General features: G+C 40.3%; 4 protein-coding genes and 1 pseudogene across 6 annotated transcripts; 2 read left to right on the top strand and 3 right to left on the bottom strand.

Moving 5' to 3' along the window:
- Window positions 1-4050: 4050 nt before the first annotated feature.
- On the top strand, window positions 4051-17079 carry LOC308335212 (crossover junction endonuclease MUS81-like; annotated as a pseudogene). The gene is made up of 15 exons (XR_013966255.1): window positions 4051-4336; window positions 4922-5051; window positions 5560-5645; window positions 6548-6682; window positions 7993-8073; window positions 8213-8301; window positions 8749-8979; window positions 9149-9319; window positions 9512-9563; window positions 10181-10300; window positions 10815-10910; window positions 11041-11172; window positions 12115-12218; window positions 13018-13101; window positions 16856-17079. The product of XR_013966255.1 is annotated as a crossover junction endonuclease MUS81-like (transcript).
- Window positions 17080-34599: 17520 nt separating this feature from the next.
- LOC308335477 (crossover junction endonuclease MUS81-like) lies at window positions 34600-75327 on the bottom strand. 2 transcript variants are annotated; one of them, XM_080792527.1, is made up of 17 exons: window positions 75178-75327; window positions 74477-74606; window positions 73885-73970; window positions 72838-72972; window positions 71411-71491; window positions 71189-71277; window positions 70701-70925; window positions 70363-70533; window positions 69851-69972; window positions 68516-68628; window positions 67740-67859; window positions 63531-63626; window positions 63283-63414; window positions 62237-62340; window positions 61349-61432; window positions 36781-36911; window positions 34600-36312 (listed from the first exon to the last, which is right to left on the bottom strand). In XM_080792527.1, exons 1-16 carry the CDS (start codon window positions 75316-75318, stop codon window positions 36878-36880), a joined length of 1863 nt encoding a protein of 620 aa, XP_080648653.1. In that variant the 5' UTR covers window positions 75319-75327; the 3' UTR covers window positions 34600-36312; window positions 36781-36877. The 2 variants fall into 2 exon arrangements, with proteins under 2 accessions (XP_080648653.1, XP_080648654.1); XM_080792528.1 differs by lacking the exon at window positions 34600-36312 and having other exon boundaries at window positions 36846-36911; window positions 62299-62340.
- Window positions 75328-79344: 4017 nt separating this feature from the next.
- On the bottom strand, window positions 79345-81920 carry LOC308335211 (uncharacterized protein; the record flags this gene model as incomplete). The annotated part of the gene is made up of 2 exons (XM_080792223.1): window positions 79345-80760; window positions 81887-81920. The coding sequence occupies 2 exons, from the start codon at window positions 81918-81920 to the stop codon at window positions 80360-80362; spliced, it is 435 nt and encodes a 144-aa protein (XP_080648349.1). The 3' UTR covers window positions 79345-80359.
- Window positions 81921-82126: 206 nt separating this feature from the next.
- LOC308334943 (exportin-2-like) lies at window positions 82127-85030 on the bottom strand (the record flags this gene model as incomplete). The annotated part of the gene is made up of 1 exon (XM_080791840.1): window positions 82127-85030. The coding sequence occupies one exon, from the start codon at window positions 85028-85030 to the stop codon at window positions 82127-82129; it is 2904 nt and encodes a 967-aa protein (XP_080647966.1).
- Window positions 85031-86571: 1541 nt separating this feature from the next.
- LOC308335209 (cullin-2-like) lies at window positions 86572-88605 on the top strand (the record flags this gene model as incomplete). Its single annotated transcript, XM_080792221.1, has 1 exon — window positions 86572-88605. One exon carries the CDS (start codon window positions 86572-86574, stop codon window positions 88603-88605), a length of 2034 nt encoding a protein of 677 aa, XP_080648347.1.
- Between the last annotated feature and the right edge of the window lie 20597 nt (window positions 88606-109202).

The following is a 109202-nucleotide window of genomic DNA, read 5'->3' as shown; positions in this document are numbered from 1 at the left end:
CAGGCAGGCAGGCAGGCAGGCAGGCAGGCCGGCAGGCCGGCAGGCAGGCAGGCAGGCAGGCAGGCAGGCAGGGCCTGCGTTCTTGCCTGCGTGCTTGTGTTGTGCGTGCCTGACTGCTTGCCTCGTGCCTCAGCTGCCTGCACGCCTGCCTCGCCCTGCCTGCTTGCGTGCCTGCCCCTGCTTTGGTTGCCTGACTCGGCCGGCCTACCTGCGTGCCTGTGTGCTTGCCTGTCTCTGCCTGCCTGCCTGCGTGCCTGCCTGCGTGCCTGCCTGCCTGCCTGCCTGCCTTCCTGCCTGCCTTCCTGCCTGCCTGCCTGCAATTTGAATGAGGTGTGTAAACACTTATTTCACGCAGTGATATTAGTATAGCTATATAGTGTTTGTGCAGTAACAGTGTTAAATAGCTCTATATTGCGGCAGTAATCATTGCTATAGTGTTTGTTCAGTAACAGAGGTCTCCCTGTCTCTCCAGCTTTTTATATTAACAGAAAAAGCATTTTCAGAAACTGAAACTGGGATAGCAATGTTATCCAATCAGGAACGCAGTCAGGATACAGATTAAACAAGTGAAATTGTAATGTAACAGACACAATTAGAACTGGAACATTAAGCTCAAATAGCTACTCGCTCCTGCTTGGCTGAAAGTTTGTCATCTACATACCTGAAAATGCTTTTTTATTTGTATTCTTTACCTTTTTCTATTTATTAAAGAGCTGAAGAGACAGGAATATTCCTGTAACTGAACAAACACTCTATAGCAATGATTACTGTCACAATATAGAGCTATTTAACAATGTTACTGAACACACTATAGCAGGGGTTCTCAACGTTTTTGGCTGGGGGCCCTCGTTAATGCTTTGGCCATGTCTCACGGTTAGACCATCATCTCTCCCATCACTGGTCAGAATGTTGTGCTCTCAAATAAAAGAGTAACACTGCCTCCCCCTGCTGGGCAGTCCGTAAGGAGTGAAGGAACATAATAGGGTCATTCTCACGAAACCAATTGAAATACCATGTCCGTGAACATTTCAATAACAAAGTCACAATTTTATATTGAGTGGACTCAGCACACTATAGAGCGTCCTAGTCCCACCCCCTTTCAGAACGACGAGTGGCCCAGGAAATGAATCCCAATGCATTTTGCCCATAGGCTTTTCTTAAAGTATTTATTTAAAGTTGAGATGGCTGGAAAATTTGACTACTTTGATACTTTTGGTACCTTTCTGAGCTAGGGCCAAAATCCCTGTGTGATTATTAGGATGTACCGGTATGTTAACCTAGATGTGAGAGTTGTGTATATGAGCCTATCTGAGTTTTTCTACTGTTCTTTGAGCCCTCTTCTGCACTTTGTTTCCATTAATTTATTTCTCTTCCTCATGTTTTTATTTTGTATACATCCTTATTTCTCATCACCTGACACCTGCTTTTGCCAGATATTTGCCCAAGCATACTGTCCAATACCCATTCCAATATGTGTCACTTCTAATTAAATGTATGGAGTTTTGATTGTGTGTGTGTGTGTGTGTGTGTGTGTGTGTGTGTGTGTGTGTGTGTGTGTGTATAGAGAAGACTGTTATGATTGTATACAAAGTCTCAGGGAGACTTTCAGTCCAAAATGGCTGCTTGGTTTTCTAACAATAAATATGTTTTTCTCTGTTTATTTTAGCCTCTGTAATTCATTTGTAACCGGGAGTCACTCAAAGGCAATTATGGCAATTTCCAGAGAGAGGGATAGAGATGGTGGTGCCGTGGTGGGTGGAGAAGGGAGTAGAGGCTCAGTGTGTGTTAAGGTAAAATTCCAGGTCTTTGTCCAGTCTTGTTGATGGAATCCAGCGGGATCCTTCCAGCGAGACATTCTATAAGATCTAACGGTACTCGCCTGGGGGGCACTGAAATAACGGTCTGGGAGCAGCAAACACTGGAGGGGGAAACAGCTGTGTGTTACCCAGTGGAGGAAAGTAACCAAGTAGTCTACAGGACAAAGTACAGTCAGTTATGATTCAAAGTAAAGAGTTAATATGTGTATTTTCACTATTTTGTGTATTTTATTTATTAGAACCTTTCATTATTTAATTACAGTTTGTGCATTTTGGTAACATAATTTATTTTCAACTCACAGACACATAGCAGGCCTAACAGCAAAAAAGGATTAGTGAAATAGCAGTAGCGGTTGTTCCCCTCCTGGCCACAAGGTGCCACTGTTGGACTGGAATTCTTTGTTGAGACCAGAAGTTGTACTTTTGAACTCAAGGCGGCAGCTACAATGCTACATCATAGAGTAATGAGCTACATCCATTGAAAGGCAAGCGGTTGTATATGTTTATTTTACATACACATTTAATTTGACTCTATTATGACTTCAACTTTGTTTTAAGTCTGGGTTTGTTTCGTTGTTGTACATATGAGTTTGTTTGCGCAGTCTTTCATAAAGAGCAGAATCAGATTGTGGTAGATGGCCAGTGCTAGCGAGAGAGCTAAACCTTAGCTTGTTGACTGTGGCTCATGACATGTTTGTGTTGTGTAGTGAAGTTGCACACTGTGCAACTTGTACAGGCAAGCGTGAACATTAATAACATAAGCCTTGTGGTATATAATATATCGCTTGTCTGGCCGTCTGGGAGACTAATCTACACTCGAATGCTCGGTAATATCTTTAACTGAGTGCACTCAGTTAAAAATATTACTGTGTACATGTTGGTCAGTCAGGTGTAGCCCTCCAATGCTTATGGACCAGGGCTAATCAGGCGTATCCGTTCCTCCGGACCCCACTATGAGCACACTGACTCACTGTGGCAGTTCTGTTGTGAAAGTTGAGATGATTTGTACACACAAGTACATTCAGAATACAACTTACAACTCCAAAGTTTGTACACTCTCAGACTCAGAGTTACCAGAGTCCATTTGGTTCCTAACTATCGGTCATTTAGCTGGGGATTGATTGATTGAACTTTTTTGAAACCGTTTGTAGTATGGGTACAGTACAGGTCAATACAAAATCTGCTACGAGGATTAAACCAGAAAAAGCACTTGTTTTCATCTGGGTCCTCCATTTTCTATTCATCAAAATATTTAAAGACATAAATATACACATCTTTGCTAAATAGAAATTTTAAGGGGGGGAACTTAAACATTTTTTTACAGGGGCCAGTTTCGAATTGCAGCCACCTGTAAGTGCTATTTGAGAGCGGTTTTTAAGGAGGCTAGTGATTCACATTTCTTAACGGCTGTTGGTAGGGCGTTCCACATTTTAGTGGCACAGGCGCTAAATTAATTTAACCCCTTGTTTGAGCTGAATCTGAGTTGCACGTGGTTTGTGGAACTCCCTCTGGTGTTGTGATCGTGGACTTCATTGACATTAAGGAAGTATTTTGACAGGTACTACTGTACAACATGGGTATCTTAGTAGTGCAGGCAGGGGTGAGGTGGGTTCTGGGAGTTAGGTCAAGTAGTAGCCTGACTAGTTTGTTTTGGGAAGTCTGGAGCCTTGTTTTAAGGGCCTTTGAGGTGCTGTGGTACCAAGAGGTGCATGCATAGTCGAAGAAACCTTGTACGAGGGCTCCTGTTCGGGTCTTCAAGGTGTTTTTGATGACCAGTGAGGAGATCCTGTACAGGAATCTTGTTCTTTGGTTGACCTTTTTGATTACATTGGTAGCCCTGAAACGTCCCCTGGCGGTCCCACGTTGAGAATCACTGTCACAATTATTACATCGCCTAATCGCAACTATTTGTTGCGATACAATTGTCATAATCGTTTCCATGTTGTCATGATGATGATGTTGTGTATTTTGGCCCACATGTCATCACAGGGGGCTTTGTTTTAGGCCCACAGGGGCCATAAAACACAATATAAATAGGCTCATAGCAGATCTACAAGCTCGTTGTGAGCTTGTAAATCTGCTATTTTCACCATTAATGATTCAAAAATAAAGTATAGTCATATCCTTGTACAGTATGTGTAATTTTGTATGGTTATCTGTCACATCTGCAGTGTACATCAAAGCCTAAAAGCCAAAAAGAAATGTAATTTTAGTTAAATTAGTCACAATTTATTACGTGACAATTAGTCGTCATGCAAAATGTCTTCATAGTGACGGCCCCTAACCACTGAACCACAATTGCAGTTCGTTGCCGTCAGTCACCACAGTTATGATGGGTTTTCTTTTTTGACCCGTTGTCTCGCAGGAGGACCAAAGTGATGTCATCGTCGGAACGGGTTCTGTTGGGTCGGAAGCGAGCCCTGCCGGTGTGTCCGAACCCCCTGTTTCTACAGTGGGTCACCGAGCTGCGAGACCAGGCCCGGGAGAAAGGACTGAAGACCCAGCACACCTATAACAAAGTATGTTCTGATGCGGTCCCCGCCTAACACACAGTGTTCCTCCATGTTTTTCATGTCAAGGAGGACCCCCGCGTTGACATGTATATTTGGCTGCGGACCCCCATCTGTAAATGCTTGGTGCCATGGACTATAGTGCTGCACGATTCTTGCTCAAATGTGAATCTTGATTTTCCTCCACAACAATTGAGATCAGGATTCTCACACGATTCTCATTTTGTCCATGAAAAGTAGTTGCTGAACATTACTACATTCAAAATGTGGCACCTGGAGCCAACTACAGTGGCTTAAAACATTAAACCTTACTCAAGCTTGTAGATCTGCTATTTTTGAAAAATCGTGAACATGTGTGCAAATCTTTGAATATATATATTCTTTAACAATTAACAGAGAACGTTTTAAACTCAAATATTTGGTCCCTACTAGAACAAAATATTTTCAGATAGGGGTCCACCGTCCACGGCTAAATACAGATAATTCTGGGCGTCCTTGACATGAAAAGGTTTGAGCACCACTGATATAGAAACATAGGTTTTTCAGAAAACGGGGTCCTCAGGTCTTAATGGGTTAATTTTGTCTCTTCGCCAGGCACTTGGCTCCTTGACGAGGTACCCTCTGCCGCTGCAGAACGCAAGAGAGGCCAAGATCCTGCAGAACTTTGGGGACGGAATCTGTAAAATATTGGATGACAAACTACAGAAGTACTACAGAGAGAACGGTACGAGAGGGATGGAAATGAATAGAGCAGTGGTTTTCAACCTTTTTCATATCAAGGCCCATTATTTATTGGGCATTTGATGATTTAGCCTGATTTACGCTCTCAGACCCTAAACTAAAGAATGTATTTTGTTTTCGTTGGATAAGATTGTGTCCACAATCCCAGGCATGTATTGATGTGGCACCATAGGAGAGACAACAGGCAAACGTCGATCAAAATAACAATTATTCTACATTCTCTAATTAATTGCATAAAATTCTTGTACATTAACTTGAGTAATGCAGATGTTTGACAATATTTTAACTCTTGAGAGCGTAAAATGAAACCAAATGGACCTGTAAGGGCCCATTTGGTTTCAATTTACACTAAAGATAAGGGTCCATTTTGATAACTGTCCATCACCTGGAACCCCTTCAAGGACCACTGGTTGAAAACTGCTGGAATATTGGATGCACCATAAAACGTGTGCATTAGTACTCATCCTGCATCCTCTCTGCCTCTGCTGTAGGACCAGACGCTCCAATCCACTCTCTCCCTAAAGGAGCTCCCCCTCCTGGTGGACAGAATAACAACAATCTGGAACCGAACAAAAAGGTAAACTGTGTGTGTGTTCAAAAAGGAGTGACAAATTGGAGGATGGAATGGACAGCGTACAGCTATGTCATATTTGTAGTGGTAGAAAGTATATTATATAACTAAGTATATTTAATTAAATACTGTACTTGAGTAAAGAGTACACTTTTGAGTTTTCCTTGAGTATTCTTTCCAATACTTATACTTCACTTCATCTTGGTCCAAATGTTGTACTTTTACTCCACTACGCTTATTTGAAAACTTGAGTTACTGTACCAGTTACTTTGTAGATTTAGATTATTATTACAAAACATACACTAACCACTTCAGCAATTTGACAATAGCAGATCTAAAGTTGCAAACCACAGTTGTAGGATTCTGTTTTCAAGATGCAAGTCGTTGCAATGTGAATCTTTGGTCTGGACTGGCCTTAAGTCAAAACATGTGCTGTGGAATGGGTTTTATGCAAAATGTATGCAGAGGGTGTTTTTACAAGCTTTCTACAAACACAATGCGTCACATTGTGAGCTTGTAGATCGGCTATACTACAGTAACTGCAGTATACTTTGAGGTATTGTGCAGCATTCTACACTACACAGCTCATTTTGGTTTGCTGCTGAAAAAAAGATAGCCTGGGTTCCAGCCTCATTCACTACGTTCTGTGGATTTGTTTTGTCACTTGAGTAGCGAAGTGACAAAAATAAAGTAATAATAATAATACAAAAAATTAGATGGCTCGGCCTTCTCCATGTTAAAGCTTCATTCGATTTCCTCCATGTGTTTTAAGCTTGTAGATCAGCTATTTCAGCCTTTTAAAGTATACAATTCCCCCCAAAATTACAACAAACGGAATGGTCGTTTCTATTCATTAGGTTCCAATGTTTAATGCCAAAGCCAATTAAATTGGCGTCTTATCGTTGCAGAAGAATGCCCCGTCGAATGGAGGGAAGGAGAAAGGTGGCGGAGGAGGGGCTGGGAGCAGGAAGAAGAGGGAATATGTTCCCCAGAAGAGGTCTGGGGGCTACGCAGTCCTCCTCACCCTCTACAGACACAACCAGGTACACCTGTTCCACTGGTGATTACAGACACAACCAGGTACACCTGTTCCACTGGTGATTACAGACACAACCAGGTACACCTGTTCCACTGGTGATTACAGACACAACCAGGTACACCTGTTCCACTGGTGATTACAGACACAACCAGGTACACCTGTTCCACTGGTGATTACAGACACAACCAGGTACACCTGTTCCACTGGTGATTACAGACACAACCAGGTACACCTGTTCCACTGGTGATTACAGACACAACCAGGTACACCTGTTCCACTGGTGATTTCGTCAACTGAGAGTCTGAGACTGTGATGAAAATTGGCTGTCGACTACGAAAACTAAATAAAAGCTAAGCTATCATTGATGACTAAAACTAAGACTATGTTGACAAATAAAAAAATTAATGCATTTAAGTTCCTTCCCTTAGTAGTAGTATATAGAGGCTGACATCCAAGTATGAGAAAATAAGTGAAAAAATATTCCAAGGCGAATTGTGAGTAAATGAGAAAAAGAGGTTGCGCAGGAGTGCTAAACCCAAATCCAGTGTACTGTACATCAAAAAAGGTAGCACATCCAAAAAATTTAATATGGTAACTGGTGGACAAAGTACTCACACAAAATTAGCTGTCAAAATTAACATTGATTCAGTGCTTACATTTGTATACATATACAGGGTTCAACAGATAAATAAACCCCGTCATTTTCCACAGAGATGAACAATGCAGTGCTCCAGGCTTTGACTTCCAAGGTCGCATTCTGTGTCTCCACACTTTCTCTTCTAATTTTGGACCCAATGCTGTAGAGATTGATGTACAATATATAGATAGAAAAATAGGTAATTTAACATCAGCTGTCTGGTACAAATGAATGGATAAACACTGTTTATAATGTTGTAAAGGTGTAATGTATTGGGAAAATATTCATATACGCTATAGATTACCGATGTCATGATACCAATCCACTTGCTTCATATCCACACAATTCTAAGATTTTCTAATCAAAAAAATGACTCTGTAACCCAGCACTGATGTCAGACTTCGGTGCGCTATTGGTGTATATAGTGTTATATAGAAATGTACTAATATTGCAGAATGACCAAAACATAATACTGGTGAGGACAAATGTTCTGCTGAAGAAGGTACCGGCACCACCATTGAACAAAGCTCAGCAATAAGTGAGCAAGTTTCTTGTCTTTAACACGACCATTATGTGACACACTAGACTTAGATATTTGGTGGATTGAACATAAAGTCTTAACGCCACTGTTCTACTTTCACTGTTTAGTGTCATTTATTGTCATCTCATCTCTCCAGATCCCAGGTAATAAAGACTATATGTTGAAGTTGGAACTTCAAGCGGAGGCCCAGCATCTATGTGACAAGTCATTCACTGTGGTGAGTGGGTTACACATACACACACACGCACAACTTGCATACAAGTACTTATATAAACATGCGCACAGTCGCACACACCCTCCTTCCCTAGTGAAGTATAAAAATGTATGCCCGTGGCTTATTCTCTCTTTCTCTGCAGCCAGATTTAGGTAGTAAATACACAGCCTGATCTTCAGTCAGCACGCTGGTTCTTAAGGATCTTGTTCTGAAGACTCACAATCCTGCAAGGTAGGCATGGAGAAAACCTACACACACACACACGTTCAAAAAGTGCACACAATCGCACACATTGTGCCTCCTTTGAGGCTCGTCGGAGGTAGTTGCAGAGCCGAGTTGACTTTTGTGGGGAAAAAAAGGCTCAGCCAGCCACAGGACAGGTGTCTTAAGGTCTTCATATTTCTGATCATACAAACATGTTACTGTTTTCAAAACATGACCTAACCCTAGTCTACTCTCTTATAGCCAAATATTATTCCACTATCTTCCAAATGCTACATGTATATAGAGTCTGAAACTAAACACCCTGAAAGCCAAATCCGGAGGCTGTCATCTGTTCGTCATTTCCGTTCACGAAAATGTTTGCATTTCCATTTCTGATAATATCAATGAAATAAAGCAGAAGAATAATACTCTCTCTCTCTCTTTCCCCCCTCTCTCTCTCTCTCTCTCTTTGAGGTATTCTCTCACAGAGCAGGGCATGGCTTTGGCAGAGCGACTGGACGATGGGGAACCAGGATGCAACGCTGGACAGGAGAGAGGGAGGGGTGGAGAGGAGGAGGAGGAGGAGAACGGGATGAATGCAGGAGAGGATGAGGAGCAGGGAGACGAGAAGGAGGAAGGAGGCAGAGCAAAAGTTGTAGACCTAACACAGGAAGAGGAGGAAGAGGAGATGGCGGACATGTTATGGTGAGTGTTTAAAAAAAGACCAAACAAACAAACTATTCTTAAAAAGGTGCACAAAGAAATAATTGAACAACGGGGAAAATAGATTGGCTCTAGTATTGCAGGTGTCCTTCCTACTTCCTAATTATACTTGAGTCGACTTTAAGTAGATCACACACTATTACTTCTGTAGCCCCACAGAGAGGCCTGGTGCTTTCACCCAGCTTCGGAGTGAGGTGGCTGGGCCGAGCTGCCCAGGACGGTCCCGGGCTCCAGAGACGACGACCAGGAGGCCGGATGCAGCATATCTCTTACCCGGCAGTTATGACATCGTCCTCTGTGTCGACTTCATTGAAACAACTGGGTGAGAGAAATGTTTTTCGTATACTATGACATTAGGATAGTCTTAATGCCTACTCATACTCCAGCTTTAGGTGATAAGGTGACTACCGCGGTGGTTAGGAAAACTACAGCATCATATTCAACAGCAGTGTTGAATATGATGCAAGAAAAATCGCTATGGGCTTTTTGGATGTTTCACTGTGTGTGTGTGTAGTGGCATTGGCAACTGTAAACAGGATTTGGTCAAAGAGCTTCAGAAGAACAGCGTGACCTTCGACATCATGGATTATTATGAATTAATTCACAAAAATCGTATATTTTATTATTTGTATGTTGGTGCAGAATTGTGTGTTTTCTTTTTAAATAAAGCTTCTTAATGTTTGGAAGTATGGAGTATGGATGTAAGAGTTGTCCGGCTAGCTCAGTCGGCAGAGCACTCGCCTTTCGACCACAAGGTCATGTGTCCGATCCCAGACATCGCCAACTCGGCGTATGAGTAGTACAGTATGTCGTGTGGTAAGTACTGGGAGCTGATATTAGGTGTTGCACTCCACCTCGGCATTCCATCCCCCAGAGGTCTAGCGCATTGAAACGGGGACAGACTCCCGGCACCCTGGCTGATACCGACAATTAGCCTCTCTGTTACTTACTGTTTAGTTACACAGTGAAGAGGAAATAAATCATGTATTGGAATCAAGATGCATCGATTCATAATCGAATCGGAATCGGATCTCCAGGTACCTAGAGATTTCCGGCCCTAGTGTATGTGTGTGCGTGTGTGTGAAAGAGTGCATGTGAATATACTTTACCTATCTCAGCTTGTTTATTCTCCAATGATTGTAGTGAATTGATGATGGCAAGTCTCTCTCTCTCCCATCCTCAGTTTCGCCTGAAGAGGTGTGGTCTACATAAACCCATCTACCTAGTGGAGGAGTGTGGCGCTGCAGCGTCTCACCTGAGTATACCGGAGAGCACTTTACAACAAGCTATTATCAACACACAGGTACACACATGCATACACACCAGGGCTCGAAATAGCGACCATTTTGTTCGCAAACTTGAGGTCCTCAGCTGTGAGAGACAACAAAAGGGCTCAATTGAATGGAATGTGTGGAGGCAACACACTCACTCACACACACACACACACACACACACACACTAGACATTTTCCTAGACATGAAAATTAACGATGTTATGAAAATAACTTCTCATAAATATTTTTTTTTTTACTTCAATCAAAAAGCAGGCCTACATAAAACAAAGGGTTTTGTAGCCATTTACAAATCCAGAAATTATAGCAGAGACAGTATTTAGAATTTAATTATATTTTCAACTGGTTTTATTGCCACAAAAATAGCATCTCATACCAACTGGCTTGTAGGCCAGTGGTTCCCAAAGTGGGGTCCGCATTATGCAATTAATTGTGTACTTACAAGAGATAGTCTCTTAAAAAGATAACATTGTGTGTGTGTGTGTGTGTGTGTGTGTGTGTGTGTGCGCGCGCGCATGTGTGTTAGGTGGTGGACGGTTTCTTTGTGAAGAGAGTACAGGATGTGAAGGAGTCTGTAGCCTACTTGACTGTCATGACCCGATACCTGACCAAACTGTACCAGGTAACTGTCTCTCTTTCACTCACACACACACACACACACACACACACACACACACACACACAACAGTATCAACTGATATACAATTCAAACACTCTCTTTTCGTCCTCTTTCTTAATGTCCTCTCCTCCAGAACAAGACCCTGTTCTGTCATTCCAGAGAGCTGGAGGTGGACGGAGGAAGTGAGGTAGAAGAGGCCAGAGAAACCCCTTCCTCCTCCCTCATCTCCTTCGCCGAGTTCAACCTCGGGTCGCTCAAGAACAAGGTGTGTGTGCGACGGCGTGTACATAATTGTAAACCTTCTTGTCATGTTTCTTTCGAAACCGGAAGAAATGCGTGCACAAACACCAGTCACAATAACGATATGAAACAAACTTGCCGGGTGCTTTTACTGCTTTAGTAATAAACTGAAAGGAGTGCTGGCTATCGTTTCTTTAAAGCGCCATGTGTGGAACACAAAAGACCACTTTCTTTCTGCAGCATTCGTGATGTGGTACAGAATCTAGAGATTCACCATGAAGCGTCATTATTCCACGTGCCGCATGGAAATGAAGTAATGAACAAAATACATTATAACAAATATAGCAAATAAATGGTGGTGCAGGTGGCGCAGGGGTGAAATACCGGGACAGTACTAGCATCCGTTTGAATCCTTCATGATGCATTCTGCTAGGCCGAGCATCTCTATACAAACACAATTTGTTTGGCAGAGGTACTGCGTCCAGTGTTCATTTCACCTGTTGTGAGCTTGCGCTGTGAGCTTGTAGATATAGCTTTGTAGCTATTTTTAGCAAGTATCAAATCAGCCATTACGACACCATCAAAATACATTTGTGTTGACAAAATCAACTGTAGATTTAGTCGACTAAAATCTTACTTGAATAAAACTTGAGTAAACTTGAATAAAACTAAAACAATATTTAGTTTTACCGTAGTCATATTGTATCTGAAATGTTGTTTTTTGTCACTTACATTTTTATTAATTTTTGAACAAAATCCAAAGAAAACGATAGCAAAAGAAAGAAACACACATACAGTACAAACAAACATGAGAAAATAAAATAACATGTTTTAAGACCAAACTAAATCAAAAGTTTCTGTCAAAATGAATACTTCTGCTGTCACACTGACATCCAGTGTGAGTGTTTTTGTGCACACGTGCATGCTTGTGCCTGTGTGTAACCTTCCCTTCATATTTGTGTCTCAGTGCCAGACAGTGACGGAGGTGTTTGCAAGACAGTTGATGCAGGTCAGTGGTCTGTCTGGTGACAAGGCTGCTGCTATACTGGAACTATACCAAACGCCACACAGGTAATACACTGGGCGAGTGTATCCTCATGGTCACAGTGAATGAAGTACTGTATATGCTGTCATCAGCATTTGCAATACTTAAATGTGTTTTCACCTTCTGAATCTTCTGAACGTACAGCAATGTAAATGCGTGCGCTTCTCCACTGTCTTGTGGTCGCTGGGATGCGACTCACAAATTCTCGGTACCAGTTTCCGTGCACTCCCCCGTGTCGCAACGAGCGATATAAATTATATAGATATTATAGGTCCAGTGCTGGTTGATGTGTTTGTAAAGCGTTATACTATTAGTAGCAACACAGACATAATATCTGGGTGGGGCATTCATTTCCAACTTGCATCATTCCAAATTGGCCAGTGCCCAACGGGCACCACCGTAGAGGCCCCACGGGACCTCTCTAGTTTATTATAAAGCGTTTGTTTTTACAGAGGATAAGGTTAGAAATAAGTTTAGGGTTAGGCATAGTTTTTCTGCGGCTAAGCGTTGGATTTTGGCACCGTTTTACTGAGATTAAGATCAGGAATAACCGGGATTCACACTATGCGACTGTTTTGAGGGGAGCGTTCTTGTATTTGCAGGGATGAGCACATGAACAGTTTCTTGTTCCAGTGGAGAGCTCACATTTGCAACTATAGCGGTTGGAAAACAAAAGAAGACACATTTACGACAGTTTCCCTGACCTGTACATAAGCATTTATTGGTCATGTAAAAGAGATGCACACAGACAGAATAGGCACATTTACACAGATTTATTGTACATGTAATCACTTATTCTCTCTCTCTCTCTGTGTGTGTGTCCAGTCTTCTCACAGCCTATGAACAATGCAGGAGTGAAGCAGAGAAAGAGAAACTTCTCTCCTCTATCCGATACGGGAAACTCAAAAGGTTTGCAGGATTCACTTTGATTCCATTCCATTGTTGTTATTATGCTCTGTGCTGCATTGCATATTTATTCCTCCTTAAAAATTGAATATTATGGAAAAGTTCATTTTCCTCCATGATCATAAATGTTAACAAATAATTTCATCAATGGGGTGTGGCATGGAGGTGATAAGCCTGTGGCACTGTTGAGGTGTTATGGAAGCCCAAGTTTTCTCTGATAACAGCTCATTCTTGACAATAAAAACCTAGATTCTCTGTGGGGTTCATGTCCGGCCAATTTGCTGGTCAGTTAAGCACAGAAATACCATGGTCAGTACACCTATTACTGGTACTGTAGTTTTGGCTCTGTGGGCAGGTGCCAAGTACTGCTGGAAAAGGAAAATCGGCATCTCCATATAGCTTGTCAACGTACTGAAGCACACATGCTTCAGTATTGCTATCTCAGTATTGATATAGGATTTTTGGATGAGCTGTATGCCATAATGTCATTTTTCATTTTTTTCAAATCCTCAAAAATGATGAAAAACGGCATGCTATAGTATGCCGTACGATATGGGCTATAGCCCATGGTCCAAAATGATGAGAAACGGGAACAACTTTTTACTTCAAAATTTCAAAAAACATGGGCTATAACCCATCGTTTTTGTCATTTCGTCATTTTTTTCAAATCTTCAAAAATTATGAAAAACTGCGCGCTATAGTATGCCGTACGATATGGGCTATAGCCCACGGTCCAAAATGATGAGAAACGAGGCTAACTTTTTTTTTCAAAATTTCAAAAAACATGGGCTATAACCCATCGTTTTTTTCATTTTTTTCAAATCCTCAAAAATGATGAAAAACGGCATGCTATAGTATGCCGTACGATATGGGCTATAGCCCATGGTCCAAAATGATGAGAAACGAGGACAACTTTTTATTTCAAAATTTCAAAAAACATGGGCTATAACCCATCGTTTTTGTCATTTCGTCATTTTTTTCAAATCTTCAAAAATTATGAAAAACTGCGCGCTATAGTATGCCGTACGATATGGGCTATAGCCCACGGTCCAAAATGATGAGAAACGAGGCTAACTTTTTTTTTCAAAATTAAAAAAAACATGGGCTATAACCCATCGTTTTTGTCATTTCGTCATTTTTTTCAAATCTTCAAAAATTTTGAAAAACTGCGCGCTATAGTATGCCGTACGATATGGGCTATAGCCCACGGTCCAAAATGATGAGAAACGAGGCTAACTTTTTTTTTTTTTAATTTAAAAAAACATGGGCTATAACCCATCGTTTTTTTCATTTTTTTTCAAATCCTCAAAAATGATGAAAAACGGCATGCTATAGTATGCCGTACGATATGGGCTATAGTCCATGGTCCAAAATGATGAGAAACGAGGACAACTTTTTATTTCAAAATTTCAAAAAACATGGGCTATAACCCATCGTTTTTGTCATTTCGTCATTTTTTTCAAATCTTCAAAAATTATGAAAAACTGCGCGCTATAGTATGCCGTACGATATGGGCTATAGCCCACGGTCCAAAATGATGAGAAACGAGGCTAACTTTTTTTTTTCAAAATTTCAAAAAACATGGGCTATAACCCATCGTTTTTGTCATTTCGTCATTTTTTTCAAATCTTCAAAAATGATGAAAAACTGCGCGCTATACTATGCCGTACGATATGGGCTATAGCCCACGGTCCAAAATGATGAGAAACGAGGCTAACTTTTTTTTTCAAAATTTCAAAAAACATGGGCTATAACCCATCGTTTTTGTCATTTCGTCATTTTTTTCAAATCTTCAAAAATGATGAAAAACTGCGCGCTATAGTATGCCGTACGATATGGGCTATAGCCCACGGTCCAAAATGATGAGAAACGAGGCTAACTTTTTTTTTCAAAATTTCAAAAAACATGGGCTATAACCCATCGTTTTTGTCATTTCGTCATTTTTTTCAAATCTTCAAAAATGATGAAAAACTGCGCGCTATAGTATGCCGTACGATATGGGCTATAGCCCACGGTCCAAAATGATGAGAAAAGAGGCTAACTTTTTTTTTCAAATTTTCAAAAAACATGGGCTATAACCCATCGTTTTTGTCATTTCGGAAATTGCGGATTTTTTTTTTCATTTTTTCATTTTTTTTTGTCATTTCGGAATTTGCGGATTTTTTTCTTCATTTTTTTCAAATCCTCAAAAATGATGAAAAACGGCGCGCTATAGTATGCCTACGATATGGGCTATAGCCCACGGTCCAAAATGATGAGAAACGAGGCTAACTTTTTTTTTCAAAATTTCAAAAAACATGGGCTATAACCCATCGTTTTTGTCATTTCGTCATTTTTTTCAAATCTTCAAAAATGATGAAAAACTGCGCGCTATAGTATGCCGTACGATATGGGCTATAGCCCACGGTCCAAAATGATGAGAAACGAGGCTAACTTTTTTTTTTCAAAATTTCAAAAAACATGGGCTATAACCCATCGTTTTTGTCATTTCGTCATTTTTTTCAAATCTTCAAAAATGATGAAAAACTGCGCGCTATACTATGCCGTACGATATGGGCTATAGCCCACGGTCCAAAATGATGAGAAACGAGGCTAACTTTTTTTTTCAAAATTTCAAAAAACATGGGCTATAACCCATCGTTTTTGTCATTTCGTCATTTTTTTCAAATCTTCAAAAATTATGAAAAACTGCGCGCTATAGTATGCCGTACGATATGGGCTATAGCCCACGGTCCAAAATGATGAGAAACGAGGCTAACTTTTTTTTTCAAAATTTCAAAAAACATGGGCTATAACCCATCGTTTTTGTCATTTCGTCATTTTTTTCAAATCTTCAAAAATGATGAAAAACTGCGCGCTATAGTATGCCGTACGATATGGGCTATAGCCCACGGTCCAAAATGATGAGAAACGAGGCTAACTTTTTTTTTCAACATTTCAAAAAACATGGGCTATAACCCATCGTTTTTGTCATTTCGTCATTTTTTTCAAATCTTCAAAAATGATGAAAAACTGCGCGCTATAGTATGCCGTACGATATGGGCTATAGCCCACGGTCCAAAATGATGAGAAACGAGGCTAACTTTTTTTTTTTTCGTGTTTCTCACAGAACGAGTCTGGACAGGGGTTAAGAACAATGCATAATTAATGTTACTCTCTGGTCTATGGATAGAAGACATAAGACAGGGAAAAACTGATTTCTGTCGTGATCACCAATGGCCTAGAATTAGAAATATTGTTGTGTGCATTGTTGGTTCCCTCTTCACAATGGATTTGTTTTTCCCCATAAGTTTTTTTGCATTTAAACAGGAAACCAGTTGTGTGGTTAAAGGGGCATTTCACTTTAAAACATGTCTAGCTTCAAGCTCACAAAACAGAAAAGTCGCTAGCATAAAGCCCTGAGGGGCTCCACTTTACCTCGTATGGGGTTAAAACACTTCTGGCAACTGATCCTGTCCTTTTTTATATAAAAATCAAATTAATGCGAGAATTAAGTTTTATATATATACTGTATATATATATATATATATATATATATATTTATTTATTTTTATAGCCAGCCTATAGACTCGCTCATTCTCCCATCCTCCCTCTAACTCTGTTCTCACTTGCTTGCCTTACTTCCTTCCTTCCGCTCTCTCTCTGTCTCTCTGTCTCTCTCTGTCTTTCTCTCTCTCTCTCTCTCTCTCTCTCTCTCTCTCTCTCTCTCTCTCTCTCTCTCCTCTCCCCCCCCCCCCCCCCCCTCACCCCTGACCAGGACGTGGTGGTGGTCGGGGAGGAGAACTTCACCACGCCGTGCTACATCCAGATGGACGAGGAGGCCTGTCACCTCCTGACGGAGACCCTGGGCACCTACTGCCTCGTGGGGCAGCCTCTCAGTGCCGCCACCGCAAAGCGCCTCAAGCTGGCCATCTTTGGCCCCGTCACCTGCCCCGCCATGGAGTACCACATCAGGGTCTACTGCCTGGACGACACGCAGGACTCTCTCAAAGTAAGCTCACTGGAGCGTATATGCACAGTATCGCTGGCGGGAAAAGCACTACGATGTTTTACTTAAGTAAAAGTACCAATGCTGCAGTGTAAAAGTGTAGAAAGTTTGATGTCCAGAATTCAAAATGTACTTAGTAAAAGTACATAATTATTGGCATAAAAATGTACTTAAAGTACCACCAGTAAGACGCGCAAACGCGGGAAGCGAACGCAGCTGAGACCCTGCAGATCATGCCTGTCTGTCTGTCTGTCTGTCCCGCTGTTACTGTATATGTGAACCTGGCCCCTTTTGTGCCCATATATGGAGCTGAGTGATTGCTGATGCAACACACTCCATATTTGGATAGCGGGACAGACAGACAGACAGACAGACAGACATGATCTGCTAGGTCTCATAGTAAGTGCTCACTGCGTTCGCAAAAAGTAAAAGTAGTCATTATGCAGAATGTCCCGTTTCTTATATAAAATAATAATACAATAAAGTAAATGTACCGGTATACAGGGCTGAAGTGGTTATTGTATGTTTCGTAATAATAATAATACAAATCTTCAAAGGAAATTTTCAAATGAATGTAGTGAAGTAAAAGGGCATGTCAGGTAATTGTAGGCTGCATTAAAATAATAATAATAATTTAATGTAAATCGGAAAATAGCAGTCTGATCTTCAATCGCATCGTGACATGCTGTGAGCTTGTAGATCAGCTATTTTCACTCCTTTTGCATGGCAAAGTATATAATAGGGCTTAAGTGGTTAAAACTATTGTTATAAAGAAAATGTTTGGTGGCACAGTAATAATGTTTTCTAGTAAAGTTGCTTTTCTTTCTCTTTTCATCATGTACAGTACGCTTGTGTGAAATGTGTATGCGTGTAGGTGTTACCAAGCAGATGACGTGTGGGAGGCAGGCGGGGGTGCTTGCGTGTTTCTCTGCCACAATAATGGGAGATGGACGCATGCATTTGAATATAATCTCCATCGGCAAGCTGCTGTGCCCTCACAAATATGAACCATATTTATCCGCTCGCGCGCGCATCGTCCCCTCACCTCAGCTCTATTTAATGCCTCCGTCGTCCACCTACACGGAGAAGAGATAAGGCGATCTTATTATGTCGGGCTAGGAGTATTGGACACAGTTATTAAGTTTGGGAATGGGTAATGAGAAGTGATAGTAATCTGGCTGGACGGTCATTCGAGTCAGAAGGCTGGGTTTAGGCTCACTTCATAAAGCTTGCACTGAATCACTGATTTACTGTACTGTTCAACACCACTACGTTTGGAAGTGTCTATCAAAGTGCTATTACCAAATTGTTCAACAGCATGGCTGTGACAGAGCATTTTAGGACCCAATGTTAGTGCAATCTTTTGACTGAAACCAGCATTTGCGCGTGTGTGAGAAAATAATCTGGTATATCGGTTTCAATTTGCTGTATTTGGTGTTAATTAATGTTAATGTCACATCGATACACGTAGGAGGTCTTGCAGATGGAGAAACAGATGGGTGGGAAGTTACTGGATGAACCAAAGACCCTCAACTTTAAAGACAGCACCCACAACCTGAGACTTTCCATCCATGACGTCCCTCACACACTCTGGAAGAGCAAGCTACTAGTCAAATACCAGGTACATTAATAGGATATTATATAAGGTATTGTTCAACCAAGGCAGACCACCATTTGTGCATACAGCAGGTGTGAGGTGGTTTGCATTTCTGACGGTCTTCTACCCACCATGTCATGTCATCTGGAGCCTTCATTTATATGGTAGCCAACACATTCATTAACTGACAATTTGACAGCGGAGTGTACCACATTAATTGTCTTGTTCCCCGCAGCTGCTGGCATGCCTCACCTTTCAAGCTATTGCTATGCCTATACATATCTGCATTGTGTCTGTCTTGGTTCACAATGCAAGTTACCAAGATAACTGGGGTGTGTTTATTGGTGTAACCAGACAACCAGTATATTGCATAAGAATATGATAATATACACAGGACAAACTGTGAAATGTGGAATAAAACAAACATAATCATCATGTCAGTATCATGGTCAGTAGGCTATGTCAGTATAATGGTCACTGTGTCATTATGTCGGTATCTACAGTAGTATCTAGCATAAATGATAATTCATGTTCTCTCTCTTCTCTGTTGTATACCTTCATTATTATTTGAAATGCCTTCTGTCTGTCTGTCTGTCTGTCTGTCTGTCTGTCTGTCTGTCTGTCTGTCTGTCTGTCTGTCTGTCTGTCTCTGTCTCTGTCTCTGTCTCTGTCTCTGTCTCTGTCTCTGTCTCTGTCTCTGTCTCTGTCTCTGTCTCTGTCTCTGTCTCTGTCTCTCTCTCTCTCTCTCTCTCTCTCCCCCTCTCCCCCTCTCCCACACAGTTTAACCTCCTCCACTGTCTTTCTCACTTCATAGGAGCTGTCGTTCCAGCAGGTGTGGAGTGGTTCTCAGAGGAATCTCCACTGTAGCTTTACCCTGGAACGCTTCTCTCCCAGCACTGTACACCTGGCCTGTAAACTGTGTGTGCGCCAGGTGGAGGGAGAGGGTCAGATCTTCCAGCTGGACACCACCCTCTCAGAGGTGCAGTATATACAGTCTTGCATATATTTGAGGTTAGCTTTAACTAACAAAAGGTGAATTTAAGGCCCAAACCCCACAAATGATTCTTCACACAACTCCTTGCAATGAAACAGGTTGCGAGTAGTTGCATGAAACCATTATCCCCGATGGCAGTTGCAAGGAGTTACATTGGTGTGACCTTAAAAGGAGTTGCGACTAGGTGCATTGGTGTGGTTTGGGCCTAAGACAGCATACTGTAGGACGTTAAAAACAAACACATCTGAGGGTACAGGCCCTTGTTACACGTCTGATGCAACATTAGGCTGTCAGTTTTGAATGCATCTGAAAAAAAAAAAAACCTGTTGACCCGGCAGCCTTTGTCTAGTGTAATCTATTGAGAAACCGGTACAAATGTGAGTGGAGTGGATGGGGAATAATAGCCCTCGGATCCTGCTGCAGATCCTTCACAAAGGAAGGAATAATGAGGTAAATAGGAGCAGGGGTTCCCAAATCGTCCCTTGCCAAGGACCGCCAAACAGCCATAGCCTTTGGATGTAGCCTGTTTTCAATGGACGTTTTTTAGGCAGATACAGGCTTTGAGAAAAACAAAATCAAAGAGCGTACTACTGATCTGCAGCTACTGAGTCAGGGGTAAATAGAAACTGAAAGATGGATAATTAAAAGTCCTTGAGCTTTGTGGGATTACAGTCACATACTGAGTAGGTGTTTGTTCACAATGCCTTCAGACTCTTCTTGAAGGCATGAACACTGCTAGATGTAATGTCTCCAACAACCGCACGGGGAAGGCTGTTTCATATACATATACAGTATGTAGCATCCGGTGGATCATGTCATGCCATGTTATTGGATCTGGGGACCACCACGAGTCTGTAACTGAGAGTGCACAAATGGAATGGTTCCATTTAGTTAAATTAACACTGAGTATTAGGTTTTAATAGGGTGTTTGTTCGTTCATGCCTAATGCATTTCAAACTGGGGGTCCTTGAAATTAAAAAGGTTGAGAATCCTATGTATTCAATTCATCAACAAAACTGAAAATAAAAGGATCAGTCCAGACAAAAACCTGCTGTCCTGTGCAGCAACCCTGTCTCCCAAGCTAAACGTTATTTATGTTATGTATGTAATGTATCTATGTTCTTAGGGGACTAAGAAGTACCATTACAGCACCCACCCTTCTAGTGATTAGGCCTATGGCATAGATGTGTTAGGTTTCTGGTCTAGAGGGGCCGGTCGTGGCAGAGATTTGCGCACGCCCTGATTGGATCTCACCGATCTGTCAGTCACCCCTGGCCCCTCTTCTCCCCCCAGTGCAGCGTTACGTTAAATAATTTGGAGCGACGCCCACCCGGAAGGGTTGACTCCCACTTCTAGCCCAGAGCGGCCAATGCGTTCCTCCAGGCTTTCATTTTTTCGAACCTGGAACCTTCCGCTCTCCAGGTGGGCTCTCTACCCATATGGCAGCCTGTTTGAACGTCATAGTGGTTCTCAAACATGTGCACGTCAATAACAACCCCCAAATTGATACGTATTTGGCCGCAGACCCTCATCTGAAAATAGTTTGTGTGGGGGGTATTCAGAATTTGTCCAAAAAGAACTGACAAGTGTTCACAATTCAGATCCACTATTTGTATTTGTAGGATTTGAACTCAGGACCAGGACAAAAAAAGCCAGAGGATTATTTCCATTGTGCTCCATAAACTCTACGATAAAAAACAGCATATTTTTATGTGTATTTTGTTTGTATTGTTAAAGGAGAAAGGAAGCTGGTATGAATCTGGTGATTCACTGTGTTATGACACTGTCTATATGATCTGAACGTTGTGAGTTCAAATCCTCCTGGTCCTTTACTGTGAACTGTGAACACTGACATCCAGAAACCACACTTAAAAGCACAAAATAAATGTGTGTAAATGTGCGGCGGTGCCGTAGGGCAGTAGATACAGTAGTTGGTGGACACCTCTGTGGTCTTTGGCATGGTGCCACATAGCAAATAGTATGATAGTATTCATTCCGTGTAAGCAAGCTCAGTGTCTTGTGTATGATGTCACATCCAGGTCAACGGTCAGTGATGATGAGTTTGCTGATAAAATATAATATAATGAGTCTCCTGCAAAATGCAGGATTGTTGGCAGCTATATGGTCTGCAGTCTAAGCAGATGTCTCTTAGGCCCAAACCACACCAATGCAACTTCTTGCAACTGCCATTGGGGATAATGGTTTAATGCAACTGCAACTACTTGGAACTGTTTGGTTTCAAGGAATCGCATGGCGAATCATTGGTGCGGTTTGGGCCTTAGTACCGTTGAAGTGTTCTTTTGTATGTTTGCCATCAGTTAGTGAAGTTAAAATACTCCAGCATTTAAAGCTGCATGTCACTCGACCCGTGCATCACAACTTGGCTGTGCTGTTGTCAAAACGATTCATACGCTTACTATTTACTATGTACCTCTAGTCTAGGTCATTGCTATTCATCACAGAATTTTCCCTGACTCACTCACTGCCATTATGTAAAGTTTTTTTTTTTTTTTACATGTCACCAAGCCACAGTGGAGTCAGTGAATTATCTTTAACATCTTTAACATCAAGGTGAAAGTGCTTGGGAGTCAGGATTGTGTGAAGGAAGACGGTCACTTGACATTTAAGGTTCATCATGTTGAAGTTCAACATGAACGTTCAAGTCTCATCTCAACATACACATTTTTTAGATGGATATAACATCGGTAAAAAATAACATGTGTGTCACTGTGTTAAGACATTCTCTAGTATAGCCCATGGTCCAAAATGTTGAGAAACGAGGATAACTTTTTTTTTCAAAATTTCAAAAAACATGGGCTATAACCCATCGTTTTTGTCATTTCGTCATTTTTTTCAAATCTTCAAAAATGATGAAAAACTGCGCGCTATAGTATGCCGTACGATATGGGCTATAGCCCACGGTCCAAAATGATGAGAAAAGAGGCTAACTTTTTTTTCAACATTTCAAAAAACATGGGCTATAACCCATCGTTTTTGTCATTTCGTCATTTTTTTCAAATCCTCAAAAATGATGAAAAACTGCGCGCTATAGTATGCCGTACGATATGGGCTATAGCCCACGGTCCAAAATGATGAGAAACGAGGCTAACTTTCTTTTTCAAAATTTCAAAAAACATGGGCTATAACCCATCGTTTTTGTCATTTTTTCATTTTTGTCAAATCATCAAAAATGATGAAAAACGGCGCGCTATAGTATGCCGTACGATATAGGCTATAGCCCATGGTCCAAAATGATGAGAAACGAGGATAACTTTTTTTTTCAAAATTTCAAAAAACATGGGCTATAACCCATCGTTTTTGTCATTTCGTCATTTTTTTCAAATCTTCAAAAATGATGAAAAACTGCGCGCTATAGTATGCCGTACGATATGGGCTATAGCCCACGGTCCAAAATGATGAGAAACGAGGCTAACTTTTTTTTTCAACATTTCAAAAAACATGGGCTATAACCCATCGTTTTTGTCATTTCGTCATTTTTTTCAAATCCTCAAAAATGATGAAAAACTGCGCGCTATAGTATGCCGTACGATATGGGCTATAGCCCACGGTCCAAAATGATGAGAAACGAGGCTAATTTTTTTTTCAAAATTTCAAAAAACATGGGCTATAACCCATCGTTTTTGTCATTTTTTCATTTTTGTCAAATCATCAAAAATGATGAAAAACGGCGCGCTATAGTATGCCGTACGATATAGGCTATAGCCCATGGTCCAAAATGATGAGAAACGAGGATAACTTTTTTTTTCAAAATTTCAAAAAACATGGGCTATAACCCATCATTTTTGTCATTTCGTCATTTTTTTCAAATCTTCAAAAATGATGAAAAACTGCGCGCTATAGTATGCCGTACGATATGGGCTATAGCCAGGGGGGCAGTCAGACGGATATTTTGTGAAGCCACTAAGGAAATGAAAGTTCATATAATGGCCTGTTGTGGCGCTATCATTGGGCTCAAAAAAACCCATAGCCCCATAGAAGTCCATGTATTTGGGCCCAACTTCACCTAGACTGTATTACCTTAATAAACATGGTCATGAATACTTTTTGCTTCCAGTCACTAGTTTAAAGTCTCATTTCTAATGTCATAATATTCTTTTTGGAAAATTATGGTCCCATTTATTAGAAAAATGACCATAAAGTCGCGCATGTTCTGAGGGGCGTGGCTACTGTTACAGTCTATGAACGGGATCCCCCACCCACTCGAGTCAAAATAAAAACCAACGAAGAAGAAGGGGGAAGTCCCGCCTCGTTGTCTGGGCCAGCCAATGGGCCAGCTGGCCTGAACTGGGCCAAAACGGATCTAGAAAGATGGCGACTTCCATTGCAAGGACTGACAGGCTTCATTTTACGTTCACGTTAGACCCGCGGAACGCTTTGTCCATATTTTTTACAGTCTATGGCTATAGCCCACGGTCCAAAATGATGAGAAACGAGGCTAACTTTTTTTTTCAAAATTTCAAAAAACATGGGCTATAACCCATCGTTTTTGTCATTTTTTCATTTTTGTCAAATCATCAAAAATGATGAAAAACGGCGCGCTATAGTATGCCGTACGATATAGGCTATAGCCCATGGTCCAAAATGATGAGAAACGAGGATAACTTTTTTTTTCAAAATTTCAAAAAACATGGGCTATAACCCATCATTTTTGTCATTTCGTCATTTTTTTCAAATCTTCAAAAATGATGAAAAACTGCGCGCTATAGTATGCCGTACGATATGGGCTATAGCCCACGGTCCAAAATGATGAGAAACGAGGCTAACTTTTTTTTTCAAAATTTCAAAAAACATGGGCTATAACCCATCGTTTTTGTCATTTTTTTATTTTTGTCAAATCATCAAAAATGATGAAAAACGGCGCGCTATAGTATGCCGTACGATATAGGCTATAGCCCATGGTCCAAAATGATGAGAAACGAGGCTAACTTTTTTTTTCAAATTTTCAAAAAACATGGGCTATATATAACCCATCGTTTTTGTCATTTCGTCATTTTTTTCAAATCTTCTAAAATGATGAAAAACTGCACGCTATAGTATGCCGTACGATATGGGCTATAGCCCACGGTCCAAAATGATGAGAAACGAGGCTAACTTTTTTTTTCAACATTTCAAAAAACATGGGCTATAACCCATCATTTTTGTCATTTCGTCATTTTTTTCAAATCTTCAAAAATGATGAAAAACTGCGCGCTATAGTATGCCGTACGATATGGGCTATAGCCCACGGTCCAAAATGATGAGAAACGAGGCTAACTTTTTTTTTCAAAATTTCAAAAAACATGGGCTATAACCCATCGTTTTTGTCATTTTTTTATTTTTGTCAAATCATCAAAAATGATGAAAAACGGCGCGCTATAGTATGCCGTACGATATAGGCTATAGCCCATGGTCCAAAATGATGAGAAACGAGGCTAACTTTTTTTTTCAAATTTTAAAAAAACATGGGCTATAACCCATCGTTTTTGTCATTTCGTCATTTTTTTCAAATCTTCTAAAATGATGAAAAACTGCACGCTATAGTATGCCGTACGATATGGGCTATAGCCCACGGTCCAAAATGATGAGAAACGAGGCTAACTTTTTTTTTCAACATTTCAAAAAACATGGGCTATAACCCATCGTTTTTGTCATTTTTTCATTTTTGTCAAATCATCAAAAATGATGAAAAACGGCGCGCTATAGTATGCCGTACGATATAGGCTATAGCCCATGGTCCAAAATGATGAGAAACGAGGATAACTTTTTTTTTCAAAATTTCAAAAAACATGGCCTATAACCCATCATTTTTGTCATTTCGTCATTCTTTTCAAATCTTCAAAAATGATGAAAAACTGCGCGCTATAGTATGCCGTACGATATGGGCTATAGCCCACGGTCCAAAATGATGAGAAACGAGGCTAACTTTTTTTTTCAAAATTTCAAAAAACATGGGCTATAACCCATCGTTTTTGTCATTTTTTTATTTTTGTCAAATCATCAAAAATGATGAAAAACGGCGCGCTATAGTATGCCGTACGATATAGGCTATAGCCCATGGTCCAAAATGATGAGAAACGAGGCTAACTTTTTTTTTCAAATTTTCAAAAAACATGGGCTATAACCCATCGTTTTTGTCATTTCGTCATTTTTTTCAAATCTTCAAAAATGATGAAAAACTGCACGCTATAGTATGCCGTACGATATGGGCTATAGCCCACGGTCCAAAATGATGAGAAACGAGGCTAACTTTTTATTTCAAAATTTCAAAAAACATGGGCTATAACCCATCGTTTTTGTCATTTTTTTATTTTTGTCAAATCATCAAAAATGATGAAAAACGGCGCGCTATAGTATGCCGTACGATATAGGCTATAGCCCATGGTCCAAAATGATGAGAAACGAGGCTAACTTTTTTTTTCAAATTTTCAAAAAACATGGGCTATAACCCATCGTTTTTGTCATTTCGTCATTTTTTTCAAATCTTCTAAAATGATGAAAAACTGCACGCTATAGTATGCCGTACGATATGGGCTATAGCCCACGGTCCAAAATGATGAGAAACGAGGCTAACTTTTTTTTTCAAAATTTCAAAAAACATGGGCTATAACCCATCGTTTTTGTCATTTTTTTATTTTTGTCAAATCATCAAAAATGATGAAAAACGGCGCGCTATAGTATGCCGTACGATATAGGCTATAGCCCATGGTCCAAAATGATGAGAAACGAGGCTAACTTTTTTTTTCAAATTTTCAAAAAACATGGGCTATAACCCATCGTTTTTGTCATTTCGTCATTTTTTTCAAATCTTCTAAAATGATGAAAAACTGCACGCTATAGTATGCCGTACGATATGGGCTATAGCCCACGGTCCAAAATGATGAGAAACGAGGCTAACTTTTTTTTTCAACATTTCAAAAAACATGGGCTATAACCCATCATTTTTGTCATTTCGTCATTTTTTTCAAATCTTCAAAAATGATGAAAAACTGCGCGCTATAGTATGCCGTACGATATGGGCTATAGCCCACGGTCCAAAATGATGAGAAACGAGGCTAACTTTTTTTTTCAAAATTTCAAAAAACATGGGCTATAACCCATCGTTTTTGTCATTTTTTTATTTTTGTCAAATCATCAAAAATGATGAAAAACGGCGCGCTATAGTATGCCGTACGATATAGGCTATAGCCCATGGTCCAAAATGATGAGAAACGAGGCTAACTTTTTTTTTCAAATTTTCAAAAAACATGGGCTATAACCCATCGTTTTTGTCATTTCGTCATTTTTTTCAAATCTTCTAAAATGATGAAAAACTGCACGCTATAGTATGCCGTACGATATGGGCTATAGCCCACGGTCCAAAATGATGAGAAACGAGGCTAACTTTTTTTTTCAACATTTCAAAAAACATGGGCTATAACCCATCATTTTTGTCATTTCGTCATTTTTTTCAAATCTTCAAAAATGATGAAAAACTGCGCGCTATAGTATGCCGTACGATATGGGCTATAGCCCACGGTCCAAAATGATGAGAAACGAGGCTAACTTTTTTTTTCAAAATTTCAAAAAACATGGGCTATAACCCATCGTTTTTGTCATTTTTTTATTTTTGTCAAATCATCAAAAATGATGAAAAACGGCGCGCTATAGTATGCCGTACGATATAGGCTATAGCCCATGGTCCAAAATGATGAGAAACGAGGCTAACTTTTTTTTTCAAATTTTCAAAAAACATGGGCTATAACCCATCGTTTTTGTCATTTCGTCATTTTTTTCAAATCTTCTAAAATGATGAAAAACTGCACGCTATAGTATGCCGTACGATATGGGCTATAGCCCACGGTCCAAAATGATGAGAAACGAGGCTAACTTTTTTTTTCAACATTTCAAAAAACATGGGCTATAACCCATCGTTTTTGTCATTTTTTCATTTTTGTCAAATCATCAAAAATGATGAAAAACGGCGCGCTATAGTATGCCGTACGATATAGGCTATAGCCCATGGTCCAAAATGATGAGAAACGAGGATAACTTTTTTTTTCAAAATTTCAAAAAACATGGGCTATAACCCATCATTTTTGTCATTTCGTCATTCTTTTCAAATCTTCAAAAATGATGAAAAACTGCGCGCTATAGTATGCCGTACGATATGGGCTATAGCCCACGGTCCAAAATGATGAGAAACGAGGCTAACTTTTTTTTTCAAAATTTCAAAAAACATGGGCTATAACCCATCGTTTTTGTCATTTTTTTATTTTTGTCAAATCATCAAAAATGATGAAAAACGGCGCGCTATAGTATGCCGTACGATATAGGCTATAGCCCATGGTCCAAAATGATGAGAAACGAGGCTAACTTTTTTTTTCAAATTTTCAAAAAACATGGGCTATAACCCATCGTTTTTGTCATTTCGTCATTTTTTTCAAATCTTCAAAAATGATGAAAAACTGCACGCTATAGTATGCCGTACGATATGGGCTATAGCCCACGGTCCAAAATGATGAGAAACGAGGCTAACTTTTTATTTCAAAATTTCAAAAAACATGGGCTATAACCCATCGTTTTTGTCATTTTTTTATTTTTGTCAAATCATCAAAAATGATGAAAAACGGCGCGCTATAGTATGCCGTACGATATAGGCTATAGCCCATGGTCCAAAATGATGAGAAACGAGGCTAACTTTTTTTTTCAAATTTTCAAAAAACATGGGCTATAACCCATCGTTTTTGTCATTTCGTCATTTTTTTCAAATCTTCTAAAATGATGAAAAACTGCACGCTATAGTATGCCGTACGATATGGGCTATAGCCCACGGTCCAAAATGATGAGAAACGAGGCTAACTTTTTTTTTCAACATTTCAAAAAACATGGGCTATAACCCATCGTTTTTGTCATTTCGTCATTTTTTTCAAATCCTCAAAAATGATGAAAAACTGCGCGCTATAGTATGCCGTACGATATGGGCTATAGCCCACGGTCCAAAATGATGAGAAACGAGGCTAACTTTTTTTTTCAAAATTTCAAAAAACATGGGCTATAACCCATCGTTTTTGTCATTTTTTTTTTTTTGTCAAATCATCAAAAATGATGAAAAACGGCGCGCTATAGTATGCCGTACGATATAGGCTATAGCCCATGGTCCAAAATGATGAGAAACGAGGCTAACTTTTTTTTTCAAAAAACATGGGCTATAACCCATCGTTTTTGTCATTTTTTCATTTTTGTCAAATCATCAAAAATGATGAAAAACGGCGCGCTATAGTATGCCGTACGATATAGGCTATAGCCCATGGTCCAAAATGATGAGAAACGAGGATAACTTTTTTTTTCAAAATTTCAAAAAACATGGGCTATAACCCATCGTTTTTGTCATTTTTTCATTTTTTTCAAATCCTCAAAAATGATGAAAAACGGCGCGCTATAGTATGCCGTACGATATAGGCTATAGCCCAGGGGTGCCCAAAAGGTAGATCGTGATCTACCAGTAGATCACACAGGCTGTGCAGGTAGATGATGCCCCTAAAAATATATAATTTTAATTTAAAATAGGCATCTGCCACTTGAATTAAGGCGACTTGACTTTTGACATCAAAAAGTGCCTGTCAGCTCAAAGCCACAATGCAATATCTTCTATGTTGCGCACAAACCTCAGTAGCATTACAAAGTTATATACAGTATAGGCCTACTAAAAAAACAACCAATTCCATTTCCACCCTTCTATTATACTGTATGTGACCACTATTCTAGGCTACTTTAGAAAAAAAAAACTATTTTCAGCAAGTTGGCAATTCTTTGGGTGGGTAGATCTCGTTTAGCTGGGCATTTTGAAGGTAGCTCTCAAGTCAAAAAAGTGTGGGCGCCCCTGCTCTAGAAAATAAGGTAGATCACGATCTACCAGTAGATCACAAAGGCTGTGCAGGTAGACCACTTGACATGGCCCTGAAAATATACTTGAATTAATACAATACTTGATTTAAGGTGACTTGATTGATATCAACAAGGGGCCTGTCAGCTCAAACCAGCAATGCAATACATTGTTTTCAGGAATTTGCGAACAAATTTCAGTAGCACTACAAAGTTACAGTACATACAAAATAAAAACATAAATTCCATATCCCCCTTCATTTGTGCGTTTGTCTCTAGTCTAGAACTATAGTATGTCATTGAAAGGCATGATTCTCATAAATGTTTTATTTGTATTATTTGTAACCCTCCCCCACTATTCGGAGCACGCCGAATCGAAAGGTCTCCGATCTTTTAAGTGATTAAATCAAGTGTTGAAATATCCCGTTTTGCCTGGTAACCGAAACCTACATTTTTACCATTGAGGGACGGAGAATCCATTGCTGATTATTCCCGAGAGGCCACACCCCGGCGAAAGGAAATGGCACTAGTCTTGAAGACATTGTCAATAATCGTCAAACCAGGACAAATGACATACTATAGTATGCTGTAGAATAGCATGATTTTCATATATATATATTTTTACCCTCCTGTTTGAAAGTTAACATCCAGATACATGATAATGCAATGAGAGCTTTTAGTAGATTAAAAAATACTTGTCTTTTACAGTAAGCAAGTTTTATTTGGATGCATTCTCTTGGACTATACACATGTCATATTACAGCCATGAATAACTCCTCCCATCCTCTCTCACACTCCAGGACTCCCAGAGCATCGACACATCTCTACTGGATCCTGCCAGTAACATCACCACCCTCGTGGGACCCAATGCCTTCCGCATCCCTGTCTCCATCCGACAGAAGCTGTGTGGCAGCCTAGACGCACCGCAAACCAGAGGCAATGACTGGAGGATGCTGGCCCATAAACTCAACCTGGACAGGTGTGTACAGTACACATATGGTTTGTGTGTGCTTGTGTGCGCGCGCGTACGTGTCTGTATCTGTGAGTCCAACCCATTATTCAATCTCTTCATAATAGTCGGCAAGGTGCACAATGAGATATCAATATGAGGGAAAAGAAAAATGTCCGACAGCCAACTGTATACATCATTGACAATGTGCTGTCACCCTGAGAGCACATTGAGAGAGAGAGAGAGTGACATAGAGGGAAAAGATGAGATGGAAATATAGATTAAAAAAGACAGAGAAAGGGAGCTATTTCCTCTTCTGAGACACCTACGGTGTGAGTCCCCCAGAGTGGTTATGTCCCAACATGTGTCCTAAACCGCCTGCTTTGCTTCCCTCTGCCCAGTAGTGCCTACCGACAGTATCATTTCTTAACCTTGCTCTCTCTCCTGCCATCCATCACTCCAGGTATCTGAACTACTTTGCTACCAAGTCCAGTCCTACAGGAGTAATCTTGGACTTGTGGGAGGCTCAGCACTTCCCCGACGGCAACCTCAGCCGTCTGGCCCAAGTCCTGGAGGAGATGGGACGACATGACAGCATTTTTCTCTCAGCAACTGAGCACTGACATCTGTCTGTCTGGGAATATAACATTCCGGTGGATGGGGGAGTCGGGGGGGATGAGGAATAGAAGGACACCAAAAGGACAATTGAAGAGACCGTCAATCTATACTCAAGCTGGCACTGCAGTGATAAATGCCCTTGCTCACACACACACACACACACACACACACACACACACACACACACACACACACACACACACACACACACACACACACGCTTGTAATACTATACTTGCGAGGACGTTTTAGGTTGCTGATTGGATGAAAATAGCCGATCTACAAGCTCACAGCGTATCACGTTGCAACATGTTGTGAGTTTCTAGATCATCTGTTTCCAGTGAGCGACATGGGCGCACAACTATAACTCTAACCCCAACCCTAAATCTAACCACTTAATGTCTCATTTAAACCGTAAAACAACAATTTATCTTCTAAGGTTCAGGAATATAGTCCTCACAATGTCTATTTCTCAATTCCACTATACTTCTAGTCTTCTACATACATTTGGTCCACACAAGTAAGGTAAGGTAAGGTCAATTTTATTTATAAAGCGCCTTTCAAAACAAATGTCACAAGGTGCTGTACAATAAATGAAATTAAATAAAAAAAGTACACTGCATTAATACGAGTCCACACACACACACGCACACACACACACACACACACACACACACACACACACACACACGCACACGCACACATGCACACATTCACACCAGATAGTATGAATTGGAAAGTACACAAAATAACAAGGTTTTCTCAGACATGACTCCCTTAAATTATTGCCACACGGAGTGTAAAAACTTGGAAAGTGGACAAGAATCTGTGCCAGTCGTCTCTTTGTCTCCCTGGTACCACTCACTCACAGTTGTAGTGGCTCTACTTTCCTTAGACACAGCTGACTGGGGACTGTCCAGATACTTGGCTGAGGTCCTGGCCTTGGACAGCAGACTCAGCAGTGTTAGGATCCCAGTGGTGGACTGCCAGGGCTCTCAGGATCGAGGAGCCGGTTTGGACTGGACCCTCTCTCCCCCTGACACCTCAAACCATTCTTTGTCGGGTAACTTGTTCAGTGATAACATAGTATTTAATAACATCTATTTATACATGAATATCCTTTTCCTTTTCTTTTTTGCTGCCTGGTATGGATTACTTTGTATTACTGCCATGTGTCCTCCCAGCCTTTTGTGTATTTTGTTCACTTTTAATTGTGTCACAGCACCCCCTGGTGGACTCTTGCCATAACAACTTATTTCAGCCACAAAACATTGCAACATTACATGTACATAAGAACGTGAAAGCTGTAATCATTTTACATCAATTACTGTTTGGTATGGCTGTCATAATTACAAATAATTGTTTTAATTCTTATTATTAATTTTATTTTAAAAGTATGTGTGCTTTCCTAGATAAGGCATTTTGAAATTATTTAGAGAATTTGTTTTGGTTATCATTTAGTGGATCTTTAATATTTTGGGCCACAAGTGAGATTTATCTTCCCCATCTCCAGCCAAAATAAAGCATCAAAGTTCCATAAAGACGTAAATCATTGAGAGTTCCATGACTAGAACAAGGGAAGATACTCTTGGGGGGAAAGATGTATGTGGTTTGTTAATATACGTATATTTTTTTAGGACCAATGCAACTGAATACAATTGCCTTTTACCAAATAATTGACATACATTGTATGAAGTAAATTTAATACAGATGTTGATAATCCTAATACAACGTGGTGTTGTTCTTTTTTTATGTCAGAATTGAATAGCATAAGTCATATTTGACTTTGGATGGAGGAGAAATTAAGATATTAAATCAGATTCATGTTTTTTATTTTATTGATTACAGTTAATGACAGAAAAAAACATCAATATGATGACGTTGACTGTGTATAGCAATTAATGATAATTGTAATTAAAACATTCCCTTGATGCAGCAGGAACACTTCTGGAAGTGTTCTCGATTGTTCCGATTGATTTTTTTATTTTTATTTTTACATGACAGTTGTACCAGTTTCTTAAAGCCGTCTATGCAAATTTGCATTGTTTCTAAACAATCTGTACATTATCATTGCGCAAGCTGTTGCATTCACATTGATGAATACTTTGTTGCGCACCGGTGTCTCGTGCCAGAAATAACTGATCTTACAAGCACATTGCATCGTGTTTTGAGCTTGTAATGTAGATCATTGGTTCCAAACTTTTTAATGTCAAGGACCCCCCAAATTGACATTAATTAGCCCACGGACCCTCCATTTGAAATTATAGGCCAGGGACCCCATAACTTAAGAGACGATTTTTACGGCCCTGACAGAGATTCTCAACCTGTTTAATTTCAAGGACCCCAAGTTTGACATGCATTAGGCTAAGTGCCCCCATTTAATGGAATTTCTATCTCTGGGACCCCCAATTTATATTGTACCAAATGGACCCGTTGGTTCCATGTGTACACTCAGAGTTAAGGACCCATAAGGGTCCATTTGGTTCCAAACTATCATTTAGCTGGGGACCCCTGGAACTGCCTCAAGGACCCCACTTTGGGAACCACTGATGTAGATTACAACAGGCGACACAGGCACGTAACAAAGTATAAATTAAGCATTTCATTTCAAGACTTTTATTATGTATTGTGATAATGTGGCTTATCCGTTTCTGGCACTCTCATGATGTTAATGGTGACTGCTTGCATTCCATCTGTCAAGTTACTGTACAAAGTGTAAGAAAGAATTTTTAAGACTAATAATAAATTATATTTATATGCAACACTGAAAATTATGTCTTGGATTTTGATTTATTGATTTTTCTCAGATTCAATAAATAACAAGAATTAGACAATGTTGTATTTTAAATGGATCCACTCACACATGCCATAGTGGTCAAGTGGATTGGGACTTATTCTGTACACCAGTTATAATCAAAATTCCGCAATTTCCGCAATTTTCGCAATTTTCAATTTCCGCAATTTCCACAATTTCCGCAATTTCCGCAATTTTCAATTTCCGCAATTTCCGCAATTTCCAAATTGCGGATTATTGCGGAAAATTGCGGAATTTGCAAAATGCGGAAATTGCAAATTGCGGAAATTGCGGAATATTGCGGAGGTATTGCGGAAAAATTGCGGATTATTGCGGAAAAATTGCGGAAATTGCGGAATTTGCAAAATGCGGAAATTGCAAATTTCGGAAATTGCGGAATATTGCGGAAAAATTGCGGAAATTGCGGAATTTGCAAAATGCGGAAATTGCAAATTGCGGAAATTGCGGAATATTGCGGAGGAATTGCGGATTATTGCGGAAAATTGCGGGAAATTGCGGAATTTGCAATTTACGCAATTTCCACAATTTACGCAATTAAATTCATGCGACTGGATTTTTTTTCTCCAAAAATTCAAAAAACGATGGGCTATAACCCATCGTTTTTTTTATTTTTTAATGTTGTATTTTAAAGAAAAACAGAGACAGGCCTCAGAGACATAAACATATTTTATTGGGGGAATGTTATCCAGATCCACTCACACTCTCTCACAATCACATAATGTACTGATTAAATAAGGCACATGCCATAGTGGTAGAGTGGATGGGGACATATTCTGTACACAAGTTGCAGATAAAATAATCAAAAACACTTAATCGTTGCTGTCGGGCACAAACCATGGGCAAAAACCATGTTTTATGGTTAACTAATTCCCTACTTTGTCGCACATGAGCGTCTTGCAAAAGTAGCAAAAATAGATGAACATAGATTGGCTATTTTAGCTATATTTGAAACATTACTAAATGTAATTAAGGGTGTCTGTGGGTTTTATAATTATTGAATGAACACCCTGATATATATTTTTCTTTTAAGTTCCTGAAAAATTAATGTTTTGGACATTTGTCTGCCCGACAACAACGGTAATTAACATTGGGCAAGACAATAATTATCAATAGATTTCAATATTTGTATGTATTTACAATTGAATTGCCAATAGAAAGGAGAGAGAATGACGGAGAGACTGAGAGTTAAACTCTGCAGGCCTGAGTATAATGCGTATCAAATCCACATTCCTGTAAAACCACAGTAATTAAATAAACAATACTGGATTACCCAGAGAGCTAATTTAAACATGGTAACATGTTCCAGGAAATGAAGATTTTCCATCTGTTATGTTGATTGTGTGTCCTTCTGTTTTTTCTCTTAATAATAATAATAATAATAATAATAATAATAGTAACAGTAACAGCAACAATAATAAAAATGTGTTTCTGAACATTTAGCATTAACATTTCTTTGGTGGCTGAAGCACTAAATGCAGACTGAACAGTGAGCCTTATGAGTTTATGCAGACAGCGTCTCCAGTTTACACAGTCTGCGTTGACAGTGCACGTATACAGTGAATCTAAATACAGGCAGGTGTTACAGTACAAAAAAGGCCAAAGATACTGTACATAAAATACTGTTATGGCTTTAGATTAGAAGGACAGAGCAGGACCTAGGACAGTACAGAGGCAATTAGTCTTCCTCTCCCACAGGGGTCACTGTCTGCCTGTGTTTCCAGATCCCTTCACAAAGCTGGACCGGATGATGAGCACTCAGCTTTCACAGAAAGCACAGCCTGAATACAGTCAAGGACTGTCTAAAGAGGACGAGATGCGAAGACCGTACGGGCGACGCCATGTTGCTCCATGGTGCTCCATGGAAGGAAAGAAACATGCGCAATGGGCTATATGCAGCCAACACTTCCCCGTTCAGCTTCCTGGGTCTCAACTGCTCATGTTTCTTTCCTTCCATGGAGCAACATGGCGTCGCCCGTACGGTCCTCGCGTCTCATCCTTTTAGTCCTTGAATACAGTACATCCACAGGCCACTGGGCAAGGGGAAGGTAAACTTGGTGCTGACATCACAGATCTCCTGTTCCCCTTTGTGATGGCTCTCCATCCCCTCTTCATTAATATCCATCCTCCCTGTCAACTTCCATTGCGCTCTCTTTCACAGTCTTTCAGTTGTATTTTTTTTTTTAATTCCCTTTCTGCAGTGGGCCAGTGTTGAGTGGCGCTGGGGCCAGTGGCAGTGACATGTCTAAATGATGAATGAGTCTGCCTGTCACAGTTTGATGTCCTGGGACTCCAGCATTTTCGCCATGGTCTTCTTAACCCTCAGGGCAGTGAGCCGACAGGCTGGATTGTGGTTCCAGCACTCTGACATCAGTTTCCCCATCTGCCGTAGACACTGGAGACAGACATGCATGCACATTCCAATTAAACACAACTATTATACCATTATGTGGGTCGGTGACAAAATGGTGTTGGAAAAATTGGAAAAAGATATCTAAAGCATTATCTTAACCCATGTTATATAGCAGATCTACAAGCTACGAGCTTGTAGGTCTGCTATTTTTGAAAAATCGACTGACGAAGAACGACTGACATAGAAACATAGCTTTTTCAGAAAACTGTCAGGATGTAGAAGACATTTTTAGAATCTGATCTCAGGTCAGAATGGGTTAAGCATAACTTTTACATTGAGCAGGTCATAATGCTGAGAAAACTATGTATTTTTAAATGCATGACATAACGATATCACCCGCTCTCGACCGGATCACACGGCAATTTAGTAACACAGACCAGGCTTTCCTCTGAAGTGGAAAGCCTGGTGACGTGAGGCTATCACCACGTCGGTGTCAAAGAAAATGTATACCTCGTCACTGCTCCAGCGGTTAGCGAAGGAGGGTCTCTGTCTCTTGATGCAGACCACCTCTCTCATGTCCTCATATGAAGGATCTGTAGGAACCAGTTCATGATAGGGCAGCTGGTATTCCTCCACAATACCTGCAGTATGAGGCAAAACACATTAATTCTATCAAGCAATACATACACAAATGTTAACAACAAGTGATATTTGTAGTGTATGTGTGGGCTGGGCGAAACAGTGTTGTGGAAATAAGTCTATGACTTCACAGTGTGTGGGGTTTTTTTTTAATCCTCAATTGTCTTTTAAACCATCTTTATGTTGGTTGTAAGCAATTAAATACAAATCTGAATATATGATGATATTCAAACAATATCTAGTCTCATTTCACGTATAGATAAAATCACACCCCTGTGAAGTGAGGGGCGCTCTTATCATCATACATAATCTCATTCTGGCCAATCACAATTTGTGTCCACACTTTTGCCTTCAATGTTTGTGTTTGTTTACACACATTTGTCTTCAATGTTTGTGTTTACACACTTTTGTCTTCTTTTGTCTTCAATGTCCTCACTTTTGTCTTCAATGTCTACATGGTTCACTTTGGGAACCATATAGTGCCCAAACCCCATTATGTGTATGTACAATTTCCGCAATTACCATTTCCGCAATTTGCGCAATTTCCGCAATTTGACAAAAACGATGGGTTATAGCCCATGTTTTTTGAAATTTTGAAAAAAAAAGTTAGCCTCGTTTCTCATCATTTTGGACCATGGGCTATAGCCCATATCGTACGGCATACTATAGCGCGCCGTTTTTCATCATTTTTGAAGATTTGAAAAAAATGACGAAATGACAAAAACGATGGGTTATAGCCCATGTTTTTTGAAATTTTGAAAAAAAAAGTTAGCCTCGTTTCTCATCATTTTGGACCATGGGCTATAGCCCATATCGTACGGCATACTATAGCGTGCCGTTTTTCATCATTTTTGATGATTTGACAAAAATGACGAAATGACAAAAACGATGGGTTATAGCCCATGTTTTTTGAAATTTTGAAAAAAAAAGTTAGCCTCGTTTCTCATCATTTTGGACCATGGGCTATAGCCCATATCGTACGGCATACTATAGCGCGCCTTTTTTCATCATTTTTGAAGATTTGAAAAAAATGACGAAATGACAAAAACGATGGGTTATAGCCCATGTTTTTTGAAATTTTGAAAAAAAAAGTTAGCCTCGTTTCTCATCATTTTGGACCATGGGCTATAGCCCATATCGTACGGCATACTATAGCGCGCCGTTTTTCATCATTTTAGAAGATTTGAAAAAAATGACGAAATGACAAAAACGATGGGTTATAGCCCATGTTTTTTGAAATTTTGAAAAAAAAAGTTAGCCTCGTTTCTCATCATTTTGGACCATGGGCTATAGCCCATATCGTACGGCATACTATAGCGTGCCGTTTTTCATCATTTTTGATGATTTGACAAAAATGACGAAATGACAAAAACGATGGGTTATAGCCCATGTTTTTTTACATGTTTTTTGAAATTTTGAAAAAAAAAGTTAGCCTCGTTTCTCATCATTTTGGACCATGGGCTATAGCCCATATCGTACGGCATACTATAGCGCGCCGTTTTTCATCATTTTTGAAGATTTGAAAAAAATGACGAAATGACAAAAACGATGGGTTATAGCCCATGTTTTTTGAAATTTTGAAAAAAAAAGTTAGCCTCGTTTCTCAGCATTTTGGACCATGGGCTATAGCCCATATCGTACGGCATACTATAGCGTGCCGTTTTTCATCATTTTTGATGATTTGACAAAAATGACGAAATGACAAAAATGATGGGTTATAGCCCATGTTTTTTGAAATTTTGAAAAAAAAAGTTAGCCTCGTTTCTCATCATTTTGGACCATGGGCTATAGCCCATATCGTACGGCATACTATAGCGCGCCGTTTTTCATCATTTTTGAAGATTTGAAAAAAATGACGAAATGACAAAAACGATGGGTTATAGCCCATGTTTTTTGAAATTTTGAAAAAAAAAGTTAGCCTCGTTTCTCATCATTTTGGACCATGGGCTATAGCCCATATCGTACGGCATACTATAGCGCGCAGTTTTTCATCATTTTTGAAGATTTGAAAAAAATGACGAAATGACAAAAACGATGGGTTATAGCCCATGTTTTTTGAAATGTTGAAAAAAAAAGTTAGCCTCGTTTCTCATCATTTTGGACCGTGGGCTATAGCCCATATCGTACGGCATACTATAGCGCGCAGTTTTTCATAATTTTTGAAGATTTGAAAAAAATGACGAAATGACAAAAACGATGGGTTATAGCCCATGTTTTTTGAAATTTTGAAATAAAAAGTTGTCCTCGTTTCTCATCATTTTGGACCATGGGCTATAGCCCATATCGTACGGCATACTATAGCATGCCGTTTTTCATTATTTTTGAGGATTTGAAAAAAAATGAAAAAAACGATGGGTTATAGCCCATGTTTTTTTAAATTAAAAAAAAAAAAGTTAGCCTCGTTTCTCATCATTTTGGACCGTGGGCTATAGCCCATATCGTACGGCATACTATAGCGCGCAGTTTTTCATAATTTTTGAAGATTTGAAAAAAATGACGAAATGACAAAAACGATGGGTTATAGCCCATGTTTTTTGAAATTTTGGAAAAAAAAGTTAGCCTCGTTTCTCATCATTTTGGACCGTGGGCTATAGCCCATATCGTACGGCATACTATAGCGCGCAGTTTTTCATAATTTTTGAAGATTTGAAAAAAATGACGAAATGACAAAAACGATGGGTTATAGCCCATGTTTTTTGAAATTTTGAAATAAAAAGTTGTCCTCGTTTCTCATCATTTTGGACCATGGGCTATAGCCCATATCGTACGGCATACTATAGCATGCCGTTTTTCATCATTTTTGAGGATTTGAAAAAAATGAAAAAAACGATGGGTTATAGCCCATGTTTTTTGAAATTTTGAAAAAAAAAAAGTTAGCCTCGTTTCTCATCATTTTGGACCGTGGGCTATATGGTACGGCATACTATAGCGCGCAGTTTTTCATAATTTTTGAAGATTTGAAAAAAATGACGAAATGACAAAAACGATGGGTTATAGCCCATGTTTTTTGAAATTTTGAAAAAAAAAGTTAGCCTCGTTTCTCATCATTTTGGACCGTGGGCTATAGCCCATATCGTACGGCATACTATAGCGCGCAGTTTTTCATAATTTTTGAAGATTTGAAAAAAATTACGAAATGACAAAAACGATGGGTTATAGCACATGTTTTTTGAAATTTTGAAATAAAAAGTTGTCCTCGTTTCTCATCATTTTGGACCATGGGCTATAGCCCATAACGTACGGCATACTATAGCATGCCGTTTTTCATCATTTTTGAGGATTTGAAAAAAATAAAAAAAAACGATGGGTTATAGCCCATGTTTTTTGAAATTTTGAAAAAAAAAGTTAGCCTCGTTTCTCATCATTTTGGACCGTGGGCTATAGCCCATATCGTACGGCATACTATAGCGCGCAGTTTTTCATAATTTTTGAAGAATTGAAAAAAATGACGAAATGATAAAAACGATGGGTTATAGCCCATATTTTTTGAAATTTTGAAAAAAAAAGTTAGCCTCGTTTCTCATCATTTTGGACCGTGGGCTATAGCCCATATCGTACGGCATACTATAGCGCGCAGTTTTTCATATTTTTTGAAGATTTGAAAAAAATGACGAAATGACAAAAACGATGGGTTATAGCCCATGTTTTTTGAAATTTTGAAAAATAAAGTTAGCCTCGTTTCTCATCATTTTGGACTGTGGGCTATAGCCCATATCGTACGGCATACTATAGCGCGCAGTTTTTCATAATTTTTGAAGATTTGAAAAAAATGACGAAATGATAAAAACGATGGGTTATAGCCCATGTTTTTTGAAATTTTGAAATAAAAAGTTGTCCTCGTTTCTCATCATTTTGGACCATGGGCTATAGCCCATATCGTACGGCATACTATAGCATGCCGTTTTTCATCATTTTTGAGGATTTGAAAAAAATGAAAAAAACGATGGGTTATAGCCCATGTTTTTTGAAATTTTGAAAAAAAAAAAGTTAGCCTCGTTTCTCATCATTTTGGACCGTGGGCTATATGGTACGGCATACTATAGCGCGCAGTTTTTCATAATTTTTGAAGATTTGAAAAAAATGACGAAATGACAAAAACGATGGGTTATAGCACATGTTTTTTGAAATTTTGAAATAAAAAGTTGTCCTCGTTTCTCATCATTTTGGACCATGGGCTATAGCCCATATCGTACGGCATACTATAGCATGCCGTTTTTCATCATTTTTGAGGATTTGAAAAAAATTAAAAAAACGATGGGTTATAGCCCATGTTTTTTGAAATTTTGAAAAAAAAAGTTAGCCTCGTTTCTCATCATTTTGGACCGTGGGCTATAGCCCATATCGTACGGCATACTATAGCGCGCAGTTTTTCATAATTTTTGAAGATTTGAAAAAAATTACGAAATGACAAAAACGATGGGTTATAGCACATGTTTTTTGAAATTTTGAAATAAAAAGTTGTCCTCGTTTCTCATCATTTTGGACCATGGGCTATAGCCCATATCGTACGGCATACTATAGCATGCCGTTTTTCATCATTTTTGAGGATTTGAAAAAAATTAAAAAAACGATGGGTTATAGCCCATGTTTTTTGAAATTTTGAAAAAAAAAGTTAGCCTCGTTTCTCATCATTTTGGACCGTGGGCTATAGCCCATATCGTACGGCATACTATAGCGCGCAGTTTTTCATAATTTTTGAAGAATTGAAAAAAATGACGAAATGACAAAAACGATGGGTTATAGCCCATGTTTTTTGAAATTTTGAAAAAAAAAGTTAGCCTCGTTTCTCATCATTTTGGACCGTGGGCTATAGCCCATATCGTACGGCATACTATAGCGCGCAGTTTTTCATAATTTTTGAAGATTTGAAAAAAATGACGAAATGACAAAAACGATGGGTTATAGCCCATGTTTTTTGAAATTTTGAAAAATAAAGTTAGCCTCGTTTCTCATCATTTTGGACTGTGGGCTATAGCCCATATCGTACGGCATACTATAGCGCGCAGTTTTTCATAATTTTTGAAGATTTGAAAAAAATGACGAAATGATAAAAACGATGGGTTATAGCCCATGTTTTTTGAAATTTTGAAATAAAAAGTTGTCCTCGTTTCTCATCATTTTGGACCATGGGCTATAGCCCATATCGTACGGCATACTATAGCATGCCGTTTTTCATCATTTTTGAGGATTTGAAAAAAATGAAAAAAACGATGGGTTATAGCCCATGTTTTTTGAAATTTTGAAAAAAAAAAAGTTAGCCTCGTTTCTCATCATTTTGGACCGTGGGCTATATGGTACGGCATACTATAGCGCGCAGTTTTTCATAATTTTTGAAGATTTGAAAAAAATGACGAAATGACAAAAACGATGGGTTATAGCCCATGTTTTTTGAAATTTTGAAATAAAAAGTTGTCCTCGTTTCTCATCATTTTGGACCATGGGCTATAGCCCATATCGTACGGCATACTATAGGATGCCGTTTTTCATCATTTTTGAGGATTTGAAAAAAATGAAAAAAACGATGGGTTATAAGCCCATGTTTTTTTGAAATTTTGAAAAAAAAAGTTAGCCTCGTTTCTCATCATTTTGGACCGTGGGCTATAGCCCATATCGTACGGCATACTATAGCGCGCAGTTTTTCATAATTTTTGAAGATTTGAAAAAAATTACGAAATGACAAAAACGATGGGTTATAGCACATGTTTTTTGAAATTTTGAAATAAAAAGTTGTCCTCGTTTCTCATCATTTTGGACCATGGGCTATAGCCCATATCGTACGGCATACTATAGCATGCCGTTTTTCATCATTTTTGAGGATTTGAAAAAAATTAAAAAAACGATGGGTTATAGCCCATGTTTTTTGAAATTTTGAAAAAAAAAGTTAGCCTCGTTTCTCATCATTTTGGACCGTGGGCTATAGCCCATATCGTACGGCATACTATAGCGCGCAGTTTTTCATAATTTTTGAAGAATTGAAAAAAATGACGAAATGACAAAAACGATGGGTTATAGCCCATGTTTTTTGAAATTTTGAAAAAAAAAGTTAGCCTCGTTTCTCATCATTTTGGACCGTGGGCTATAGCCCATATCGTACGGCATACTATAGCGCGCAGTTTTTCATAATTTTTGAAGAATTGAAAAAAATGACGAAATGACAAAAACGATGGGTTATAGTCCATGTTTTTTGAAATTTTGAAAAAAAAAGTTAGCCTCGTTTCTCATCATTTTGGACCGTGGGCTATAGCCCATATCGTACGGCATACTATAGCGCGCAGTTTTTCATAATTTTTGAAGATTTGAAAAAAATGACGAAATGACAAAAACGATGGGTTATAGCCCATGTTTTTTGAAATTTTGAAATAAAAAGTTGTCCTCGTTTCTCATCATTTTGGACCATGGGCTATAGCCCATATCGTACGGCATACTATAGGATGCCGTTTTTCATCATTTTTGAGGATTTGAAAAAAATGAAAAAAACGATGGGTTATAGCCCATGTTTTTTGAAATTTTGAAAAAAAAAGTTAGCCTCGTTTCTCATCATTTTGGACCGTGGGCTATAGCCCATATCGTACGGCATACTATAGCGCGCAGTTTTTCATAATTTTTGAAGATTTGAAAAAAATGACGAAATGACAAAAACGATGGGTTATAGCCCATGTTTTTTGAAATTTTGAAAAATAAAGTTAGCCTCGTTTCTCATCATTTTGGACTGTGGGCTATAGCCCATATCGTACGGCATACTATAGCGCGCAGTTTTTCATAATTTTTGAAGATTTGAAAAAAATGACGAAATGATAAAAACGATGGGTTATAGCCCATGTTTTTTGAAATTTTGAAATAAAAAGTTGTCCTCGTTTCTCATCATTTTGGACCATGGGCTATAGCCCATATCGTACGGCATACTATAGCATGCCGTTTTTCATCATTTTTGAGGATTTGAAAAAAATGAAAAAAACGATGGGTTATAGCCCATGTTTTTTGAAATTTTGAAAAAAAAAGTTAGCCTCGTTTCTCATCATTTTGAACCGTGGGCTATAGCCCATATCGTACGGCATACTATAGCGCGCAGTTTTTCATAATTTTTGAAGATTTGAAAAAAATGACGAAATGACAAAAACGATGGGTTATAGCCCATGTTTTTTGAAATTTTGAAAAAATAGTTAGCCTCGTTTCTCATAATTTTGGACCGTGGGCTATAGCCCATATCGTACGGCATACTATAGCGCGCAGTTTTTCATAATTTTTGAAGATTTGAAAAAAATGACGAAATGACAAAAACGATGGGTTATAGGCCATGTTTTTTTTTATTTTGAAATAAAAAGTTGTCCTCGTTTCTCATCATTTTGGACCATGGGCTATAGCCCATATCGTACGGCATACTATAGCATGCCGTTTTTCATCATTTTTGAGGATTTGAAAAAAATGAAAAAATTGATGGGTTATAGCCCATGTTTTTTGAAATTTTGAAAAAAAAAGTTAGCCTCGTTTCTCATCATTTTGGACCGTGGGCTATAGCCCATATCGTACGGCATACTATAGCGCGCAGTTTTTCATAATTTTTGAAGAATTGAAAAAAATGACGAAATGACAAAAACGATGGGTTATAGCCCATGTTTTTTGGAATTTTGAAAAAAAAAGTTAGCCTCGTTTCTCATGATTTTGGACCGTGGGCTATAGCCCATATCGTACGGCATACTATAGCGCGCAGTTTTTCATAATTTTTGAAGATTTGAAAAAAATGACGAAATGACAAAAACGATGGGTTATAGCCCATGTTTTTTGAAATTTTGAAAAAAAAAGTTAGCCTCGTTTCTCATGATTTTGGACCGTGGGCTATAGCCCATATCGTACGGCATACTATAGCGCGCAGTTTTTCATAATTTTTGAAGATTTGAAAAAAATGACGAAATGACAAAAACGATGGGTTATAGCCCATGTTTTTTGAAATTTTGAAAAAAAAAGTTAGCCTCGTTTCTCATCATTTTGGACTGTGGGCTATAGCCCATATCGTACGGCATACTATAGCGCGCAGTTTTTCATAATTTTTGAAGATTTGAAAAAAATGACGAAATGATAAAAACGATGGGTTATAGCCCATGTTTTTTGAAATTTTGAAATAAAAAGTTGTCCTCGTTTCTCATCATTTTGGACCATGGGCTATAGCCCATATCGTACGGCATACTATAGCATGCCGTTTTTCATCATTTTTGAGGATTTGAAAAAAATGAAAAAAACGATGGGTTATAGCCCATGTTTTTTGAAATTTTGAAAAAAAAAAAGTTAGCCTCGTTTCTCATCATTTTGGACCGTGGGCTATATGGTACGGCATACTATAGCGCGCAGTTTTTCATAATTTTTGAAGATTTGAAAAAAATGACGAAATGACAAAAACGATGGGTTATAGCCCATGTTTTTTGAAATTTTGAAATAAAAAGTTGTCCTCGTTTCTCATCATTTTGGACCATGGGCTATAGCCCATATCGTACGGCATACTATAGGATGCCGTTTTTCATCATTTTTGAGGATTTGAAAAAAATGAAAAAAACGATGGGTTATAGCCCATGTTTTTTGAAATTTTGAAAAAAAAAGTTAGCCTCGTTTCTCATCATTTTGGACCGTGGGCTATAGCCCATATCGTACGGCATACTATAGCGCGCAGTTTTTCATAATTTTTGAAGATTTGAAAAAAATGACGAAATGACAAAAACGATGGGTTATAGCCCATGTTTTTTGAAATTTTGAAATAAAAAGTTGTCCTCGTTTCTCATCATTTTGGACCATGGGCTATAGCCCATATCGTACGGCATACTATAGCATGCCGTTTTTCATCATTTTTGAGGATTTGAAAAAAATGAAAAAAACGATGGGTTATAGCCCATGTTTTTTGAAATTTTGAAAAAAAAAAAGTTAGCCTCGTTTCTCATCATTTTGGACCGTGGGCTATATGGTACGGCATACTATAGCGCGCAGTTTTTCATAATTTTTGAAGATTTGAAAAAAATGACGAAATGACAAAAACGATGGGTTATAGCCCATGTTTTTTGAAATTTTGAAAAAAAAAGTTAGCCTCGTTTCTCATCATTTTGGACCGTGGGCTATAGCCCATATCGTACGGCATACTATAGCGCGCAGTTTTTCATAATTTTTGAAGATTTGAAAAAAATTACGAAATGACAAAAACGATGGGTTATAGCACATGTTTTTTGAAATTTTGAAATAAAAAGTTGTCCTCGTTTCTCATCATTTTGGACCATGGGCTATAGCCCATAACGTACGGCATACTATAGCATGCCGTTTTTCATCATTTTTGAGGATTTGAAAAAAATAAAAAAAACGATGGGTTATAGCCCATGTTTTTTGAAATTTTGAAAAAAAAAGTTAGCCTCGTTTCTCATCATTTTGGACCGTGGGCTATAGCCCATATCGTACGGCATACTATAGCGCGCAGTTTTTCATAATTTTTGAAGAATTGAAAAAAATGACGAAATGATAAAAACGATGGGTTATAGCCCATATTTTTTGAAATTTTGAAAAAAAAAGTTAGCCTCGTTTCTCATCATTTTGGACCGTGGGCTATAGCCCATATCGTACGGCATACTATAGCGCGCAGTTTTTCATATTTTTTGAAGATTTGAAAAAAATGACGAAATGACAAAAACGATGGGTTATAGCCCATGTTTTTTGAAATTTTGAAAAATAAAGTTAGCCTCGTTTCTCATCATTTTGGACTGTGGGCTATAGCCCATATCGTACGGCATACTATAGCGCGCAGTTTTTCATAATTTTTGAAGATTTGAAAAAAATGACGAAATGATAAAAACGATGGGTTATAGCCCATGTTTTTTGAAATTTTGAAATAAAAGGTTGTCCTCGTTTCTCATCATTTTGGACCATGGGCTATAGCCCATATCGTACGGCATACTATAGCATGCCGTTTTTCATCATTTTTGAGGATTTGAAAAAAATGAAAAAAACGATGGGTTATAGCCCATGTTTTTTGAAATTTTGAAAAAAAAAAAGTTAGCCTCGTTTCTCATCATTTTGGACCGTGGGCTATATGGTACGGCATACTATAGCGCGCAGTTTTTCATAATTTTTGAAGATTTGAAAAAAATGACGAAATGACAAAAACGATGGGTTATAGCCCATGTTTTTTGAAATTTTGAAATAAAAAGTTGTCCTCGTTTCTCATCATTTTGGACCATGGGCTATAGCCCATATCGTACGGCATACTATAGGATGCCGTTTTTCATCATTTTTGAGGATTTGAAAAAAATGAAAAAAACGATGGGTTATAGCCCATGTTTTTTGAAATTTTGAAAAAAAAAGTTAGCCTCGTTTCTCATCATTTTGGACCGTGGGCTATAGCCCATATCGTACGGCATACTATAGCGCGCAGTTTTTCATAATTTTTGAAGATTTGAAAAAAATTACGAAATGACAAAAACGATGGGTTATAGCACATGTTTTTTGAAATTTTGAAATAAAAAGTTGTCCTCGTTTCTCATCATTTTGGACCATGGGCTATAGCCCATATCGTACGGCATACTATAGCATGCCGTTTTTCATCATTTTTGAGGATTTGAAAAAAATTAAAAAAACGATGGGTTATAGCCCATGTTTTTTGAAATTTTGAAAGAAAAAGTTAGCCTCGTTTCTCATCATTTTGGACCGTGGGCTATAGCCCATATCGTACGGCATACTATAGCGCGCAGTTTTTCATAATTTTTGAAGAATTGAAAAAAATGACGAAATGACAAAAACGATGGGTTATAGCCCATGTTTTTTGAAATTTTGAAAAAAAAAGTTAGCCTCGTTTCTCATCATTTTGGACCGTGGGCTATAGCCCATATCGTACGGCATACTATAGCGCGCAGTTTTTCATAATTTTTGAAGATTTGAAAAAAATGACGAAATGACAAAAACGATGGGTTATAGCCCATGTTTTTTGAAATTTTGAAAAATAAAGTTAGCCTCGTTTCTCATCATTTTGGACTGTGGGCTATAGCCCATATCGTACGGCATACTATAGCGCGCAGTTTTTCATAATTTTTGAAGATTTGAAAAAAATGACGAAATGATAAAAACGATGGGTTATAGCCCATGTTTTTTGAAATTTTGAAATAAAAAGTTGTCCTCGTTTCTCATCATTTTGGACCATGGGCTATAGCCCATATCGTACGGCATACTATAGCATGCCGTTTTTCATCATTTTTGAGGATTTGAAAAAAATGAAAAAAACGATGGGTTATAGCCCATGTTTTTTGAAATTTTGAAAAAAAAAAAGTTAGCCTCGTTTCTCATCATTTTGGACCGTGGGCTATATGGTACGGCATACTATAGCGCGCAGTTTTTCATAATTTTTGAAGATTTGAAAAAAATGACGAAATGACAAAAACGATGGGTTATAGCCCATGTTTTTTGAAATTTTGAAATAAAAAGTTGTCCTCGTTTCTCATCATTTTGGACCATGGGCTATAGCCCATATCGTACGGCATACTATAGGATGCCGTTTTTCATCATTTTTGAGGATTTGAAAAAAATGAAAAAAACGATGGGTTATAAGCCCATGTTTTTTTGAAATTTTGAAAAAAAAAGTTAGCCTCGTTTCTCATCATTTTGGACCGTGGGCTATAGCCCATATCGTACGGCATACTATAGCGCGCAGTTTTTCATAATTTTTGAAGATTTGAAAAAAATTACGAAATGACAAAAACGATGGGTTATAGCACATGTTTTTTGAAATTTTGAAATAAAAAGTTGTCCTCGTTTCTCATCATTTTGGACCATGGGCTATAGCCCATATCGTACGGCATACTATAGCATGCCGTTTTTCATCATTTTTGAGGATTTGAAAAAAATTAAAAAAACGATGGGTTATAGCCCATGTTTTTTGAAATTTTGAAAAAAAAAGTTAGCCTCGTTTCTCATCATTTTGGACCGTGGGCTATAGCCCATATCGTACGGCATACTATAGCGCGCAGTTTTTCATAATTTTTGAAGAATTGAAAAAAATGACGAAATGACAAAAACGATGGGTTATAGCCCATGTTTTTTGAAATTTTGAAAAAAAAAGTTAGCCTCGTTTCTCATCATTTTGGACCGTGGGCTATAGCCCATATCGTACGGCATACTATAGCGCGCAGTTTTTCATAATTTTTGAAGATTTGAAAAAAATGACGAAATGACAAAAACGATGGGTTATAGCCCATGTTTTTTGAAATTTTGAAATAAAAAGTTGTCCTCGTTTCTCATCATTTTGGACCATGGGCTATAGCCCATATCGTACGGCATACTATAGGATGCCGTTTTTCATCATTTTTGAGGATTTGAAAAAAATGAAAAAAACGATGGGTTATAGCCCATGTTTTTTGAAATTTTGAAAAAAAAAGTTAGCCTCGTTTCTCATCATTTTGGACCGTGGGCTATAGCCCATATCGTACGGCATACTATAGCGCGCAGTTTTTCATAATTTTTGAAGATTTGAAAAAAATTACGAAATGACAAAAACGATGGGTTATAGCACATGTTTTTTGAAATTTTGAAATAAAAAGTTGTCCTCGTTTCTCATCATTTTGGACCATGGGCTATAGCCCATATCGTACGGCATACTATAGCATGCCGTTTTTCATCATTTTTGAGGATTTGAAAAAAATTAAAAAAACGATGGGTTATAGCCCATGTTTTTTGAAATTTTGAAAAAAAAAGTTAGCCTCGTTTCTCATCATTTTGGACCGTGGGCTATAGCCCATATCGTACGGCATACTATAGCGCGCAGTTTTTCATAATTTTTGAAGAATTGAAAAAAATGACGAAATGACAAAAACGATGGGTTATAGCCCATGTTTTTTGAAATTTTGAAAAAAAAAGTTAGCCTCGTTTCTCATCATTTTGGACCGTGGGCTATAGCCCATATCGTACGGCATACTATAGCGCGCAGTTTTTCATAATTTTTGAAGATTTGAAAAAAATGACGAAATGACAAAAACGATGGGTTATAGCCCATGTTTTTTGAAATTTTGAAATAAAAAGTTGTCCTCGTTTCTCATCATTTTGGACCATGGGCTATAGCCCATATCGTACGGCATACTATAGGATGCCGTTTTTCATCATTTTTGAGGATTTGAAAAAAATGAAAAAAACGATGGGTTATAGCCCATGTTTTTTGAAATTTTGAAAAAAAAAGTTAGCCTCGTTTCTCATCATTTTGGACCGTGGGCTATAGCCCATATCGTACGGCATACTATAGCGCGCAGTTTTTCATAATTTTTGAAGATTTGAAAAAAATGACGAAATGACAAAAACGATGGGTTATAGCCCATGTTTTTTGAAATTTTGAAAAATAAAGTTAGCCTCGTTTCTCATCATTTTGGACTGTGGGCTATAGCCCATATCGTACGGCATACTATAGCGCGCAGTTTTTCATAATTTTTGAAGATTTGAAAAAAATGACGAAATGATAAAAACGATGGGTTATAGCCCATGTTTTTTGAAATTTTGAAATAAAAAGTTGTCCTCGTTTCTCATCATTTTGGACCATGGGCTATAGCCCATATCGTACGGCATACTATAGCATGCCGTTTTTCATCATTTTTGAGGATTTGAAAAAAATGAAAAAAACGATGGGTTATAGCCCATGTTTTTTGAAATTTTGAAAAAAAAAGTTAGCCTCGTTTCTCATCATTTTGAACCGTGGGCTATAGCCCATATCGTACGGCATACTATAGCGCGCAGTTTTTCATAATTTTTGAAGATTTGAAAAAAATGACGAAATGACAAAAACGATGGGTTATAGCCCATGTTTTTTGAAATTTTGAAATAAAAAGTTGTCCTCGTTTCTCATCATTTTGGACCATGGGCTATAGCCCATATCGTACGGCATACTATAGGATGCCGTTTTTCATCATTTTTGAGGATTTGAAAAAAATGAAAAAAACGATGGGTTATAGCCCATGTTTTTTGAAATTTTGAAAAAAAAAGTTAGCCTCGTTTCTCATCATTTTGGACCGTGGGCTATAGCCCATATCGTACGGCATACTATAGCGCGCAGTTTTTCATAATTTTTGAAGATTTGAAAAAAATTACGAAATGACAAAAACGATGGGTTATAGCACATGTTTTTTGAAATTTTGAAATAAAAAGTTGTCCTCGTTTCTCATCATTTTGGACCATGGGCTATAGCCCATATCGTACGGCATACTATAGCATGCCGTTTTTCATCATTTTTGAGGATTTGAAAAAAATTAAAAAAACGATGGGTTATAGCCCATGTTTTTTGAAATTTTGAAAAAAAAAGTTAGCCTCGTTTCTCATCATTTTGGACCGTGGGCTATAGCCCATATCGTACGGCATACTATAGCGCGCAGTTTTTCATAATTTTTGAAGAATTGAAAAAAATGACGAAATGACAAAAACGATGGGTTATAGCCCATGTTTTTTGAAATTTTGAAAAAAAAAGTTAGCCTCGTTTCTCATCATTTTGGACCGTGGGCTATAGCCCATATCGTACGGCATACTATAGCGCGCAGTTTTTCATAATTTTTGAAGATTTGAAAAAAATGACGAAATGACAAAAACGATGGGTTATAGCCCATGTTTTTTGAAATTTTGAAAAATAAAGTTAGCCTCGTTTCTCATCATTTTGGACTGTGGGCTATAGCCCATATCGTACGGCATACTATAGCGCGCAGTTTTTCATAATTTTTGAAGATTTGAAAAAAATGACGAAATGATAAAAACGATGGGTTATAGCCCATGTTTTTTGAAATTTTGAAATAAAAAGTTGTCCTCGTTTCTCATCATTTTGGACCATGGGCTATAGCCCATATCGTACGGCATACTATAGCATGCCGTTTTTCATCATTTTTGAGGATTTGAAAAAAATGAAAAAAACGATGGGTTATAGCCCATGTTTTTTGAAATTTTGAAAAAAAAAAAGTTAGCCTCGTTTCTCATCATTTTGGACCGTGGGCTATATGGTACGGCATACTATAGCGCGCAGTTTTTCATAATTTTTGAAGATTTGAAAAAAATGACGAAATGACAAAAACGATGGGTTATAGCCCATGTTTTTTGAAATTTTGAAATAAAAAGTTGTCCTCGTTTCTCATCATTTTGGACCATGGGCTATAGCCCATATCGTACGGCATACTATAGGATGCCGTTTTTCATCATTTTTGAGGATTTGAAAAAAATGAAAAAAACGATGGGTTATAAGCCCATGTTTTTTTGAAATTTTGAAAAAAAAAGTTAGCCTCGTTTCTCATCATTTTGGACCGTGGGCTATAGCCCATATCGTACGGCATACTATAGCGCGCAGTTTTTCATAATTTTTGAAGATTTGAAAAAAATTACGAAATGACAAAAACGATGGGTTATAGCACATGTTTTTTGAAATTTTGAAATAAAAAGTTGTCCTCGTTTCTCATCATTTTGGACCATGGGCTATAGCCCATATCGTACGGCATACTATAGCATGCCGTTTTTCATCATTTTTGAGGATTTGAAAAAAATTAAAAAAACGATGGGTTATAGCCCATGTTTTTTGAAATTTTGAAAAAAAAAGTTAGCCTCGTTTCTCATCATTTTGGACCGTGGGCTATAGCCCATATCGTACGGCATACTATAGCGCGCAGTTTTTCATAATTTTTGAAGAATTGAAAAAAATGACGAAATGACAAAAACGATGGGTTATAGCCCATGTTTTTTGAAATTTTGAAAAAAAAAGTTAGCCTCGTTTCTCATCATTTTGGACCGTGGGCTATAGCCCATATCGTACGGCATACTATAGCGCGCAGTTTTTCATAATTTTTGAAGATTTGAAAAAAATGACGAAATGACAAAAACGATGGGTTATAGCCCATGTTTTTTGAAATTTTGAAATAAAAAGTTGTCCTCGTTTCTCATCATTTTGGACCATGGGCTATAGCCCATATCGTACGGCATACTATAGGATGCCGTTTTTCATCATTTTTGAGGATTTGAAAAAAATGAAAAAAACGATGGGTTATAGCCCATGTTTTTTGAAATTTTGAAAAAAAAAGTTAGCCTCGTTTCTCATCATTTTGGACCGTGGGCTATAGCCCATATCGTACGGCATACTATAGCGCGCAGTTTTTCATAATTTTTGAAGATTTGAAAAAAATTACGAAATGACAAAAACGATGGGTTATAGCACATGTTTTTTGAAATTTTGAAATAAAAAGTTGTCCTCGTTTCTCATCATTTTGGACCATGGGCTATAGCCCATATCGTACGGCATACTATAGCATGCCGTTTTTCATCATTTTTGAGGATTTGAAAAAAATTAAAAAAACGATGGGTTATAGCCCATGTTTTTTGAAATTTTGAAAAAAAAAGTTAGCCTCGTTTCTCATCATTTTGGACCGTGGGCTATAGCCCATATCGTACGGCATACTATAGCGCGCAGTTTTTCATAATTTTTGAAGAATTGAAAAAAATGACGAAATGACAAAAACGATGGGTTATAGCCCATGTTTTTTGAAATTTTGAAAAAAAAAGTTAGCCTCGTTTCTCATCATTTTGGACCGTGGGCTATAGCCCATATCGTACGGCATACTATAGCGCGCAGTTTTTCATAATTTTTGAAGATTTGAAAAAAATGACGAAATGACAAAAACGATGGGTTATAGCCCATGTTTTTTGAAATTTTGAAATAAAAAGTTGTCCTCGTTTCTCATCATTTTGGACCATGGGCTATAGCCCATATCGTACGGCATACTATAGGATGCCGTTTTTCATCATTTTTGAGGATTTGAAAAAAATGAAAAAAACGATGGGTTATAGCCCATGTTTTTTGAAATTTTGAAAAAAAAAGTTAGCCTCGTTTCTCATCATTTTGGACCGTGGGCTATAGCCCATATCGTACGGCATACTATAGCGCGCAGTTTTTCATAATTTTTGAAGATTTGAAAAAAATGACGAAATGACAAAAACGATGGGTTATAGCCCATGTTTTTTGAAATTTTGAAAAATAAAGTTAGCCTCGTTTCTCATCATTTTGGACTGTGGGCTATAGCCCATATCGTACGGCATACTATAGCGCGCAGTTTTTCATAATTTTTGAAGATTTGAAAAAAATGACGAAATGATAAAAACGATGGGTTATAGCCCATGTTTTTTGAAATTTTGAAATAAAAAGTTGTCCTCGTTTCTCATCATTTTGGACCATGGGCTATAGCCCATATCGTACGGCATACTATAGCATGCCGTTTTTCATCATTTTTGAGGATTTGAAAAAAATGAAAAAAACGATGGGTTATAGCCCATGTTTTTTGAAATTTTGAAAAAAAAAGTTAGCCTCGTTTCTCATCATTTTGAACCGTGGGCTATAGCCCATATCGTACGGCATACTATAGCGCGCAGTTTTTCATAATTTTTGAAGATTTGAAAAAAATGACGAAATGACAAAAACGATGGGTTATAGCCCATGTTTTTTGAAATTTTGAAAAAATAGTTAGCCTCGTTTCTCATAATTTTGGACCGTGGGCTATAGCCCATATCGTACGGCATACTATAGCGCGCAGTTTTTCATAATTTTTGAAGATTTGAAAAAAATGACGAAATGACAAAAACGATGGGTTATAGGCCATGTTTTTTTTTATTTTGAAATAAAAAGTTGTCCTCGTTTCTCATCATTTTGGACCATGGGCTATAGCCCATATCGTACGGCATACTATAGCATGCCGTTTTTCATCATTTTTGAGGATTTGAAAAAAATGAAAAAATTGATGGGTTATAGCCCATGTTTTTTGAAATTTTGAAAAAAAAAGTTAGCCTCGTTTCTCATCATTTTGGACCGTGGGCTATAGCCCATATCGTACGGCATACTATAGCGCGCAGTTTTTCATAATTTTTGAAGAATTGAAAAAAATGACGAAATGACAAAAACGATGGGTTATAGCCCATGTTTTTTGGAATTTTGAAAAAAAAAGTTAGCCTCGTTTCTCATGATTTTGGACCGTGGGCTATAGCCCATATCGTACGGCATACTATAGCGCGCAGTTTTTCATAATTTTTGAAGATTTGAAAAAAATGACGAAATGACAAAAACGATGGGTTATAGCCCATGTTTTTTGAAATTTTGAAAAAAAAAGTTAGCCTCGTTTCTCATGATTTTGGACCGTGGGCTATAGCCCATATCGTACGGCATACTATAGCGCGCAGTTTTTCATAATTTTTGAAGATTTGAAAAAAATGACGAAATGACAAAAACGATGGGTTATAGCCCATGTTTTTTGAAATTTTGAAAAAAAAAGTTAGCCTCGTTTCTCATCATTTTGGACTGTGGGCTATAGCCCATATCGTACGGCATACTATAGCGCGCAGTTTTTCATAATTTTTGAAGATTTGAAAAAAATGACGAAATGATAAAAACGATGGGTTATAGCCCATGTTTTTTGAAATTTTGAAATAAAAAGTTGTCCTCGTTTCTCATCATTTTGGACCATGGGCTATAGCCCATATCGTACGGCATACTATAGCATGCCGTTTTTCATCATTTTTGAGGATTTGAAAAAAATGAAAAAAACGATGGGTTATAGCCCATGTTTTTTGAAATTTTGAAAAAAAAAAAGTTAGCCTCGTTTCTCATCATTTTGGACCGTGGGCTATATGGTACGGCATACTATAGCGCGCAGTTTTTCATAATTTTTGAAGATTTGAAAAAAATGACGAAATGACAAAAACGATGGGTTATAGCCCATGTTTTTTGAAATTTTGAAATAAAAAGTTGTCCTCGTTTCTCATCATTTTGGACCATGGGCTATAGCCCATATCGTACGGCATACTATAGGATGCCGTTTTTCATCATTTTTGAGGATTTGAAAAAAATGAAAAAAACGATGGGTTATAGCCCATGTTTTTTGAAATTTTGAAAAAAAAAGTTAGCCTCGTTTCTCATCATTTTGGACCGTGGGCTATAGCCCATATCGTACGGCATACTATAGCGCGCAGTTTTTCATAATTTTTGAAGATTTGAAAAAAATTACGAAATGACAAAAACGATGGGTTATAGCACATGTTTTTTGAAATTTTGAAATAAAAAGTTGTCCTCGTTTCTCATCATTTTGGACCATGGGCTATAGCCCATATCGTACGGCATACTATAGCATGCCGTTTTTCATCATTTTTGAGGATTTGAAAAAAAATAAAAAAACGATGGGTTATAGCCCATGTTTTTTGAAATTTTGAAAAAAAAAGTTAGCCTCGTTTCTCATCATTTTGGACCGTGGGCTATAGCCCATATCGTACGGCATACTATAGCGCGCAGTTTTTCATAATTTTTGAAGAATTGAAAAAAATGACGAAATGACAAAAACGATGGGTTATAGCCCATGTTTTTTGAAATTTTGAAAAAAAAAGTTAGCCTCGTTTCTCATCATTTTGGACCGTGGGCTATAGCCCATATCGTACGGCATACTATAGCGCGCAGTTTTTCATAATTTTTGAAGATTTGAAAAAAATGACGAAATGACAAAAACGATGGGTTATAGCCCATGTTTTTTGAAATTTTGAAATAAAAAGTTGTCCTCGTTTCTCATCATTTTGGACCATGGGCTATAGCCCATATCGTACGGCATACTATAGGATGCCGTTTTTCATCATTTTTGAGGATTTGAAAAAAATGAAAAAAACGATGGGTTATAGCCCATGTTTTTTGAAATTTTGAAAAAAAAAGTTAGCCTCGTTTCTCATCATTTTGGACCGTGGGCTATAGCCTATATCGTACGGCATACTATAGCGCGCAGTTTTTCATAATTTTTGAAGATTTGAAAAAAATTACGAAATGACAAAAACGATGGGTTATAGCACATGTTTTTTGAAATTTTGAAATAAAAAGTTGTCCTCGTTTCTCATCATTTTGGACCATGGGCTATAGCCCATATCGTACGGCATACTATAGCATGCCGTTTTTCATCATTTTTGAGGATTTGAAAAAAATTAAAAAAACGATGGGTTATAGCCCATGTTTTTTGAAATTTTGAAAAAAAAAGTTAGCCTCGTTTCTCATCATTTTGGACCGTGGGCTATAGCCCATATCGTACGGCATACTATAGCGCGCAGTTTTTCATAATTTTTGAAGAATTGAAAAAAATGACGAAATGACAAAAACGATGGGTTATAGCCCATGTTTTTTGAAATTTTGAAAAAAAAAGTTAGCCTCGTTTCTCATCATTTTGGACCGTGGGCTATAGCCCATATCGTACGGCATACTATAGCGCGCAGTTTTTCATAATTTTTGAAGATTTGAAAAAAATGACGAAATGACATAAACGATGGGTTATAGCCCATGTTTTTTGAAATTTTGAAAAATAAAGTTAGCCTCGTTTCTCATCATTTTGGACTGTGGGCTATAGCCCATATCGTACGGCATACTATAGCGCGCAGTTTTTCATAATTTTGGAAGATTTGAAAAAAATGACGAAATGATAAAAACGATGGGTTATAGCCCATGTTTTTTGAAATTTTGAAATAAAAAGTTGTCCTCGTTTCTCATCATTTTGGACCATGGGCTATAGCCCATATCGTACGGCATACTATAGCATGCCGTTTTTCATCATTTTTGAGGATTTGAAAAAAATGAAAAAAACGATGGGTTATAGCCCATGTTTTTTGAAATTTTGAAAAAGAAAAAGTTAGCCTCGTTTCTCATCATTTTGGACCGTGGGCTATATGGTACGGCATACTATAGCGCGCAGTTTTTCATAATTTTTGAAGATTTGAAAAAAATGACGAAATGACAAAAACGATGGGTTATAGCCCATGTTTTTTGAAATTTTGAAATAAAAAGTTGTCCTCGTTTCTCATCATTTTGGACCATGGGCTATAGCCCATATCGTACGGCATACTATAGGATGCCGTTTTTCATCATTTTTGAGGATTTGAAAAAAATGAAAAAAACGATGGGTTATAAGCCCATGTTTTTTTGAAATTTTGAAAAAAAAAGTTAGCCTCGTTTCTCATCATTTTGGACCGTGGGCTATAGCCCATATCGTACGGCATACTATAGCGCGCAGTTTTTCATAATTTTTGAAGATTTGAAAAAAATTACGAAATGACAAAAACGATGGGTTATAGCACATGTTTTTTGAAATTTTGAAATAAAAAGTTGTCCTCGTTTCTCATCATTTTGGACCATGGGCTATAGCCCATATCGTACGGCATACTATAGCATGCCGTTTTTCATCATTTTTGAGGATTTGAAAAAAATTAAAAAAACGATGGGTTATAGCCCATGTTTTTTGAAATTTTGAAAAAAAAAGTTAGCCTCGTTTCTCATCATTTTGGACCGTGGGCTATAGCCCATATCGTACGGCATACTATAGCGCGCAGTTTTTCATAATTTTTGAAGAATTGAAAAAAATGACGAAATGACAAAAACGATGGGTTATAGCCCATGTTTTTTGAAATTTTGAAAAAAAAAGTTAGCCTCGTTTCTCATCATTTTGGACCGTGGGCTATAGCCCATATCGTACGGCATACTATAGCGCGCAGTTTTTCATAATTTTTGAAGATTTGAAAAAAATGACGAAATGACAAAAACGATGGGTTATAGCCCATGTTTTTTGAAATTTTGAAATAAAAAGTTGTCCTCGTTTCTCATCATTTTGGACCATGGGCTATAGCCCATATCGTACGGCATACTATAGGATGCCGTTTTTCATCATTTTTGAGGATTTGAAAAAAATGAAAAAAACGATGGGTTATAGCCCATGTTTTTTGAAATTTTGAAAAAAAAAGTTAGCCTCGTTTCTCATCATTTTGGACCGTGGGCTATAGCCCATATCGTACGGCATACTATAGCGCGCAGTTTTTCATAATTTTTGAAGATTTGAAAAAAATGACGAAATGACAAAAACGATGGGTTATAGCCCATGTTTTTTGAAATTTTGAAAAATAAAGTTAGCCTCGTTTCTCATCATTTTGGACTGTGGGCTATAGCCCATATCGTACGGCATACTATAGCGCGCAGTTTTTCATAATTTTTGAAGATTTGAAAAAAATGACGAAATGATAAAAACGATGGGTTATAGCCCATGTTTTTTGAAATTTTGAAATAAAAAGTTGTCCTCGTTTCTCATCATTTTGGACCATGGGCTATAGCCCATATCGTACGGCATACTATAGCATGCCGTTTTTCATCATTTTTGAGGATTTGAAAAAAATGAAAAAAACGATGGGTTATAGCCCATGTTTTTTGAAATTTTGAAAAAAAAAGTTAGCCTCGTTTCTCATCATTTTGAACCGTGGGCTATAGCCCATATCGTACGGCATACTATAGCGCGCAGTTTTTCATAATTTTTGAAGATTTGAAAAAAATGACGAAATGACAAAAACGATGGGTTATAGCCCATGTTTTTTGAAATTTTGAAAAAATAGTTAGCCTCGTTTCTCATAATTTTGGACCGTGGGCTATAGCCCATATCGTACGGCATACTATAGCGCGCAGTTTTTCATAATTTTTGAAGATTTGAAAAAAATGACGAAATGACAAAAACGATGGGTTATAGCCCATGTTTTTTGAAATTTTGAAAAAAAAAGTTAGCCTCGTTTCTCATCATTTTGGACCGTGGGCTATAGCCCATATCGTACGGCATACTATAGCGCGCAGTTTTTCATAATTTTTGAAGAATTGAAAAAAATGACGAAATGACAAAAACGATGGGTTATAGCCCATGTTTTTTGGAATTTTGAAAAAAAAAGTTAGCCTCGTTTCTCATGATTTTGGACCGTGGGCTATAGCCCATATCGTACGGCATACTATAGCGCGCAGTTTTTCATAATTTTTGAAGATTTGAAAAAAATGACGAAATGACAAAAACGATGGGTTATAGCCCATGTTTTTTGAAATTTTGAAAAAAAAAGTTAGCCTCGTTTCTCATCATTTTGGACCGTGGGCTATAGCCCATATCGTACGGCATACTATAGCGCGCAGTTTTTCATAATTTTTGAAGATTTGAAAAAAATGACGAAATGACAAAAACGATGGGTTATAGCCCATGTTTTTTGAAATTTTGAAATAAAAAGTTGTCCTCGTTTCTCATCATTTTGGACCATGGACTATAGCCCATATCGTACGGCATACTATAGCATGCCGTTTTTCATCATTTTTGAGGATTTGAAAAAAAATGAAAAAAACGATGGGTTATAGCCCATGTTTTTTTAAATTAAAAAAAAAAAAAAGTTAGCCTCGTTTCTCATCATTTTGGACCGTGGGCTATAGCCCATATCGTACGGCATACTATAGCGCGCAGTTTTTCATAATTTTTGAAGATTTGAAAAAAATGACGAAATGACAAAAACGATGGGTTATAGCCCATGTTTTTTGAAATTTTGAAAAAAAAAGTTAGCCTCGTTTCTCATCATTTTGGACCGTGGGCTATAGCCCATATCGTACGGCATACTATAGCGCGCAGTTTTTCATAATTTTTGAAGATTTGAAAAAAATGACGAAATGACAAAAACGATGGGTTATAGCCCATGTTTTTTGAAATTTTGAAATAAAAAGTTGTCCTCGTTTCTCATCATTTTGGACCATGGGCTATAGCCCATATCGTACGGCATACTATAGCATGCCGTTTTTCATCATTTTTGAGGATTTGAAAAAAATGAAAAAAACGATGGGTTATAGCCCATGTTTTTTGAAATTTTGAAAAAAAAAGTTAGCCTCGTTTCTCATCATTTTGGACCGTGGGCTATAGCCCATATCGTACGGCATACTATAGCACGCAGTTTTTCATAATTTTTGAAGATTTGAAAAAAATGACGAAATGACAAAAACGATGGGTTATAGCCCATGTTTTTTGAAATTTTGAAATAAAAAGTTGTTCCCGTTTCTCATCATTTTGGACCATGGGCTATAGCCCATATCGTACGGCATACTATAGCATGCCGTTTTTCATCATTTTTGAGGATTTGAAAAAAATGAAAAATGACATTATGGCATACAGCTCATCCAAAAATCCTATATCAATACTGAGATAGCAATACTGAAGCATGTGTGCTTCAGTACGTTGACAAGCTATATGGAGATGCCGATTTTCCTTTTCCAGCAGTACTTGGCACCTGCCCACAGAGCCAAAACTACAGTACCAGTAATAGGTGTACTGACCATGGTATTTCTGTGCTTAACTGACCAGCAAATTGGCCGGACATGAACCCCACAGAGAATCTAGGTTTTTATTGTCAAGAATGAGCTGTTATCAGAGAAAACTTGGGCTTCCATAACACCTCAACAGTGCCACAGGCTTATCACCTCCATGCCACACCCCATTGATGAAATTATTTGTTAACATTTATGATCATGGAGGAAAATGAACTTTTCCATAATATTCCATTTTTAAGGAGGAATAAATATGCAATGCAGCACAGAGCATAATAACAACAATGGAATGGAATCAAAGTGAATCCTGCAAACCTTTTGAGTTTCCCGTATCGGATAGAGGAGAGAAGTTTCTCTTTCTCTGCTTCACTCCTGCATTGTTCATAGGCTGTGAGAAGACTGGACACACACACAGAGAGAGAGAGAGAATAAGTGATTACATGTACAATAAATCTGTGTAAATGTGCCTATTCTGTCTGTGTGCATCTCTTTTACATGACCAATAAATGCTTATGTACAGGTCAGGGAAACTGTCGTAAATGTGTCTTCTTTTGTTTTCCAACCGCTATAGTTGCAAATGTGAGCTCTCCACTGGAACAAGAAACTGTTCATGTGCTCATCCCTGCAAATACAAGAACGCTCCCCTCAAAACAGTCGCATAGTGTGAATCCCGGTTATTCCTGATCTTAATCTCAGTAAAACGGTGCCAAAATCCAACGCTTAGCCGCAGAAAAACTATGCCTAACCCTAAACTTATTTCTAACCTTATCCTCTGTAAAAACAAACGCTTTATAATAAACTAGAGAGGTCCCGTGGGGCCTCTACGGTGGTGCCCGTTGGGCACTGGCCAATTTGGAATGATGCAAGTTGGAAATGAATGCCCCACCCAGATATTATGTCTGTGTTGCTACTAATAGTATAACGCTTTACAAACACATCAACCAGCACTGGACCTATAATATCTATATAATTTATATCGCTCGTTGCGACACGGGGGAGTGCACGGAAACTGGTACCGAGAATTTGTGAGTCGCATCCCAGCGACCACAAGACAGTGGAGAAGCGCACGCATTTACATTGCTGTACGTTCAGAAGATTCAGAAGGTGAAAACACATTTAAGTATTGCAAATGCTGATGACAGCATATACGGTACAGTACTTCATTCACTGTGACCATGAGGATACACTCGCCCAGTGTATTACCTGTGTGGCGTTTGGTATAGTTCCAGTATAGCAGCAGCCTTGTCACCAGACAGACCACTGACCTGCATCAACTGTCTTGCAAACACCTCCGTCACTGTCTGGCACTGAGACACAAATATGAAGGGAAGGTTACACACAGGCACAAGCATGCACGTGTGCACAAAAACACTCACACTGGATGTCAGTGTGACAGCAGAAGTATTCATTTTGACAGAAACTTTTGATTTAGTTTGGTCTTAAAACATGTTATTTTATTTTCTCATGTTTGTTTGTACTGTATGTGTGTTTCTTTCTTTTGCTATCGTTTTCTTTGGATTTTGTTCAAAAATTAATAAAAATGTAAGTGACAAAAAAAAACATTTCAGATACAATATGACTACGGTAAAACTAAATATTGTTTTAGTTTTATTCAAGTTTACTCAAGTTTTATTCAAGTAAGATTTTAGTCGACTAAATCTACAGTTGATTTTGTCAACACAAATGTATTTTGATGGTGTCGTAATGGCTGATTTGATACTTGCTAAAAATAGCTACAAAGCTATATCTACAAGCTCACAGCGCAAGCTCACAACAGGTGAAATGAACACTGGACGCAGTACCTCTGCCAAACAAATTGTGTTTGTATAGAGATGCTCGGCCTAGCAGAATGCATCATGAAGGATTCAAACGGATGCTAGTACTGTCCCGGTATTTCACCCCTGCGCCACCTGCACCACCATTTATTTGCTATATTTGTTATAATGTATTTTGTTCATTACTTCATTTCCATGCGGCACGTGGAATAATGACGCTTCATGGTGAATCTCTAGATTCTGTACCACATCACGAATGCTGCAGAAAGAAAGTGGTCTTTTGTGTTCCACACATGGCGCTTTAAAGAAACGATAGCCAGCACTCCTTTCAGTTTATTACTAAAGCAGTAAAAGCACCCGGCAAGTTTGTTTCATATCGTTATTGTGACTGGTGTTTGTGCACGCATTTCTTCCGGTTTCGAAAGAAACATGACAAGAAGGTTTACAATTATGTACACGCCGTCGCACACACACCTTGTTCTTGAGCGACCCGAGGTTGAACTCGGCGAAGGAGATGAGGGAGGAGGAAGGGGTTTCTCTGGCCTCTTCTACCTCACTTCCTCCGTCCACCTCCAGCTCTCTGGAATGACAGAACAGGGTCTTGTTCTGGAGGAGAGGACATTAAGAAAGAGGACGAAAAGAGAGTGTTTGAATTGTATATCAGTTGATACTGTTGTGTGTGTGTGTGTGTGTGTGTGTGTGAGTGAAAGAGAGACAGTTACCTGGTACAGTTTGGTCAGGTATCGGGTCATGACAGTCAAGTAGGCTACAGACTCCTTCACATCCTGTACTCTCTTCACAAAGAAACCGTCCACCACCTAACACACATGCGCGCGCGCACACACACACACACACACACACACACACACATTTGAAATGTTTATTTATGTCCACATAATGAGAAGTACAGGAATACCTTGTTACTGTACAAAGGACATAAACACTGCCAGTGCAGTTTGACAGTGGGAGAGCAGCCAGTTACAACGTGCATGGACGGCAAAGCATCGTTACATACAGTACAGCTGACATGTCGGACACAGGGCAGCAGACATAAATCATGGATAAAGGAAACAACGCCTCCTCCAAATTGAGCGGCTTCCTATAATGGCTGAAACTGAGCAATACCTCGCTAACTGCTTGGCTCTCCTTTTGGAAAGGCCGGCCATTTGTAAGCCCCTCACAACCAACTTATGCACATGCCCTAGGCTGCCAAAGATAAAAACTAAAAGTTTACATCTGTAGCCTAGCTGTGAGATGGTCTGCATTAGCTGCTGATACTTCAGCACTTTGGTTAGAAAGGCTTCTTCCAGGCTATAGTCAAAGGTACAGCCGACCTCGAGAATGAACACCTCTCTATGGTTTTCATTTACAACAATGACATCAGGGGTGTTAGCTGAAATGTTAGAGAACACAGAATCATCATTACACAGGTTAAACATCCTCGGCTTCACAGTAGAATGCTTATAAAGCATAATGGAGGACCTGAAAATGGAAGAGATGTCTTTCGATATCAAATCCACTATTCTGTCATGCCTACATATGTAAAGGCCCCTGTAAACATGGCAACCATTTAAGATGTGGGACATGGTTTCAGCTATTTGTTCATGGCCATGATGGATACAGTGAGGAGCATGATTGCCTGGAAACCAGATGGAGAGATTAAGTTTAGAAGGTAGAACCTGTAATCTCGCTTTCAAAGTAAAAACAACAATGCACTCATCAATGGCAACATTTTTGAACACAGAGTGAGAGACAGAATGGTCCGCAGCAGGAAGACATGCAGTCTTTCCTTGTAATCTCAACTCAGTCCAATGTTGTCGCTGTCTTTGTTGTTGCGCCCATAGGAGGCGACATCTGGCATTAGTCAGTGGAAGTTGATGCTCCGTTCCACACACAGTCATAGTCGCTCTGACAGAGATACTGGGGTCAGATATAACATTCTCTGAGGCAGCCACCGCCTCAGAGTTAGACCCTACCCACTCCAGGGTAACGTCAGCCCAGCAGCACATGTCATTTAGGTCTGGCCAGTCCGACCACACACCAAAGCCAGGAGAGCGACTGTCCAGCTTTCCATTGGGTTTCCTCTTGAAGCCCAGGAAGCTAGAGTCCGAACCATTCGCTAGGGGGACCTTGCGTCTTTTTAGGTCCAAGAAAAGAGAAGAACGAGCAAGCCTTCTCACATACTGGTCATCACTGTTCAGCATATTCAACAGATGGGAGACACGCGAAGCAATATAAACCCATTCAAAATTGGGGACCCCCAGACCACCCTCACCTTTACTGTGGAATATAATGTCACGTGTTGTGTGTGTGTTTAGGCCAGTCCATTGTCTCACTAACTGTACAGTTTTGTCAGTCAACTCACGTAGTGACTTTCGTGGAACATGTACATTGGAGAATAGGTGTTGTACTTTGGCTAATGCAATTACTCTGACTGCCTCCAGCTTCATGATTAGTGGTAGGGGCGATGCATGGATTGAATCAAGTCTGCTGGAGTATTCAGAAATGATCTCCTCGACCTGATCTTTCCACTCACCTGCCACATTAAACTTGTGACCCAGGTATGTGTATGTCTGGTGACGCGAATAGACTGTTAGGGGTTTATTGCCAATTGTGAATGCAGGTATTGTATCTGTATTGGAGTGATACCAGCGGTTTCCCCCGCTCCGCCTCTCATAGAGAACTGCACATTTTGAGTCTTTGACCTCTAGTCCTGACCACTCCAAAAAGGAGTCGGTTCTGGAGAGCTGCGAGAGCATGCTGTTTATTTCAGCCGCATGATAGGATGCAACCTGAACATCGTCAGCATACCCCTTTACAGGGTTAGGGGAAATGGTGTTGGCGGGGGCACACATACAGAGCCACTTCAACCACTGGTTTAGTGCTAGCACAAAATTAACAGCACTCCACGGGCAGCCAGTCTTAACACCTACTCTGAGAGGGATGGGGTCTGTGAGCTGTTTACCACAGATGACCTGTATAAATGAACCACAGTACACATTTTTGACAATATCAACATAAACCTTGGGTAGATGGATTTCCTCAAGAGCAGCTATCATCACGTTATGTGCTAGGGTTCCAAATGCATCACGGAAGTCCAGAAATACTGCAAAGAATTCACTAGACCCATGCTTAAAATCATCAATACCTGTTTTGAGGCAAAACACATGTTCATTCATGCCTTGCCGATCGATGTAAGCCTTTTGCTTGGGAGATAGTATGTTCTCATCCACAAGCCACGGGAGAATTCGGCCAAGAATGCACTTCATAAACACCTTGTAGATGGTGGGTAAGAGGGAAATGTCTCTCCAGGTTGATGGATCGTCCGGTATATTGCCTTTTTTGGGGATCCTATAGATGAGAGCACCCTTCCATGATTCAGGGACACTCCTGTTCACCAAGCAGATATTAAAGATAGACGTTAAAATATCTGGCTGCGTAGCCCTGAGATGCTCGTATGAGACACCGTCCATGCCGCACGCACTGTTATTGGGTAGCGTGCGTAATACAGTCTCCACCTCAGCCTGCGTAAAACGCGTAACGTCGGGGGGATTTACCGGCTCCGAGGATGGTATGTCCGAGCGCCAGGGCGGTGGTGGAAGTGGGTCAGTAATTGACGTTTGCCCACGACATTTATTCTGATAATGTAATTGCACATGCTCACAATTATCAGGACAGGGAGGGGGCTCGGGGAATTCGCTGTTGTTCAGAATGATTTTGATTGCGTCAGATTGTTTGTGCTGCCATAGATATGACAGCTTGTCTCTGCTCACCTTCCTCCGCTGCTGTTGCCTCGTAGACGTCAGCGAGGGCTGCACTGTGTCCCGGAGAAAACGTAACTGCTCCTCGATCCAGCCAGTAGCCAGAGCCGGTGTCACGGCCTCCGGGAGCGGCTGCTTCGTTGGTAGCTTTTTTAGCACCCGCGCTACGTACTTCAGAAGGGGGAGGCCAAAGGGCTTTCCGCCGCCGCGGCTCTCAGTTGTGAATACTCCGTTGTTGAAAAATATTCCGATCAGGAGTTTTATCAGACGGATCCAGCTCCCAGGGTCTGCTGATGAAGCGTAGTGTTGTTTCACTTGCTGCTCGCTCACCAAACTGCTCCTGAAGGCCCTCTCTGATACCTGAAAGGCCAGCCACCGCTGCTCAGACAGGGGGTTCACCAGCTCACAGAACTCCGTAGATTCTAGCTCCACACCCAGCGGGGGACTCGGCGTTGGGTCGTGGGGTAGCCACTTTTGCCGGTACACTCTTCCACTCTGGAGTGCTTGTTTGTACGCAACTCTGACTGCAGAAACCAGACACATTGTCCAGACTGCTCTCCACAAAGTCATCTTGCACATAACTACATTAACGACGGCAGTTACGACGGGTGTGGTTGTTAATATTTCATAAAAACAACATTGGTGCTGTGCGGTGCTTCACCTCCGTGCTGCCACCTCGACACACACACACACACACACACACACACACACACAATGTTATCTTTTTAAGAGACTATCTCTTGTAAGTACACAATTAATTGCATAATGCGGACCCCACTTTGGGAACCACTGGCCTACAAGCCAGTTGGTATGAGATGCTATTTTTGTGGCAATAAAACCAGTTGAAAATATAATTAAATTCTAAATACTGTCTCTGCTATAATTTCTGGATTTGTAAATGGCTACAAAACCCTTTGTTTTATGTAGGCCTGCTTTTTGATTGAAGTAAAAAAAAAAATATTTATGAGAAGTTATTTTCATAACATCGTTAATTTTCATGTCTAGGAAAATGTCTAGTGTGTGTGTGTGTGTGTGTGTGTGTGAGTGAGTGTGTTGCCTCCACACATTCCATTCAATTGAGCCCTTTTGTTGTCTCTCACAGCTGAGGACCTCAAGTTTGCGACCAAAATGGTCGCTATTTCGAGCCCTGGTGTGTATGCATGTGTGTACCTGTGTGTTGATAATAGCTTGTTGTAAAGTGCTCTCCGGTATACTCAGGTGAGACGCTGCAGCGCCACACTCCTCCACTAGGTAGATGGGTTTATGTAGACCACACCTCTTCAGGCGAAACTGAGGATGGGAGAGAGAGAGACTTGCCATCATCAATTCACTACAATCATTGGAGAATAAACAAGCTGAGATAGGTAAAGTATATTCACATGCACTCTTTCACACACACGCACACACATACACTAGGGCCGGAAATCTCTAGGTACCTGGAGATCCGATTCCGATTCGATTATGAATCGATGCATCTTGATTCCAATACATGATTTATTTCCTCTTCACTGTGTAACTAAACAGTAAGTAACAGAGAGGCTAATTGTCGGTATCAGCCAGGGTGCCGGGAGTCTGTCCCCGTTTCAATGCGCTAGACCTCTGGGGGATGGAATGCCGAGGTGGAGTGCAACACCTAATATCAGCTCCCAGTACTTACCACACGACATACTGTACTACTCATACGCCGAGTTGGCGATGTCTGGGATCGGACACATGACCTTGTGGTCGAAAGGCGAGTGCTCTGCCGACTGAGCTAGCCGGACAACTCTTACATCCATACTCCATACTTCCAAACATTAAGAAGCTTTATTTAAAAAGAAAACATACAATTCTGCACCAACATACAAATAATAAAATATACGATTTTTGTGAATTAATTCATAATAATCCATGATGTCTGCATTGCGATTAATCTATGAATCTAACACACACACACACACACACACCTTCTGTTCTCTGAAGCGTCCATCGATGATGCTTCCACACAGGTCATCGATCCGCTTCCTCTCGATGATGTAATCAAGAACCAGCTCCCTGCTGGGGGGAGCACGCAGCTGGCCTGTGGACAGAGACACAAGCAAGGCCTCTCATTCAATGTTGACGTCGTCGACTGAAACTATGACGAAAAACGTTCGTCGAATACCTTTTTTTTTTTTTTCATTGACGAAAACCGAATAAAAGCTATAAATAAAAACTAAGCTATGATGACTAAATATACTGACAATTGTGTCAACAAATAAAAACTGGACAAAAATGTTAGGGAGGGACTAGTGGAGAAGAGATCCAGTATAGAACTAAAAGACATTTTATGCTTGGTTGCACTCTGAAAATAGCCGATCTACAAGCTCACAAGTCACAACGCGTCGCAGCGAGACCCATCATGGTTGGCTTGTAGATATTACCAATGCCATCTACCAATTTACAAAGTGTAAAATCAGGCATTACGAGTACGACGCCGTCAAGGCCCGCCAAAACACACTTTAGTCAACAAATTCAACTGTAGATTTAGTCGACTATATAAGATGACAAAAATATGACTAAAACTAAATTAAATTTTACTCAAGACTATGACTAAAACTAAATTTGCTGTCAACAACACTAAACGGGTGCATGCTTTTGGTTAGGTCAAAATGAAATGATCGGTATCGGATCGGGAGTAAAATAACGTGATCGGGACATCCCTAACTGCAACTGATTGATTTTCTTCATAATGACTACTTATGAGACAATTTACTGTGCATGAATATATCCAGGACCAACCGAAGGCAGACTACTTGGAATTGTTAGCACAAGAATAAAAGCAAGATCTCAATCGAGAGGCCAAACCAATGCACTGCAGTCAGAGTCTACATCATAAGTTTGATACTGTCGGCATCAAAGCAGAGATATTCAATTATTAAACAATGTGCCATTCCAATTGGAGACACTAGAGGGAAATGGTACGCAAAAAGTACAAATGTTCTGATCGCCGTTCGAGGTTTACTGGGGCTAGATCCCGCGAGAGTGAGTTGCCGGGACAGAGAAAGAAAGGTCAATATTAAAGTACATTTTCTCCCGATTGGTCTCATTGAAAAAATTACCTTTTAGTATGAAAATCTTGGGAAGATTGTGGGGCTAAAGAATGGTTCAGAAGCTGCGTTCACCAACGCCTGCTTCCAGTCTCGTAAAAAGGCGCCCACGTATACTTCACGCAGATACAGGAAGTTAACTGTAGATGGCATGTCTTTTGTTTTTGTCTTGGATTGAAGCTTGATTCCGTGTGCAATGTGTGCATGCGTTACCTGGTACAGGTGCGACCTTCTCCCGGGCCACCCACAGGAAGTCTCCGATGTTTAGCTTCCTGACGTCGAAGGTCACGCCGTTCTTCTGAAGCTCTTTGACCAAATCCTGTTTACAGTTGCCACTGCCGACACACACACACACACACACACACACACACACACACACACACACACACACACACACACACACACACACACACACACACACACACACACACACACACACACACACACACACACACACACACACACACACACACACACACACACACACACACACACACACACACACACACACACACACACACACACACACACACACACACACACACACACACAGAAACAGCCAAAAAGCCCATAGCTTTTGCTTGCATCATATTCAACACTGCTGTTGTATATGATGCTGTAGTTTTCCTAACCACCGCGGTAGTCACCTTATCACCTAAAGCTGGAGTATGAGTAGGCATTAAGACTATCCTAATGTCATAGTATACGAAAAACATTTCTCTCACCCAGTTGTTTCAATGAAGTCGACACAGAGGACGATGTCATATCTGCCGGGTAAGAGATATGCTGCATCCGGCCTCCTGGTCGTCGTCTCTGGAGCCCGGGGCCGTCCTGGGCAGCTCGGCCCAGCCACCTCACTCCGAAGCTGGGTGAAAGCACCAGGCCTCTCTGTGGGGCTACAGAAGTAATAGTGTGTGATCTACTTAAAGTCGACTCAAGTATAATTAGGAAGTAGGAAGGACACCTGCAATACTAGAGCCAATCTATTTTCCCCGTTGTTCAATTATTTATTTGTGCACCTTTTTAAGAATAGTTTGTTTTAGGTCTTTTTTTAAACACTCACCATAACATGTCCGCCATCTCCTCTTCCTCCTCTTCCTGTGTTAGGTCTACAACTTTTGCCCTGCCTCCTTCCTCCTTCTCGTCTCCCTGCTCCTCATCCTCTCCTGCATTCATCCCGTCCTCCTCCTCCTCTACACCCCTCCCTCTCTCCTGTCCAGCGTTGCATCCTGGTTCCCCATCGTCCAGTCGCTCTGCCAAAGCCATGCCCTGCTCTGTGAGAGAATACCTCAAAGAGAGAGAGAGAGAGAGGGGAAAGAGAGAGAGAGAGTATTATTCTTCTGCTTTATTTCATTGATATTATCAGAAATGGAAATGCAAACATTTTCGTGAACGGAAATGACGAACAGATGACAGCCTCCGGAAATGTTTAGTTTCAGACTCTATATACATGTAGCATTTGGAAGATAGTGGAATAATATTTGGCTATAAGAGAGTAGACTAGGGTTAGGTCATGTTTTGAAAACAGTAACATGTTTGTATGATGCCTACCTTGCAGGATTGTGAGTCTTCAGAACAAGATCCTTAAGAACCAGCGTGCTGACTGAAGACCAGGCTGTGTATTTACTACCTAAATCTGGCTGCAGAGAAAGAGAGAATAAGCCACGGGCATACATTTTTATACTTCACTAGGGAAGGAGGGTGTGTGCGACTGTGCGCATGTTTATATAAGTACTTGTATGCAAGTTGTGCGTGTATGTGTAACCCACTCACCACAGTGAATGACTTGTCACATAGATGCTGGGCCTCCGCTTGAAGTTCCAACTTCAACATATAGTCTTTATTACCTGGGATCTGGAGAGATGAGATGACAATAAATGACACTAAACAGTGAAAGTAGAACAGTGGCGTTAAGACTTTATGTTCAATCCACCAAATATCTAAGTCTAGTGTGTCACATAATGGTCGTGTGAAAGACAAGAAACTTGCTCACTTATTGCTGAGCTTTGTTCAATGGTGGTGCCGGTACCTTCTTCAGCAGAACATTTGTCCTCACCAGTATTATGTTTTGGTCATTCTGCAATATTAGTACATTTCTATATAACACTATATACACCAATAGCGCACCGAAGTCTGACATCAGTGCTGGGTTACAGAGTCATTTTTTTGATTAGAAAATCTTAGAATTGTGTGGATATGAAGCAAGTGGATTGGTATCATGACATCGGTAATCTATAGCGTATATGAATATTTTCCCAATACATTACACCTTTACAACATTATAAACAGTGTTTATCCATTCATTTGTACCAGACAGCTGATGTTAAATTACCTATTTTTCTATCTATATATTGTACATCATTCTCTACAGCATTGGGTCCAAAATTAGAAGTGTGGAGAGACAGAATGCGACCTTGAAGTCAAAGTCTGGAGCACTGCATTGTTCATCTCTGTGGAAAATGACGGGGTTTATTTATCTGTTGAACCCTGTATATGTATACAAATGTAAGCACTGAATCAATGTTAATTTTGACAGCTAATTTTGTGTGAGTACTTTGTCCACCAGTTACCATATTTAATTTTTTGGATGTGCTACCTTTTTTGATGTACAGTACACTGGATTTGGGTTTAGCACTCCACTGAAAACCATTGCTGATGCGCAACCTCTTTTTCTCATTTACTCACAATTCGCCTTGGAATCTTTTAAGTTCACTTATTTTCTCATACTTGGATGTCAGCCTCTACTACTACTAAGGGAAGGAACTTAAATGCATTTACCTATAAAATTATTTTAGTTCTACTGGATCTCTTCTCCACTAGCCCTCCCTAACATATTAGTCAATTTTTTATTTGTCAACATAGTCTTAGTTTTAGTCATCAATGATAGCTTAGCATTTTTTTTAGTTTTCGTAGTCGACAGCCAATTTTCATCACAGTCTCAGACTCAGTTGACGAAATCACCAGTGGAACAGGTGTACCTGGTTGTGTCTGTAATCACCAGTGGAACAGGTGTACCTGGTTGTGTCTGTAATCACCAGTGGAACAGGTGTACCTGGTTGTGTCTGTAATCACCAGTGGAACAGGTGTACCTGGTTGTGTCTGTAATCACCAGTGGAACAGGTGTACCTGGTTGTGTCTGTAATCACCAGTGGAACAGGTGTACCTGGTTGTGTCTGTAATCACCAGTGGAACAGGTGTACCTGGTTGTGTCTGTAGAGGGTGAGGAGGACTGCGTAGCCCCCAGACCTCTTCTGGGGAACATATTCCCTCTTCTTCCTGCTCCCAGCCCCTCCTCCGCCACCTTTCTCCTTCCCTCCATTCGACGGGGCATTCTTCTGCAACGATAAGACGCCAATTTAATTGGTTTTGGCATTAAACATTGGAACCTAATGAATAGAAACGACCATTCCAGTTTGTTGTCATTTTGGGGGCAATTGTATACTTTAAAAGGCTGAAATAGCTGATCTACAAGCTTAAAACACATGGAGGAAATCGAATGAAGCTTTAACATGGAGAAGGCCGAGCCATCTTATTTTTTGTATTATTATTATTACTTTATTTTTGTCACTTCGCTACTCAAGTGACAAAACAAACCCACAGAACGTAGTGAATGAGGCTGGAACCCAGGCTATCCTTTTTTCAGCAGCAGACCAAAATGAGCTGTGTAGTGTAGAATGCTGCACATTGTGCACAATACCTCAAAGTATACTGCAGTTACTGTAGTATAGCCGATCTACAAGCTCACAATGTGACGCATTGTGTTTGTAGAAAGCTTGTAAAAACACCCTCTGCATACATTTTGCATAAAACCCATTCCACAGCACATGTTTTGACTTAAGGCCAGTCCAGACCAAAGATTCACATTGCAACGACTTGCATCTTGAAAACAGAATCCTACAACTGTGGTTTGCAACTTTAGATCTGCTATTGTCAAATTGCTGAAGTGGTTAGTGTATGTTTTGTAATAATAATCTAAATCTACAAAGTAACTGGTACAGTAACTCAAGTTTTCAAATAAGCGTAGTGGAGTAAAAGTACAACATTTGGACCAAGATGAAGTGAAGTATAAGTATTGGAAAGAATACTCAAGGAAATCTCAAAAGTGTACTCTTTACTCAAGTACAGTATTTAATTAAATATACTTAGTTATATAATATACTTTCTACCACTACAAATATGACATAGCTGTACGCTGTCCATTCCATCCTCCAATTTGTCACTCCTTTTTGAACACACACACAGTTTACCTTTTTGTTCGGTTCCAGATTGTTGTTATTCTGTCCACCAGGAGGGGGAGCTCCTTTAGGGAGAGAGTGGATTGGAGCATCTGGTCCTACAGCAGAGGCAGAGGATGCAGGATGAGTACTAGTGCACACGTTTTATGGTGCATCCAATATTCCAGCAGTTTTCAACCAGTGGTCCTTGAAGGGGTTCCAGGTGATGGACAGTTATCAAAATGGACCCTTATCTTTAGTGTAAATTGAAACCAAATGGGCCCTTACAGGTCCATTTGGTTTCATTTTACGCTCTCAAGAGTTAAAATATTGTCAAACATCTGCATTACTCAAGTTAATGTACAAGAATTTTATGCAATTCATTAGAGAATGTAGAATAATTGTTATTTTGATCGGCGTTTGCCTGTTGTCTCTCCTATGGTGCCACATCAATACATGCCTGGGATTGTGGACACAATCTTATCCAACGAAAACAAAATACATTCTTTAGTTTAGGGTCTGAGAGCGTAAATCAGGCTAAATCATCAAATGCCCAATAAATAATGGGCCTTGATATGAAAAAGGTTGAAAACCACTGCTCTATTCATTTCCATCCCTCTCGTACCGTTCTCTCTGTAGTACTTCTGTAGTTTGTCATCCAATATTTTACAGATTCCGTCCCCAAAGTTCTGCAGGATCTTGGCCTCTCTTGCGTTCTGCAGCGGCAGAGGGTACCTCGTCAAGGAGCCAAGTGCCTGGCGAAGAGACAAAATTAACCCATTAAGACCTGAGGACCCCGTTTTCTGAAAAACCTATGTTTCTATATCAGTGGTGCTCAAACCTTTTCATGTCAAGGACGCCCAGAATTATCTGTATTTAGCCGTGGACGGTGGACCCCTATCTGAAAATATTTTGTTCTAGTAGGGACCAAAGATTTGAGTTTAAAACGTTCTCTGTTAATTGTTAAAGAATATATATTTTCAAAGATTTGCACACATGTTCACGATTTTTCAAAAATAGCAGATCTACAAGCTTGAGTAAGGTTTAATGTTTTAAGCCACTGTAGTTGGCTCCAGGTGCCACATTTTGAATGTAGTACTTTTCATGGACAAAATGAGAATCGTGTGAGAATCGTGATCTCAATTGTTGTGGAGGAAAATCAAGATTCACATTTGAGCAAGAATCGTGCAGCACTATAGTCCATGGCACCAAGCATTTACAGATGGGGGTCCGCAGCCAAATATACATGTCAACGCGGGGGTCCTCCTTGACATGAAAAACATGGAGGAACACTGTGTGCTAGGCGGGGACCGCATCAGAACATACTTTGTTATAGGTGTGCTGGGTCTTCAGTCCTTTCTCCCGGGCCTGGTCTCGCAGCTCGGTGACCCACTGTAGAAACAGGGGGTTCGGACACACCGGCAGGGCTCGCTTCCGACCCAACAGAACCCGTTCCGACGATGACATCACTTTGGTCCTCCTGCGAGACAACGGGTCAAAAAAGAAAACCCATCATAAGCAGGCGGTGACTGACGGCAACGAACTGCAATTGTGGTTCAGTGGTTAGGGGCCGTCACTATGAAGACATTTTGCATGACGACTAATTGTCGCGTAATAAATTGTGACTAATTTAACTAAAATTACATTTCTTTTTGGCTTTTAGGCTTTGATGTACACTGCAGATGTGACAGATAACCATACAAAATTACACATACTGTACAAGGATATGACTATACTTTATTTTTGAATCATTAATGGTGAAAATAGCAGATTTACAAGCTCACAACGAGCTTGTAGATCTGCTATGAGCCTATTTATATTGTGTTTTATATTGTGTTTTATGGCCCCTGTGGGCCTAAAACAAAGCACCCTGTGATGTCATGTGGGCCAATATACACAACAACATCATCATCATGACAACATGGAAACGATTATGACAATTGTATCGCAACAAATAGTTGCGATTAGGCGATGTAATAATTGTGACAGTGATTCTCAACGTGGGACCGCCAGGGGACGTTTCAGGGCTACCAATGTAATCAAAAAGGTCAACCAAAGAACAAGATTCCTGTACAGGATCTCCTCACTGGTCATCAAAAACACCTTGAAGACCCGAACAGGAGCCCTCGTACAAGGTTTCTTCGACTATGCATGCACCTCTTGGTACCACAGCACCTCAAAGGCCCTTAAAACAAGGCTCCAGACTTCCCAAAACAAACTAGTCAGGCTACTACTTGACCTAACTCCCAGAACCCACCTCACCCCTGCCTGCACTACTAGGATACCCATGTTGTACAGTAGTACCTGTCAAAATACTTCCTTAATGTCAATGAAGTCCACGATCACAACACCAGAGGGAGTTCCACAAACCACGTGCAACTCAGATTCAGCTCAAACAAGGGGTTAAATTAATTTAGCGCCTGTGCCACTAAAATGTGGAACGCCCTACCAACAGCCGTTAAGAAATGTGAATCACTAGCCTCCTTAAAAACCGCTCTCAAATAGCACTTACAGGTGGCTGCAATTCGAAACTGGCCCCTGTAAAAAAATGTTTAAGTTCCCCCCCTTAAAATTTCTATTTAGCAAAGATGTGTATATTTATGTCTTTAAATATTTTGATGAATAGAAAATGGAGGACCCAGATGAAAACAAGTGCTTTTTCTGGTTTAATCCTCGTAGCAGATTTTGTATTGACCTGTACTGTACCCATACTACAAACGGTTTCAAAAAAGTTCAATCAATCAATCCCCAGCTAAATGACCGATAGTTAGGAACCAAATGGACTCTGGTAACTCTGAGTCTGAGAGTGTACAAACTTTGGAGTTGTAAGTTGTATTCTGAATGTACTTGTGTGTACAAATCATCTCAACTTTCACAACAGAACTGCCACAGTGAGTCAGTGTGCTCATAGTGGGGTCCGGAGGAACGGATACGCCTGATTAGCCCTGGTCCATAAGCATTGGAGGGCTACACCTGACTGACCAACATGTACACAGTAATATTTTTAACTGAGTGCACTCAGTTAAAGATATTACCGAGCATTCGAGTGTAGATTAGTCTCCCAGACGGCCAGACAAGCGATATATTATATACCACAAGGCTTATGTTATTAATGTTCACGCTTGCCTGTACAAGTTGCACAGTGTGCAACTTCACTACACAACACAAACATGTCATGAGCCACAGTCAACAAGCTAAGGTTTAGCTCTCTCGCTAGCACTGGCCATCTACCACAATCTGATTCTGCTCTTTATGAAAGACTGCGCAAACAAACTCATATGTACAACAACGAAACAAACCCAGACTTAAAACAAAGTTGAAGTCATAATAGAGTCAAATTAAATGTGTATGTAAAATAAACATATACAACCGCTTGCCTTTCAATGGATGTAGCTCATTACTCTATGATGTAGCATTGTAGCTGCCGCCTTGAGTTCAAAAGTACAACTTCTGGTCTCAACAAAGAATTCCAGTCCAACAGTGGCACCTTGTGGCCAGGAGGGGAACAACCGCTACTGCTATTTCACTAATCCTTTTTTGCTGTTAGGCCTGCTATGTGTCTGTGAGTTGAAAATAAATTATGTTACCAAAATGCACAAACTGTAATTAAATGATGAAAGGTTCTAATAAATAAAATACACAAAATAGTGAAAATACACATATTAACTCTTTACTTTGAATCAAACCGTACTAACTGACTGTACTTTGTCCTGTAGACTACTTAGTTACTTTCCTCCACTGGGTAACACACAGCTGTTTCCCCCTCCAGTGTTTGCTGCTCCCAGACCGTTATTTCAGTGCCCCCCAGGCGAGTACCGTTAGAACTTATAGAATGTCTCGCTGGAAGGATCCCGCTGGATTCCATCAACAAGACTGGACAAAGACCTGGAATTTTACCTTAACACACACTGAGCCTCTACTCCCTTCTCCACCCACCACCATCTCTATCCCTCTCTCTGGAAATTGCCATAATTGCCTTTGAGTGACTCCCGGTTACAAATGAATTACAGAGGCTAAAATAAACAGAGAAAAACATATTTATTGTTAGAAAACCTAGCAGCCATTTTGGACTGAAAGTCTCCCTGAGACTTTGTATACAATCATAACAGTCTTCTCTATACACACACACACACACACACACACACACACACACACACACACACACACACACACACACACACACACAATCAAAACTCCATACATTTAATTAGAAGTGACACATATTGGAATGGGTATTGGACAGTATGCTTGGGCAAATCTCTGGCAAAAGCAGGTGTCAGGTGATGAGAAATAAGGATGTATACAAAATAAAAACATGAGGAAGAGAAATAAATTAATGGAAACAAAGTGCAGAAGAGGGCTCAAAGAACAGTAGAAAAACTCAGATAGGCTCATATACACAACTCTCACATCTAGGTTAACATACCGGTACATCCTAATAACCACACAGGGATTTTGGCCCTAGCTCAGAAAGGTACCAAAAGTATCAAAGTAGTCAAATTTTCCAGCCATCTCAACTTTTACAATAGAATAGGAACAAAAGTACCTGCCACCCCTCCACATGTGCTCATATTGGATAATCTTGCCTTCAGCAGGAATGTAAACTGGCAAATATGGAACAAAAATCTCTGATATGTGTATAAAGGAAGATAAGAGAAAGGCACTTTGAGATATCCACCTAATAACAAATGAGAGAAGGTGAAATTACAAAGAACATATTTACATAATACAAAATTCCCATATGCACAAAGGTTACAGAGCCAAAACAAAAACAATGGCAGCATGCTGCAAAAATATGTCAACTTCTCAAGAGTTGAATATAAAAAACCCAGCATAAATCTCTGACAGATACAGTAAGTAGTATATTTGACATTCTGTAGTGCTTTATCAGTTACCAACTAGACTCAGTAGTGTGAGAATCAATTCCATACAAACGTCCACTATTCAAAATGTCAAAACAACAACATATTACAGGCATGTGTTCACTCTCACCAATTTACCTAGGCATGAAACATAACAGTTGAACTCGATTTCCAAGTGGGGAATTTAATTAATTTCCCCAACTCTTGCACATATAGGCCTACTTCTGTTCAAATAAAGGAGTGCACAGCAGAGCATAGCCTACTGTGCAGCACTGACAAATAAAGAAAGTATATTCACACAAATAGTCCACTTTGCCAGTATAATGGTACAGAGTCATGTAAACATTACTGGCCTCTAAAGTTACTCTGTCTCACACAGTCAAGACTGTGACCCGTAATGTGCAAGAGATGAGCGAGTCTCCTTTGTGTCTCCATAGGGAACCATTGGTGGTCATCAAATTATTGGCTTAGGAATGAGATTTAAAAAAAAATCCATGAATTCAAGTTCAAAAAAGTCATTTTAGGGGCGAATTCTTCCCTTTATAGAATAGTAAAGCAACTGTATAAAGAAATAATAAAGCAATAATAAAGAGCTTTGAACATTGTAAAGTAGTCATATGTGCAACCTAGAGCAAGGCACTTAACGACTTTCAACCTGGCATTCCTTTTTTGGGGGCATTTCATTATAAGCGTAAATGTTCAAAAGTGTTCACAAACTGCCAGAAATCTTCAAAAAATTGTCGATCCTGCAAGCTAACGTGTCATGATGGGACACGTTGTGAGCTTGTAAATTGGATTTTGCTTATTTTATTACTCTTGGAATAGGGCCAGGTGGTTAACGAGCCACTCAGTGACCAATGGTAGAAGACTGTGTTCACGCCGTGCTGACTCCAGGCCTTCCCACAATGCGATGGCGAGTTTGGATGCTTTGAATCGTGCGACAGTGGTTGAGAATTGATTGGAAAACTGCATCCAGTCTCGCCAAAAGCAATGCGGATATAGAAGTGGATAGCAAATTAGCATTTAATAACATCTTACGCCTATATTTGACCCCCAGGAGGAAATTACTTTTCTGCATTTTACATTTTTAGTTGCTAATGTAAGAACAAAAACATAAAATAAAGCCGTTATATTCTTCCAAATAAAAGTACAGTACACCATGAACCCACACGGTATAATAGATTACAAAATACATTCTCCAGTGTATATATATATTACTCCCTTTAATGTTTCATAGAAGAAAATAAACTTCTCTCGCTATACAGAAAACCCTGTTGGAAATATTTACACAAAACACAATTACACGAAAATATAATTACCAGAAATAGAGGAACCCTATGTTCCGATTGTCAGGCATTTTCTACAGTGGAGTGACTACGAGTAATAATAATAATATCACATATAATCTCACGAATAATAAATCTCCAACTTGGCCGTAGTGTTTCCTATGAGGTATATGACAGTACATCATGTCCAACCATACATCCAATCCATCCATACTTTCTTGATGTATCCATCAATGCAGACACAAACACACACAAATATGTGTGCATGATACATTCATCAATCTTCTAGCACAGAGTCTATTTGACAGGCTTTTTTATTTAAAGTCTCGACTCCATCCATCCATCCATCCACATCCCTCCCTACTGTCCTCCAGAACCTGTCGTATCATCACTATCGTCACCCTGCGGTGATCCTGGCCCGGACCCTTCACCTCCCATCCCTCCTTCCTCTCCATCATCATCACCACCACCACCACCACCTCCTCTCTCTGCTCCCCTGCCTCCTCCTCCTCCTCCTCCTGTCTTCCTGGCGGTCTTCCCCTTGAGGAAGGGGCTGCCGGGGTGAAGGGTCTGCAGGTGGACCAGCAGCACGTCCTGGCTCGGGACGGTGTGGCCGCACTCCTCGCAGACGTAGAGCTTGTTGCGGCGCTCCTTGTAGGCGTACTTCTGCGTGACGCCGTGGATCTTCTTCATGTGCGACTCCAGCGAGCAGCGCTGGGTGAAGGCCTTGTCGCACAGACTGCACTTGTAGGGACGGACTCCTGTTAAACAGAGGAAAGGGGGGGGGGGTGTTGCTTTATTCCTCAAGCTTTTTCATATCAAGGATCCCCAAATCTATTATGTATTTGGCCACGGAACCCCATCTGAATATCCGTGTTTAAAATAGAATTCATATTCACTCGATATTTTTCAATTGTTTGTCAAAAATAGTAGATGTATAAAGCTCACAGAGCAGCACAAAGTGACACGCTGTGAGCTTGTACTAGATCTGGTATTTTTTTTATAGCCAATTAACATATAAATGGATAAAGTGGTAAAAATGATTTTGACGCTGAACATTTTGCTGGGGACCATACAATTACATGTAATTGCTTGGGATACATTACAATAAATCTTGTGTTCGATCATGCGCTGTCAGCTTTACCACCAGTACACTATGGGTGAGGATTTCTCTTGTTTGTTTGATATGAAATACAGAAACAATGAAGACGGGTCACTTTGAATACAAAGCGAGCAAAAACATGATACTTCACGTCACAGCAAGCAAATAACGCAGAAACATCAACCATCAACATCAATAAATCCGCAGAGCTTTATACCTACACAAAAAAAAACAAATTGTGAATTTTGGCAGCATGATAAAACTTCAGAATGAAGCTAACAGCCACAATTATTAACATGTGCTATTGTGCTTGTTTTTGTTTTGCAGGCAGCCATGTATTACAATTTCTCAAACTACTACATGATTGCTAAGTCTTATACAACAGAGGGTTGTAATGGCTGAATGTAATTTATTGTACATTTAATAGACACTATGTCTATTTGCTCAGACAATAATGACGTGAAATTGTCCATTCATTCATTTCGTTTGTGTAGGACAAACTTTGTGGACAGACACCAAAAGCTGGATATAGAAGGGGCTAGCGCCCCTCAAAAATCACACTTGTGTGAAGTGAGGGGTGCATACATCATCATACATCACATTCCGTGCTTAACCAATCAAATCATCACATTCCATTCTACAAACACGGCTCATACAAACACAGCTGTGCATAGGTAGCACTGCTCAAAAATACATTCAATTCAATGTAGTCATCTCGTTTATTTGAATGCTTCCAAAGAAGTAAATCCTTTGCATTTTGTTAATTTGCATTGAAATGTCTTTGCCTGATTGTCCCTGATATTTGGACAAGACTGACATAATCAGCATGATGTCATTAACATGACATCCGAGATCGACATGGCAGCCACACTGATTTCACCTGCTTGTAAAAAAAAGAATGGAAAAAGAATGATGAAAAGGACCATCATCCCCATGTTATGCTGTCTGCAGTGAGTCAAACCAAAGTCTTAAGTCCTTCTTGTCAAAGCAGGGCTATACTTTGGTGGAGTGTATTCTTATTAACTTTAAACCAACTGCACTGTTGCTGCCTGTAGGTAACCCTGCAGGTAATGGAGGGCCTCTGCATCCATATTGGTGCTCAGCATTGATGGAACCCGTCCCGGACACGCGGTAGAGAGCTTGTGGAGGGATTGGGCGAGAAGGATCTTAGGGTTGCCAACAGCAATATGATCATGTTTCTTCTTCCCGGCAAAGGCCAACGGTGAGAAAGCGGTCTGGTAACCTGGTGTGTCCTCTGTGTCGAAGGTGTGCTCGTCCAATGGGACGCTGTTGTCCTCTGGCAACTCAAAGAGGCCGATGAGAGCCTGAAGCAGGGGGGTCCAGAGCTTGGTGTATTCTGTGTCCATCATGGCCGGGCATTCAGTGAGGACTTTGGTGATGCCAACAGCACAGATCATCTTGTCCACGGTGCCAGACACCTTCTGGACCTCGGGGATGACTATTTTCTCCAACACCGTGCCAAACATTTGTGGCCGAATGCTGTCGAAAACCTCCTGAAGAGCAACTGCTCCATATTTGACTACATAGAGATTGATGAACACCAAAAAACTCTTGATGAATTGAGTGGTTTTGGAATTCTGGAGCCTCTGGAAGAGCAAACCAAAGATCTGTTCCCGGTACTGAGTGATGGATTTGGGAGGCATGTGCTCTACAATGCTTTTAAGAAGGCAAAAACCTTGCTGGTCGTTGACCTTGGAGGTAATAAGCTTCTGGAAGATCCCCAACAACGCAGGGATTTTATCTGGCGCAGAGCTGGCAATGTTGTCTCCGCCCTTCTCTAGGTAGGCCTGGAGCAGGCGTACCAGAGGGGGGATGTTTCCCGAGCTCTCCCACAACACAGGCTGCAGCAAATGGGGGAACAGGGCTATGTAGGAGGAAGGGATGGAGTCGTCGTGGATCTCCAGGAGCAGGGACATCACCTGGAACACGTACGGAACGAATTCCTGGACGTCACTCTGAAGGATCTCGGCAAAGACAGGGAAGAGGGCCTCCTCAAAGCTGTTGACAGTGGTGGGGTCGGCCTTGCAGGTGATCTGGATGGACAGGCACAGGGCTTCGAACAAGGAGTGGTTAAAGTTCGGCTTGCTGGGATTCTTGCTGACTACACAGAGCTTTTGGGTGAGCTGACCAATCAGCGTGGGAATGTAGGGAACAATCGCCTCTTGCAGAAGGGAGAAGGTGCGCATGATAGCCTTTATGACATATTCATTTTCAGAGGAGTCGGGATGAGCTAGGGACTTGAACAAGTTGTTGAGCAGCTGTTCAGTGAAGGGTGCCATCTCTGCTGCCATGATAAGTGTAGAGTTGTTTGGCCCTCTCATAGCAAACAGCATCTCCAAGGCATGTGCAGCATGAGTGTGCTGCACTGGGCTCTCTGCCTGCAGGTGAGCTACTAGTAGAGGAATAGCCTGGAGCAGGTGGTCTTTAGGTAACTGACTTCTGAACATCCGGATGTACTTGATGGCATCCGTCTTCAGCACTGGGAACTCGTTGACATTAGGGGACTTGAGGTCTGTCAGAATGTGGTTGACGAAGAACTCTGTGTGATTCACCAACTCATTTGCTTGTGTTATTCCATGCCTTTGAGTCTGCGCTTTAGACGCAAGAGATGTGACCAGACAGATAGCAGTGTCTTTATGCTTCCAGTTTACTCCGGGATTCTTGGCAAACTTCCCCAACATGGAGTTCACGTAGCCAGATAGAATCTCTGTGACGGGGCCTTCAAACAACATACACAGGCGTTGTACCAGGTCACATGCAGATTTGCGGCGCGTATACAAGTCGGATCCTTCAAGGTCCCTTCGGATGTATTCCTCAGCGTTGTTCTCAAATGCCTCCTCATCGGCACTTCTGAGCTCCATGTTGGGCACGATGACTTTCTCACAAATGCTAGTGAGTATGTTCTGGTCCTGAAACAAATCCTTGCGCTTTTCACACACAGATATCAAGAACTGGATGGCGTTGCTTACAAGCAGGTCAAACTTACCCTCCTGTCCAGTGGACACCAGAAGGTTCCAGATGGCAGTGACGAAGCGAGGCAAATATGGTTCAAATTCCTTATCGTACTTCTGAGCGTACAGAGTGGCGTTGTCGCAGACCTGAGATTTCAACAGTTCTAGGAGGCCCGCCTCCTCCTCATTGTCTATACGTAAAAGCTTGTTATCCACCAACAGCAGGTCATGAAAATTAGACATCCAAACCTCCATGTTGTCTTCAAAGAACTCGGGGAGGTCCTGAACGTTGAGACTATAGAAGACCTTTGAGATCAGCGTGAGCAAGGAGAAAAGGACCTTCAAGGCTTTGGCGTCTGTAGCGTGAGTCTGGCACAGCTCAATGGTGGCCTTGAACAGTTCTGTGAGAGGTTGTGCAAACGTGTCCAGCACCAGCTTGATCTGCAACCAAAGGTCATTTGACTTCTCCTCGTGCCGATATCTCTTGAAGAGGGAGTGGGCTGTCCGGAGCACTCCACTGATGATATGGAAGTCGCAACTTTGGAAGCGGTTCACCATTTCTGTTAGAAGATCGGGCCATTTTTGGGGGAAATCATCTCTTCCAATGATGCTGACGGCATCACTAAGCTGTCTTTGAATCTGTTCCGGGCTGCTCAACATCAGGTTTACAATTTTCGCTTTGATTGTCGTTCGGTCCAGATCGGAGATTGTATTCGGTCCATCGACAACTATACGCCAGTTCCTCTTGATGTAGTTCTTGAACGTCACTGCAGCACAGACCCGGATCACACTTTCCTGGGATGTCTCCAATAAGGCGAGAAGTAATACAGGATAGTTCTGGTTTCCCTCAACGGACTCTAGAAACCTCTCAGCTGGACGTCGTACTGTTGGGTCTGCGTTCAACGTTTTCCTCATGAACTCGGTGAGGGTTTGAAGGTTAGCATCATTCAACTCCATGCTGGTTCCGTTACTAGTGCAGCAGTGAGCGTATTGTGTTGATAGAACACCTTTTATGCATGCATGTATGTATGCATCAACCCCTAGTGCATGTGCATATGTGCATTACAAACGCACGCATGCTTTATAAGTACATTCTGTACTGAACCTGTTCTGACATTATGTTGATCGTTCCCCATCCGTCCTTCCTCTTCAATGTCTCCCTTTTATCTGATACCTGTCCATTCAAACTATAGACGGGCCTGCTCCAAAGTTATGAGTGCAGCCGCACCCGGGCAGCCGGCGAAAACTAGAGTTCTAAACAGGCCTGAAAATGAAGTCCCGGCCCTACCTGTGCCCTCAATGCCTGTTCACTCAAGACACTGCCCCCGCTGCCACCCTCCAGATCTCCATATGTGGAGCTGACCTGTCTAACATTCCATATGTTGATCTGACCTCATCAAACATGTACACTCAAGACACACTCCATATATGGCCAGTGCACACGACCTCGCCCTCAGGCGTCTTACTGGATTATATAGTTGCGACCGTAGGCCACAGAGCACCGTTGTATTTGTTCTACATTTGAAAAAAATGCTACATTTGTTTTAATGGGGATGATTTTTTTATAAGCAAACACACTTATATTTCCAATAGGCTTGACTTGAATGATTTTGTTTAAAGGCTTTGGCTGTTGGAAAATAATCCTATAGGGTTCTGTTGAAACAGAACAGGTTCAAATGGAACTTCAGACAATCCTATTGGAGTTTCTGAAGTTCCAATATAATCCTATAGGGTGCTGTTGGAATTTTGGACATGGCTCCAGGTTCAATTGGAACTTCATAAAATCCTACTGGAGTTTCTGCAGTTTCAATGGAATCCTATTGAAACTTTGAAAAATCCTGTTGGACTTTCCAAAGTTGGATATAACCCAATAAGATCCTATTGGCACTTTGGAAAATCCAATTGGATTTTATAAAGTGCTGATACAATCCTATAGGATTGTGTTGGTTATGTGTAAAAATCCAATAGGATTCCTATAGGATTTCAAAATCCTGTAGGATCCTATTGGACATTTCGAAGATCCTATAGGACTTTTTGACTAGGGAAAAGTATATTCCCATATATTGGAATGCTGTTTTGCCCATATTATGGAGATCTCTTTATCTGTCAGTCATGAAGACGTGACACTGTCACATGCAACAGTGACATATTTGGGTCTGATGTCACAGCCTAGGCCTGAATATATACTCTTGCAGCTAGTCCGTTGCGAGAGTCTGACTGTCATAGCCCAAACTCTTAGAAGATAGCAGGGTCGAAAGAAAAGTATTTCCTCCGAACAAGTGGTAGCGAAGAAGCTTCAATTAAGTCAACTATTGTCCACCAGAGCCACAATGACCGGCTTAAAGCCTAAGCAAGTCTCGTTTGACGAGACATGGAACAGGCTACTACCAACAATCAAGGATGTTCTGACAAATAAAGGGGTGTCCAAAGACACATGGACTGAATCGTTCAATTTCATTTATAGTTTATGTACTGCACTCCCTCTTCCCCTGGGTGCAATGTTATACAGAGAGACCAAGGCGCATCTGGAAAAACATGTCAAGCAGTTGTCTCAGGATGCAAAGGAGGCAAATGATATGCTACAGGTGTACCACAAACACTGGGTAGATTACAGCAAGGGCATTAACTACCTGAACTGCCTATTCCACTTTCTCAACACGACAAAGGTAACAGAGGATAACGATAAGGTGGAAGCGATGAAGGATATTGAAGAGCTGGGGTTGGACATATGGAAGCATGACTTGATCGATCCTTTGGTCAACAAGGGCAACCTGATAAAGAGTTTGGTCAGTACAATCACAAATGACCATTGCAACGAGGACCCCAACCATAATGTAATTTACAGCATTGTCAACTCCTTTGTTCATGTTGAAAAGTACAAGAAGTTCCCACTGAAGTATTATCAGGAAAAATTTGAGGAACCATTTCTGTCAAAGACAGGGATTTCGAAAGGGACTTACAAAGAGGAAGCCTCCAAACTACTGCAAGAGTGCACCGTTTCACAGTACATGGGAAAGGTTGTACAGCGGTTAATTGAAGAGGAGAAGCGCTGTCGGAAGTACCTGCACGAGAGCTCACACGAGAAAGTTATGCAAGAATGCCGGCAGAGGATGGTGGCCGACACCAAGGATGTCATTCTCGGGGAATGTCAGGGCATCATCCGCCAAGAAAGGAGAGATGACATTGCCAACATGTACATCCTACTGACGGCTATAAACCAAGGTGTACCTGAAATGGTCCAGGAGCTGCAGGCCCATATCAAAGAAGAGGGCCTCCGTGCCATCAGTAACCTCTCTCAGGAAAATATGCCAACCAACTTTGTTGAGTCTGTACTGGAGGTTTACGATAAATTTGCAAAGCTCATTAACACAATTCTGAGCGGGGATCGTCTATTCTTCGGAGCACTTGATAAGGCCTTGACGCTTGTGGTCAACCACAAGGAAGACAATACTATGTGCAAATCTCCTGAACTACTGGCCAAGTACAGTGACGGTCTGCTGAAGAAGTCTGCAAAGGGAACGTCAGAGAGCGAGGTGGATGACAAACTGAACAGCCTAATCACAGTGTTCAAGTACATTGACGACAAGGATGTCTTTCAGAAGTTTTACACCAGAATGCTAGCAAAGCGGTTAATTCATGACCTGTCATTGTCGATGGACTCAGAAGAATCTATGATCAACAAACTGAAGGCAGTGTGCGGCTTCGAGTTCACCAGCAAGCTCCACAGAATGTACACAGACATGACTGTGAGTGCCGACCACAACGCCAGTTTCACTGACTATAAAAACAAGAAAGGAGTACAACTGGGCATCAGCTTCCAAATCTACGTACTACAGGCAGGAGCCTGGCCCCTCACGCACGTTCCCGCCGAACTCTCCGTCCCTCTAGAACTAGAGAAGAGTGTACAGATGTTTGAGCTGTTCTATAATGAGAAATACAGCGGTAGAAAGTTGACCTTGCTGCATAATCTGTGCTCAGGTGATGTCAAGATTAACTACCTCTCCAAGCCCTATGTGGCCACAGTGACAACATATCAAATGGCCGTGCTGCTTGCCTTCAACAACAGCAAAACGGTTGCCTACAAGGAGCTTCTGGCCAACACTGAGATGAACGAGAAGGAGCTACAGAAGACCATCGTGTCCCTGTTGCAAATCAAGCTGCTGAACCATCACTCACAAAAGGAGGAAATAGAGGCAGAGTCCGCCTTTTCATTAAATATGGATTTCTCCAGTAAAAGAACAAAGTTCAAGATCACAATATCAATGCAGAAGGACACGCCACAGGAGGTGGAGCAGACGAGGGTTGCCATAGATGAGGACCGCAAAATGTATTTACAAGCTGCCATAGTGAGAATCATGAAGACACGCAAGGTGCTGCGACACAACGCCCTCATTCAAGAGGTCATCAACCAGGCCAAAGCCAGATTCAACCCAAATGTCAGCATGATCAAGAAGTGTATCGAGGTGCTCATCGACAAGGAGTACCTCGAGCGCAGCCAGAACTCGACAGATGAGTACAGCTACATGGCGTGAAAATAAGAAGGGCCATGAGCCTCCCATCCCACCTATTAATTGACAATTAATTGAGTGATCGACAAGGTGGCCTGAACAAGGTAAAAGAAAGAAAAAAGACAACAAACAAACGAAGAAGAAGAACAGGCTCCATCATATGTTTAGTAGTGGCGTGCTGCCATCAACGGACTGACCCTTGACTAATGAAAAAACCTAAAATGCCTATAGTTACTGAAGGGGAAAGAGCGTCTCCTTAACCGAAATAAGACTAAAAAAAGAATAAAAGAGGAGTGTGCTGTGACCGTGATGACATGTTGGTGGACTCTATAAAATATTTATTCTTTACGGAATGGCATGGAAGAGCAAGGTTAGCTGTCCATGACAGCATTTGTCTGTATGTCCCCTGTATGACTGACTGATGTCATTGATAATGTCAAAACCCTCCACCTAATTTGTATGATATGTTATATGATATGATATGGCACAGAGAAGCATCTCCCTTTACGGCGTGGCACCAACGGGACGAGCCATAGAAGAGCGTTCCTACTGTATGTCCATGTCTGTCCACAGCTTTTTTTCCCCCTCATGTTTCACATTTAGTGAATTCAGACATCCAGACCATCATTCCGCCAATCAGTCTTCCAGACATCTGACGTTATGGGCAACTTTTTGAAATGTTTTTTTTTAAAACTGTAATAAAACATGGGGATGCCTGACTATACTTATGTCACATACTTACCTCATGAGCTCACCTGCACACACAATGCCAGGAATCCAGCTATAGTATTCTAATAAAACTAGTGAACTGACTGCTGTATACTTAAGACATTTTTAAATAATTTAAAATATGAACTTGTTACTTAAAAAAAGACAGGTGTGCTGTGACGGGTGTGTAGAAGGCAGACGCAGTAGAGGAGGCTATAGATGGCAAAGTGATGAGGAAGGAGGTAGACGTGGTAGAGCAGCGTTATGAAAGTGTTTTTTTAACTGCGTCTGTGTTCAGATACCATTGTGGCAGCTCCGGGCAGTTACACTGCATTTTGTTGTTACATCAAATTCTCAAATACATGATTTATTATCCGGCCACTTGTCGTGGCTGGTGGAGATCCTACTACTGTAGATGAGGACAATAACGACAGCGGCGCACCTCAAGGGATTGAGAAGGGGAAAACGGGGCAGGAGCCTGTAGGCCCAGTTGAGACCAGGTTCAGTGACCACCTTTGGTATCAAAAGCTATCCTGCTAGCAAACATCCAATGTGTGGAGATTATGAGGGCCATGGATTAAATTCCAATTAGATGCAAGGGACTGTATTAGCGTCCTTTGTCATAAAATGGTTGACAAACTGAGCACTTAATTTGAGAGAACAGAAGAGTCAAAGGATCTCTCAACAACTTCCATTCACCACATGCATGCACGAATAGGGCTCTGTAGTGTTGCACAACATGCTAAGTGTACTACAGACCAAGAATCCAGATGCCGCTCTATTGAATGTGACCTTAAAATAATTCTACCTGGTGTTGCATGTGACAATACAATACAGCAAGATAATATAAAAATCACACCCGTGTGAAGTGAGGATCGCTCTTATCATCTTACAGACTTACAACATCAATTGCAAGATAAAGTTTGTTTAAGCAACGGATGCTAATGTTTGTTTTAGTCCTCAACACAAATTACATTTGTCTTTATTGTCTATGGCGTTTCCTTAAACAAGCACCGTTGAAAAACAAACATTAAACTTAAACATACTGGAGGTGATAAAAATAGGAAAAACTAAACAACATTGGTTCAATACCGGCATGGATTAATTTGGATGTCCGCCTTATGTGGCCTATCTATGATGCCAGTCATCTATGATCAAGCTGTATGACTCCCTATTTAGGCTCATCAACAGGCAGTTCATGTCTAGGCGATGACGTCTGTGCCCAAATATGGACAATGTGAGCCCCATTGACTTTCATCATTTTAAAAAGTAATAAAAAAGAAATCACACCCATGTCATGATGATGACGATCACCACGTGATCTTACATGACGGACGGTAACCATGCTGCTACCGACTACACCCAAACACACAAAGTCTCATGTTGGAGCATTTAGCACTGCTCAAAAAAGTTCAAGGTTTCAAAAACGTTAGTTAGCCTTTATGAAATTCCAGTGGTTTGCGAAGTCATATAAAAATATTAAGGAAAACTAGAGCCGGGTCGGTGAGACGTGATTACACTTTTTGCTTGTGGTGACAACCAATCATTTATTTTTTACCAATCACATTGCAGGCCAATTCACAGGCCGATGCAATGTGAATTAGGCAATATTGTTATATTGCCCAATGATCAAACAAGGGACAGGTGAAGGTAATTGAAACGAGTCACACCAAATCTATAAAGAAAGGGGACATTTTCAAACTTGGAGGCACATTTAAAAGTATATACTACATGTACGGTATTCAGTTTTACTGAATTGTGGAATAAGACCACTTAACTGCCCCTCCCCCCACCACCAGCAATATCTGAGTTTTTGCTTTGAAATCAATATTGATTTTGTTGACTAGCCTAAAAGACTAATAGACCAAGATGTTTTAGTCAACTAAGACTAGACAATTTCAGAACACTAAATAGGACTAAGACTAAATGTTGTGTTATTCAAAAGACTAAATCAAACTCTGCTGAAAAGTAACACTGGTTGTTATCAGACTAGATGACACACCATGCAGTCTTACTGCAACTCAAGCGCTGTCGTCAAAATAGCGTTTAAATAACCTAACCGTTGTTTCTGTCTGTGAGAGGTAAGTATAAAATGTGAAAAGGACATTCATTGTCAGCAGCATGATACCTAAAATGAGGCTTAGCTGTGGGTCAACGAAAACAAATATAGCTGCAAGCAGCTATACGACAGGGTCAAGCCCAAAAAGGAAAAAAGCTATACGCAATATACACAATGAGCTGGGTGTTGTCTCGATCCGATCACGTGATCGGAAATCGGGGGCGATCACGTCATTTGCAAATGATCGGAATCGGATCGGGAGCAAATAAATGTGAGGGATATGGAACATATATGACAATGTCAGCTGGAACCAGATGCTTCATCATATGTGGCCTGTCTATGATGCCAGTCATCTATGACATGTAATCTATAATGTATGACTCCCTATTTAGGCTTATCAACATGCAGTTGACAAAATGTGGTTGCCACCAAAGATATGGTCTGACGCACACGGATTAGGGCTTTTCCTGGCTCAGAATATACCTTTTGTTTTAAGGTAGATACTCACTATGGCATTGGTCTTTCTAGGCCTACACAAACAAATGGTGTCAACCGTGTCATAGGCTATAGCACCAAACGCAGTTCATTTACACACGTTAACACCAGTTATAGCAGGTACTAGCCAGCAGAGGGAGTATGCCACCTGTTAAACAAGTCCTCACTACTTTTTGAGATACAGATGATGTCCAGACAGCCTTTTCTCATTGGCCTATTATAGCGCCACCAGAAGGCCACAACCTGACCTGGCCTGGTGGAGACCTGTGCCCCGAGGGGCACCTTTTCTCGTTGGGAATGTGTTACGGGGATTAATGTGTTATGTTGTTTTGTGTCATCTATTTATTTCCCCTTCCCTGTGCTCTGAGTGGAGTGAGATGAGGCTGTAAAGCCAGTCCTATAATGGTATGGTGTAAGACCAGGAGGAACCCGGAGTGGGTTCACAACGGTGTAAATTAATTTTGCTCATATGCCACCAAAATGTGGAACGCCCTACCAAGAGCCATTAAGACATGTGAATCCCTTGACTCCTTCAAGTCCCCCCCGCCCCCTTTTCCCCTTACTGTATATGTTTTTCCCTTTTTACTTTCTTTATATGATGATTTCCTGTTTTGTTTATAGAAGTGTATATATTTGTACGTCTCTAAATGTTCTGATGAATTGAAAATGGTGGACTCTGACAAGCAGGGCCGTGCAGAGAGCACTGGGGGGGCAGGGGCTCAAACTCCAGAAAAGGGCTGTCATTGGACAGCAAAATAAGCAATATGTTCTCATTAGTCTGAAACTAAAACTGACCGATGGCAGATTAAAAGATAATTCATTATGATAGTGGAATTTATCATTACTTGTCAAATTAGTGTGCCCCCCCACACAAGCGCTTATTGGTCCCTCACACAAGCCCTTATTGGAACCCACATAAGCCCTTATTGCCCCCCTACACAAGCCATTATTGGCCCCCCACACAAGCCCTTATTGGAACCCACATAAGCCCTTATTGCCCCCCTACACAAGCCCTTATTGGCCCCCCACACAAGCCCTTATTGGCCCCCCACATAAGCCCTTATTTGCCCCCATGCCTAAGCCTTTATTTCCCCCCCCCCATACAAGCCCTTATTGGCCCCCCACATAAACTTTTTTTCCGTACAGCTGCAATGTTGGTGAGTTTGACGTTGATTAATACAATACTTTTCTGTTTGGATGAATGGGCTGGCAATGGGAAGTTGCACCTATAGTTAGCACCTTGCTGGCAAGATGGCCACGGTGTGCATAAGGTCAATAGGGCAAGCATATGACTTATATGCTCCCTATTCCCTAACTAAACCAAAAGGGGGACCAAAAGAAAATGGCAGCACGTACACCCCTAACCTGACTTTGCCAGCTGGGGGCGGTATTGGGTAACCATGTTCCCCAACACCACATCCATCTGGAATCTCGCAGGGAGTTGAGCTAACGCCGAACCGCTCCGTACCGAACCAATCAGCGTGAGCTAAGGGCGGGATATGTGCGAAACCGGATGTGAAGCTATACAGACACGTCAATATGATTGGTTGTGTTTGCACGCCCACACGGTGATAGACAGACGGTCCCATCCAATCATCTACCATGTATCTTGAAAAAAAGGAACAGCCCCGTCATCGAATTTGCTTCCGCGATCCCAGATCCCAATAAGCTGTGAAACAAACATGTGTAGCAAGCTTCTTGGATCTGGCAGCGTCAGGTTAGTACACCCCTACCAGCTTCCTCTTCTGAATACATAGGGAGAAATGGTTTGAAATACTGCAGTTTTAACTACAAAAATATAAAACGGCCATAGCCGTCATCACAAATGTGATGAGGTCAGCACAAATGATTAGGTCAGCACATTCGGGCACATTTTGGCAAGTGGCTATGGCCGAATTTAGGCCAAGGAGTGTTTTTCGTGCAAAACTAATGCTTGGAATGGATTTAGAATCATGAAAACCCCCTAGTTTGACATGTCACAATTGTCACATGCTACTTAAAGCATGATGAGATGTTGCCTTATATTAGTTTATGGTGTGGTATACAAAAATGGCCGTAACTGTTTTTCGCGATGTTTCCGGCAGAGCAGGCCTCTCATTCTGTGGACCTTAATGACCAAATTAATAGAAAAAACACAAAGAAAAAGTACGGCATGACATCACAGGTCCTAGCTGTCCAATTTTGGGCCTGTGGCTCCCCGGCTAAGGAGCACATGTGGTAAACAGACAGAGCTGGGAAGCTAAATATTTCCCCTTAGCAGCCAACCAGGTGAGGTTCCCCTCCCACTAACGACGTCCACACTGCTGCCTCTTCCTGAAAAGGAGACGTACGAGAACACAACAAGTAACAGTATGAGCATCACAGCCTAGTCTCGCGTAGCCAGCCTTCAATCTGCCTTGGCAATGCATATTGCCCTGCAGGTAGATTGAGGTCTAAATGTCTCTCAATTGTGGCTGTGTTTCGGCGGACCAGCAGTAGTGGAGGACCAACCAAGGCCCAGTATGTAAATATAGGGTGGGCTTACCAGGCTATAACCAACCAGGGCCCAGTATGTGTGTGATGCAGTGGGCTGCGCTGCTATGATTTATTGTAGGTCTAACCAATAGAGTCATTTGAATATCTTTGTAACCGCCCCCTGTAACCGAAATAATCTAAGCACAGAGGGGAACCCGACTAATATCCACGCAGTGATATTAGTATGGCTACACGAGGTTAATCACAGCCTGGAATCCACACTGATTTTCTCGTTCAGCAGACCTTTTCTCACTTTAAGTATAGCGAAGTGAAAAAACAATCACACTCATGTGACGTGATGGGCACAGCTGCACTCCTTTAAACAAACATTAAAAGTCCATAGTCTTGGCGTCTTGTTGACTTGGCTGCCATATGGTGTAATTTCCAAAAGCCAGATGTTGGAGGGGCTAGCACCCCTCAAGAAATCTGCCTAACAGTCTGGATTCCAGGCTATGGGCAACACACAGTCAACAACAACCAATCAATAAAGTGATGATTATGAGCTCATACTTATGAGGCTGTGCTGTAGATGGTGTCATGACATCATATGTATCGTGTCCCATAGAGGCTGGTTGGAGACTCTGATAGGTGGAGTCTGGACCTGTGGTGTGTGGACCTCCATGCTGCTTCCTGGAAGGAGACGAGAGCACAAGCAGTAGGAAGTCACTGTAGGAACACTCAAACAACACATCAATCAATCAATCAATTAATCAATCGAATGATGAGTATGAGCTCATACGTATGAGGCTGTGCTGTAGATGGTGTCATGACATCATATGTATCGTGTCCCATAGAGGCTGGTTGGAGACTCTGATAGGTGGAGTCTGACAAATACAGAGTAAACAGGGAACATTTCATTGGTCAAATACATTTACACACACAGAAATTGTCCTCTGCATTTAACCAATACGATTAAATGCTTGTGCTGATACAGCCCAATCTGTTCTCCTGTAGTCGACCCCTAAGACATGGATTTTGAGCCCCACAAGATAGCAGTGGTATCCGTTCTATTGTCTAACTCCAGCATTACATTTGTGAAGGTATAGATCCAAAATAAACTTAAAAATCACACCCGTGTGAAGTGAGGGGCGCCCTTACCATCTTAAAGGGACACTTTACCCTTTTTGCAAAAAAATATATGTTAATGACGTTTAGGAGCTTTAGAACACTTTCCTGGGGGTCTTTATGTGTGTAATATGTGGTTTTAGATATTTTAGATTGTAGCAGTGAGCCTGTTGTCTCTGATGTCATGGACACTGGTCTCACTACCTTCCTGGACTACATGTTGTCTCAGTAAGACAGCTCTCACCCCTTTCCACAAGGAAGTGACAGTGCACCAAAGAATTATGGGAATTGTAGTCCAGGAAGGTAGTGAGACCAGTGTCCATGACATCAGAGACAACAGGCTCACTGCTACAATCTAAAATATCTAAAACCACATATTACACACATAAAGACCCCCAGGAAAGTGATCTAAAGCTTCTAAACGTCATTAACATATATTGTTTTGCAAAAAGGGTGAAGTGTCCCTTTAAGATGATTAGGTAGATGTAATGATGATGTAAAACAAACGGTGACAAAACTCTTTATTGTCAATGGCGTTTTTAAAACAAACATTGAACTAAAAACAAACATTAAACCTGTATATAGAAGGGGCTAGCGCCCCTCAAAAACATAAATCAAGTTACCTGAGAGGAAGATAGGTCTGTATTCCCTGTAAATTGAGATAAATAATGACATTATTGCAGGGACAACATTTTAGTTTTCACCACAAGAGTCAAGAGCTATCAGGTTCTTGAGCTTTGTAGTGTTGTTAGCTAAGGTGTCACGCCGCAGTGCATATACGTACTGTAGGTGGTACGATTCTTTCCCCCCCTGGCTTCGCCCTGGGTTGGCTCCCATAGAGTTAATTTACTTGCCTCAAGTTCTGGGTGCCTGACGCAGTGCCCTGCCAGCCTCATCCTTCTCTCTTTGACTTTAAGTCCCCATAGAGGTCCACATTTCTGATGCGGTCCGTCCATGTGACACCTACTGCCATTCATAGCCTTCTTGTGTAGACTCCATCCAGGGCTCTTCTCTGTTGGACTGTGAGGGTCCATCCCTCAGCCCCATACAGCAGTACAGACTCCACACTACAGCGCTATGAACAGCCGCCTCTTTGGTCTTCTCCCATATCTGATTCGATATCCAATTTCCAGACTCCTCCTTCCATGCAAGGCTTTCCAGGCAAGTGCTCTCCGAACCTCCAGGTCCTGTTCAGATGTCCAGTCCACGCCAGGTATTTGAAGTCCTCGACTGGCTTGAGCACCGTCCCGTCTACAGTGGCAATGGTTTTGTCCTATGTGTTGACTGTCATTACATTAGTTTTATACAATCCAAACTATAAATGCACCAAGTCTCTGTGTGTATGTCTGTACGTCTGTAATCCACGTAACTCAAATTTGATACACGCGTTCCACACCACCATCGCCTGTACCCGGTGTCGAGTCGGTCAGATCCACGGTTGTCCAGAACTGCCCCCTAAAGGCCTCTGCCTGGGCTCTGGACCCGGGACCCTGCCCAGGGTCCATGTTTTTATGGCAGCTAGCCATGGATGTGTGTGTGTGTGTGTGTGTGTGTGTGTGTGTGTGTGCGCTCATGCGTGCGTGCACGTTTTTATCTTTCAAGACGGGAACCCATTTTTGTCGAAGTCTATAGCCGCACGCACGCACGCACAGACACAGAAGACATAAATCTAAATAAAGGAAAGGAACATTACGAAGCTGAATGCAAATAGGAAGTATGTCACGATCCTCCTGCACAGGGTAGCAATCTCACTCTGACAGCGTAAAGACTAAAGATGGATCGGTCTCACGGTTGTCCAGAACCTTGCTGAGGGTAATCGCCACTACGTAGCAATGGCATACTGTAGCACCTTATGTGACTCACTAGGAAATGGCAGCTAGCCATGGTTTCATCAGGGTGTACTTGTTTTATTGCATTGCTCTCTCTCTGTGTGTGTGTGTGTGTGTGTGTGTGTGTGTGTGTGTGTGTGTGTGTGTGTGTGTGTGTGTGACACACACGCGCGCACGTGCACACACACACACACACACACACACGTCTTTGTGTTTACCTGCAGGTTGTTTTATTTATTTTAGACATAACAAGGAAGTAGCTTTCCAGAGAAATAGGTATAGGTGAATCATGATTGCTAATTGTGATAGAAGAGGAAAGGTGTGTCTGTTTGTATAAAGATTTTGGCAGCTTAGTTTAGTAGATCCATTGTCTGTTGTAGTTTGACACCGAGACTATACCTGAACTGAAGTGCTACAGTAAGTTGTATTTTTAATTATAGATTACAATTTAGGACCAAAAACCTTTCTTTCCTTAACACATTGGGATCTATGGAAAGATAGTCACTGAAGGGATTAACATTTATCTCACGCTGATATATAGATTTGTGTTACATTTTAAACCTTAAGAAAATACCGTGCTGTGAAAACAGCTCATCAACAGAATATATACCTGTAGGCTGTATAGGATGTCTTCTCTGTGTCTGTTCATTTTCCTCCATAGGCTTTTCAAAAGTTTTTATTTAAAGACGTTTACGCCGCGGACAAAGCCAACTGGAGTTGTGACAAATCATGACAACAAACAACATTTTGGGCCGAACAAAAAAATTACAAAGAAGAAAAACAACCAAAAAAAGTGTTGTAACTTGCCGTTTTCTTCTTCTTTTTAATTATTTGTTCGGCCCGAATAATTGTGTTTGTTGTCATGATTTGTCACAACTCCAGTTGGCTTAATTTGTACGAGGCTTAAAAGGTCTTTAAATAAATACTTTTTGAAATGTCTGAGGAAAATGAACAGGGAATCATTTCCTGGGCCCTGGTAGGGGGGCGAGACTGCGTTGTCTGACTAGGGATGCACACGCAGATTAGACACAAATGGACCGACATGCAGAAACAATAGTCGGACATGCGGTCGGAACATGCGATGCTCCCGTGCATGCGGTTAGGTCTAATGACAGTCAGACCAATAGTCCGACTGTCTACGCTAAAGCCTGTACCCGTCTGACTATTGGCAGTCGGACTATTGGCTGTCGGACTATTGGGGGTCCCACTCTCAGCTTCCAAAAAAACTCAGCTTCCCATCATGTCATTTCCATCTGTATGAATGGAAAAACATACCAGTACATACAGGTCAGGATCAGTACAACGTTTCAGCAGAGATGCAATTTCAGGTCTGCCGAAAAATGTGTCCGTATGCTGCCCGTCCCCATCTAAATAAAATGATCTGAAGGGCATTTCAGTTATACATTCTTTCTGTACCTTTATTGAAAGGATAAGCCCCTTGAGATGTCACATCTCATTTTAGAGGGGGTCCTCAACACAGATACATTGTACAATACAGATCACAAAACAATAAAACAGTACAACCATACACACAGACAGGACAAAACAGAACAAAAGCTCTCCCAAAGATAGCTCCCACCCCACTGTTTCAACCCTAAATAGCAGAGCTCCCACCCCACTGTTTCAACCCTAAATAGCAGAGTTCATATAGGGAAAAATATATACCCTTTGCACAATAAGACCATGTTATTAGGCAAAAAAAAACAAAAAAACAATACATGCATAATGTGATAATAGTGAACAGCAGCACCGAGCCAGCAGGGAACACATATGAAGGTACATACAGATCAGTCAGTATGTTATATTTATTGAAAACAAAGACAACTGCCAAGAAGAGTACGTTAATTTAGAAGCATGAGCACAGCGTTAGAAGGTGTATGAAAATTGATTCCTTAAATACGTTGAGGGAAGTGATTTGATTGATTGATTGAAATCTTTATTAACAGTTTGCAGAATTACAGTACATTTCAAGCACAAACTCAATACAAAGACTGTTAACTGTGAGTGGACGACCCAATTAAGCCTTACACTTGTTTACAACAGGGTCCACATTGTTCAATTCATCAAAACATTTAGAGACAAACAAATAGACACTTCTATGTAGTTAAAGAACAGAACAGGAATTCATCATATAGGAAGCGAAAAGGGAAAAAAAGTATATATACAGTGAGGGGAACAGGGGGATAAAATAAAATAAAACGAAAGACAGAGTGTAGGGCGCCTGCACACAACACCATGCGTTGATGCCATGTGTGCATATGTGCAGGCACCCAACACCACGTCCATACAAAAACATAGTACAATCCATAGTACAAAGACAGAGTGTAGGGCGCCTGCACACAACACCATGCGTTGATGCCATGTGTGCATATGTGCAGGCACCCAACACCACGTCCATACAAAAACATAGTACAATCCAGATACAAATTCAGCTTTTACAGAGGCCAGTTTCGAATTGCAGCCATCCGTAGGTGCCCTTTGAGAGCAGTTTTGAAGGAGCCAAGGGATTCACATGTCTTAATGACTGCTGGTAGGGCGTTCCACATTTTGGTCGCATAGGAGCGAAAAGAATTTAGTCCCTTGTTTGTGCCGAATCTGGGTTGTACATGGTTTGTTGCACTCCCTCTGGTGTTGTGGGTGTGGACTTCGTTTACATTAAGGAAGTATTTAGACAGGTACATGGGTATCTTGGTGGTGTATCTAATCTTGTGGACCAGACCCATTGCAAGATGCTGTACTCTGTCGTCGACCCTAAGCCATCCCAGCCTGTCAAAGTGGGCAGGGGTGAGGTGGGTTCGGGGGGTGAGGCCAAGTAGGAGCCTGACCAGTTTGTTTTGGGAGGTCTGGAGCCTTGTTTTAAGGGCCTTTGAGGTGCTGTGGTACCAGGAGGTGGATGCATAGTCAAAGAAACCTTGTACAAGGGCTCCTGTTAAGGTCTTCAAGGTGTTTTTGTCGACCAGTGAGGAGATCCTGTAGAGGAATCTTGTTCTTTGATTGACTTTTTTGATTACGTTGGTGGCCATCTTATCACCGGAAAGATTGGCCTCCAGGATGGAACCTAGGTAGGTAATTTTATCCTTCCGTGTGATAATATCATCACCAACTCTAACCAAGAAGCCATCTGCCTTTTTGAGATTACTATTTGATCCGAAGAGAATGGATTCAGTTTGATCTAAGTGGACTTGGTAGGACATTCCAATCAGATGGAGCTTTAAATTTGAAGGCCAACACAAACAAAACATGTTAAGGAAAATCGTTTTAAACTACATACATTTGGCTAGTAGGCCTACTGTAGGTTACTTCAAACTTTAACTACTAGTAAAGTGAACCTAATGTAGTAGTTAATAAATACTGCAAACCGGTAGGTAGAAACAAACAAACAAAAAAACAATCGGGTAGATTTCATATAGGCTTTGTTCCTATACTGTAGTATTCATACTGTAACTTTACAATTCTTACACAGAGAATGCTTTGATGCAATTTGTCTCCTGTAAAGTATATAGGCTGAGTAGCAGTTGAAATTAATGTCTATTTTTAACTCTACATCACGTATATAGCCAGAACCTGAATTTACTGAACTGAGGGGTGAATACTCAGTGGCTTTTGATATTATGTTAACGGCATCCCAGTTTTGCCATTTTGAACGTTTGTACCGTAGGCTGTATCTTTGCATTGGGCACTTTTTCCTCACTACTTTCATGGGTTAATTGTGTTTTTAAACTCAATCAATAATCGGCGATCGAATATCGGCTAAAGTGGCCGTTTTCAAGATGTTTTGGATTATCTGTGGAACGGAAAATGCTGCTCAGTTTAAAACTTGTTGGAAACGTGACATTGAGGATATTTTGAATCCAAGGGCCCCATTGGCTCAGGGCCCTGTGCACGTGCACACTTGGTATAGTACAAGTCATACATAATCCTGACCTCAACTTCGAACACCACAGAAAGTCACTCAATCATCATTTTACCATTTAAGAAACATTGCCATAATAAAATCATTTCTATCCACCTCCGACTTGACAAAAGTAATTCACGCATTCATATTATCATGCTTCGACTACTGTAACTCTCTGTATACCTGCCTCACTAAAAAAATCTATTCATCATCTCCAACTAGTACAGAATGCTGCTGCTCGCCTGCTAACTGCAGGCTCCAGGAAATTTGACCACATCACCCCCGTTCTAGCGTCCCTGCACTGGCTCCCAATCTCCTTCAGAATCAATTTCTCCTTCTCACCATATTCAAAGCCAGGTCCGGTCTAGCTCCACCCTACATCGCCGATCTAATTTCCCCCTATATCCCAAGATCCTCATCCAAAGACTTTCTCAACCCCCAAATTTGCAGGCTAAAGTCCAAAGGTGACCATGATCGGTTTTCAGCTCCCTAGCCCCAAAACTCTGGAACACACTGCCCTTACACATCAAGCATGCTGAATCGGTGTCCTCTTTTAAATCACTTTTAAAACCCCACTTTTATAGATTAGCCTTCACTGCCAATCTAACATTTTAGTATATATATTTTCCTGCTTTTGTTTCCTATTGAAATGTCTTTGCTGTATATTTTCCGTTTGTTGTTGTAAAGCACTTTGTAATGCAATTTGAAAGGTGCTATATAAATAAAGTTTTATTATTATTATTATAATCCGTCTATGTAGGGTAAATACTGTGCAATGGGTGACGTCTCCATGTGTTCTCTGCATTCTGTAGAAATGTTCCTGGGTCTTCTTTGCCTGCTCCTCTATTGGAATAGCGCCCTCGTGCAGGGATATTCAAGTAGACCCTTCCCACAGTGCTGTGGGAATTTGGATCCGAGGACCACAACAACAACCGACTTTAATATCCATGTTGATACTGCACAAAGCTCCATCCCACCGTACTCTGTCACTGTCTCCCAAAGCACTTATATACCAGGAGATGTGATCAACGGTGAGTAGCGGCTGGCAACACATAACGTCACAGTTAAAGATGGAGTACCATGATCAGGCCCTGCGCCACGAGGGGTCAAAGGGGGTACTTGACCCCTCAACCCGACCTCCTTGACCCCTCAAAAATCTCAATTGACCCCTCAAAAACATGAGGTAGGCTACTATGATTATATAGGAGAAAGGTTTTTTTCAAAAGTGTACAGAAAGTGTTACAATTATGTTTTTATGTGGCCACACCCATCAGTTCATTAACTCATTCGGCGCCACAACGCCATCTAGTGGTTGGCTCAGAGCGGCACACAACTATGGATGAGACTGGTTGGATAATTAAGTCATATTAGCATGTAGGAGTGTAGGAGCAATAGATTGGTGAGTCATCAATATTGTTATTGACCTGTAAAAACAATGACGACCTCACAGCGTGCCGACTTGTTGTCAAGCTGTATTCTTGAATCATTATCCATGATCATATTAAACTGTTGTCATGTATAAATCAGCAGAGGTGGACATTGGACAGTAACTGTAGGCCTACTTAAGTACAGATTCTGAGGATCTGTGTACATGAGTATTAATAGATTGTTTAATACTTTATTAAGAGTTATTACTCTTACTCGAAGACAAATTTACTTACTCTAGTACATTTCTAAGACGGCTGTACTTTTATGTTGGCTGTTTTTTGAGGGGCGCTACCCCTCTCTTGGGGCAGCCAAGTATGGACTTTAAATGTCTAATTCAAGGGAAACCCAAAAAAATCACACCTGTGTGAAGTGAGAGCACTCTTATCATACATCATCTCATTCTGGCCAATCACAATTTGCGCCCTCACTTTTTATCCTCAATACGTACTTTGGTCAGCCAATCAAATCGCTATTATTCATACAAGTGCACAAAGCTGGGCATAGGAGAACCCTCAAAACACAGGCCCTTCGGAAATCTGCATGCCCCCTCTGGTTAGAACTTAAGTAATGCGACATTCATTGTCGTTGTCCAATCAAACAGGCTTCAGTTAACTGTAACAAGTTGTATGCTGTAAGTGTTCAGAAGATGTTATCACTGGACCACATGATTAACAAGTGTGAATCAATTAGTTTACTCTAGTGTAACATTTTGGCCATTGGGTTAGCTTAGACTTGCAAATATTTGTGAATTACCATATACCTTGTCTACTGTTGTCTCTGTTGTTACTTGACAATATCTTTCCTTTTTCAGTGAAATTATCGGCATCATCATCATCCGAATTCATAGGGTTTCAAGTTGAGGCCCATGAGGTGGGAGGACCGGGAGGTAGTGCTGTGGGAAATTTCTCAGGGCTCCAACCTCGCACCTCGAGATTAATGAATTGTAACAACAATCCGGTGAGTAAAACCATTCTGTACTAGATTGGATTTTAATGGCACACTTGAGTTCCTACATACCTGTAGATTTACCGCCCCCTTGTGGCAGGTATACATGGCAATAACTAGAGTGTGATGAGCAAACAAACATGTATTTTTGAGTGGTGCTAGCCACTCCTATAGACAGCTATGTATGTGTGTCCAAGTACATAAATAGTGTTTGCTGACCACCAAGTACACACACACACACACACACACACACACACACACACACACAGTTTGTACAGTATTTTATTATTATGTTTTTTTACTCAACCCTGCAGAGTGGAGCAGTGATTCAGTTTGACAATGTCCCTAACCCAAGTGTACTCCTAAATTGGAAAGCACCCTCCAGTAACAAGGACATTGTTTTTATGTAAGTCATATGTGCTACTCACAATTAAGGTCTAATACAATTTGAGATGTTTTACCCTATGTATCTAGTAGTGTTTAACCTCTGATAATTATGTCTTTATGTCAAACAGAGCAACATTCATGCAGAGTGCTAACATATACTGGGTTAGAGTAAATAGCGCTATAGTGAGAAGATCCTCTGCAGCTACTTCACCTGCAACTAGCACAGCCATTAATCCACCTGAAACTACAGCAACTACCCCACCTGTAACTACAGCAACTATTCTACCTGCAACTACAGCAACGATTCCACCTGGAACTACAGCAACGATTCCACCTGCAACTACAACAACTATTCTACCTGCAACTACAACTATTCCACCTGCAACTACAACAACTATTCTACCTGCAACTACAGCAACTATTCCACCTGCAACTACAGCAACTATTCCACCTGCAACTACAGCAACTATTCCACCTGCAACTATTCTACCTGCAACTACAGCAACGATTCCACCTGGAACTACAGCAACGATTCCACCTGCAACTACAACAACTATTCTACCTGCAACTACAACTATTCCACCTGCAACTACAACAACTATTCTACCTGCAACTACAGCAACTATTCCACCTGCAACTACAGAAACTATTCCACCTGCAACTACAGCAACTATTCCACCTGCAACTACAGCAACTATTCCACCTGCAACTACAGCAACGATTCTACCTGCAACTACAGCAACGATTCCACCTGCAACTACAGCAACAATTCCACCTGCAACTACAGCAACGATTCTACCTGCAACTACAGCAACGATTCCACCTGCAACTACAACTATTCCACCTGCAACTACAGCAACTATTCTACCTGCAACTACAGCAACTATTCTACCTGCAACTACAGCAACGATTCCACCTGCAACTACAGCAACTATTCCACCTGCAACTACAGCAACTATTCCACCTGCAACTACAGCAACTATTCTACCTGCAACTACAACTATTCCACCTGCAACTACAGCAACTATTCCACCTGCAACTACAACAACTATTCTACCTGCAACTACAGCAACTATTCTACCTGCAACTATTCCACCTGCAACTACAACAACTATTCTACCTGCAACTACAGCAACTATTCTACCTGCAACTACAACAACTATTCTACCTGCAACTACAGCAACTATTCTACCTGCAACTACAACTATTCCACCTGCAACTACAGCAACGATTCCCCCTGCAACTACAGCAACTATTCCACCTGCAACTACAGCAACGATTCTACCTGCAACTACAGCAACGATTCCACCTGCAACTACAACTATTCCACCTGCAACTACAGCAACTATTCTACCTGCAACTACAGCAACTATTCTACCTGCAACTACAGCAACGATTCCACCTGCAACTACAGCAACTATTCCACCTGCAACTACAGCAACTATTCCACCTGCAACTACAGCAACTATTCTACCTGCAACTACAACTATTCCACCTGCAACTACAGCAACTATTCCACCTGCAACTACAACAACTATTCTACCTGCAACTACAGCAACTATTCTACCTGCAACTATTCCACCTGCAACTACAACAACTATTCTACCTGCAACTACAGCAACTATTCTACCTGCAACTACAACAACTATTCTACCTGCAACTACAGCAACTATTCTACCTGCAACTACAACTATTCCACCTGCAACTACAGCAACGATTCCCCCTGCAACTACAGCAACTATTCCACCTGCAACTACAGCAACGATTCCACCTGCAACTACAGCAACTATCCCACCTGCAACTACAGCAACGATTCCACCTGCAACTACAGCAACGATTCCACCTGCAACTACAGCAACTATTCCACCTGCAACTACAACAACTATTCCACCTGCAACTACAGCAACTATTCCACCTGCAACTACAGCAACTATTCCACCTGCAACTACAACTATTCCACCTGCAACTACAGCAACTATTCCACCTGCAACTACAGCAACGATTCTACCTGCAACTACAGCAACGATTCCACCTGCAACTACAGCAACGATTCCACCTGCAACTACAGCAACGATTCTACCTGCAACTACAGCAACGATTCCACCTGCAACTACAACTCTTCCACCTGCAACTACAACAACTATTCCACCTGCAACTACAGCAAATATTCTACCTGCAACTACAGCAACGATTCCACCTGCAACTACAGCAACTATTCCACCTGCAACTACAGCAACTATTCCACCTGCAACTACAGCAACTATTCTACCTGCAACTACAGCAACTATTCTACCTGCAACTACAGCAACGATTCCACCTGCAACTACAGCAACTATTCCACCTGCAACTACAGCAACTATTCCACCTGCAACTACAGCAACTATTCTACCTGCAACTACAACTATTCCACCTGCAACTACAGCAACTATTCCACCTGCAACTACAACAACTATTCTACCTGCAACTACAGCAACTATTCTACCTGCAACTATTCCACCTGCAACTACAACAACTATTCTACCTGCAACTACAGCAACTATTCTACCTGCAACTACAACAACTATTCTACCTGCAACTACAGCAACTATTCTACCTGCAACTACAACTATTCCACCTGCAACTACAGCAACGATTCCCCCTGCAACTACAGCAACTATTCCACCTGCAACTACAGCAACGATTCCACCTGCAACTACAGCAACTATCCCACCTGCAACTACAGCAACGATTCCACCTGCAACTACAGCAACGATTCCACCTGCAACTACAGCAACTATTCCACCTGCAACTACAACAACTATTCCACCTGCAACTACAGCAACTATTCCACCTGCAACTACAGCAAATATTCTACCTGCAACTACAGCAACGATTCCACCTGCAACTACAGCAACTATTCCACCTGCAACTACAGCAACTATTCCACCTGCAACTACAGCAACTATTCTACCTGCAACTACAACTATTCCACCTGCAAATACCTGCAACTACAGCAACGATTCCACCTGCAACTACAGCAACTATTCCACCTGCAACTACAGAAACTATTCCACCTGCAACTACAGCAACTATTCCACCTGCAACTACAGCAACTATTCCACCTGCAACTACAGCAACTATTCTACCTGCAACTACAGCAACTATTCTACCTGCAACTACAGCAACGATTCCACCTGGAACTACAGCAACGATTCCACCTGCAACTACAACAACTATTCTACCTGCAACTACAACTATTCCACCTGCAACTACAACAACTATTCTACCTGCAACTACAGCAACTATTCCACCTGCAACTACAGAAACTATTCCACCTGCAACTACAGCAACTATTCCACCTGCAACTACAGCAACTATTCCACCTGCAACTACAGCAACGATTCTACCTGCAACTACAGCAACGATTCCACCTGCAACTACAGCAACAATTCCACCTGCAACTACAGCAACGATTCTACCTGCAACTACAGCAACGATTCCACCTGCAACTACAACTATTCCACCTGCAACTACAGCAACTATTCTACCTGCAACTACAGCAACTATTCTACCTGCAACTACAGCAACGATTCCACCTGCAACTACAGCAACTATTCCACCTGCAACTACAGCAACTATTCCACCTGCAACTACAGCAACTATTCTACCTGCAACTACAACTATTCCACCTGCAACTACAGCAACTATTCCACCTGCAACTACAACAACTATTCTACCTGCAACTACAGCAACTATTCTACCTGCAACTATTCCACCTGCAACTACAACAACTATTCTACCTGCAACTACAGCAACTATTCTACCTGCAACTACAACAACTATTCTACCTGCAACTACAGCAACTATTCTACCTGCAACTACAACTATTCCACCTGCAACTACAGCAACGATTCCCCCTGCAACTACAGCAACTATTCCACCTGCAACTACAGCAACGATTCTACCTGCAACTACAGCAACGATTCCACCTGCAACTACAACTATTCCACCTGCAACTACAGCAACTATTCTACCTGCAACTACAGCAACTATTCTACCTGCAACTACAGCAACGATTCCACCTGCAACTACAGCAACTATTCCACCTGCAACTACAGCAACTATTCCACCTGCAACTACAGCAACTATTCTACCTGCAACTACAACTATTCCACCTGCAACTACAGCAACTATTCCACCTGCAACTACAACAACTATTCTACCTGCAACTACAGCAACTATTCTACCTGCAACTATTCCACCTGCAACTACAACAACTATTCTACCTGCAACTACAGCAACTATTCTACCTGCAACTACAACAACTATTCTACCTGCAACTACAGCAACTATTCTACCTGCAACTACAACTATTCCACCTGCAACTACAGCAACGATTCCCCCTGCAACTACAGCAACTATTCCACCTGCAACTACAGCAACGATTCCACCTGCAACTACAGCAACTATCCCACCTGCAACTACAGCAACGATTCCACCTGCAACTACAGCAACGATTCCACCTGCAACTACAGCAACTATTCCACCTGCAACTACAACAACTATTCCACCTGCAACTACAGCAACTATTCCACCTGCAACTACAGCAACTATTCCACCTGCAACTACAACTATTCCACCTGCAACTACAGCAACTATTCCACCTGCAACTACAGCAACGATTCTACCTGCAACTACAGCAACGATTCCACCTGCAACTACAGCAACGATTCCACCTGCAACTACAGCAACGATTCTACCTGCAACTACAGCAACGATTCCACCTGCAACTACAACTCTTCCACCTGCAACTACAACAACTATTCCACCTGCAACTACAGCAAATATTCTACCTGCAACTACAGCAACGATTCCACCTGCAACTACAGCAACTATTCCACCTGCAACTACAGCAACTATTCCACCTGCAACTACAGCAACTATTCTACCTGCAACTACAGCAACTATTCTACCTGCAACTACAGCAACGATTCCACCTGCAACTACAGCAACTATTCCACCTGCAACTACAGCAACTATTCCACCTGCAACTACAGCAACTATTCTACCTGCAACTACAACTATTCCACCTGCAACTACAGCAACTATTCCACCTGCAACTACAACAACTATTCTACCTGCAACTACAGCAACTATTCTACCTGCAACTATTCCACCTGCAACTACAACAACTATTCTACCTGCAACTACAGCAACTATTCTACCTGCAACTACAACAACTATTCTACCTGCAACTACAGCAACTATTCTACCTGCAACTACAACTATTCCACCTGCAACTACAGCAACGATTCCC

Source organism: Protomyctophum bolini (assembly GCF_963924005.1).
Source record: "Protomyctophum bolini genome assembly, chromosome: 20".
Lineage (NCBI taxonomy): Eukaryota > Metazoa > Chordata > Actinopteri > Myctophiformes > Myctophidae > Protomyctophum > Protomyctophum bolini.
The sequence above is the reverse complement of the archived record's forward strand: the minus strand, read 5'-3'. Positions and strand labels throughout refer to the sequence as shown.

What these genes read in the sequence shown, in the direction of transcription:
- LOC308335477 (XM_080792527.1), bottom strand. Translation starts at nt 75,318, where the DNA reads ATGTCATCGTCGGAACGGGTTCTGTTGGGTCGGAAGCGAGCCCTGCCG. An exon ending in CCCAGCACACCTATAACAAA is followed by an intron (nt 74,607 to 75,177) that starts GTATGTTCTGAT and finishes TCTCTTCGCCAG; the next exon opens with GCACTTGGCTCCTTGACGAG. An exon ending in GAGATGGCGGACATGTTATG is followed by an intron (nt 70,534 to 70,700) that starts GTGAGTGTTTAA and finishes TTACTTCTGTAG; the next exon opens with CCCCACAGAGAGGCCTGGTG.